The sequence below is a fragment of the Eupeodes corollae genome, chromosome 2, assembly GCF_945859685.1.
Source record: "Eupeodes corollae chromosome 2, idEupCoro1.1, whole genome shotgun sequence".
NCBI lineage: Eukaryota > Metazoa > Arthropoda > Insecta > Diptera > Syrphidae > Eupeodes > Eupeodes corollae.
Genome location: NC_079148.1, coordinates 100,775,955 through 100,920,133, shown reverse-complemented (window position 1 = coordinate 100,920,133; position 144,179 = coordinate 100,775,955). Strand labels below are relative to the sequence as shown.

The window sequence follows — 144,179 nt, the reverse complement described above, 5'->3', positions numbered from 1 at the left end:
ATTAATATAAATCAAGAAAAACAAAGGGCCAAGAACAGATCCTTGTGGAACTCCGTTCTTTAACAGCCTTGATTCACTTAAGATTCCGGTTTTATTAACTTTTTGTATTCTATTTTTTAAATAATAATTCAGCTAATTGAAAAAACTATCGCGAAAACCTTCATTATAAAGTTAAGCTAGCAAAACATCGTGGTTCACCAGATCGAAAGCTTTAGTCATATCAATAAACAGACCCATTGTTGATTTATTGCTATTTTAATTTCCATAAAGCTGACTACACATCTTTAAGATAGCATCTACTGTTCACAAACCTGCTCTAAAACTAAACTGATTATTACAAAAGAAATTAAACTTTTCCAAGAAGAAAACGAATCTTAAGTGACTTCTGAAAAATGTTTGAAAAGGTTGAAAGGAGCGATATAGGCCTATAATTTGAAATAATTATCCTATTTCCTTTTTGGAAAAGTGCTATGACTTTTGCACATTTAAGATGTTCAGGGAAACAACCAATATCAAACTTTTTGTTAAAAAGGAAGGTAAGAATGTCAACAACATACCAAGCAACAATTTTCAATAAAATACTTGATACACAATCACTAGTGCACGAATTTAAATTTTTTTTAAAATATAACAACTTTGAAAACATCTCTTGATGTTATTCTATTAAAAATAAAACTATTTGGTTGTGTATCATCCGAAAACAAATTTAAAGGTTTTAATTTTTCTGAAATTTCATAAAATACTCATATTAGAAATGATCAACGAATAAGACTATAGCTTCCTCAATTTCAATAGAGTCAACTTTACAGGATTTCTATTTTTACCAAGAATACTATCAACCACTCTTCACGAATATTACCTTCAGCTCTGGAAAACCTCTCAAGATAGTAGTTATTACGAGTATTACCAGTTTCTTTATTTACCGTTTTGCACAAAGTTTCATAGTATTTTTTAAGTTTACTATTGTTTCGAAATTTTTTTTCCTGATCTTATTCAGAAGATAGTTTTTCATCCAACATTTAAGGTGTTTCTTTTTACCCGAAAGCTTTTTTTAAAAAGTACTTGAATAAATATGCTTTTTTAAAGTTTCAAATAGATCAAATGCAACAGAGGTATTATGTTCGGCATAAACTTGGTCCCAACATTAAAATGTTAAAATTCTTTAAATAGCTTAAAGTTTACACAATATTTAACTGGATCTGAAGCGGCTTTAATGTTTTGAGAACGATTGACAGATAAGTAATTTAATGCAATCATGCTATGAGCGGAAAGTTTTAAATCATACACTTTACCAATGAAATTATTTGTATTGTTTTTATGACATCTTACAAAAATATGGTCAATACAGCTCTTAGAAGAATCTGTCAAGCGGGTATTTTCATTAATTTAACTCTTAAGACCATTTATAGCAATAGTAAACAAGTAATTTTCAGAATTTATATCAAGTTATTTGTCTATTATTTGACAGTAACAATTATTTGTCAGCTCCAAACGATAGATGGAGACATCTTCCATCTATCGTTTGGAGCTGGATTGAGTTAGTATTCAATAGATGGCGCATTGCCAAACTTCCAAACGTTTCGCATAAGCTACAATTTAATAGCTAACCACTATGCATCAAACAGAACTATGACACATTTAATAAATCTTTTCGGACAGATTTTACCAGTTATACCTTGCTCTACTTTCACAGATGAGATTAACGCCTGTTTAAAACAATCATTTTTTGGCGAAATGTTGAAGAAGGAAAAAAACTAATTTATTCAGAGTATCTTTCCGGATGTACAGAATTATTACTTGAATCATAACTGGCTCAGCCATAGGGCCATCTTGGCATCCAAAAATGTCAATGTTCACAAAACTAACTTCCAATTACAACAGTTGTTATAAATTGTAAATTTTCCTATTGAATTTTTAAATTCACCTGGAATACCACCATATAATGTTCGATTAAAGATGGATTCACCTAAATATTATTTTCATGCGTAGTTTGAATCCTCACTACAAAGCTACACGTTTGGTCATTAAAAAGATCACCGGAAATATTATTCAACCGTTTAAACTGAAAGGATTAAAGGAAAAAGTGGTTCTGTTGACACGTATTTAAGTGATTCTTTCAGACTCTACCATACGCTTAAGAAGGTTACAGTTTGCAATTCATTTAGCTTTTGCTATCTCTGTAAATAAGCCTCGAGGCCAAAACAATGCCTTTTAATCAAGGTCGCCATTTTTATTACGAATGACATCTATATAAAAAAGCAGTGTGGTGCCCATGTCTGGGTTTTCTTACCAACAATATTTTGCACATAATGAAATAAGATTGATTTCAATATTGGTTCTTGTTCCCGATATTTAAAGCCGCAAAACAATTTTAGTAACATTTCTTGAATCTTGTAATTGTTTATATAAAAAAATACATAAAGATGATTATTTTACGTCAAAAACAAGTCAATCCTCTATTTATTCATGAAATAATCAATTCTTTCCAATTTCCAAAAAATAACTGTTGCCAAAACAGATATTTTTATAAAGAAGTACTTTTTTTCTTTTAAGATGAAACAAGTTTAAAGAAAATATCTTAATTTTCTGAAAAGATATTTGAGTCGAAAATGAATTTAACAAGTTTTAGTAATGATTTTTATGTATTTTTCCAAAATATAACCAGATGTCAAAATCGTTATTTTCTCGTTTTTTTTTAAAGTAATTTTGGAGATAAATTCATTTCTGGTTCGCATTATAATCGAAGTGACCATAATTTATGAATTGAATATTTTCAAAATTATATTAGTTCGGTGTCACGGTACATTTACAGCTTAAATTTGTGTTTTTGGTTCCTGAAATAATTTTGATTATGAAAAATGTTCACTTTTTTAAATTCAAAAAGGAAGTTATCGTAATCGGTTCGATTTGTCGAATTAAAAATTTTGACATTTTTCGACGTGTCAAAAGTTTAAATACAAGATTTTTAGAGAGATGCCTGTGCGTGCGTACGTACGTTCAAATAAATTCTGTTTTTCAGATGATGATGCAGAAAGGACTCTCAAAAAAAGTAATTTAAAAAAAAGGTGAAAACTTTGGTTAACCCAAAATATCTCACGAATCAATAACGCTAGAGACTTAAATATTATATACTGTAACCACGGTTGCCAGTTTGGCCGTTTACAACCAAATTTGTTTATAATTTTCTTACTTGGTCGCATGATCATTTTTTTTTTCCATTTGTTCCCTTTCTTAAAAAATTGTAAAAAATACTCTAATATGTTCTAAAAAAATAAAATGCCTAATGGCTGAAACACAAACACGCATTAGCGTCAGCTAAGTTTGCGTTGCCTTTGGCCTGCTTCGAAGTTGCTTTGAAAGACACTTCCAATTTCAATATAACATTTCTAAAATGGCACTTCTGTCATTACCAGCTGTTATTTTTTTTCATAATAAAAAAAATATGAGTTTTTAAATCGAGAAAAAAAAACAAATTTATCGCTGAAGCAGCTTCCACAGCCTATAATTACCAATGGGAATCCCTCCAAAAGCAAATGTATTATGTTTGTTGACTTTTTTACAGCTGTGAAATTTGAAATAGAGCTTCCGTTTTGGAGTCACATTAAGTTATTTTCTTACGATTGTCAAATGAATTCCTATGGCTGAATTCTTAAACGTCAAGCAACGCCGAAGCTGAAGCATGTTTGTGTTTCAACCATTAAGTACTTTTCAATTGTAAACGGTAAATAAATGTATTTAATTGAATGCACCCCATAACAAATGCATATTGTTAAATGAATATTGTTTTCGAAATTTAGGTAAGTTCGTTTATAACTTGAAAAATTATAAAATTAAAGCTCAGTTGCTGCTAAGTGGACATTTTTTTAATGAATTCAATTAAAACGAAAGATAGACTTAATTTTGATAGCATTAATAATATAATACTGGCCAAAGAGCTTCAAGATTAGAAAAAAAATTTGTATAAATTTTATTAAGCGATAATATTCGATCTCTTCACATAATGTTAACATATAGTGATCTTAAAAAAAAGAGGCTGGGATGCGACCCACACTGATAACTTTCCATTCCGTCTGTCGATTTGTCTTGCTTAAATGGTTTTGCTTTCGTGTTTTGTTAAAAAAGTTGTCACTTAAATTTTAACAAATTTTTAAATTAACAACAATATTTTGAATATGATCAAATTGTTTGATTTCAAAATCTTTTTTTGTTAAGTCGAAAACCAATTTTAGTAATTTAATTTAAGTAATATTTTTCGTAGATTTAAATTTTGTATGAAAAAACTGAGAGTTGGATTCTTATAAAAAAATTACGGAATGTCGGAAACAATATTTTTAAAAGAAATTAGTTTGAAGCCAATATTTTTTTCAATTCTTAAATAGATATTTGTCGATAGTAAATTCGCACCAACTTTTAGTATTTTTTTTTAAGTTCATTTATTTTATAAAAAAAAACTATGTATTCGGTTTTTCTTAATATTTTACCTGATGTCAAAAACGTTATTCTTCGTTTCACACAATTATTTCAGAGATAAAACCATTTTGTGTTCGTTAAATATTCGAGGTTACAATTATTTATTTTTTCAGTCATTTTTTTGGATTTATAAAAAAAAAGTAAATTGGAGTTTTTCTAAAAAATATGTCTTTATTATCACGTTAAAATATATTTTATAATAAACAATTTAATTCAAGTAGTAAGCGTTATTGGCTCGTGATTTATTTTGGGTTAATCAATTTTTTTTTTTAAATGCTGCGGTTAGGAAAACACCCACTCAAATTTTCAATCCGACAAATCGGACCGATTACAATAACTTCCTAAAGGAAGTTAAAAACCACTGCGGATAAAAATTATTTTGGTCTTTATTTCGACGATTAGTCATTTTTATTTTCAGCATTGGTCATGCAAATTTTTTGCAAGTGGCAACCGTGATTGTGACGCAACACTGATTAAATATATTTTTGGAAAAAAGTCCAATTATGATATAAATCAAAAAAACTTTACAAAATATTTGTCACCTCGAATGTTTTACAAACAAAAATGATTTGATCTCCAAAATAATTTTGTGCAACGAAGAATAACAATTTTGACATCTGGTAAAATTTTGAGAAAAAATAGAATTAATAATTTTTGTACAAGAAATAAAAACCTAAAAAAACATTACACAAAGTTTGTAAAAATTGATTTTCGACGCAAATATCTTTTTGTCTTATAACATATATTGTTTTCAACATTCAAAAAATGTTGAGAAAAATCGAATTGACAGTTTTTTAACAAACAATAAAAGTCTAAACAAAAATTCTAAAAATTTCAAAAATTTAATTTTTGACTCAAATATCTTTTAAAAAATTTGAGATATTGGCTTCTAATACATTTTTTCTTATATCAAATATTGATTTTAATATTTTAAGAAAAACAACACTAAAACTTGGTTAAAATTTACTTTCGACTAAAATATCCTTTCAAATATGAAAAATATTGGCTTCAAATTTATTTAATCTCAAAGGGAATAAAATATTCGACTTTCAGTAAACTTTTTATAAAAATCCAACGCTACATTTTTCATAAAAAAATAAAATCTACGAAAAATAGTACTCAAATTTGGTAAGGAATTATGTCCGGTTCTCGATATCTCGTAAGCAATGTTTATCCAATTTGTATTTGTTTATACAAGAAATACAAATTTTTAAGAAATACTTGTTTAATTTGTAAAAATTGGTCTTAGCTTAAAATATTTTTGGTAATTTTTAATTTTTGAAAGAGAAAAGATTGCAATCTTTTCTTCGGTATTCAAAACTTAAATTTTTTTCCGGAGCCTAGTACGATGCTCGATATTATAAACAGTTTTGACCGAATGTTGTTTTTTTTGGCTTAAAAGCCAAAGCTTCGGACGGACACTATCAATATTGCAGAAACTGATTTGAACTTAACAACATAATTTTTAAATGGTCCTTCGGCTTTGAAATTGAACTTCCATCGCTACATACACACGTATATTTTTGAATGTACATAATTTATAAGTATACATATTTATGAAGTTAACTGTTGATATCATGACAATTTGAAATTCGATTTGTGTAGCAATAAAATAATAAACCTTAACGTTTCAATTGAAATTCTAGAAGACTAAGCATAGCTATAATTTTATCAGCAATGACAACTGTTTAACCATGGTTTAGGTTACCTAACCTACAAAGACAACTATCAAAACGACACAATCAATATTCTAATTAAATAATTGCTTGTATCGTTTTATGTTACACAGTTGTTGTAAATATGTACTACAGGTATTCAGCATTAAATCGTTCAACTACATATCTCTCTATTGGTAGCCACGCAGTTACCACAGATAATATCATCGTAGTTTCAATTTCGATTAATCGATAAATTCAATCCAATTACATTAAGATAACTGGAATTGAAATATCTAAATACATATTCTCGTATGCATACATATGTACCTGTTTCTGATACACATTGATATTTTTTAATTAAGGCAAATGCATAACCTAATAACGTTTTAAAATTTTATTTAATTAAAAAACAGACAAAAAATGTTCTAATGTCGATAAATATGTTGTGCATGATGATTTCGTGTTTGACTTTATTTTGTTACAAACGTATAAAAATTAATATTGGCTAAAACCCTTACTTGCCTTTCAACACTGAGTTATTATTAACGGCTTTTATTGTGCAGGATACAACAATTTACTCAGTCAAGCATTTTTCTACTCAAATATTTTTTTGGTTTTTTATGAAATCATTTTTGAATTTAAACACTACAAGTTTGATCTCTCTAGTAAGCTTATTTACCAAAGTAAGAGGGTTTTAGAACTTTCCGTGATCAAGTTGAAGTAAAAGTCTGACTCCTCTCGAGATATTTAACATTTTTTCATCTTACATTAAGTCTTCAAAAATGTTAACAGCATAAGATGTTAGCTTGAGATGTTTAAAGAATACAGTTTTCCTCCTTACCAGAGCGTTTCTGTATTTTAACTGACCTAAAAATAAAGGTCTTGAATGGTTGCTTTGGTAAACTTTCTGGTAAGAATCTGAAAAAAATGGATGTTCGCTTGCTTTTGAATAATTAAGGTCCAATCCCGACGCAATTGCCAGTCCAAAAACCACAACACACAATGATACGTTGATAAAAGGCTTTTCAACAATTTTTCTTGGATTTTTATAACACAAAGTGAGTCAAGTTCTTTCTATTAATGTAGCCTTCAAGTTGAAAAAAGACCTTACTCCTAAAGATGGTCTTTCTATGAAAATCATCATTTCATCAGGACCTTATCTGCCTGAGCTCTTGGGTTTCCTGAACTTCAAAAGCGTCAGGACCTAGGTCTTTATGCAAAATACGATGTAAAATAGTTTATGGGATATCAAAGAGAAATCGAAGAACTCGATTTTAGTACACACTACGGCTCGTTTCACACTACACGGTTTTGACCGTACGGCAAGAAACGGGACGGCGACATTTTGTTAGAGACGCAAAGAAGAGCATATACGCTTTCATATTATACGGTCACGGTACCGCGCCGTGTGACAACCGTCTTCTGCCACTAGAGTATACGGCAACCGGAAGGTGCGATAAGCTTAGTGTCGTACTTGACGAAATGCATCACATTCACATAATACGATTTTATTCGTGTGGCAGTGTTCGATCAACCACTTCAAGACACGATGAAAAAGTATACTAAGGACAGGAACTCTGCATATATCGTGTTTTACCGTGCGGTTAAAACCATTTAATGTTTAATTAGCCATTGATCCGGTTTATGCTGTCCGGTATTTTGACGTACGGTCCAAACCGTGTAGTGTGAAACGAGCCTTAGTGGCAGTAGACGGTTGCTAAACGGCGCGGCGGCATTTTGCCGTGACCGTATAATATGAAAGCGTATATGCTCTTCTTCGCGCCTCTAACAAAATGTCGCCGTCCGGTTTTTTGCCGTACGGTCAAAACCGTGTAGTGTGAAAAGAGCCGTAGTGTGGACGAAAATCGAGTTCTTCGATTTCTCTTCGATCTTTCCTAAACTATATTACATCGTATTTTGCATAAAGACTTAAGTCCTAAAGCTTTTGAAGTTCAGGCAGATTGGGTCCTGTTGAAATGATGATGGAAATGTTAGTCGTTGTATCAAACAGGGTAAAGAATTCAGCACAGTTAATGTGGAGAGGTTTTAATTAGGTAATTTTTTTATTGATCGAGGATACCAATAAAATTGATATCAAAAACTTCACCAAGTCGTATTGAGTATAGTGGGCGCCAGGAAACTTTTTAATGGAAGTTTACCAAAATCAAAAGCTGAAAACTAGTCTTCAAAGAAAATTAAGAAATAAAAGAGTGGTTTTGTTTTAAAGATGAGACATTTAAATTATCTTTAATTGCCTACAAAACCTTGACCGAATCCGGGATTTAAAACTAGGATCTGTAACACGTCCCGTAATATCGGGAAAACAGAATTTTGACGAGAAAGTCAAAACTACAAATTAGCAGACAAAAAAAAAATCTAAACTTAGCTTTTCAACTCCAAATTCCCACAACAGCTACAGTAGTTCTTCCTTTAACAAATTTTGTTCCACAGCGGAATCTTCAACACAAAAAAACTATCGTAAAAAAAATCATTTACTATTTTCTTAAAAACTTTTCTTCACACAATTTTCCAACTGTCTTGTCGGTTTGGACAAAATCCAAAAAGTGCAATCATAATGGCGAGTTTGACCTTTCTGACTACTTGCCGTCAGTCAATCCTCTTTGATCTTATGTGTGGTGAACGGTCTGTCTGGGTCCCTCAACTTTCTCCGTCCATAAGACTGGGGTGTGTATCGTTAGATAACATTAAGATAAGATGCATTTCGTCAAGTACGCCACTAACCTTATCGAGCCGTCCGTCCGGCTGCCATATACTGTAGTGGCAGAAGACGGTTGCTACACGGCGCGACGCCAGCATTTCGCCGTGAACGTATAATATGCTCTTCTTTGCTCCTCTAACAAAATTTCGCCGCACGATTTTTTGCGGTACAGTCAAAACCGTGAAGTGTGAAACGAGCCTTAAAGTGATTTTATATCGTTAATGCTTTATGAAGGGCCGTCGGCCATAGTAAGTTAAAGTTGGCGTGACACACATACTTGGGCATGGGTATCATCGTTATGCCTTTCCGAGTTGTTAAGCCGAAATGTGAACCAACCGTCTCAAAGCTCGTTGGTGTGGAACCCTTTCATACACTTTGGTAAAACCTGTTCAATTTGCATTCTCAAAGTGCTAGAAAAGCAGGTTACTGGATGATGGCCCAGGATTCCACTGAACTCTTCCAGAATTTTGGGTTCGCAGTGAGAGTTGGTAAGTTGTGGTAAAATTTAACCCAACAATATTTACAGATTCATCAAAACTCCATCAATGGCTTTAGTTTTAATCGATTTAAGATATCTGTCCTTCAATGTCATTAACAAACATCACCATATTCTCAGCATTACCAATCCTAAGACCTTCTGATGTCTCTCTGAATAAATTTTAAATTCAAAACACATTCCTTCAATAATGTTCTGTTTTAAAGATCCCTTACTTCCAATAACTATAAATCCCATCAGATATTTTCAAATGCAGCTTAAGCTTTTATTATATTATTGTTATTTGAAAACTCCTCTCCTGCCCCCACATCTCCACATTATGGACCACACCACACATGGCGTTTTCAACTTAATCTGATAAATGACAAATCACAAGTCTTAAACTGAAACCCAGAGTATTCCCCAGATTAGCTACCATATCGCCTCCTTGTTGTTCCACCTATACTATGGCTTTAAATTTTTCAATCACTCCAAATCCAAAGCTATACTATGTTGTAAGTACTACATTGTGCTAAGCAAGGAGCAGTCAGTGCAACAAAACAAAACTTTGTGTGACTTTTCTTTTGCTTGGCTTGGCACTTGGTGCCGGTACTTCAAAACAAATCCAGCTGACATAGTGTGGAAAATGTGTGAAAGTTTCAGCAGCCACTCTACTCGTACTCGTTCTACGGCTCTGCCTCTCTAGCGCGTATTCATCAATTACGTTTTCGAGACAAAACTTTGTGTCATTTAAGTGTCGTTAGTTTCAAGTTTTTGTTGTGTGTGGGAAGGATGATGCTTGGGTTTTGTTTTGTTTTGTCTCCCATGTCTGTCTTTTAAGTAGAGAAAATTTCAGCTGTTTGAGGATGACTTATATGATAGTATCTATATGTTATAGATATATTTTCATGTTTATATCCATTTCTACGAGTATATGTATGTGTCTGCTATAAAGTTTAAAGTCATGTTTTCAAAAAAATTTTGACAAGTCGTTAATTCCATGTTTGTAACAAGCTCAAGTTAACTTGGGAGTTGCGTGACTGACGTGCTTTTCTAGTCAACATTAAGGCTGGTGTTGTAGCTAAGTTTGTTTATTTGATTTCTTCTTTTTTTTAGTTTTGATAAATCTTTTTGTTTTGATGTTTTTGTATGTTTTTGTTTTAATTTGAGAAAAATAAAAAACAAAAATTTGGTCATATGTGGACATGAAATATTATCTTTATTTATTAACCGAATTAAAAAGAAAAGTTCGACAAATTTTCAATTATCAAATTGCAATGCGGATTTTGTACAATCATAAAAATTGACTGCTGACAATTCTACAAATTTGTCACACTTGTCTAACAAATCTGTATTTGATAAAATATTTATAGGACAAAAAAATGCAACGAATATTTTGTCATTGTCATATGCTGAAAAATTAAAAAAAATACTGACAAATAATTACATATGTTAATGGTAAATTTTGTTTTCATTTTACAAACGATTCCAGTACAAATTTGTCGAAAAAATCCTGATAGTTGTGGATAAATACTTGACACTTCATTGTCATAACAATGTTTTTATAAAACAAAAAGAATTGTCAGATATGTATCAAATTTTGACAATTGTCAAGTTGTAAATTAACAATTTGTCACCTCTTGTAAATGTTAAGATAGGCACATTTGTAAATGACAACTTGACAATTGTCTTAATTCTATCCCATACAACTTTTTTTACAATTGTCAGGGAATTTGTGACGAACTTAAAGATTCATCGTCGGGGATTTTTTGATGGAACAATGTTGAAAATTTTTTTATGGAACAAGAGAAAATATAAATTTTATTTTTTTTTCAGAATGTTAATGACAATTGTAACAGGCTATTCAGTCTTGAAAGTGAAGTGACAAAAACACTAAAATTATGTTTTCAAATGCAAATGATGAAGAATTAAATTTGCAATTTTGCGAAATACGCCACCCTCGAATTTTCAAAGAAAGGACTAATATTGATTTGTCTACATTAAATGAAAGAATAATTTTGCGTTTGCAAAAGTATAGCGGAATAAATTTTGTCAAAACTCCCTTGACATCTCCAGGATCCCACAAAAAGAAAACGTTCCCTCAATGCTGAGACCCAAGTTTTATGTGCATTACACTGGCTTGAAAATGGAGCTCAGTATCATGTATAGCTGGAGGTGGCATTGCGTCAAACGACTTTGAATCTTGTGGAAGAAGAAATTCGCTTGCCTACGGAAAATATAACATCTATATTCCACAACGTTTTAGACATTTTGGGAATTTCGCTTCTAGCGCTGGCTGTGTTGGTGGATCTTTAATAAGAATTCATGCACGGACTAGAAATGAGTCAATGTGATTATTGGAAATATTGTTTTCCGTCGGCTTTGTTTTTGCACTGTTGTTTTTGCAATGAAACAATTAGGGAAAGTTAATGTAACTTAATTGTTTCATTGCAAAAACAACAGCGACCAAAAAAGCCGACGGAAAACTATGTTTCCAATAATCACAATAATTACACAAATTGGTCAATAAATTAACTCAATTAGAAATGAGCCAGCATATGTTGAGAGAAGGTTAAGACTTGATTAATGACATATTTGTGTTTGGCCTAAATTTTGGGGTTTTATTTTTTTGCACAATGGCCTGGATCTGTTAACGATGCCAGGATTCCAAGAAATTGATCTTTAGGAAGACGATGGGAAAATGGATGCAGACCATTTCCAAATGCTTTAATGTTAGGAGACAGCGTTTATGGACAGAAAAGATGGCTACTAACTTTTATTCCACATCTAATTGAACAAACTAAAGCATTGAGAAGCTTTTTAGAGTTCAGAAGAAAATAAGGAGGCTATAGTAAAAAATACATCTTACTTACTTACTTAAGGTGGCGCTACAGTCCGGGCGGACCTGGTCCTCAACCAACATGCGTCTCCAGCCAGCTCGGTGCCTAGCTAGCTGTCTCCAGTTTCGCACGCCAAGTTGGTTGAGGTCCTCTCCCACGTGGGTGCACCACCTGAGTCGCGGTCTTCCTCTACTGCGCCGCAGTCCCCCGGGATTGGATTCGAAGACCTTTCGGGCTGGAGCGTTGATGTCCATTCGCTCTACATGACCTAGCCATCTAAGCCATTGAACTTTAATTCTGCTAACGAGGTCAGTGTCGCTGTACAGCCTGTACAGTTCGTCGTTATATCTTCTCCTCCATTCTCCATCTATGCGTACGGGACCAAAAATCACCCGAAGAATTTTTCTCTCAAAGCATCCTAAGACGCTCTCATCTTTCTTTGACAATGTCCAGGCCTCAGCGCCATAAATGAGAACCGGGATGATGAGTGTCTTATAGATGGTGATTTTAGATGCTCGAGACAGGACTTTACTTCTAAGTCCAAAGAAGCAGCGATTCGCAAGAGTTATTCTTCGTTTGATTTCAGCGCTGGTGTCGTTGTCTGTATTAATAGTGGTGCCTAGTTAGACAAAGTCCTTAACTACCTCAAAGTTATAGCTGCCCATGGTGAGGTTTTGCCAAGACGTCGTCGTTCAGTGTGATTTTTTGATGACAGCATATACTTGGTCTTGCCCTCATTGACCCATCTTCTTCACTTCCGTCGCAATGCTCAAAAACGCTCCACTGACATCACGCTTTGATCTTCCAATTATGTCAATATCATCTGCGTATCCGAGTAATTGGATGGACCTTTGGAAGATTGTGCCTCTAGTGTTGACGGTTGAGTTTTGCACACTTCTTTCCAGAACGATGTTGAAGAAGTCGCATGACAGTGCATCGCCTTGTCTAAAACCTTTTTTGACATCAAATGCATCGGTGAGATCTTTTCCGACCTTGATAGAGCAGCGTGCATTCTCCATCGTCATTCTGCACAAACGGATAAGTTTGAAAGGGATGCTAAAACTAGACATTGCTCGGTAGAGCTCTTCCCTATAGATGCTGTCATACGCGGCTTTAAAATCGATAAAGAAATGGTGGGTATCGATTTGAAGCTCCTGGGTTTTTTCCAAGATCTGTCGTAGTGTGAATATTTGGTCGAAACATCAGTCATCCTTAAAGAAAAATTTCCTCGTCAAATTATTTGGGATTATCACCATCTATTTTATGCAAGATTATTTCGACTTTTCAGTACTGCATTATTTAGAAAATAGTTTGCGACGCGGAATTACATCTTTTGAAATGATGGATGAATAAAAATACATCAAATTTTGTATTTATAGACCGAAATAATGTAATGGTATAGATGCTGAAGATATATGTATACTTGATCGTATAGAAGAAAGAGATGTCAACATGACAATACGAACAAAGACGATGTCAACGTTTCCAAATTTACTGAAAGAATAACATTAGTAAAACTGTCTGTTACCCGCATAACTTAAAATTTGTGAAATAAATAACAATATTTAAAACTGGGGGAGAGTACCATAACTTAGACGACAAAGTTTAACGACGAATTTGTATAGAGCAGTTAAAAACAAACATTTTTTACTACAGAAGGGGAAGAATTCTATCTCCCCCGTTTACGCAGTAAGGGTAGTTTAAAAAATATGTACGTTAAATGAAAAACAAAAAAGAGGCTGGGATCCGCCCCACACTGATAACTTCCCATCCCGTCTGTCAATTTGTTTTGCTTAAAAGTTTTTACCAATTTAAGTAGAACTCCTTACATTTTTACAAATTGGATGAATGTATTTAATTTGACAGATATCAAGAACCGAACATCAATTTTTACCAAATTTCTGGAATTTTTTTTATGAAAAAACGGACTTTTGGATTTTTATAAAAAAAAAAACCTACTGAATATCGAAAACAATATCTACAGTAAAATAAAAAAAGTTTGAAGAAAACTGTCAATTAGATTTTTCTTAAAATTTTACTGAATGTTCAAAACAATATTTTTTATAAGTTAAAATTAGTGGAAAGCCAAAATCTCAAATTTTAAAAAGATATTTTAAGTTTTTATTTTTTTTAAGAAAACTGTCAATTCAATTATTTCACAAAATTTTACTGAATATTGACAACAATAATTTTTAATAGATAAAAGTAGTTTAAGGCCAATATCTCAAAGTTTTGAAAAGATATTTGAGTCGAAAACCAATTTTTACCACCTTTTAATTAATTTTTTTGTAGAGGTTTTTATTTTTTGTAAAAAAAATTGTCAATTCGATTTTTCTCAACATTTTTCAGATTGTTAAAGACAATATTTCTTATAAAATAAAATAAGTATGAAGCGTAAATTTTAAGTTTTTGAAAAGATATTTTGAATCGATATTCAATTTTTACCAACTTTGAGTAATGTTTTTTTTAGATTTTTATTTTTTATAAAAAAGACAGTCAATTCGATTTTTCTCAAAATTTTATCAGATATCAAAAACATTATTCTTCGTTGCACAAAATTGTTTTGGAGATGAAATCATATTTTAGTCGTAAAATTTTGGAGGTGACACATTTTGTTTTCATTTTTTTTGATTTTTTTGAAAACCTTTAATGGATTTTTTTTTTAAATATAATTCTTTAATATCACGTTACAATATATTATATAAAATTTAATTCAAGTCTCTAGCATTTTTGGTTCGTAAGATATTTAGGGTTAACCAAAATGTTCACCTTTTTTCAAACTGCTATGGTACAAAAACCACCCACGCAATTTTCTTGTGAGCCCTTTCTGCATCCTTCTGCATTATTATTTGCATAACAAAATTTATTTGAAGTCGATATCTCTTCTGGTTCTTGAGCTATGGACGACGAAAAAACGTCGCAAACGTACGTACGTACGGACACTAGCACGCATAGACATCTTTCTAAAAATCTTTTATTTCGACTCTAGGGACCTTGAAGGGTCGAGAAATGTCAAAATTTTCATTTTGACATATATGCAGAAACAGTTAAAACAAATTTAGTATTGTTTTATTTTTAAAATTCATAAAGACTACGTAAATACTCTCAACTCAAGCAAGGAAAAATTAATTTAATTAAAATATTTTTGTTTGGTAATTTTTAATTTTCTCAAAAACTAAAATTTGATCAAACACAAATAAGAGCAATAAATTGTAAAATAAATAATAGTAGATAACCTTCAAGTATTGAAAAATTACACTTTAAACCTTCTTAAAACTTTGTTTACTCACATTTTGAGCTTAAATTTTTTTTTTTTTAAACTATGCATATTTTTGACTTGATTGAAAAACTGGCTAACTGGTCTGATTCGACAGATAATTGGTTTTATCTTTCCGCTGAACGAATATGGTTGTGTATACGCTTGAACAACGCTGGGAAGAGCGCTTAGAGAAGATGCCGATTTTGCAAAAAAAATTATCTTTTCAGATGAACTCATTTTGATCTTGGCGGGTATGTAAATAAGCAAAATTGTCACATTTGGGGCACAGAAAACCCTCATGCATACATTGAAAAGCCTATACACCCATAACGAGTCAATGTTTGGTACGGATTTCGGTCCAGACGCATAATTGGGCTATTTTTCTTCGAAAATGAGCAAGTAGTTATGAAGAGAGGTTATTGGCAACATAAGTTTCAATAGGACGTCGTAACGTGTCACACAACCGAAGTTAGACACTCGATGTTTTTATAGAATTTTCAAATAAAAAGTTATTTGGCGTACCCTCTAGTATTTTATAAATTCATCCCTTCTCGCCATTTTATCGTAAGCGACATTTTCATTAAAGAAAGACAACGTCATTATTAAAATTTGCTAGTAACATATAGAGACTTGAAGGCTTTTTCCATATCTTAACTTAAGCATAATTAATAATTTCCAATTCCGACTATGGGTACAAGTTGTTTCAAGGACCAGCAGTAAGCTTTTGATCTGTCGTTTACAATCAAATTTATTTTGGCACTAAAGATAAATTGTCCGGAAGGGCTCGATATTTTTCGTATGTTTAAAGAATACTTCGTTATTATAAACAATTGTTCTTTTTCTCCAATTCTGCCATGTAGTGTCTCGTAGATGCTTCCAGTCTTTATAGAAACCGAAGTTGGTAAAAATTGATAATCGATTCAAATATCTTTTCAAAAACTTGAAATTTAGGCTTCAAACTAATTTTATATTATAAGAAATATTGTTTTCAAGATCCGATAAAATTTTGAAAAAAATCGAATTGACATTTTTTTTACAAAAAATAAAACTCTAAAAAAAAACAATACTAAAACTTGGTAAAAATTTACTTTCGACGCAAATAGCTTTCCAAAAATTAGACATTTTGGCTTCAAACTTTTTATTTCACAGAAAAAATTGTTTTCGATATTCAGTAATTTTTATATAAAAATCCAACAATTCGTTTTTTCATACCAAAAATAAATTCTACAAAAAATAGTACGCAAATTTGGTAAAAATTGATACGAGTACATATAGACCAACTGTGGGTCCCATCCAAGCCTCTTTTTTTCATGAAATCTATGAATACAGACATACAATTCATGATTTATTGCATAGAATCTACGAAAATTCACAAAAGTCGACTTTTTCAAGTTTTAGCTTGAATGGCAAAAAACATCATTGCAAAAAACACTTGATTTTCTTTTGGTTTCTAAAATATTTTGATTTCCAAATATATTATTAGCTGAAATCTGAAAATTCTGAGATTTTAAGGTAAATTGTAACATTTTTTAAAAAATTTTTCAAAAAAATTAATGAATTCATATATAACATTTCGCTCGAATAGATAGACATAGTTAGCAATAATATGGTATAGTAAGAATAGTTAGTGACAAGAATTATTTTTAAAAAACAGTGGTGCTGCCACATCGATTTTATTTTGTTATTGGAAGAATAGAAATTAATATAAACTATACATTGAAAATTATGCATTTAAAAAATAAAAAGAGGCATGGGATGAGACCCACACTGATAACTTCCCATTCCGTCTGTCGATTTGTCTTGATTAAAAGTTTGTCTATATGTACTCGTATCAATTTTTACCAAATTTGCGTACTATTTTTTGTAGATTTTATTTTTGGTATGAAAAAACGGATTGTTGGATTTTTATATAAAAATTACTGAATATCGAAAACAATATTTTCTGTGATTTTTGATTTTATTTTTTATGAAAAAACGGAATGCTGGATTTTTTATATAAAAATTACTGAATATCGAAAACAATATTTTCTCTGAAATAAAATAAGTTCGAAGCCAATATTTATAATTTTTGAAAAGCTATTTGATTCGAAAGTAAATTTTTGCCAAGTTTTAGTATTTTTTCTAGAGTTTTATTTTTTGTAAAAAAAACTGTCAATTCGATTTTTTCAAAATTTTATCGAATGTTGAAAACAATATTTCTTATAAGATAAAATTAGTTTAAAGTTAATATTTCAAATTTTTAAAAAGATATTTGAGTCGAAAATCAAATTTTACACAACTTATATTAACTTTTTTTAGGTTTTTAATTTTTTGTACAAAAGCTATCAATTCGACTTTTTTCAAATTTTTTACTGAATGTTGATAGTAATATTTTTTGAAACATAAAAGTAAATTAAAGCCAATATCTAAAAGTTTTGAAAAGATATTTGAGTTGAAAATCAATTTTTACCAACTTTTATTAATATTTTTTTAGGTTTCAATTTTTGTAAAAAAACTGTCAATTCGATTTTTTCCAACATTTTTCAAATTGTTGAAAACAATATTTTCTATAAGATAAAATAAATTTGAAGCCTAAATTTCAAGTTTTTGAAAAGATATTTGAATCAATATTCAATGTTTACCAACTTTGAGTAATGTTTTTTTTAGATTTTTATTTTTTATAAAAAAAACTGTCAATTCGATTTTTCTCAAAATTTTATCAGATGTCAATCAGATCAGATGTATTTTTGATTTATAAAAAACCGTTAAATGGATTTTTCTCAAAAAAATACTTCTTTGATATCACGTTACAATATATTATTATATAAAATTTAAATCAAGTCTCTAGCGTTTTTGGTTCGTAAGATATTTAGGGTTAACCAAAATGTTCACCTTTTTTTCAAACTGCTATGGTAAAAAAACCACTCACGCAATTTTCTTGAGAGCCCTTTCTGCATCTTTCTGCCTTATTATCTGTATAACAAAATTTATTTGAAATCGATATCTCTTCTGGTTTTTGAGCTATATGGACAACGAAAAAACGTCGCGAACGTACGTACACACGCACGCACAGACATCTTTCTAAAAATCTTTTATTTCGACTCTAGGGACCTTGAATTGTCGAGAAATTTCAAAATTTTCAATTTGACAAATCGGACCCATTAGTTTTAGCAAAAAGAAATTTGAAAAATAAAAATATTTTTTAAAGTTAATTTTCAGCAAACAAATGGTATTTGGTTACATACATAATTTTAATTTTAGACAATCTAACGTACTAAAGTCTATATTTCTTGGTAGTCTAAGGCAAGAAGCCACAACTTTATTTGTTTTTAAAAATCCGTCTATATTTCTTATTTTACGAACTTCTATAGGAAGCGTATTAAAAAGTTTGCAGGAATAGGAGTTTCTGTAGCTTGTCTTACGAAAATATGGGATATTTACTATGAAGGTGAAATTACTTCTAAGACTTCGTATGTCGGAAATCGGACTATTCAAATATCCAGCTCTTTTAAAAAACACTTTAAAAAATTATAAATGTCTAACGGCGAGCTGATTTTTGAATAACGGTGAGTTGTTGTAGTTTATTGACATATGCAATACCCCAACAAGGTATTCCATATTGCAACTTGGAATGAAAAATGCCAAAATAAACCATCTTCAACAAATTTGAAGAGCAATGCTTTTTCAGGTGATAGAAACAACGGGTGGATGGGAGACGATAGTTTTTTAAAATAGCAATGTGTTTGTCCCAGTTAAGGTTTTGATCAATATAGATGCCGAGGTACTGAAAGTCTTCAACTTTTGCAATTTCAAAATAGATACCACTGCATTGAACATTGGGATGGTATGATTGAGTATGGTGACCATACATTCACCATAAAGTAAATTATAATTGAGGCAATCGTTATATATATTGGTATGTCAGGAGAGATACTACCTCTTATGCTAAAAAACATCAACTTTGTTTTGCTGCTCACAATTAAAATCATGTTTAGCAATCCAAAATCTTAGGAAGTGAACATCATAGTTAATATCTGAAATGAGATTCGAAGGACTATTGCTACTGTATGCAATTCCAAGGTCAGCGGCAAAGGCTCTGACTTTACCTCGGAAAGGAAATAAAAAAAGAGAATTAATATAAACCCCAAGAGACTATTTTTAGAGGAACTTATGCTGCACCCAACTTTTACATTGTGGGATCTAATTTTTAGATAAGACTCCAGCCATTTCCAGATGAACCCTCGAAAACCAATTTTATATAGTTTATCTAAGAGTATGTTATGGTTCACCTTGTCAAAGGCTTTAGTTATGTCTACGAAAAGTCCAGCACACTTTTTCTTAGCATCTAAACCTTCCTGTAAAATGCAGCAGAATTCTAGAAAGGCTTCCTCAGTAGATGAGGATGAGGGTGTAAGTAAATAAGTTATTAAATTAAGTTACTAAAAGCGTTTTCTTGCAGTAAATATTATTATCAATGAAAAACCCAAGACTTTTTAAATGTTTTTGCTACTATTTTTTAAAAAATTTCAAACTTTTTATGATAGTTTTTACATTAAAATTCGTATAAACAAGTTGCAAGACGTCATAACTTTTGAACTTATATTGTCAACCAACAATTTCAATAAAGGTAGTTGTTTGCATAAAATAATTGTAAAATTTCAAGCATTTGATGTACCGTGACATCAATCTTGACATTAAAATTCGTACGAATAGTTTAAGAAATCAAATGCAAAACTAGATAACCTTTCATCTTTAATTTTAAACCTATAATTTCAAAATTATATTTGACCTTAAAGCTATGAAAAATTCCAGACAATTGCAGTAATTCTTCAACAAATTTCGTTATAACTTTTACATGTTTTTTATGATTTAAAATTTTAGATCATCAAATTTCCAATTTCCCCTAAAAATATTCAATTGAATATTTTGATTATTCCCTACATAAATAATATGAATTTTTCATGCAACGTATCCGTATGCAACATTTAATCATCATCATGTTGTTCGGATTTCATTTTGTCTTACTATTTCATAAGTCTTACGACTACAATCATCAAGTGGATTTTCCAACAACAATTCTTAAGTTAAATATTTTGATGAAAGAACTTTTTTCCACGCAGTTGATGCAAAAATCTCTGATATAGCGTTGATGATTTTTCAAACTCAGATGATTGCTTACAACAACAAGAATTTTAATGATTGTGAAATCATCATTTTTATGAATTTGACATCAATTGCAAAAATTCGACTGATGATTCTCACATCAAGTTTATGATTCTGTGCTTAGATTTGATGATTTTCAGTTGACGATCACCGATCATAAAATCTCTGTAAAAAAACTTATCAGTGTGAACTGACAATTATGTTACCTGTCAATTAAATTTTTCAGATAGTGTGACAAATTTATAGAATTATCACTTGTTAATGTTTATGAAACAGGAACTTGGTAACATCGGTCGACAATAGGACCGGACGGTGCATTGTACCAATAAGGCTACAAACATTTCGTAGAAGAGCATTCTTAATCATGAGTCTTCTTAATAAGTACAAAAATTCAAAATGGCTCACAATTGGTTTTATTTAAGAAATGCTTAATGGAAACCTTCTTATTTGGACCCTTAATACATTTTATCCGTTATATAAACGTTGCCATCAATTTCTACGATTGTATATACGTTTTACTAAGAAGCAGAACCTCTGATAACTTTTTAAAATGGGTTTCCTTAAATCAACTCATATGCAATCAATATCAGTGATTTAGCAAATGAATACAATTTCCATCATTTAACACAACATAATTGATAATAAATTAAGAAGCAACCATGTGTGATATAGGAATTAGTCATCTACACAAGTATTGTATTAATAAATGGACTAGATATTGATTAACGAATCTTCCATAAGGTGTTTGTGCAGAATTTAAGCACAATAGTATATTTTATCGATTATGAAGAAAGATAACAGAAACTGATGGTCATTGTGAGATAAATAATAATCCACTTCATATAAAATAATTCTTGGGTGCTGCTTGTTTACCAAAGGATAATTATCTGTTAAATTACTTGGATTTAATGTTGTCAATTTATATTTACTTTTCTGAGCAGGAAAAACAAAAAAAAGAACATCACGTTCGTTCTTCTTGGTAGGTATGGTAGGGGATATAATCGATAATTTCCTTAAAAAAAAAGGAATCTTGTATCTGTTTCTGTACATATGCTAAAGATATGATGAACATCCATTAAAAAACTAACCGATATAAGTTCTTGCGAGTATTACTTGGTAAGGGCTGTAGACCAAATTGGGTTGGTTAAAATATTAAAACGCATTAAAGCTCCGCAATCAAGTTGATATGAAGATATATGTAAATTCACCTTCAAGTATATTTATCAAGTTTCTGGTTTTAAAGTAATGAGAAGTACACTTCTTGTAGTTTTGCGGAATTTTAATAACCATTATGATTGTAAAACAAGCAAATTTGGCCGCGTAAGTACAATAGTTGCTTAGCTGGAGTTTTCATTTTTTTTTAAAGAGGAAAAAATAAAAAAAAATGGATATTTTCAAACAATGGTTTGCTTTAATTTAATTTTGTTTTTGGTGGAGAATGGAAAAAATAATATAAGGCTTTTGATTTGCGTTTATTGTCCTTAAAATTAATAAAACGGAAGAAAATGTTAAAAAATATTTTTATTCACTTTCTAAAGGGTTTTAAAATAAACATTTTATTCAAAACAATAATTTCACCTAATAATAAACTTTAATATTAGTTTTCTAGTTTTAAAGAATATAATCATAGCATTTGATTTGTGGTTTTTGAACTTATTATATTGCATTCAATCAAAAATTCCAGGTACAAGATACATTTTTAATTTTCGTTATTGTACTTACGGTCTGAAATTTTTTTGAAGCTGATATTATTTTGTGTTTATAAAATATTCCAACTTGTCTAAAATGTCCTAATCATAAGCAAAAGTTACTAATTTAGTAATAAACCTTCAAAAAATACAAATCTGATTTTTTAAGAGTCCTAACATCCAACAGACATAGGTATTTGCAAATCGAAAATCTAACAAAAAAGGCAAACATTGATAAGAAAAAATCTCAACTGAATATTGAAATACATTTTTAAAATTACCCGCCAAACACGAATAGAAGCAAAAGCTTTGTATATGAAAAGTCAAAAACAAATACCTTTTTTTCCACGTGGTTTGTGCATTCGATAACCCCAGTATGTTTTTCACCCATTTGTTAGATTTTTACACACAAAAATTGAATTAATAAATTGTTTACATTGATTTAAAAATTATATATCAAAAATTATGATTTAATTTTGAATAACGTATGAACAAATTAATATAAACTAAAATATAATTAATTTGTTTATTCACTTACCTTTTCAACAATAACACAAATCAACGTTAAGAAACGTTTTTGAAACATTTCTTAAATTGAGTCATGAATGAAACCTAAACCATCTAGTATTGTGTACAACTTGCTTAAATTGTTTCGCAATGATAGAATATCTGATAAAACTTTTGGAATAGTAGTGTTTTGTAACTCAGCACTTAAAAGCCGCAACTAACTCTAATGCTACTCCATACGATCCTATAATCTGCTCCTAGTCTCAGTGTCATTAATACATTATGATACATGCAAGGCCAGTTGTTGAAGGTTTGCGGAAATAATTTAGAATATCCGTCTTTTTCAAAAGTCAGTTGGCGCGTTCGAGTGTAGGAAAAGCATCGTCTCTATGTATGTATACTCCAAAAAAATAAACTAAAACTATAGTTTATAAAACATTGATAAAACGGCTGTACTTTTTGAAATCTTTGTAAGCACGATTTATTTATGTTTGTAATATTTGTAAATAACTAAATATTTCAAACATTCATACAATGTGCAACAGCAGTGAACTCTTTATACTCTTGTTTTGAATTAGATTTGCCGTCTTCTCGTTTTTTTGGCTTAAATGATATAGACCAAATAATAATTAAAATCAGTTTTTATAAAAATTATGTATTGATTGTCATTGTTCACTCGATCTCTATACATTGCGAAAATATTTAATCAAATCTTAAAAACCATGAACATATTATAATTCTAGGTGATTTTAATCTCTCTAACTTAGAATGAGTTTTTGATCCCGAAGAGCTTCATCTATTACCTTTTAATGTAAACTTTGATTTTGAAAGCGAATTAATTGTTTCTTTTATAACTTATGACTTACTTCAAAATAATTGTTACAAAAACGATTTAAATTGTATTCTAGATCTTAGTTTTGTAGATAAGGATTTACTTATTGATGTAGACAAATCATTAAATCCAATTTTTTCTAACTCGATCCACCATACTGTTATTGAAATACATTTTTCATTTTATGAGTACTTTAAGTCTTCAAATTATAATAAGGTAAAATTGAATTACACAAAAGCTTATTTCGAAGGGATAGCGAGTTATACATAAGTGTCCATTATTCCGTGGCACGATTTTTTTAATTATTTTAAAGAATTTTAATTCTTTCAATCTATCGCAATTCTATGATTTTTTTATTAATAATATGAAATTGGCAATTGATATGTATGTATGTATGTGGGTTTGATTTAAGACTTTCTTATTCATGTAATAAAAAAAAAACAAGGCCTATAAACGAGCATGTATATCGGGAAATAATGATGATTTAATAGGTATTTATTTACGATTACAACGAGAATTCGATGTTCTTAACAAATTTCTGTTTAAATCTTATATTTAAACAATTGAATCAAACCCTAAAAATAAATGGCAATCAAAATGATCGAATTTGTTCTACATAAGGTGATAGTCAAATTGATACCTAAAAAGCTAGCACAAAAAAATGTGATAGTCGTTTTCAAACAAATTTGATATTGAAGAGAGCTACCAGACGCTTACACAAACGACTGGAAAATTTTCTTAGTTCACTTTGTTTCTTTTAAAAAATACATTCCTGTGTAAGTAAGAATTTTAGTCAAAATCAGCCAATTTGAAACTTTTATTTAGATATTTTATAAGAATCAATTTAAAATTTCATCAAGGCAACAACGAATTTTGACAATTTGAATCTGAAATTGTTCAATCGAATTGAATTGAGTTGAATCATCTTACGCAGACGAAATGAAAATGATAGTCAATTTGACTATCAAAAAATTGATAGTCAACAATCACCTTAGCCGATTCCACCCAGATCTTTTATCTATTTATAATACACCAGATCTGACGAAGCTATTTCAAGTAATATGGAATTTATATTTCAAGATTGTAAGGTGAATATTGGCTAAATAAAGCTATCTATGTCTGAAATAGAAAGCGGTCTTTTGAGTTTGAATGAAGACATAAATCCAGGTTCGGATGAAATACCACCGATTATCCTTTAAAAATGTGTATTAGCAATTATAGAACCTGTTTTTCTTATTTTCAAAAGCTCTCTATCTAATAGTCTGCAAAAAATTATTTTTAACTCCAATTCATAAATCTGGATCAAAGCAACAGATACACAATAATTATCGACCAATTTGTAAATTATCATGTACATACATACATAACATATACCAAAACTGTTCGAAAAATTCATATACAATAAAAGTTAGCTTTCCTAGTGAAAGAACAGATTTCACCATTTCAACACGGTTTCGTATCGGAATGATTAACAACCACCAATCTTTCTATTTTCTCCAATTTTGTTTAAATTAACTTGAAAAAGGTCACCAATTGATGTAATTTATACAGATTTTGCGAAAGCTTTTGATATAGTAAATCACTCAATTTTGTTGAGAAAATTAATTTTTTTTGGATTCCATTCAAATATTTTGAAATGGTTGGACACTTACATTTAGAATTGTATTCAATTTGTTAGAATTAAAAATATGGTTCCAAGTCCAGTTTTGGTATCCTCAGGTGTTCCCCAATGTAGCCATCTAAGGCCACTTCTTTTTCTATTTTTTATCAATGACTTATCTGATATTTTCGAAAATTCTGTTCAACTTTTATTTGCTGATGATGATTACGGATTGTCAACTGTTGCAAAATGATCTTCGTAAATTATTGGAATTGTGCTCTGGTTGTTTCTGTGTGTCTTTTTTAATCTGGTTTTACAGCATATTATATTTGACTGGACTGATTTGGGTCCTTGTCGATTTTTATATAAATTCACTCAGTGATTGATCCTAATGTTCGTAATAGTAAATCTATAGCTGAATTTTCGAATCATTCCCTGCGTTCAATGATACAAGTCCTAAGTGGGCAGCATACTGGATTGAAAGTCTGCCATATCAATGCGCAAAGTTTAGTTCCAAAATTATATGAATTTCAGTATATATTTATAATTTCTAAGATTGACGTGGTTTGTGTTAGAGAAATATGGTTTTCTGTGTATTGTGTGGAAGGATATAATGTTTTTCGTTCCGACAGAACTGGTCGAGTTGGTAGGGGTGTTGTTATTTTCACACGAAATGAATTACATTGCAAATTAATACGTAAATCTCAAGCAGGTAGTGATATAGAATACGTATTTGTTGAAATAAGGTGTAATAACAATAAAATAATGATAGGGACATATCACCTCTCTTCTCAATATTGGATGAACTATTATATGTGTCACCGTCTGCTATCGTTGTTGGAGATTTTAATAAGAATGTCCTCAAGAGCTCTGAGCTTACGGATAAAATGGCATCTCTTGGCCTATTTCCAGTAAATACTTTAACACCTACTCATTTTACCAAAGTCTTTAGCACTCTACTTGACTTGTTTTTTGTTAGGCATCTTAGTAAAATCCTTCTTTATGATCAACTACCTGCTTCTGGTTTCTCTCATCATGATTTAATTTATTTAACCTTTGAATGTACACCAATGTATCAACCTTCTAATTACAGCTTTAGAAATTTAAAAATGTCTATATAAGGCGGTTAGAAATAGATCTCAATATTGAGTGGTTTCGAATATACGGTATCCTTTCAGTGGATGACCAAATATCATATCTTTAAACGAATATATACTATCTCTATGACTTACATGTTCCCCTGACTATAAAGCAGTTTCGAAGGAAAAATCAATCTTGGTTTAACAATAATATTAAGGCTTTAATAAGGGAACGTCGAACTTAATAAAAAATTCACTTCAGTAACTATAGAAGGCCTTGAAAATAGTACTAATGTGTCGCATTTAACTGATTATCCTTTGAATGAACTGCCTTCACGTTTTTATATCTCTGCGGTTGATGAGGCTGATGTTTTAGAAAGCATCTTACTCATCAAATCTAACTCCGTGGGTATTGATGATATACATCCAGTTTTCTTAGAAGCCATATTACCTTACGTTCTGAAATACATAACGCACACAGTTAACACAATCTTTATGACCAGTACCTTTCCCTCTGCTTGGAAACAAGCAAAGGTCATATCTGTTCCTAAAAATCGTGATTGTGATGATTTTCGACCCATCGCCATTCTGCCTTTTCTTTTAAAAGCCGTAGAAAAATTCTTTAATAACCAAATGCGCTCTTTTCTGAACGATAACAAAATTATATCATCCAATCAGTCTGGTTTCAGACCGAGGCACAGCTGTATAACGGCTTTAATTGAGGTGGTGAAAAACATTAGGCAAGCTATAGACGATGATAAAGTGACCATTCTCACTCTCTTAGATTTTTCGAAGGCTTTCGATACAGTCAATATCGAGAAACTTTGCGAAAATATTGAACATCTCAGGCAGTTCATGCTAATGATGCAATGTCTTCCTTTCTTCCTTTGCTTTGTGGTGTTCCTCAAGGTTCAATTTTGGGCCCTTTGCTATTTACAATGTATATCAATGAACTTTCTTCTTTGTCGCTTAGCTCATTCATACACATGTATGCAGATGATGTGCAACTGTACCACAGTTTTCCATTAGGCATGGTTCAGAATAGTGCACATGAAATTAATGAAGTTCTGTTTAAATCATAAGAAATAAAAATACTTAGTGATTTCAAAAACTAATATAGATACCTCATATTTTCCCGAAATATATCTTAACAATTCTGTAATCGATTTTGTTGCTTCTGCAAAAATCCTTGGTCTTACTTTCAATACAAACTTAACCTGGAACAGTCATATAAAACTTGCGTTAGGTAAGGTTTATGGTAGTCTTCATTTGTTTTGGGCTAGCTGTTGTTTGGTTTTAGCTAAAGCTTTGATCGTCCCTATTATGGTCTACTGCAGTGAGGTTTTTAGCAATTGTGACTATGAGCACAAACGAAGGCTAAATGTTGCTTTCAACAGCATAGCTCGCTATGTCTACGGTATACGAAGATGTGATCTCGTTCCAATTTTTTTTTATATACAGGCAATTCGACTATGGAATTCTCTACCTCGTTCTTTTAGAATGATAAGCTGTAGAACACAGTTTGGAAGAGATCTAAAGAAATACTTTGGGACACATTAATGATGATGATGATGATGATGTGATGATGATGTGATGATGATGATGATGTGATGATGATGATGATGTGATGATGATGATGATGATGAAGGTGATGATGTTTTGTAAATTAAATTTTTTTCTGCTATTTGTAAATTATTAAATATTTTTAAAAAATTATTTTTTAATAACTTTATAATTGAAATATACTTGCACAAATGCTTATATAGTCTAACAGATTAGCTCACTGTAAGTAATATGTCACTATAGCATACATTTTTTTTTTGTTTATACTATAGTATTGCGATACTGATAGTTACTCTAGCTTATAAGATATTGTATCTTACTGAGTAAATTAATAATTAAACTGTAAACGGAAACTAAACTGAAACTTCAAATGGCTCTAAGTGCGAATGTTTTTCTTTTTGTCGTATCTTTTCCCAAATTCTCATCGAATATAAGATTAACAGCCATGTTCTTGATAGAGTTTATGTAAAGAAAAATCTTGGCGTAATTTTTGACTGTAAATTAAACTTTGTCAAGCATAGAGAGTTCAGTGTTTCTCAAGCAAATTCCATGCTAGGCTTAATTAAACGCAATAGTAAAGATTTCAAAGACCCTTTTGCTCTTAAATCGCTCTATTCATCTTATGTCAGATCAATATTAGAATACTCCAATGTTATTTGGAATCCATTCTAAAACATTCATTGAAACAGAATTGAAATGATTAAAAAAAATTACTAGTCTCGCAATTCGGAAATTAGATTTGAACACCGAAACTCCATCATATACAACTCTTAGGTGTGCAATTACTTGTAAATAGACGAAAAATGTATTCATTTCTTTTGTCCTTAATTAATTTATAAGCTCCATTGCGACAACTGAGAATACGTTCTTTATTTCGTGAAGATGATCATAGAGTTAACTATGCAAAAAATGAGCCTACAACCTGCTGTGTCAGTAAAACTAATCTTATTTTGTCTCATATTGAATTTGACTTTCATCTGAGTAGATCTTCTTTAAAAAATAGATTCTTATTGTATTTTCATTTTAATTGTTTATTTTTATTTTATTAAAAATATTTTATTGTATGTAATATGCTAATAGTCCATGTATTCGAAGGCTATCTGTAGATTTAAAGTCTATAAATGATGTAAGCAAATAAGTTAAATACACAAGGTTTTAAGAAAATGAAGTAGATGATAGGTACGAAGTTTACCGGGTCGCTTTTAGGTGTAGGTAATATAAATTAATAAAAGTTGAATGTTCAATGACTGTATTCAAATTATCCTTTTTCTAAAAAGAGAAAGAAAAAAGGCAGACATTTTAATTTTCTTTTTTTGTAAATAATAAAATGGTGTAAATTTTGCAATGTCGCTTCAAAATACCTAAATATTTGTTTTTCTCATTAATTTGGTCTTAAAAAAAGCTAAAACCTTTCATTTTAAAACCCCGTTATTTTAACATTTGTGGCTTTTGAAAATGCCATCTTTTGGCATTTGAGAAGTTAAACTATAAAGATAAAAATAAATTGATTTACCTGCCATTGAGTGATATTAACATCTCTTAATGGACTCGAAGGTCAGCTCTGGGACTGTCCTACAAAAAGCTGTAAAGCCATTCAATTTGTTTTTCCTTAAAACTAAGACGTAAGGATTCTTGAAACGCCTCCTTTGGTACTATTCTAGATTAAAACAAAAAGTTTCTTTTCAAACGAACCGTTTTAGTAGAAATATTTGTATATATTTTGTATTATATCTTACAAGTAAAATTTAAAAAGTTGATATATAATTCACAAATTTATTTAGAAATACTAAAAAAGTAATGAATACAAAAATTATCCTATTAAATGCTTTAAATAACTTAAAAACAATTTGTTTATGTTGAGATTTTATAGAAAATTTGTTTCTCCAATTCATTTTTGTCTGCAAAAACTTGCTTCTCCATAAAATTATGTAAATAAAATAATTTAAATTAATTTGAAACAAAAGTATAATTTGATTTAATTTTTGTGAACAAACTAAAGTTTCAATTGATAAATAAAAAATTATAACAAAAAATTAATTCAACAAAAAAAAATATAAAAATTATAAAATTTAGGATCGTGCAATTCTTCTACACACATACTTTATGTCTTTTTTCGTTTCTTAAAAATATATAAACAATTTTATTTTACAATTTTCTTTAAATGTTAGGATATTTTGTTATTTGAACTTAAATTAGGTAAAATATTTATGTGTTAATGTGATTCTAAATTCGCTAGTTATAACGGCACACGACACGACGACGCGTAGGTATTTTGAAAATTGTTATTATTTTGTATACATGACGTGTAGCATTATTTTGATAGTTTTTCTCTTTTTGTTTTTATACAAAAATTAAGGTAGGTAACAACATTTACAATGGAAATTTTATAAATACTCGTTTGTTAAAGCTCTGAATAAATTATCTTTTATCCTGCCAGCCAATAATACACATACATATATCTTTCTTAGAACAAAATAAGCTAGGACAGTTTTTCTTTTGAAATTCAGATTTTGCCTGGATCAAATGGCACAAAATTTTGTGATTTTTGTTTGTTTTTTTTTTTAATTTTTTTAGTGTAAGTTTGTGCTTTTTCACAGATAGTCCCGATTTTAAGAAATAAATTTTATCTGATCACAGCATTTCGAGGGTTATTTTTCAACTCGGTAGATTTATTATTTATTTTTTGTTTGTTATATAAATTAAATGCTTTAGCACAAATGTTAATTTAACTCATTTAAAATTTTTGATTAAACTATCTTCGAGATGAATCTCTTCGTTTAAGAACATCAAATATCACTTCAGATGCATTTTGATCGTCCTGATCGTGAGACTCATCATCGGAATCGGTATTCTCTAGGAGGGGAATTTTTTGGCCAGATGTACTATGCAAGACAACTGAATGTGTTAAATTATCACGCATGTTACCGTTAGAAGTATCTTCGAAAATAATTTCTTCGGGTTTTTGAAAAGTTAAGGTGGAATATTTATGGATGACATGGCAACAAATGCCTCCCAAACAAACAACCAAGCCAAGCACGTTCATCAGAGACAACTGGTCACCATTGAGTTCTACTGCAAGCGCCAATTGGCAAATGTCCTGAAAATAAAAAATAATACAGACATTTAGTTGAAAAAGTGTTAATAATTTATGTTTGATCAAATAACCCTAAAAAACAATAACTTCACTCCTTTTTCTTCTTTCTAGTCACCAATTTTTTTTTTTTTTTTTGAAAAACTAGATTAGGTCCTAACTATTTTTTACATTGATCATTTAAGCGTTAAAAACCTGATTCAGATTTTAGTTTTAGTTTGAGTTGGAATTTCGACAAGGATATTAGATCTCGGTTTACCGATGTTTTAACTTATTTCAAAACCTGATTTTTAGATTAAATTTCATGTGAACTATTTGACTACACATTTATAGAAAATTAATTTCTCAAAAAAAAAAAGATTTTAAATTACAAATATGCAATATGGAAGAGAGATCCATATTATAAGCGATTATTGTGGACGATTTTCCAAATGTGGCTATTAATTTTTCACACCAAAGGGTGGATGCCATACATAATGACTACGACCCTTAAGTCTGCACAAATAGAGGCAAGACCCATGGAAAATAATTTCTAATTAAAAAATGGTCAGAAAATGTTTTTATCAAGGCCAAGTCGTCGACTGTTTGGACTGTTTTTTCAAATTTACATGTGCATTTGAAGAATTAAAGGGTGATTTTTTAGATACACTAGTTTAAACAGATGACGCACGTTTCGTGTTTTGTTTCAGTGTCAAACATATACAGTTGGGTCTTTAATTTAACCATGAATCGTCTAACAAACAAACAACGCTTGCAAATTAGTAAAATTTTATTATAAAAATGCGAGCTCTGTTAAGAAAGTTATCGCGCGCTTTTTTACCGAAAAATTATGTTCAGCGACGAAACTCATTTTTGTCTCAATGGGTACGTAAATAAGCGGAATTGACGATTTTGGAGTAAATATCAGCCAAAAGCATTGCAAGAGCTACAAATGCATCCAGAAAAAGTCACAGTTTGGCGCGGTTTATGGACTGGTGGCATCATTGGACCGTACTTCTTCAAAGATGCTGAGTGTGAGATGATATCCAACTTTTTTTTTTGTCCAAAATGCAAGAGCTTGACTTGCACGAAATGTGGTTTCAACAAGACGGTGACTTATTGAGAGGGGAGTTCGGTGAACATTTTATTTCACGTTCGTGACCGGTCAATTAGCCGCCTAGATCGATGATCGATTGATGATGATATGATAAAGCTCATGAGTCATGTCTTTACAGACAAGCCCGCTTCAAGTGACGAATTGAAAGACAACATTAAAGCATTTATTCGTGAGATACCGGCCGAAATGTTGGAGAGAGTATGCCAAAATTGGACTAAGGGATGGACCATTTGAGGTCAAGGTCAAGGTCAACATTTGCATAAAATAATTTTCAGGCTTTTTCATCTGTCCTACGCTTCAGGTCTCGTTTCGAGTGGATGGAAAACCGCATATGTCCAGCCTATTCCCAAAAATCAACGAATCTTCCTCACCGTCTAATTACCGACCGATTGCACTTACGTCCCTTCTTTCCAAGGTAATGGATACGCTGACTAGTTATCAGCTCAAGAAATATCTCGAAGATCAAAACCTTGCTAATGACCGACAATACGGCTTTCGTAGCAATAGGTCCACTGGTGATCTCATAGTTCATCTCACCGAACAGTGCAACAAAGATTTACATATTTTTGGAGAAATTAAGATTATTTCACTTGATATTTCAGAGCATTTGATAGGCTCTCTCATCGAAAATGCGTGCTTTCGGTTTTCATGAATTCCTTTTTCATTGGATTAGTAATTTCCTTTCGAATCGTTCAATACAAATTGTATTGGGTTGATTCAAGTCTGAAAACCACAAAATAAATGCTGGTGTGCCCCAGGGCTCTGTTCTATCTCCAACACTCTTTCTCATTTTTATTAATGATCTCCTGTTTGCAACTTCTAATCCAATACATTGTTTAGCTGACGGTACTACTCTTAGCTTTTCATATTCGTTTTCAGACTCACATCCCTCTTCTTCGGATGTGGAACTGCAACGACAAAATATGATGAGCTCATTAAATTCCGACCTAAACAGCATTGTACGATGGGAAATAAGAAACCGCGTGGAATTTAATGCTTTGAAACCCCAATACTGTCTTGTATCGTTAAAGCGAAATATACCCCGCTTGCCATTGCCCATTATCCATGAATAGCACTTGCATTGAGGAGACTGAACATCTTGATATTCTCGGTATGTGTATCACCAACCATCTTTTGTGGAACAATCACATACGTTATGTCGCCAAAAATGCCACAAGATATTTGGGTTTTCTAAGGTGATGCAAGAAGTTTTTCTCCCCCCTTATCTGGCTGTTATCTACAAGAATTATATACGTCCAAAGCTTGAGTATAACTCCCATATCTGGGCTAGTGCTCTTGCAACTTTCTTTTTTAAAGCTCTTGCACGGTATTGAACGTAGAGTATTTAGATTAATTGGTGATAATACCATCATAGGATCCTTTACGCCGCTCGAACATCGTCGTTAAGTTTCTTGTCTAACCCTCTTTTACCGTTATTTTAATGAATTATGCCCTAGAGAAATAGCCAGTTGCATATACCCTCGAGAACAAGTACAGAGATTCGTTCTTTAGCCGTACTATGGGAATGTAGAATGCCTTGCCATACTCTGTCTTTCCCAGCCATTGCAATATTCAGGAATTCAAAACCAATTTGCACTGACACGTCCTTTCAACCCCTCTCTCCCTCTCCTAGTGCTCACACTGTGTCTACATAATAAGGGTAGTATTATCCCTTTGAGTGTGCGCTTATTATTATTTAAAAAAAAAGACATTTAATTATATGAACCGTACTATCGATTCGAATGTTATGTTTTTTTTAACCCTCCTAAAGTTTTTAAAAAATTGCCCTTTAGTTAAAAATACTAATTTAATTGCAATCCTTTCAAAGACCTTATTTTAAACATTTATTAATATTGCTGCATTTTTCATCTCGACAATAGTTTTGAATGTTAATTGTTTTTATCATAAAACCGAGATCTAAAGATTTTTAAAATGAAGTTAAAAAAGAGAGAATTACTAGATCGAGTTTAAAATTTATTTGATGGTTTACGAATAATTTAACAACATAACGACCTAAATGAAAATTTCTTGACAATGTCTTAATCTCTAACACCCTATTTAGTGAAAAATTTTATCACGATTGAGTTCTACTCATTTCTTAATCAAGTTCTCAAACGTTAGAACTCTGATCTAGAACTTCGTTTTAATAGACCCCCTGGAATTTGGGGGTCCAGGAAATAAGAACTTGGCTTAGAAATATTTGTACTTCTTTAACCGTCTTAAACAAAGTACACATTTTTTTGTATTTAATTAAAACTACTAGAATTTTTAATGATCAATGATGATACATTTTTATTTTCTTATATCTTTCACTGATTAATATATAATATATAAAAAATGTTAACCAAAGAATAATAAACGATTGGCCACAATTTTGGAATGTAAAGAAATTGCGGGACCAAATCATTTTGACTCAAACAAGAAAATACATTTTTCACTCATCGGTTCACTCATAATTAACATACTGCCAAACATAACAATCTATGACAGTTTTTGAAATTAAAATTGAAGGTAGGGTTTTTCAATCTTAAAATTTAAGAACCCAATTGAAATTAAAAGATGTCCTTGACAAAACCAGAAAACTTCAATGGAATAGGACTGGACACATGTTTCGAACGTCGGATGATAGATGGACCAAGATAATAACAGGGTGGCCTATACTTGATGAGAAAAGAAGTGTGGGAAAACAATTCCAAAGATGGAGAGACGACACACAATCTTTCTGTCCAAATTGCTGGACAGAAATTTACGGCGGAATAAGGTAGAAGGGGGAAACTTATACTCATCAAACTTTTAACATTTTTAACAGTGAATAAATTAGTAAATTAAATTTTGATAAATAAAAGGTTGTGCTGAAGGTTATGAAAAACAAAAGCATGTTAGTTCCATTTAAGAAACATAAATTAGAATTTTATTCCACTATTATTATTATTATTCATTTTCGTCTTATCTTTAATTTAAACATATATCAATATAATCAATATGATATATGTATGTACACTGCGGGTCATAAGGTTAGAAGCAGGATTTTTTGAGAAGTAAAATCGATATTTATCCCGTTACATAATGGATTTAAAAAAAATAACTATGGTTAATGAAAGACAATTAGATTAACAACACAACATACATTTTGGGTATAGAAGAGATTAAGCTAACTTCTAAGAAAAATTGTAATTAAGTCAAGAATATGCGAAATTAAATCGGGTCATTAGATTAGAAGCATAAATAAAATAAATGAAAATAAAATGCAGTTATTCATATTTTTTTTTTAAGTTTTTTGGGTTTTATTAAATATTTAATAATGTGAGCTGCCACCAGCCTTTAAATAACTTCAAAAATTCTATCTTTTAGGGATTTATAAAGAGATTCCAAGTAGTCCAGTGAAATCTCACTCCAGGCCAATTTGATACCATGAATAAGCGCTTCCTTGTCATCGTATTGCTTCCCTCCCTTATACACCTTACGTGTAAGCCAGCCCCACACATTTTCCATTATGTTAAGGTCCGGGGAATATGGTGGCCAATGCAGCAAGTATGTAGATGTTTTGGTTTGCAATGAAGGATTTTACCTCTCGGGCTGTGTGTATAGGAGCGTTGTCCTGCTGAAAAATCCATGAAATTGGTCCAAAAAGCTCGGTAATTATGGGCAATACTGAGTCCAGCAAGGCTTTGTAGGTTTTTCCAGTCATTTTACTATCTTGGACTACCAAGTCTATAGTGCCAAAAACGAAATTGAGCCCCAGACCATAACGCCTCCTTCTCTGCTATATTGACGGTTTAAAAACCGCTTCTCTTTCCTAATGTCATGGAAATAATAATTAGAACCATCTGGCCCATCTAGGTTAATTTTTTTTTGTCGGAAAAAATAACCTTCCGCCAATCATTTGAAGTCATTGAATTCTGCACATCCCAGCTCATGTGATCTTTCGCAAAACACAAGCGTTGCTTCTTCCTTGTGTTATTAAGTGGTGATATTTTTAAAGCTTCAGGCGCTTTATGTGTTTAGCATTGCGGATCGTGCGTTTGACAGTCGATAAGCAGGCCTTAACATTAGCTTTATCCCTAATTTTAGCTGCCGATAAACATGAATTTGACGCTATTCTAAGTATATTTCGCGTTTCGTGAAGTGTTAAGGCAGAGGAAGTGTTTCCTTTATAATTTTTTAGATACGACGATGGGTTTTTTAAATAGTTACTGACACAATGATCACTTCGATTTATTTTTCGGGCTATAGCACGGCATGAAAGACCTTCAGAGTAATAAACATCTATTCTTGCCATTTCCTCCACTGTCAAATATTTTGTCTTGCCCATTTTTATTACAACTTAATAAACAACAATTAATTTATGAAATGCACCGTTTATACCGAAAATAAAATGAATTCACTTTACAAGTCAACGTTTATATGTTCACTGCTTCTAATCTTATGACCCGATTTATTTTTGCATATTTTCGACTCAATTGACAATTTGTCATAAAAGATCCGTTAGCTAATTCTCTAATATTTCCAAATTTCACATTTTGTTGTTAACAAAGTAGTATTTCATTTACTATAATTGTTTTTTTCTAATCCACCATGTAAAGGGAGAAATATCGATTTTACTTCTCAAAAATGCCTGCTTCTAACCTTATGACCCGCATTGTATATTAAGTTATAAATTCGTTACATAATAAATTTGTTTTTAAATTAAAATTTTGTATGAATTCAATTTTCATAAATTTCATAAATATACAATTTTTGAGTGATTTGAAACACAAAGTGCGAATAATGTCAAAAACTATTTCTATATTAAAGGGCAAGCTTACAGAATTTGTACACTTTCGACCAATTCTCAGCATTTAATAACCCATACAATCTTTTCACAGATCTTATGCTCTCTTCAAATGCCATTTCCCTATTTCCTGCAAAATAGGACATACAGCAATAAAATGATAGACATTTTCTAGTTCTCTTCTATTGCATAGATGGCATATTTGCCGCCAATCCATTCTATGTGGGATAAAGTTTAAATTCAATGGTTACACTCTTGCTTTAAAGATAAGACTTATTTTTTCGGCAGAAAAATTTAAGTTGAAATATCCTAAATTTGCGTGCAATCGATGGTTGAGGTTTCGATAAATTATTCTGGCTGTGGTCGTTGAAGCTTTGCAATGAGAAGTGAAAATTGATCAAGCCACTCTGAAATCGATAATGTGCAGTTGTATGTATTAGCCAGTTCTTTCCACTCTTTAAACGGTGATGCATTCGATCGTAGTGCTTTGGTCATTATTTGTTTATGTATATTTGAATTTTTTTTAGTCTTTTTATAAAAATCGACTCTACATAGATAGCATGCGTTGGAGTTGACATAGGCAACTTGAAGATTCGTTTGAAAAACGTTCTTTGAATTATCTCAAACTCTTCGAATTGATTAAAACCAAATGCTTGACTACCATATAGCATACATGAATTGATGGTTGAATTTCATGGAATTGCAAACGTTTATATTTCCAAAGAATTTCGGCCGCATTAAGTGCATTTTTCTTTTGCATGTTTTGAGAAGTTTAAATTGTATGTTAATAAAACACCTAAATATTTAAATTCAATTAATGTTTCGAGGCGCTCGTTGCCAATCTTCCAAACTTCCTCTGATCTTCTTCTGCTCATTCGTTTTTCAAAAATCATAACCTTTGTTTTTTCTATGTTGATATTTGATGCTGTAGTGTGTAGGGATTTTCAGCTATAAGCTTTAAATTGTAAATAAAATACTCCTACCTTGCAGTAAAAGTGGTTTTTTGATGTGATATTAAATTTTATGGGTTAAACTTTGAATTAGTTATACAAAATGTAATTTTTAATTATTTTATTATGATTAAAAATAACATTTTTGGCAGCTTACGAAAAAAGCAGCACTTTAAACTAGACAGTTAAATGTCATCCCATTCATTCCACTAAAATGGTTCATATTTAAAAAAAAAACAATCCCAGAAGAGTATAATCAAAAAGTATACAATATTTTAGCTTAACAAAAGAGAAAGTTATCTAAAACAATTGAGTGAAGAGCTTGATATTCAAAGACAAGTTAAAAAAGATGGAGAGTGGAGTAAACTTGCACTTAATCTTACAGCTGTGAATAAAGTAATTTTTTAAATTTTTCGCTTAAGACAATCCCGTTATCAGTAATCAAATTGACATTCACTAACGAAACCCATAGGAGTCAGATTTAGCCTAAGCAAAAATTATATTGAATAGGAAAATTAGAGTATATTTTAACGAAAGCCAAAAAATACGGAATACAAAGGATGTTTTGAACACTAATTTCTTTTATTTAAACTAATGTTTTTAAGCTTAAATCGTTTGGTAGATTTTTGATAGAATTAGAAGAAAATGTTTATGGAGGCAAAGGGAATATTCTACTATTTAGGTGGAATAATAACAAACTTTGTATCATTTGTACGACTAAAGCGTCTTACTTTACATGGACTATATTTGAGACTTAAATACTTATGTTAACTTGCCGGCTTGCATACGGAGATACCTCTCACGAATAGTTGTTATCTTTTGCAAAATTTGCATTGCTAATATTACTTTTTATTCGATTATAAATAAACTACTACTCATGGTCATAACTCTGTAGAAATATAATTCTCGCCAACCCCCACTTTTTAAATTTTAAATATAAACAAGATAAGCAACTTATTAAATTTAGAACTAGATTTCCATAAGGTTTTTCCCCAACAAATTACAACTATGTAGAACTTAGTCATTTGTAAGAATTTTTTCTTGACGTGTTGTTTTCAAGGAGAAATAGAATATATAACTAATTGTTATGGCGAAGAATTAAGCTTTATTGTAAAGATAAGGGCTTTTACAATTTCGATCATGTCGCCACTACGGCCGGCTTGAATACATTCTGGCAGAGGCCCAATTTTGTAACGCTTTTGGCAGAACGCGGAGCCATATGTGAGCAAATACTCTCTTACAATGCATCAATCTTCTCAGGCGTATCTGCAGTCGAAAATTACTTGAAGTGAATCGATGCTTGCAACAGTTCACGTGGTGGTCGTTAAAATTATCTAGTGTTTCACACATAATCTCAACATTCAAACCTTATAATAAGAATGAAATATGTAGGTACTATGAAGAAAATATTACATGTGTTTTATTTACGCTTACTTTTGAAACCGCAAAATAGATAGATTAGTGTGTATTATGTGGCGTTTTTCTTTTTTAGTTCAGAGCTGAGCACTGAGCAGAGTCTGAGCGAACAGAGTAGAGTAGAGTTCTGAGCAAAGTTCTGAGCAGAGTTCAAATGGTAGACATGTGCATTCAAGAGGACACAAGCGTTCACAGGTTTTTCTCAAAACCAACCTCTGTCTATCAACTCCTACTCTCACCTCCCCGTGGTGAACATCGGGTGCCTAGTACCTCAACTGGAGATTGGGTTATATAAGGAGCGGTTTTATCCCGCTCCCCATCGTTGGAGTTATACTTAGCATTTGGCCCTACAGGTTGGGGGTTGTGCGTCAGGGTGACTTCCTGACCACGTAAAAGCTTTCATAGTTGCGAAGCACAAACTAGCCTTGGATACGGACGGATTTACTGTTGACAACCAACGCAAACGAATAAAGGACAACGAACTTCGGATATGCACGTGGAATGTTAGGTCCCTTAACAGACCACGTGCGGCCGAAGAATTAGCGGAAGCCCTAGACCTCTATAAAGCAGATATCACCGCCATCCAGGAAATATGATAGGATGGGCTGGGCAAAAAGAGGATGAAAAACTGCGATATTTACTATGGTGACTGCTACCACGAAAACCAACAGCGCTTATTTGGATGCGGCTTCGTCATTGGAGCCAGACTTAGGCAAGATGTCTTGAGCTATTGGTGCATCAATGAGCGCCTCACGACCATACGCATCTAGGCTAAATTCGGCAACATTAGCCTGATATGCGCGCACGCCCCCACAGCAGAGAAAGACGACAACACCAAAGATATGTTCTTCGAGCTCCTAGACAAAACATATGAACAGTGCTCTAGCTACGATATTAAAATAGTCCTGGGCGATTTTAATGCCAAGCTAGGAAGGGAAAACATCTTTGGTGGAATAATCGGGAAGAACAGCCAGCACGACAACACTTCCGACAATGGATTCAGGCTCATAGATTTTGCTGCGGTGCGAAACGTCATGATAGCCAGTACGCGTTTTTCACACCTCAACATCCACAAGGGAACTTGGACTTCTCCAGATCAATCTACCGTCAACCAGATGGACCATATTGCGATCGACCGACGCCAGACACGCTTCCAGCATTAAGGATGTACGAACTTTCCGAGGAGCTAACATCGACTCGGACCACTACCTCGTTGTAGCCAAGGTAGCACTTCGGATTTCCAGACCCAAGGCAAAACAGGGAGGTGCTGGGAGAAGGTACAACGTCGAACGGCTACAATCGCCTGAGATCGCCAAATCCTTTTCCGACCGAGTTACAAGTAACCTCTCTCGAAGTTCTCTGCCGCCAACACAATGTATCGAAAACCAGTGGCAACAGTACCAAGATGCAATCAGAGAAGCCGCCTCTGATGTGCTGGGTTTTAAACTGCCACCAACAAGGAACCCTTGGTTTGATGAGGAATGTCGGCAGGCACGCAAAGCGGCGCTGCATACAAGGACGAGAGCTGCTCGTGAGCTCTATGAGCAGAAGAGGCGAGAGGAACGCCGACTTCTCAGAAGGAAAAAGAGAGGGCATGAGAAGCGTGCGGTCGAAGATGTTGAGAGGTATAAAAGCAAGAATGAGGTTCGAAAGTTTTATGAACAGGTGAACGAAATTCGCAGGTACATAAACCTAGAACCGAAGGCTGCAAAGACGAAAGTGGAAACATCATAGTGGAACCACAGTCAATGCTGAGTATATGGAAGGAACACTTCTGAAGACTAAACAAAGGCGACGACGAACTGAATTGCGCTGTCAGGCAGGATGATCCATTTAACATAGACGACGAAAGCGAACAATACCGTCCTCCCGACTTAGACGAACTAAAGATTGCCTTATCTAAGCTGAAGTCTAATAAAGCCGCTGGAGCAGATGGCTTGAATGCCGAGCTCTTTAAAGCAGCTGGGGATAAGCTGGTTAGGAGCATGCACCAACTTATCTGTAAGATATGGTCGGAAGAAAACATGCCCGATGAATGGAACCTCAGTATTGTTTGCCCGATCCTGAAAAAAGGAGACCCTCTAAACTGCACCAACTATAGAGGAATAAGTCTACTAAACATCGCCTATAAAATCTTCTCTGCCGTAATATGTGAACGTCTAAAGCCCATCGTCACAACCTGATAGGTCCTTATCAGTGTGGTTTTAGACCAGGAAAGTCCACAGTTGATCAAATATTCACATTACGGTAGAGCCTGGAAAAAAACCAAGAACATCAAATCGATAGCTACCATCTCTTCATCGATTTCAAGGCCGCATATGACAGCATATACAGGGACGAGCTGTATAGAGCCATGTCTAGTTTTGGCATCCCTGCCAAACTCGTCGGTTTGTGCAGGATGACCATGGAGAATTCACGCAGCTCCATAAAGGTTGCAAACAACTTAACACAACCTTTCGATGTCAAAAAAGGTTTTAGACAAGGTGATGAGCTGTCATGTGATTTTTTTAACATCGTGCTTGAAAGAATAGTGCAGAGCTGACACGTCAACACTAGAGGCACTATCTTTCAAAAGTTTGTCCAATTACTGGCATATGCTGATGACATTGACATAATCGGAAGAACTCAGTGTGATGTCAATGGGGCCTTTGTGAGTATTGAGGCAGAGGCGGCAAAAATGGGTTTAACGGTTAATGAGGGCAAAACAAAGTACATGCTGTCGTCTAGAAAGGACATACAACACCGACGTTTTGGTCAAACCGTCACAATCGACAGACGTAACTTTGAGGTAGTCAAGGACTTCGTCTACCTAGGCTCCGCTGTAAACGCAGAAAACAACACCAGCGCTGAGATCAAACGCAGAATAACTCTTGCTAACCGCTGTTTCTTTGGACTAAGAAAGCAATTGAGTGGTAAGATCCTCTCTAGAGGGACCAAAGTGTTGCTATATAAGACCCTTATCATCCCCGTCCTGCTATACGGTGCAGAAGCATGGACCATGACAAAAGCGGATTAAAGCACCTTGGGTCGCTTCGAGAGAAAAGTTCTTCGTGTGATCTACGGTCCCGTATGCATCGAAGGGGAGTGGAGGAGAAGATGGAACGACGAACTGTACGGGCTGTACAGCGACGTAGACTTAGCCAGAAGAGTAAAAGTCCAACGACTAAGATGGCTGGGTCACGTAGAGCGCATGGAAACCAATGCTCCGGCCCGGAAAGTCTTCGAATCCGCACCCACAAGACAGCGCAGTAGAGGAAGACCGCGGATCAGTTGGCGTGCAAAAGTGGAAAGTGACCTCACCCAAATTGGAGAGCGAAACTGGAGACATCTAGCTAGGGACCGAGCTAGATAGAGAAGTTTGTTGGGTGAGGCCCTAGTTCACACAGGACTGTAGCGCCACCTTAAGTAGGTCATAAAGCGCGCTCTGAACATGTTCAGATCTGAAAAAGAAACACGAATTTGAAGCTCTGAACAATCAGAGCTCAAAAAGAAACACAATTATTTTTTGACAGTTCGAGCTCTGCTCTGAACTAAAAAAGAAAAACACCAATGATATAGCAAACTAAACTGAATACCAAGTGACAGCTGTCAAAAAGACTGAAAATTACACGTCTTAAAAATACACCCGTTATAATTTGAACCCCAACTGTCTTGACTTAATATTTCAGTTCCCCCGCGTTTAAACAATCTTCTTAAATTTCAAATATAAATACAAAATAAGATAAGCAGCTTTTGTACAATTAGCTTTTTGATTCATCAACAAATTTAGCAAGGGGTTTTTGTCCCAACAAAACAACAAAATTCTTAATTCAAATCTTAATCATTTGTATTTACTTTTTATCCACACATATAAACCGATAATTATTTAAGTCCCTCCTCTTGTCTTCAAGAGTGTTAATAATTATTCAGTTGTTAATTAAAACAAAATATAACACTTGAGGTGTACGTACTTTGCCTCAACGAATAAAAAAATAAATAAGTCTTATCTTTTCGTGACTTCAAATCGGAAACATTACTAAACAAAAATTCACCACTTTCTTTGTTTTGTTTATTTTTCTGTTATCAATTATTGTTTGTGGAAGTATTCTGTTATCAAGTGAAGAAATAACTCGCAAGCTTACCTTAAAGATTCCTGAAATCGATAGGGTTAAACTGGAGGTTCTCGACAGAACCAGGAATTCACTTAGTTCCATGAAGAATGCCAAAACAGCTCCAGCACTTATTTTCGACACCAAAAGCACGATGTCCGAGGTGGGATAGGTCGGAAGTCGATCAACAACATTTAAAAGACGTTCACCTAAGAAAGCATCGATGAAGAAACGACTTTTCAGCTATATGAGTGTGTTCTTACCTTCAAATGCAATGGTAAATGGAACAACCGAAAGAATCATCCATGGTTGCATATGATAGATCATATCCACCGGATTGTGAAGTCCTAGTTTGGATTTTTGCATCACAAACTGTGCGAAAGTCCAGCGGATTCCACTGCTCAAAGATGCCACGAGCAAGAAAGTGAACCCTAAGGCGTCGAATTGAGTCGATTTGTAGGTGAACATGAAGAGGCCAGAGGCAATCATCACTACAATGCCCATTAGCGCCCAGCTTTTCTTCTCCAGGCCAAGAATGATAGCGAAGATCAAAATAAAGATGATGGTCGAGGACTTGGTCATGGTGTAGAGTGAGATCTTGACCAGTTCCAGACCCCAGCTGGAGAAGCCAATGTCTATGCCGCTCGCTATACCTGTTGGAGCCATCTTACGAACCGACGTCTTGCAGTCGAGCTGTACTCGTGTGTTGCCATTGACCAGAGGCATGAGACTGCGCAGACACGCCGACATCATGTATTTCACAACCAGATGGTACGAAACTATCGATAGGGGGAACTTTAAATGCTGAAATGGGAATGAAGATGAAAATGAATGTTTAAGTTTCAAATAAAAAGCTTCCGATCTCACCTTTATGAGCCATCCTTGATAGAAAGTCAAGCTAATGGACAGCGAGAGGTAGAGACAGATGATGGCCAATGTGCCCACTGCCATCTGCATTAACTTTGAACTTGCGGCATTCTGTGTGTCCGCCTCTAGTCGATGGTGATGATGGTCGTAGTCCAATTCGTTTTCTTCATCATTCTGGAAGAGTTCACCTTTTGAATTTGTGCTCAAGCGTTCATAGCGCGACGCAGACATGACTTTCCTCTGTTGAAAGCAGGTGGAACTGGTGCAACAGTTAAGGGGGCTTGTACCTTTTCCGACTTACTTGTTTTGCGTGTAAAATGGAATGTTTAACAATCAGTCTTTGTTTCGAACGGGGGTATCGGATGTAGGTTCTTAAATTTAGAAATTTTACACCTTGCTGCATTCCATATGGAATGTTTTCGTTTTTTGTAGGTTTTTGTTGTTCTTGGTTTCTGTAGACGTAGATCTTGAATTATTTAAGTTCGATGGTGGAATATTTTGTTGGCAGTTTTTTCGCAAGCAATCTTCTTTTTTGAGGGAGAATTTTGTATGGTCGTCGATATGCGCCTGCGAAGTTTTTCGTTTTGGGATTGGGAATTTGTTTTGCTACGCAGTGCGGCTGACGTTGACATTTTTCATGGTTGACAGTTCTTGGTTTGTGACAGCTGGTGGGGGATGTGTTCATAAGGCGAGTAAATAGTAATATTTACAAGAATAACGAGTATCACTCGTTAGTTAAGGGGCCAGTTTGTAAATCGCTACCATTTGTTCTCTAGACTGAGGAAACAAAAATTAAAATTGATGAAATATACTATTTAGAAATTTTATTAGTCAATTAAGAGAAAGTATTTCACAGGTCAAAAAATACAAGTAGCATGTCAAATTGCCACGTTGCTTTTTCATACTTTCGTAAGGTCAAAGCGACATTTACGGCGGTACAATAGTGGTTCTTTACTTTACCTGTATCTTAAGGTGGATTTACATGTATCTGTACTTTGAAGTTTGCAGACAATGAGGGAACAAAATAATGAAATTACACTGTTTGGATAAAAAGAGAGAATATACAAAATGCAGACGCCCCTCAAAACAGAGATTTTAGGAAGTCAGGTGAAGACTTTAGTGTTCGTCTTCACTATAGCACTTTAATAAAATTGTAAAGATTTCTCTCTCTCTTCCTCTTATAGGTTTTTCACACTAAACCCAAAACCAGGTTTTAAGCAAAAAGTTTTCGAAAACCCGAGAATCGTTCACACCGAACATTTACACATTTTTATTTCAGAATGAGCCGCAGAACTTTCGATATATTCTGCAATGAACTAAAGGATCTGGAAATGCAAGATACAAACTTTAACCTTATGTAGGCACCCCTATCAAGTTGATTTTCAGGACGGTAAGGATCTACACGAGCTCCAAAAGAACGAATGGGATCCAGTCATTGAGTGATTTAACAAACGTTTCGATACAAACATACAAAAAACTTCCAGTACTTTCTTTCACACAGTGAAGGTGTTCTATATGGAATATATATGCTCTCAAGATTCAATTTTTTGAAAGTTCTTGAAGTGCAAACATTCTTCTAAGGATTTTTCTTTGCCGTCGAAACCCTTGAGTCGATAAACCTTTCCTGTGCTGTGATAGAGCAGCATATCAGCGCAGACAAGGCCGTAGCACTAGCTTGTCTCGAAGAAGAGTTTCAACTGAAGTTCTGGGGACGGCTGGAATGGGCTCACGACATGAAAGAACAAGAACTAGAACTCGCTTGGCTACAGCTATCCTCTTTGTTCACATCAACCGGTCAGAACAATTCACCAAACAGAAGCTAATTGTGTAGAAAATATACGATCAAATCAATCTTTTTTTCACAACAAACTCAATCCAAAATACTGCTTATGACTATTGCTTCTGTTGGTAAAATGTGCCTTCAGAATTGCAATATTTTGTGGCCGTCCAACCAGCTTATAGGAGGGGTTGAGAAAATTCTGAACAATTTCGTGTAGGTCCTAGCCCGCTGCGACATAGCCTCCACCAAAAATTTTATTTCTTACTTATTCTCCTGCTCCTTGTGATTGAACGGCGTTACCGGAAAGTTTTTCTTCAGGTAGTAAGCGAAAGCGTCGAACATATTTGTAGCGACGAGTTATAAGACGCATCCCTTGGAATCGTCATTAAGAACTATGAGCAAGTCTTCCTCGTCCTTGGGATCATCACTCCAGTAGCCATTGTGAATTTTGTTTCCTCGCTTAACAAAGAGCGTTAGAAACTCTGGAGGATCATAAAAGAACCCCCAGTGCCGCAAATAGTCAGCTTTCTTTTTTTCTCGACCTTGGAAAATTTTCCATATTCTGTAAATAAATAGTAAATTGTATAAATAATATTACTTACCACGACCAAATTTATTTCAAAATGAAATATTTGTTTTGACAGCAGCCATCAGCTGTTTTGTTTACATTAATTTGAGCGCTGAATGTTTCGGAAGGTTTGTTTGTTTAGTTCAACTTTGAATTGCTACTAGTTTTCGAGAGGTTTAATATAAAACTTGTGGTTTACGAAAACTTGTCGTTTACCAAAAATATATGGGAAAACTTGAGTTTTCGATGTAGGTTTTCGGCGAAAACCAGGTTTCGGGTTTGGTGTGAAAAGCCTATGAAGTATCTCAAGCACCATCAAACCATTTGGCTCTGAACCATTTATAGCTGAATCAAAAACACGCTTCAGCTTCGGCTTCTTCTGACGTTTACGAGTTCAGCCATAGGAATTCAATGCATGCTATTACAATGGAACTTCGACCTCATGTTTCGTTTGACAATCGTAAGGAAAAGAACGTAATGTAACGTAATGTGACTCCAAACGGAAGCGTGAGGTCGAAGCTCCATTGTGATAGCATGCATTAAATTCCTATGGCTGAACTCGTAAACGTCAGGCGAAGCTGAAACCGAAGCGTGTTTGTGTTTTAGCCGAGCCATTTCGATTACGTCCATTTAGGCATGGTCCGACTTTACCCGACATACATAGACGACAGGGCCATAGTTAATTTGACAAATTGATTACATTTATATCTTTCTATTAAAATATATATATCTAAATATTGATATTGAATTGAAAATTAAAGGTTTATTGTTTAAAAAAATATACTAAAAATATGAAAAATTTGAATTCGGTCATGCTTTTCGAAAATGGTAAATGTATTTAAAAGTTTGAATTTTTAAGATAGCGACTGACGCGGGTAGATTGTGGCGCCTCGTTGCGGCCATTTTGTTTTGGTGACATCTGTCAAATCTTTTGTTAATTATTCTGGTTATGCACAATGACGGCCAAAAACATCGCAGCGGTCCGTGAAAATGTACAGCAGAACCCGAGGCAGTCTATTCCTCGCCGTGCACAAGAACTCGGCCTTTCGCTGATTTCAAGTTGCCTACAACACAGACAACGCCGTTTATTCGCTGACTGGGCTTCGAATCATTTGAAATAGGACCCTTATTTTGGCCGAAAAATCATCTTTAGTGACGAAGGGCATCTTTGGATGAATATCTGAGTTAACAAGCAAAATGTCCGTATATAAGACGATACCAACCCATGCGAGGTTCGCCAGGTGATAACGCATCCTCAAATAGTTACGGTTTTTTGTGTACTTTGGGCTGGCGGCTTTATTGGTCCGTAATTTTTTGTAAACGACGTTAACGAGGCGGTCACCGTCAACAGCTAGCGCTACAAAACGATGAAAACTATTTTCTCATGGCCCAAATTGAACCATATGGACCTAGACGACATATGGTTCCAGCAGAACGGCGCTACGTACCACACAGCAAACGCCACGATATCAACACACAACATCATCTCGCCCTTATTGAACAAATAATAAAAGGCAAACAGACATACAAACATTGGGAAAAGGGTTATACATTTGTTAGACAGCAAGCGGAATTTGTGGGATCAGACAGAACTAGGCCAGAGCCGAACCTTGGCTTTTTGGACCAGGCTTACTTGCTGAAAATCGAAATGGATCGACAGAACAAACCGAGCCACCTCAGTTTCCGCACAAAGGGTCGATTTTTGATTGGCTTGGCCCGATTGGAATCTTTCTCTCTGTCGATCTTCTCATTAAAGGCTATCGAGTGCAACAGCTATTTGAAAAAGGGCAGTAGTAATAAATTTGTCAAATATTTAAGCAGTCGGATTACTTTCTATTTGGTCAAACATTTTTATAGGTCTATCTATAAATTATGTGCAAAATATTCAAAATTCTCTATAAAACGAATCTAAGGTATTCTGCGAAAAACTTGTGCCTTATTTGTCGAACCAAGTTTCACGTGTAGAATCCGTTGCGTGATGGTTAGTGCGTTGGACTGTCATGCAAGGGGTCTTGGGTTCAATCCCTGCCTGTGCCACCTAACTTTTATCACGGGTACTGCCTCTTGCGAGATATTGACAAATCCTCCAAGAGTAATTCTTGTCATGAAAAGTGCTTCCTCTAATATAAGGATTCGGAATATAAACTGTAGGTCCCTTCCATCTCTGACAACATTACTGAGGTTGAGAGTTGTATGTCACTAGGCCTTGGTTCTTAATGGACTGTTGCGCCACCTAATTTATTTATTTTTAAGTTTCACGTTGGTCTGATTTCACAAGGTTAAAATGAATTTCAAAATTATTTCAAATCCCGTTTACAAGGTGTAGCGAAACGAGTTTTAAAGCTTTTATAAACCTGTGTAAAGTTGAGTTTAACTTTTTTTGGGCGCATTTACAAAGCTAGTGACTACAAAATTGCAATAGGCAATTCAGACCTGTCATATAAATGACAAATACAAATATATAAAATAAGGAACATTTGTGTTCTCAGAACTTTGAATAGTTTTTTTTCTTTTTAAATTGAATAAAACCAAATAGAAGATATAATATGATTGATTTATATTTGTATTTAAATACCGAAAGATTTATTTCATTTTGAATTCTTGTGTCCTTACTGAGCAGCTGATTGTGAAACGTTAAAACCTAACTTTGTAGCCGACATTTTGACACTACGTCAACTACTTTTGAAGTTAGATTTAGCCAATCAGAATCCCGTGACTACGTAGCCATTAGCTTTGTGAATGCAACAAATGTGAAATAAAATCTTGAGTTCTCTGTGTTATTAACATTTTGATGTGGAGTGAGTAACGAGGTTCTGGTAAAAACGTGGCAAGTAAGATTGATTTATAAAAAATTGAAGTTCTGCTCTTCGTTGTTACGAAGACGAATATTGTCAAAATCGATATTTCAACATATGTAAATACAAAACTCAAAACCAATTTTTCAACTGATTTAATTGAGTTTTAATTCCATCCCTTTTTAATCCAGCATTACGTAGAACCCATTGACCTTCTATGTATGGTATTTTACTATGCAGTACGGCTGACGTTGACATTTTTCACGGTTGACAGCCCTTGAGTTGTGACAGTTAGTTGGAGATGTGTAGCCAACTTCGCATTGGTGTTATCTATTCTTTAAAGCTACTAGCCCTTTTGTATGTTCAGCGGAAATATGGAGAAACTTTTGAAATAGATTTTCGTATATAGTTTATTTTGGCAAACTTTATAATAATAGATGTCGTTAGTTTCTTTGAAAATTAATTAATTTTTTTCTCAAACCTATAAGAGGGCAAGTATGGCCAAAGAGTTGGAATCACTTTTAAGAAGAGTTTTGTATGGATTAAGTATCAACTAGCAGTTCATATCAAGTATGTCAATGGTAAGGACACTCTATTTTTTAATAAACAAAAATATCAAAAGATTCGCACGTGGAAGTTATTTGATAGTTAAAAAATTTTGCTCGCCCATAAGGCTAAAAACTCAAATGGATCAGCCGAGTCCAAACGCAAGATTGAGATGCACTACTTTACTTTTATATGGTGAGATCTTGAACAAATGTGGATCAGGTTCTGTAACCACGTACTTGAGTGACAACTATAATCTAGAATAAGCTACGATTCTACTTGTACATTTTCTTGAAATAAGGTTGAACTTAACTGAGCAAACATAAGTTAAAACTTATTAAACTTTAAACCAAAGTTTCGTTAACTGAGGTTCACCAGAGAATAATGAACACAAAATTGACTTATAGAAAACATTTAAGAAAATTAGTAATTTAAACCTGCATATTTTTGGAAACAAAGTTCCTTTAACATGATAAGCTCTAGAGGAGTAATGTGAACTGATCCTTAAGATATAGGATATTCTTTAATAAAGGAAATAAAGCATTCGAAAAACCCTTAACGGTATTTATTTTTATTTTGAATTTATACAGCTGTTAAATTACATTTGTACCAAGAATATGTACAACTTTAGTTGAAATTTATGATTAAAAAATGCATACAGAAACAAAAAATCCCTATTATCCTTTCTGTCAATCAGAAAACAACTATTTCCAACCACCATCAACTTCATTTAAATCCTGCGCACTTCAAAAATTCCAAAGTTCTGTCATTTTTATATATTTCGAAAATATACACACTGCAAAAATATTTCTACAAAACGCAATCTGAAAAGAGACGAGAGAGAGAATAGTTTCGCCCGAGCGAAACGTCGCTGTTTTTCGCAGTGTGTGCAATAATTTTTTTAAAAAATAGAAAAATTATCCTTAGATCACCATTAAACTGTATATAAAGTTTTCACATCTCGATTCGTAAAGGACAAATAACTATTGTCCCGAAAAATTAAAACAAAATTATTGGTGGTATCCGTCGTGTCGGTCATTTTCTTGTTCTCGGGAATAAAAGGCAAAAAGAAAAAAAAACCGAAATATTCGTCCTTCGCGTCAAAACTCGATCATAAATGTTTTAGAAAAAAGAAAAGTAAAATATCTTCGTATTCATTAAAAAACACGAAAAAAAGGACTTACAATGTCTTCAACTAGTGAGCAGGTAAGTTTTAATAGTTTTCTATTTTCTGTTCTTTGTCTGGACCAAATAGAATCAATCATTTTTATTTTCATCATGAAAATTTGATGGAAGAAAGAAGTGGGTGGCATGAAAAAGGACCTTTTCTCCCTTCTCCACTACAGTCCTTACGATAATATATTTCGATAAATTAATCGAGAACAAAATACTTTATTCAAACATTTTGTTCCATAAGCAAAGATGGCTACTTATGGCCTTCTTATTTTTTTTATTTTAGTCAAGTTGAAACTACCCTTTGTGTTCTCAAAGGGTAGTTCTTGCCCTCGGAAATCCCGTATTTTTAGATATATGTTATGTCGAGAACGAGATGAATAACTGTGGACTGTCATTGAACTTTTTTTTTGTTGATTCATTCCAACGAAGAATTGTGGGGAAATGGAAAAATAATAAATAAACGCATTTCATTGGGGGTGGTTTGGCTTAAGACTTGGCTGCAAAAGAATGTTCCGTATCCGTATGTGACATCGACATGGCAATGTGGGATTCTCTTTGTCTCATCTGCATTGGGTTAAGAAGAGTCTTACACTCGCATCAGTCTAAGTGAAGGTCGTTGACGACGGAAGTGGAAATACAATACTTTTTGTATTTTTAGTTTTTCTCTTCAGTTTTTCCATAAAAACCGAAATGGAAATTGTTAAAGGTTCTACTTTGGAGGTGTTTCTTTGCCTTTGACAACTTTTTCAAAAGCCAGTTTCCATTTCTAGTAATGTAAAGTTGTTAAGTGATGATGGGGCAGCAGCAGGTAAGAGCCCAAAATAAGAAGTGTTTTTGTTATGTTCTTGAACTCTATTCACTCACCTCTTAAAGAAGAAGAAAAAAAAACAAGAATTGGCTCTAGAAACTATTAAACAGAGTCAACACGAAAAAATTTAAATAAGGAAAAGTTTCGTTAACAAAAAACCAACAAGAGGAATAAAAAAGAAAACTTCCATGTTTCCCTTTCGTTAGAATAGAGAGGAGCAAGTGCAATCGAAAAGGTGTTAGTATTTTCTTTGTTGAGACATTTGAAATGCTAATCAAGTGCTTTTGTACTTGGCGTTCATGGGAAAATGTAAATTTTTGCTGCAAAAGTACCTCTGGCGAGAGACTCTTGAACTAAACAACTCGAGTGGTTTTTTGGTACCATAATCCAGAATTCTGTTGGGTGTTTATTTTTGTGAACTGAGCGTTTTTTCCTTTGGCTCAATTTTCTTATTAAGGACACCTACATTTTTGTAGTAAATGGTTTGTGATTGCATATATATACAAGTTGAAAATAGACTTCAAAAATAAATGTACCTTCATGTATTGAATTGATGATTTAAGTGCGGGGATCATACGATGAGATTAGATATGAATGATGAAAAGACGATCCTTAGTTTACGTTACACATAATTACCAAGTGCTCATGTTTTATTCATAAAAAAAGGTTTAGGAATTGATCCATGATGCTTACATCCTCTCTCGACCTTAAATTTATGTAAACACTCGTCACTCTCAAATGTGAAACTGACATTTGAAAGGATATAAACTTCATTTGTTTATGCTTGTTTAGGTTTCAAAAGGTGTTTTTGATTGGCAATCTATGGAAGAAGAAATATCAAAAGAATGTAGGCCAATTACATTGAAGCTCCACCGTTTTTCAAGGTTCGTAATAAATGTGATAAGCGTCAAATTATATACAAAAACAGTTTTATTGGCGCAAAATTTCAAACCACCTTTTGCTTAGGGTTTAACCATTTACTAGTGAGCAATTTGCTATATATTAAGCCCTTTAGTGGGGGCTTCCAAAAATGTTCGTTTTTCTTACTAGTAAATTGGAAATTGCTTTTTATAAAAAAAAACGAGCATCCAAACATGTATAAAAAGTGACAGTTGACAGTGAAAATAAATAATGCAAATAAACTTAAACGGACCTATTAATTGGAATTCCCAACTGTTGACCTGAGCATTTCATTAACTGCTCCTAAAAGAATAATTATGCAGATGTCATATGGATTCAGCAAAATTGCTTCAACTTTAAATAGCTATGATGGGAAATTTGGAAATATTACTACAGGGTTATCCATTTTGCCGTTTCAAAAGTGAACGTAAATACAACACATTTTATATTATAAAGGTTGATCATTTAACATTATGTGTGAAACACTACATCAAGCATAGCATCTTTTGATGTAATTTTCGACCGCTTTTTTAAATATATTGGGTATTTCAGCAATAACTTGACGAATGTCAAGTTAACACAATCTTTTGAGTAGCCCCACAAAAAAAAAAGTCTAACAGTTTAAAATCGCATGATCTTATCGCGACGTTGCGATATTCGCGGCCAGGAAATGTCCATGCAATAAGGCCATGTTCACTGTAGTTGTGGGGCATTTAACTCCGTCTTGTTGAAACCGCATATTCTCCAAATCGTATTCTTCAATAGCAGACAAAAAAGTCGGTTATCATATGACCATAACGCTCCGAATTGACGGTGACAGTCGTTCCATCGTCGTTTTCGAAGAATTAAGGTCCAATCGCACCTCTGGACCAAAGAGCTCACCAAACAGTGACTTTTAGTGGATGTAATGGACTATCTTCAATCACTTAAGGATTCTCAGGACCCCGAATACGACATTTCTAACCGACTGTTGTTGAAGCTCCCATTCGACGTTTCTGTGCCGTTGTGAATGATCAGCTGGGTTCAGTTGTTGCTGGCTTTTTATGGATGTAGGAGTACATCCAAACGCAAAATACCCCATAATTTGCCGTTAGACAGTCCTAATTACGACGAGGAATCGACACATTCGGGTCTTCGGCAACACTTTCACTTACAGCAGCGATATTTTCAGTTGTAGGAGCAAAACGATGAAGCACAGGCCGTACAATGTCTGTAACCAATCCAGTCTCTTCAAATTTCTTCACAATTTTTCCAATTGCTTTCACAGTTGGACGATTATGTAAACCATAAAGCACAATTTGTGGATGTGGCACATTTTTGTAGTAGGTTTTAACAATTTGTATGCGTTGTGCGATAGTAAAGCAATTGATTTTCGTAAATGTCAGACTTTGAAGTGAAAAATAAAATTGGTTTAACAACTTAGTTTGACAGATGTTAAATTGCAGCTCTATAGGTACTTTTGGAACCGCAAAATGGATAATCCATTATTTTTAGCAATTCTAAGTTGTTGGCAACTTAGTTAACTAGTGAGTGCTCATATGGGGATTTCCCTTAAGAGGTTTAATTTAAAATTTGTTCAGAACCACAACCCTCCTCTTCGGATGTCGAATTGCAACGGCAAAATATGATTAGCTCATTAATTTCCGGTCTACATAGCATTGTACAATTGGGAGTAAGAAACCGTGTGTAATTTAATGCTTCGAAAACCCAATGCTGCCTTGTATCGTTAAAGCGAAATATACCCTCCTCGCCCTCTATGAGTGGCACTTGTATCAACGAAACTGAAATTCTAGACATCTTTGGAATGTGCATCAGAAACCACTTTTAATGGAGCGATGTCGCCAAAAATGCCGCAAGATGTCTAGATTTTTTTTTTTTTGAGACGATGCAAGAAATCTTTGTCTCCGTCTGATCTGTCTACAATCTACAAAACCTATATACGTCCGAAACTTGAATATAACTATCATCTCCGGGCTTATTTAAGCCTCTTGGACAGTATTCAAAGAAGAGCTATTTAAATTATTAGTGACATTAACATCGTGATTATGTCACTCGAACAGCGTCGTAAAGTGTCCCATGATTTTTACCGTTATTTTAAAGGACCATGCTCTATTGAGATAGCCAGTTGCATACCTTCCCTTAAACAATATAACCGTAATATCCGCGCTTCTAGGAATGCCCATCAGTTTAACCTTGATAACAACTTTTGGCCGTACTATGAAGTACAGAGATTAATTTTCTAGCCGTACTACGTGAATGTGGAACGCCTTTCAGGAATTCAAAATCAATGAATACCGACACCTCCTATCTAACCCCTTCTTCTTTTCCTAATGCTTGCACTGTGTCTTTAGCATATTAAAGGTATACAAAACCCTTTTAGTGTTCGCTAATTATATGAAAAAAAGTATGTTTTCCAATAAATCTCAAGGAATGTTAGTTATGCCAATTTAACAATAGAAAGACGGTTTTCTTCAAAAGTATCGGCTTCACCAGCAACATTCTTAATTGTTCTTGAGTGATGCGCACGCTTTTAATTCGGCAACTACTAAGTTTTTTTTAAACAACTAAAATTATTTTAACCGAAAATCTAGAAGTGTTTTAAGCTGTGACTGAAAAATACTTGTTTCATTTTGTAAACTTCGTATAGAATTCATGATTATCAGCAAATTCTGGCACAGAAATTATATTTCGAATATTCAGCTTAACTTGAAAAGTGATCCGAAACGATTTTGGAGTTTTATTAGTTCTAAAAGGAAATCAATTGGCATTCCAACTACGATGAAATTTAGAGGAGATAATTCTACTGACATTAATACAAATCTTGTACTTTTTGCTCAATTTTTTGACTCAGTTTACTCAACTTCACAAGGAAACTGGGATTTTCTTTCAGATACTACCCCTAAGTAGGTATTTGCTTATAACACTTAGAATTATCTGATATATTAAACGGTCTTCAGAATAAACCCAATCACATTCCTGGTGTCGATGACATTCCTGCTCTTGTCTTAAAAAAATGCTCTAGTTCTATTATGCTTGCCATTGCAAATTAAATTCAACTTACCTTTATCGTCCAGAATATTTTTAGACGAATGGAAATCTTCTTTTCTGATGCCAATTTATAAGTCTGGTTCGAAAAATATGGTTGAAAATTAGAGAGGCATTTGTAAGCTGTCTACAATATCTAAATTGCTCGAAAGTTTAGTAAAGACCAAACAGGATTTTTTTCGTAAAAGAACATGTAAGTAATGCCCCGCATAGGTTTATATAAGTTAGATCCACTATCACTAATCTAGCATGGTTTTCCTCTTTCGTTATTAATTGGATAGAAAATCAAAAGTCAAGTAGTAAGGCATTTGATTCTGTAGGCCTCAACATACTTATGGTAAGCTTCATAACTTTGGGATTCACTCTAATCTCCTTCAGCGGATTTCATTATTTTTAACTGATACAAAAAGTTAAACTTTACAATCCAACCTCGAGTTCTATTAAATGTGTCTCAGGAGTTCCCCAGGCCAATTTTATTTATAATCTTTATCGATGATATTTGCAAAAACATAAAGTTCAGCAAATCTCTTATCTTAAAATATTTTTAAAAGTGAATTCCATTTACGATTGCTTTAATATCCAAATAGACCTCGATCATTTATCAGACTGGCGTTTGGTTAAGTGTGTTAAACTTAATGTCAAGAAATGCTTCGCTATCTCTGTCTTTATGAAACTCTCAACTTATGAGTTTGCGTATTCTCTTCTTTCTTTAAACAATAAACTTTCCAATAAACATTTTCGGATAGAATTGAGAAAGTTCAGAATCCTTTCTTTAATTTTCGTTCAGATTCTCAAGGTAGGACGTAATCTTCTCGGTTTGAAATCTCTCAAATCTCAAAGAACTATTCATGATATAATATTTGTGCGAGATGTTTTATGTTACCATAGTAACATAACCTTCTAACGTTGATTTGTAGTTATGCCCCAATTAGACCATTGAGAGAAACATACCTTTTTTTCAACCTTAGCATAGGACTCAATTAGGGAGTTCAACGAAGTACATAATTAGCCATATTGACATAGCATGGCCTAGAAACAAATTCAAAAACGATTTTTATTATGTATTTTTAAGAAATTAATCATGAATTGTAATTTATTTATTTACTACTTTACTTCTTATTGGAAAACCCTTCAATTCAATTATAGCCCAGTTAATATTGGGATATTCATAAATGCATATCTCTCTTTTTGATGTTAATATTTTATTTTAAATAAAGCCTAGCTTTGTAAACAAAATGTTAATATATGACGGTCGATACATACTTCCTGTTTTTTTTACTGTAACTTAATATTTGTATTTTGGAATACCACAAGTTAGTCATTTAGGACCTACTATATTTTCAGTTTTTTTTTTATAAAGTACAGGTACTCATGGGGATATTAATACCCTTAACATGTTTACGGTTAAACACAGTTAAAATTTTCAATATTGAAATGGGAGGAGAAAACAGAGTTGGGTAAAGCATTCCATATTCTCGACTTAATAGTACGTCAGAAATTGAGCTCGAGGCTAAACTGATGAGCATTCCTAGAAGTGCGAGTATTACAGCTGAATTGTTTGAGGGGGGTGGGGAATGTAGCTGTCTCATTCGACAGGACATTGCTTGTAAAAGTATCTGTAATACAACGAAAGGCATGAAACATTGCCGGTGTTCAAGAGATAAATGTTTCCGTTATAGTTCTATCGCCTATCATTTTCAAAGCTCTTTTTTGTATCCTATCTAAAAGATTCAAACTTGTTTTAGGGGCTCCTGCCCAAAAATGCGAGTTCCATTAAATTTTTGGACGAATGAAGGCTTTGTAAATTACAGCCAGATCAGAAGGAGTGCACCATTGGAGAAATCCTAAGCACTTGGCAGCATGTTTGACAACGTCAAATATGTGATCATTCCACAAAAGGTGATCTGTGGTACACATACCAAGTAGTGACAGTTGATTAGTTTCCTGGATGCAAGTGCCACTCATAGATAGCGGCATCGGGAGTATGTTACGCTTTAACGACAGGGGAAAGCATTGAGTTTTCGAAGCATTAAATTCTACACGGTTTTTGATTTCCCATTGTACAACGCTGTCAAGATCAGAAATTTATGATCCAAAGGACAAGGATGTGATTCTAGAAACGAGTGTGAGAGGGTTCTGTCGTCGACGAAACAGTTTAATGGGTTAGAAGTGGCAGACATAAAATCATTTATAAATATAAGGAAGAGAGTCGGAGACAAAACGGAGCCCTGGGGGACACCAGCATTTATTTTATATGTGTTTTAGATTTACCTTATATCGTAGCATTACAAATACATAAATTACAAACAAAGTTCCACAAATTTAGTATTTATCAAAGAAAATTTCAACAAACTCAAATAATGTGATTTTTATCTCTAACGAGATTAAAGTATAACACGGTCCTACTGCCGACACAAAAGATTGTTTTTAATTCTGTGTACTTGTATTTGTTATAATCCGTCTGAATTGTACCTTAATAAAAATATCGTTAGTAAGTCGGAACACTAAAAGTTGTTTATAACAATATATACAAATGAAAATAGGTTAGGTGCTTCCTCGAGATAGAGCAATGAAAAACTCCAAAAGTATCTAAATCTAAGAAAGGCGCATTACCTAATTGATTTTTTCCAATATCTATGGTTGATTGCTTAAGATACAAACAAAACCAACCAGCCATATTTATTATGTCTGATGTTAAAACAAAAACCTATCTATCTATAATACTCGTACATGTACCTATCCCATCACTCCTCCATTTTGTTTTAATATCCATTGTTGTGAATTTTATTCACAATGTATACAATGTACATCGGTATGTACGAGTAAAACCCGCACCCATTCCATGGACGAATTTTGTTTGTCCTTAGCATAGAAAGTAGAAACTCATTCTAATGAAAACACAGTCATAAAAATTCAGCAAAAATAAAAATAGCTAGCATAATAGAACTAAGCACATATAAGCTTATGGGCAGGCTCAGGCACTAAAATGACGAATCGAGGTCAATTTCCAGAACGGATTTCACACGCTTCCTATTCCATCATCCACCATCATCAGAAAATCAGCAGCTTCAGCTTCAGCCCCATCATCAACATCAAGTTATTTATTTTTTCGTCGTCCTTGGACGTCATTGTTTTTGATGGTACATCTTTTTATTTTTGTTTATGAAAAAAGTACCTATTCGTATTTTGTACGATTGTTCATATATTTTTGTTTGTAATAAGTTCGATGCAAAAGTTATGGATATGCAGAACATTTAGCATATAGCTACACAAGTCAGCGTTTTCGATTTCGTACAAAAAAAGGAATGATATAGATACATTCAGTTGAGATGTTCATCTTAATGACATTTCATTTCAAAAACGTGATAAAATGCAAAAATGTGAATTTGTGATATTTTGTGAGGAAATAACTACTCACATTTTTGATTAATACTCAACAAGAAGAAAAACAAATAGTGCAGTGTCTAAGTTTGTGCTTTTTTGCTTAGGGTAGTTCAATTCGTGATTTCAAGTTGGTAACTTTCAAACTCAGCTGTCATTTGAAGTGTCATAATATTAGTTCACCATTTGAAATGTACGATAATGGCTGCGTTCAATCTTGTCTTGGATAGGTGGATTTTTAGATACCTTTTTGAACGAGTCAGATAGCTGTATTTAGGTAGCTGTCAAAAAATAAAAACAACTTTTAAATCAGACTAGAGCTTTTAACCGAAAATGAGGTCGAGGGCAAACTCAGATAGACCCCAGAGGATCGCACAAGGGAACTTATTGTTTCGGTGTCACTAACTTGTGCCTCGTTGAGGTAAATTTCAGTCATCATCTCAAGGTATGGCCAATTCATTAGTCCTCGACCAGTTGACGTTTTCTTGTAATTGGCTATGATAATATTGTAGAGCTTTTTCATATTTTTTAATTTTATTTTTAATTCCTGTTCATCAAAATTTGACCCGTGTGTTTCAAGAACTTTTGCAATTTCTTGAAAAATTGTTTTTTTCCGGGTTTTTGGGTCCTTTCTCTTTCTGCACTTCTACAGGAAGAGCAGAATGGATTTATGTATGTTCCCAACCTTAAAAAAAGGGAATAGAGTGGTTCTTCTTTCCGGTTTTGAATTATCTTAAAGGATAACTTTCTTTCAAGCTGTTCGCCTCTGTCTGATTTTATACATAAAATCAAAAAAGTTATATTTATTTACTTCCACAAGATTAATATGTATTTACCTGTATTTTGTTGTACCTCTTGCACAGAATGAGGTTCTTCAACTTCTACCTAGCAAATTGGTCTTCTACAAAACCGGAACAAAATAAGTCAATTTTGAACTTTAAAAAAATAGATTATAATTAAAATCTAAAATTTAGAGGCAAACAGCTTCTTCAACGTCAATTATGTACAGAACATCCTCAAATACAACTTCAACTAACATTTTGTATCTTTTTGCTTACCAACAAATACAAAAAGCTGAAATCAATTTTCTAGTACCTTGAAATTCAACCATGTGTCGAATCAGCTGTTCTGTCAGATACCTACATACCCTAGAAGTTCTTGGATACCTTTGGATTCCTTTTTTCACTTCTCAGTTGAGATCAGCTGTTATTTTACAAGTAAAACACTGACGAAAAGGTATCCGGATACCCTGTCTGTCTGAGATTGAACGCAGCCAATGTATCGCTGAGGACTCAAAGAATCAGTAAAACCGACTGCAAAAGTGGATACTAAAACCAAGTCACTCTTTCACGCAGTTCTCGACGATTATGGTCGTCTACTAAGAAAGAAATTGGTAAAATTGTGAAGAGATTCGAAGCCTTTCCGATATCTTAGATGATAATGATGATCTTAGATGATGCACACTCGTCTTTACGCACGCTCAGTCGAAAATATTACTGCTTCAAGTGCAAGTATTGTGTTGATCCGAATTTATCGTAGCAATTGGACTTGTGCTGCACAACTTTTTAGACAGTTATTGAAGATCTTTTCTTGTACGATATATGGTTCTAACAAGAGACGTGTCTTGGTCATATATTTTATGTTTTGGAGAGATCCAGTGGCCTTAGTAAGAGACCATGTTAATTTGCAAAACCCCTGAACTTTAGACACATTAACAAACATTAACATTAACAAAACATTACCTCAGAAGACACACAAACGCGTGGAAACTTATAACGAATTTTATGGATACAAAATTAGTACAGCAATTTGAAACAACATAGATCTGTAAGAAAACAAATGTATATATTGTTATCAATTATTGAAGGATTCAAAGATATATGTATAAGGTAAATTTTAAGGACGTTTAAAATAAATAATTTAATACAAGAAAAAGAACAAACAAACCACGTTTTTCGCTGATGGCGGATTTTGAATCAATCAAGAGAAAGCACATAGGCATCTTTTTCTTCGAACACTATATTTTCCTAAGGAAAGTATTGTCAAGTTATTTTTGTTGCATATAATATTCTTAAAAATTGATTGAAAGTTAATAAAAAATTAACATCTTTCTATTATATTTTGTACTGCTGTGAAAAATGTCAGTCAGAAAATTGTTGCGATCGTGTGAACTTATAATTTTGTGTGACAATATTGCCAAAAAACGTCACTTTCAGCAACTGTAAGGTGATGTTTGTAATTGTCAAATGTCGTTGTTTAAACTATCTAAAGATTGCCGACAATTTTCTCATTTTTTCTGTGTGTATTGAAATTATTTAAATTTAAATTGTAAGAATTTAAAACAGAAAACAATTCAACAGATGACGTTTGTAACTGTCAAATGTCGTTGTTTAAACCATTTAAAGATTGCTGACAATTCTCTCATTTTTTCTGCGTGTATTCAAAGCAGTTTACCTTCTGCCATTTAAATTGTAAGAAACCATATCAACAGTTAATTTTGTATTCTTTCAGAAACATCACTTTCAGCAATTGTAATATGACGTTTGTGACTGTCAAATGTCAATGCTTAAATCATTTGTAGATTGCTGACAATTTTCTCATTTTGTCTGCGTGTATTCCAATTAGTCTACCTTCTGCTATTTAAATTGGAAGAATTCGGAACAGAAACCATATCAACAGTAAATTTTGTATTCTTTCAAAAACGTCACTTTCAGCAATTGAAAAATGACGTTTGTAACTGTCAAATGTCGTTGTTTAAACCATCTTAAGATTGCTGACAATGTTCTCATTTTGTCTGTGTGTTTTTAAATTAGTCTATCTTCTGCCATTTAAATTGTAAGAATTCGGAACAGAAACCATATCAACAGTAATTTTTTTATTCTTTCAGAAACGTCACTTTCAGCAATTGTAAGATGACGTTTGTAACTGTCAAATGTCGTTGTTGAAAAGATCTAAGGATTGCTGACAATTTTCTCATTTTGTCTGCGTCTACTCAAATTGGCCTACCATCTGCCATTTAAATTGTAAGAATTTGGAACAGAAACCATGTCAACAGGCAATTTTTCATTCTTTCTGCCCACAACAAAACTTTCAGTTTCTAGAAATAAGTCATGTGAATTGTATTTATATAGGTCCACTAGTGATCTTACCCCACTGAACGATGAGATTGTTTCGCTTGATATTTCAATAGCATTTAACAGGGTTTAGCATTACACTTTCTGATCAAAAACTCGGTTTAGATAAACCCTCCTTCATACAAGAAGTATTGGATGGGTACAGGTCCGAAAACCACAAAATAAATGCTGGTGTGCCGCAAGGCTCTGTTTTGTCTCCAACACTCTTTCTTATTTTTGTTATTGATCTACTGTCTGCAACTTCTTTTCTAGTTAATTGTTTCACTGACAGTATAAGTCTTAGTTTTTCATATTTTTTTTACAGACTCACATCCCAAACGCATGAGCGTGATGCTGGCAAAAATGCCCCAAGATGTTTTGGTTTTCGAAAATGGTACAAGAAATTTGTCTCTTCTTCTGATCTGGCTACAATCTACAAATATTATAAACGTCTAAAACTAGAATATACAACTTCCAAGTCTGAGCTGGTGTTCTAGTAACTAACTTAAGTTTCTTGGAAAATATTAAAAAAAGATTTTTAAAGTCATCATTAACTCATTTACTTCACTCGTCAAACCCTTTTGTACCGTTATTTTAACAGGTTATGCTTTAGTGAAATAGCCAGTTGCATTTCCCATATTAAACAGTTCAATCATAATAATTGCGCTTCTAGATATGCTCACCAGTTTAACCTTGAGACCAACTTTCATTGTACTGTGAAGTACAAAAATTCATTTTTTAGCCGTACTACACGAATGTGGAATGCCTTACCACCCTCTACTTTTCGCCATGATTTCAATTCTAAAGAATTTGAAACAAATTTATACAGACACCTTCTTTTCAACACAACCCTGATGCTTACGTTGAGTCTGGAATGTTTGGAATATTAAACGTATTTAAAGCCCTTTTAGTGTGTTGTCATTATTAAAAAAAATGCAAAGCTACATTTTGGCACCACTTCTATAGTTTATTAGCTTAACTTAACTAAAGTTAAGTTTAGATGAAATATCCAGTTAAACATGAACTAATATTTCTGAATCATTTCTCCAAGAAACCAGACAAATAATTCAATCTCAAAGTTTAACTGAATACTTTCTTGTCAATCACACTGTTGCGACACATCAAAGACCAAAGAATACAATATTGCTGATTTTAACTATTATATTATGATAGCACAACTATAAAAAAAAAATAAATCCTTCCCTACACTTTGCAGAATCTCAATCTTTAGCTTCTAATCTTGTCTGACATCCACCTCTAAATGATTAGAGAGCAGAAGCATTGCAGCACAAGCACAATGAATAGAAAAGTATATCAACAAAAAATAACCTAGCATGAGCATCTATCTACGAGTAAGCGAGCTCCTCGCTGCTGATGAGTACTTCTTATCTAGGGTGTACGAGTATAGGCTGTTATCTGCCCCTATGTTGTCTGACAATCTTTGTCCCGCAGTCTCTGTCCCACTCCTAGTCACAGCACCATTGGCTCCCGATTCTCAAGTTCCAGATTCAATCTTCAGTCTTATGGAGTTTTTGCTTAGGTTCGAGACACATCGCATCTTTGCCTATACATATATTTTTAAGCCGACGCTACGACAACGCGACGAACGCCGCCGTTCCTCGCGCCTTTTCCGATTGTATGCATTTTTCTTTCGTAAGTGATGTATAGATACTTTTATTCAAGACTGCATTATCTGTTGTTTATTGTCCTCGAGCGTTCTAGTGTTTTTCTTTCATATATAGCAACGTTTTCTTTTTTCTATTCTACTTATAGAACAACAACTGTGATGTGCATTTGCATGCAGAAATCGAAGTACTGAAGCAGGCTCTCGTCGAGAAACAATCCGAATTAATTGCCATGGAGACAGCATGCTTGCGGGAGTCCGACCGACAAGTTGAACTTGAAGATAGTATCATAGCGTGGCAGGATAAATACGATCGATTGTATGAGTCACACAAACGTGTGCAAAAGGTAAATCAGACATTGGAGGACAAGCTGCTGAAGCTGGTCGACCGGAACTCGGGGGAACGGGCGCAGTTGACCAGCGATGTGGCCACGTTGAGCGTTCGACTAGCACAAGCCAACTACAACATAGCAAAATTGCAAAGGGAAATCGTAAGTAATTTTATGTACCTTAACCATACCGATACCATAGCTATAAGCACCTATACCTAGATGAAATTTATTTTTAACCCTTTTTCAACGTCCGTCGATGAGATATATTTATGTCTATACCTAGGAACGCTGCGTCTTTTGACGCATAAAAGATAGGCATTATACGACCATTTTAGTATAACATGCATGGTACGTGTGGGATGGGGACATGGAAGTCATGCATAATTTATTGGGGCAGTATCCTTACTGTTGGCCGGTGGGCTTTGGCTCTGGCTCTATCTGTGGCTGGGTCTTCTATAGCTCGCTAGGCTAGCACAGTCTAAGCCTGAGATGATTGTAATTTTAACTTTTATAACATTTAGTTGCGATCTAACCAATTTAATTGTGTGCAAGTATAAGTTACACCTGAGCAACAGGTTCTATAGCGAATAACGATTGAAAAAGTTATTCTTAGACTGAAGTGGATTTTTTTAGTCCGAATAGCAGAGACAGAGACAGAGACTGTTTGAAATAATTGATTGTAGGGCGTTTGTACGTGGCTAGGGATAAGGACAAGGAGTGGAAGTTATTTTTTTTCTTTCAGCTGTATCATAAATCCTACAGGTTGTTCTTAAGTTTTAGATTGTTGCTGTTTGTATATTAGCTTAACGTTTTGGTAGCATGTACCTTCGAAAGGTATTGGTTTAATGGGTAGTTGGTATATAATTCAAGAAGTTGAAAATAAACATTTCAAGAAAAAGGTTACACAAAATTCGAAATATGAGCCAAAAACATGTATAGACGAAGGTTATGTAGGTTTTATGGAAATCAATCCATTGATTGAAGTCTTCTTGGAAGAATGAAGATGGAATTAGTTATGTGTGGAACTTTTTGAAAAATGCACCTTAATTTCGAATTTATTGAATTAAAATGATGATTGTAAAATGGGCATACAGATGTTGAGATTGTGAAATGATAAATAAAGGTTTGGGCATTAATATTTTATTTCTCATTTGAAGGTATACATTTTTGCAGTCCGTTGAGAACTAGGGAATAGTAACTTACAACTTTCAACCATTTTTTTGGCGAGCAATATTGTCAGGGATGGTGGGGACCTACAGTCTTAAGCCGAATCCGGAAGGCTCATTTGAGAAATTATTTTTTACGACAAGAATTACTCTTCCTTGAAAGAGGCAGTACCCGTGAAAAAAAGTTTAGTTGGCAGGAAGGGATTGAATCCATCACGCCACTTGTACTACCAGTTTTTGACTTGCATTACAGATAATAACATCAAATGATGCAAAAAGGACTTTAAAAAAGATAAAGTGGGTGTTTTTTATTTACTTAAGCAATTAAAACACGAGAAAAATTTGGTTGAGTCCGAAAATCTCTCGAACCAATAACGCTACAGACTTCAATTAAATTATGTACGACTGTCAAGTTAGCACTACATTTTTCGAAATTTAAAAAAACTGAGTATGCAGTAGTAGCTTTTTGTTGTAAATTACTTGTGGAAAGAATTCCAAAAATTTGTTTTACTTGTAGAGCTAACTTGACACCACCGTGAGTTCAGGCATAAAACAAGGATTTTCCAAAATGTAAGGATGCAATTAATTGTTCATCACATTTTTTTAGTCGCCCATAGCTCAAGAACCAGAAGAGATATCGACTTCAAATAAAATTTGTTATACAGATAATAATGCAGAAAAATGCAGAAAGGACTCTCAAAAAAATTGCGTTGGTGGTTTTTTTATCATAACAATTTAAAAAAAGTGAAAATTTTGGTTAATTGTAAATATCTCACGAACCAAAACCGCTAGAGACTTGAATTTAATTTTATATTATTTATGTTCATGTTTTTATATTTATATAACAATAACATCACACCAAACTTATATATTTTTGGATAAAAATTCCAATTCATTTTTTTATAAACCAAACACCAGCTGAAAACAAAAATGTTGCACCTCTAAATTTTACGAACAAAAAAATGATTTTATCTCCAAAATAAATGACAATTTTTGCATCTGGTAAAATTAAAAAAAAATCAAACTGACAATTTTTTTTATAAAAAATAAATAAACACGTTACTCAAAGTTGGTATAAATTGGTTTTTGATTAAAGTATCTTTTCAAAAATATAAGATTATGGCTAATATCTTATTTTCTTATAAGAAATATTGTTTTCAACATTCGGACAAATTTTGGAAAAAAAAAACAATACAAAATTAATAAAAGTTGGTAAAAATTGATTTTCGACTCAAATTTTTTTTCAAAATTTTGAGATATTGGCTTTTTACTAATTTTATCTCTTACAAATATTGTTTTCAACATCCAATAAAATTTTGAAAAAAATCAAATTGACAATTTTTTTCAAAAAAATTAACAAAAGGTGGTAAAAATTTACTTTTGACTCCAATAGATTTCCAAAAATTGAAAATATTAGCTTCAAGCTAATTTTATCTTACAGAAAATATTGTTTTAAATATTCAGTAATTTTTTTTATAAGAATCCAACAGTCAGTTTTTTTCAAAAAAAAAATAAAATCTAAAAAAAATAATATGCAAATTTGTTAAAAATTGATGTTCGGTTCTCAAAATCTCATGAACAATAGAAGATATTTATTAATTTTGTTTTTATAAGAAATACGAATTATAAATGTTTTAATAAATGCTACTAAAATTGGTAAAAAATGGTTTTCGACTAAAAATCTCTTTAACAAAAATAGATTTCGAAATCAAACTATTTCATCATATGCAAAATATTTATTTATTTATTTATTTATATCAATTAGAGTTTACAATCTCAAATAGACTACCGAAATTTTTAAAATATTCATTGAATCATTTTAAAATTAAAGCTTATTCCAAAAAATTAAAAATTATTATAACATTATTTAATTTGTTAAAAATATAACTTTAACATATTTTTGAATAAGTTTTTACTCATATGAAAATTAAAATCTATATTAGGTGACACATTATTAATCTCCCTAACACTGCGAGTTGTGGATTCATTAAACGCATAATTTATTCTATGAACGTTTCCCCGAAATAAGGTTCGAATCAATATGATAAGATAAAATATCACTCACAAAATTTATGGAAAACGGCTGTTTTCTTATATCTGCAATAAGCTGACATCTAACTTTATATGAAGGCATTTCAATGTTCCAGCCTAGTTTGTGCACTAAAAATCTTGTACACTTTTTTGACATTTTCTATTGTAATATGAACATTGTAATGTAATGAGGATTCCACACTGCGCAGCAATATTCCAGGATTGATCGATCATACGCCACATAAATGGCTTTAAGTGTGTAAGGGTCCCTAAGACCAAACGAATTACGAAAAATAAAACTCGGCATAGAGTTTACTTTGTTCACCATGAATTCTGTATACTGTACAAAGTTTAGCTTATAATCAAAAATGACTACAAGGTCTTTTTCAATATAAACTCTGTCAAGGACATGATTTTGCACATTGAAATCGTAAACGATAGGTAACAAACGACGTTTAAACGAAGAACATTTACATTTGGATATGTTTAGTGCTAATTGGCATACATTGCACCAGTTGATAAGATTGTTTACATCATTTTGGAGCAGCGTACAGTCTGTTTAGTTTTTTAGACATCTACAAATTTTAACTCATCCGCAAACATAAGACGCATTGAGTTTGTAAGGACATCAGGTAGGTCATTAATAAAAATAAAAACAATATTGGACCTAAATGACTCCCTTGCGGAACACCAGAAGTTACAGAAAAATGATGTGAGTTGATTGAATCAATCGAAACAAGCTGACTGTGCCCTGTAAGATAAGCTGTCAGCCATTTTACTATGTTAGAATGAAAACATTATGTTCTATAATTTTTTTAATACTATTTTATAATGCACCCTATCAACCGCTTTTGCAAAATCGGTGTAGATAACGTCCACTTGGTAACCCTTTTATAATGAATTTAGAATAAAATTCGTGAAAATGTTTAGGTTAGTGGAAGTTGATCTACCGGATACAAAACCATGTTGGTACATGGTTTTGTATGGATTCTTTTAATAAAAATTTAAATTTATCACAAACAAATTTTTCAAATACTTTAGGTATTGATGACAATTTACTAATAGGACGGTAGTTTGTTATTTCCTGTTTTGGACCACATTTTTGAATAGGAGAAACGAAGGAAGTTCTCCATTCTGGCAAAAATACACTATTATGTTAACGAACTATTAAACACAAACCATAAAAAGCTAAAACAACAGGTGGAATTTCATCTGGACCAAAATTAATGTCTTCAGTAAGACCAGATAGAGCCAATTCCACTTCTGAAAAGGTAACACTTAAATTTCCTATGAAGTTTAGAATGTTTAAGGACGGGGAAAAAGAGACTTTAGTGACGACCAGCTGGCAGTGGTTTAAAATTATAAGAATAAATCGAGTGATATTTTTTTAACACAACACGAAAACCTACAAAATTTTAAGCAAGGCAAGTCGACAGACGGGATAGAAAGCTATCAGTGTGGGTCCCATCCCAGCTTCTTTTTTATCTTAAAATGAAAAAAATAAACCGCCTAATAGCAATCTGCTTCAAACCTAAACTTAGAAGTTTGAACCCAATTAACCAGGCCGTAGTCGCAAGGACAGACAGAATTACGGGACTCACTGTTTGATAAAAATCTCGAGTTCAAAATTGTTTACGAATCCAAAAGTAGACATATAGCTCCTATGCATATGTCACAAGTTAAAAAAAAACTGTCAGTTTGACGTTTAGCTACTTTTTTTTTTGTTATGATCAACTGAGATGCAATGTATGTAAAAATGGATGCAAACATTTATTTCAGTTTGGCAACCTCTTACAGCACACAAAACTCTACTTTACTCACATATTATGTACACTTAAAAGTAAAAGATTAAAATCTCAATTCCAAATATTCATTTACTTAAAATTAACGAAAATAACGTTTTTAACATCTGGTAAAATTTTGAAAAAAATGGAATTGGCATTTTCTTAAAAAAAAATTAAGAACTTAAAAAACATTACTCAAAGTTGGTTAAAAATTGAATTTCGACCCAAATACCTTTTCAAAATTATGAGATATTGGCCTTAAACTACTTTTATCTTTTAAAAATTTTGAGGAAAAACAAATTGACAGTTTTTTTTAAAACTTATAACCAAAAAATTTAACAAAAGGTGGTAAAAATTTATTTGCGACAGAAATTAATATCTTGTGAAAAATTTAAGATTATGGCTTGAAAAAAAAGTGAAAGATTAAAATTTCAATTCCAAATATTCATTTCCTTAAAATTAATTGAAATGCTTTGCGTGGTATACATTATATATATTAAATAAGCTTCCTTCTAAAAAAGCTTAATTTTAATTCTTCCTTTATATCTTTAAATTATTGAAGAAGTATTAACCACTGGTTTTCATCCGTTTGCTTTTCAATTAGTTGTACTTAAGAACAAATAACATTTTTTTTTTCAAAATTAATTATGAAATGACATTGTAATTATTTAAATTTAAAAACAATTAATTATAATACGAATATTCGAAAACGTTATGTTTCTGGTTTTTGTACAAATATTTGTTGATTTTACTAAAAATGTTCATAATTTATTTTAATTAGTACATTAAGTTATTATTATTATTTGGTTGATATTGAAGTTAAAAATATAAATAAAAAAAAGGAATTATCCTCTTTTCAATATTAAGTGCTACATGACCACCTTAATGTGATATGCCAAGTGAACAACCTTCACAGAAGGACATAACTCTATTCCTTGGTTAACCTAATTTATGAGTAACATACATATTATGCAAATTACCACAAACTTTACAAAACAAAACATTTTTCGTATTTCCCAAGTTTCTCTTACTTTTATTTTAAGACATAGTAGAGTTTTAAAGCTTTTTTTTAGCATAACTTTTTACAACTTTCAAGGTTAAAAATGTGTTGTGTTTTTAAATGTTTTCTTTATTTTAAGCATAGACCAAAAATAAAAAGTAAAGATGATGATGTATTTTACATAAATAAACAAATCTAAAAATTATATTACATAAGACAGGAATACAAACTTTCTGCCAAATCAAAACAAAGTATTTACTTTATATAATTCAAAAATGCCAAAACTTTATTTCTGATTAGACTCATAAAAAACAAACATAAATAACTTTTGAAAACATTCACGCTCTAAAAAATGTAAAATTTCTGAATTCAATTGCTTAAAAACTATACCAAAATGCTACTGCTACTGTTTCCTCTGCAGAAAAACCGCTTAAAAGTTAACCCTCTTTTCTTTATAAAAAGAAAACTTTACTCTTAAAGCAATTCGATTTGATTGCTTGCATTATCATCATAGTATTTATATGTATAGCTATCAGTTTTGATGATATACGTACATAGGTACCCCCGTATAAAGTTTATTTGTAGAATTGTAAATTTGAGTGAACTTTTCAATTCGACTTATAGCTAACTGCAACCATGACTGCCACGTATCAACTTATCTTTATTTGGTTTTGAAAGTGTTCCTTAAAAAATAAAAAACAAATAGAAAAACAAAAAAACACTCCTCCCCATAGAACCTATTATTAGATTTGTGATTTCAAATTGATCTAATTTTTAACTGCTTTTGTTTTGTATCAACTTTCATTTCGATCAGACATTGAAAGCAATCATTGTTCAAACCTACATACGTTTATAGGTATACATAGTATAGTATAGTCATCGTCAAGCCAATTTCTTCAAACAATCATTCCATTCCAAACAGCAACAAAACCATCAACCACCCTATTCCTATCGCTATCGGTATCCCTGACCCCAACTTTTATTCAATCCGGAGCCCTGGTGAATTGCGACTTTGTGTATGCGGTTCATACCTAGTTTATGGAATGGATGGTGTGCGGTGGTGGGGTTGGGGTACCCTATTCTATTTCACTTCAACAATTCATTTCACATGCATGTTACCAACAGGCGACTGTCTCTTGGGTGATGGGGAGGGGGTTGAAATAAGAGAGAGAAAAACCTGAAAAACAGAAGAAAAACCACCCGCTCACACATTGCCACAAAGGCAAACATCAATTCCCAGTTTGAAAATATCCGCTAGGAAGAAAGTCAACAACCCTTCGCAAAAAACCTAACTACACCCTCCACAACCACTTGCCCTCTAACCCATGTCTATCCCAACATTTTCTGACTTTTGCGTGATGGATAAAGTTTCCTCAATTTTGCTTCCTTCACTTGAAACCAAAAAGCAAAAACCAAAAAAAAAAGAAAACAAAAAAAGAATATTATATCGACCAAAGAATCATCAGGATGAATAAAGGGACGCAGGACCCATGAGGAGACAAAAAAATAGGCAATTATTATTTTTTGTAAATGCTGCACTCAACTTCTACTGCCATAAGGAATACATCATTGGAGGAGCAGCAGGAGGACGCTCCTTGACACGCGAGTTATATAAAATACTAAACATATATTATATGAAGATGGAAGATACTTTCGTATTATATTTTTCCAAAAAATTAACTTTTTGACGAAATTGTCTCGGGGCTTTATATTGCAATGTGTGCATCTAAACGGTTGAGGTACTGGGTGTTTCATTATAAATTCTTGTCGACAAAGTGAAGGGATGTTTGTTTTTCTATAATTTTAACACTTTACTTTTTAGTTTCTTGTTTTTCATGAATAGAAAAGTTTTTGAAGTAAGATAATTTTCAAAAGTGAAATGTGTAAATAATTACATATATGCTTTGAAATTAATTTTTGATTTCTAGGTAAAAACAAATTTAGGTGAGAATCGTCAGGGTTTCTTTAACAGTTTCAGTATTTTAAAGCTTAAAAAAATGTGTATATCGGACAACTTTTTGAACAATTTTACAGACAAAATTACAGTGGTCAACTAGTTTTTGTATCTGGGCGCACAAAGTATAAACTTTTCTTATGATTTTAATGGCCTTTGTTTAAATTTGACTCATCAGGTTTTTGAGATCGTTTTAATATTAGGAAAAAACTTGAATTATGCATTAACCATACATTCATTTAAGACGTAGTTTTTTTGCAATACAATTCGTGATGATTTTTCAAGTCTACTATCGCTATCCTCAATATTACGGTTAAAAATGTTCAGTGTCTTGTTTACTTCTCTAACAATCCTCATAAGTTGTTATGGGCTTCACCTTGTCTCACGTACAATACCTGTTCCTTAAGAGAATGGTAAAGTATTTATGCTAAATCGGATATTAACATTTTTCTCATTACTTACAAATTCGTTGTCTTAAGGTTATAACATCAAATTATGGGAATATAATGAACAAAGTATATATAAAAATAGTATTGAAAACGGCAAGTTCTGAGTTTAAGAACGAATACATAGTTGGAATCAGAGTTCGGATTCGGAATCACTACTAAAAACTTACTATACAACGAAATATTTAAAACCATTAAAGAATTACTTCAGATTAATTAAAACAGCCTGTGATGGCTCCTATCCCGTCTATCGACTTGTCTTGCTTAAAAGTTTGAGGTTTTCGTGTTTGGTTAAAAAAGTTGTCGTTGAATTATTTTTAAACAATTTTAAATTACAAACAATATTTTTCATAAAAAGAAATAGTTTATTTTGAAAATCTAGTTTTGCTAAATAGATTTTTAGTAGAGAACAAATGTTTACCAGTTTTAATAGCATTTCTTAACTTTTTTATTTCTTTTATAAACAAATACAAATTGGGTGAATGAAATTAATTTTAGAGATATCGAGAACCGAAAATCAATTTTTACGAAATGTACGTACTATTTCTTGTAGATTTTATTGTACATAAGAAAAATTACTAAATATACAAAAAATTCTTTGTGTGAAATAAAATAAGTTTGAAGCCAATATTTTTAATTTTTGAAAAGCTATTTAAGTCAAAAGTAAAATGTCACCGAGTTTTAGTATTGTTTTTCTCACAATTGTATCGAATGTTAAAAATAATATTTCTTATAAGTTAAAATTAGTTAGAAGTAATAATCCTAAATTTTTGAAAAGATGTTCGAGTCGAAAGTAAATTTTTACCAACTTTTATTATTATTTTTTAAATTTTTATGTTTTGTAAAAAAAACTGTCAATTCGATTTTTTCTCAAAATGGTTTCGAATGTTGAAAACAATATTTCTTTTAAGTTAAAATTAGTTGGAAGTAATAATCCCAAATTTTTGAAAAGATATTTCAGTCGAAAGTAAATTTTTACCAAATTTTAGTATGGTTTTTTTTTACCTATTTAAAAAAAACTGTCAATTTGATTTTTCTCAACATTTTTACCAGATGTCAAAAGGTTGTGTCTGGTTGCACAAAGTTGTTTTGGAGATGAAAACATTTTTTTTTCGTAAATTTTTCGAGGTGACACATTTGTTTTCAATTTTTTGATTTATAAAAAAAAACAGTTAATTGTATTTTTCCCCAAAAATATATTTGGTTAGTATCACGTTACAATATATAATATAAAATCTAATTACAGTTTTTAGCGTCATTGGTTCGTGAGGTATTTAGGTTTAACCAAAATGTTCACCTTTTTATAAACCACTCAATCAATTTTCGTGAGAGCCCTTACTGCATCTTTTTGAATATCTCGTGTGGTTTCTAAACTATGGGCGACGATGTACAAATGTACGTACAGACGCACGCACAGACGCCTTTCTAAAAATCTTTTATTTCGACTCTAGGGACCTTGAAACGTAGATAAATGTCAAAATTTTCACTTCGACAAAGCGAACCCATTACAATAACTTCTTATGGGAAATTAATATATAAAAATAATATTGAAAACGGCAAGTTCTGAGTTTAAGAACATATAGTTGAAATCAGAGTTCGGATTCGGAATCACTACTAAAAATCTACTATGCAACGAAATATGTAAAATCATAAAGGAATCACATTCATGGTTTTGCAAAACTTCAGATACATTCAAAAGCAAACCTTTAACTATGATCTTGAATGATCTAAACTTATCTAGAAGATAAAGATGTGTCCTCTGTGAAAACGTCGTACAATGTTCTTTTAAGAATTACATTGTGTTTAACCATAGCTTAAAAAACAGCATATTATGTATTTGGTTGCATTTCTAGAGAAAGGTAAGAATTTAATTTAGGAAAACAAATTAATTTAAAAAAAAGTATTTTTTAAACAACAAAACTGAAATTAAAAATAATTTAGTTGACCACTGTTATTTGTAATTTTTTGAATTTCTTAAAAGTATCAAACATTTTTAAAATTATATTTAACACTGCGTATAAGTCTTTTTTTGACTAAAGATGATTCTACGAACAGGGTATTGAGAAATTATGATTTGATAATATCTATAAGATTTATTCACAGAAATAACTTTACCGATTTTTTGTCATATTTTATTGAAAACAATATAACGCCCAAAATGTATAGACTGTCAATTTTGCCTGTAAGCGACTTTATTGTTTCGATAAAATATTTTAATTTTAAAGAGTTCTGGAAAATGTTTTTTATTTTGAATATTTTAATTTTGCAAATAAACAAGGTTGAGTGTTTGTTTTTCGGAAAATTCGTTGTAAAGCTTTTTGTAAGACTCAATTCTTAGAAATGTATTTCTTATATTAGTTTCACTAAGTTTAATTTTTATAATTTTACTTTAAGGTAGAAAAATATGTTTGTGAAAAAAAGTTATTATTAGTTTTTATACAAATCAGAATAAATTGATTCGCAATTAATTTTTGAACTTCAAGAAGGTACTTCAAAATATATATTACACAATGGCATATCCCATAGTAAAAAGCTAAAAATGGTTTGAATTATATTTTTTCTTGCTTATATTTCAACAGCATAGATTCTTCTAAACCCTGTATAATCATTTATTTATTGAGTTTTGATGAAGGAGAAGTTTAAATTTGCATTGCATACTAAGGTGGTCCAAGATTTGCAGTCCAAGGTATATTTCGAATTTAAGTTTATTATTAAAATAAACGCTAATTCTATGCAGAGTAATACCCGAACCGTGATGATTAGTGCGTAGGATTGTAATGCAAGTAGTCTTAGGATCAATCCTTTCCTGTGCCACCACTTTAAAAGTTATTACTTAAATTAGCCGTTCGTAGATCACTTCCATCCAAATCCAATTTTAATTTTTACTTGCGGCAAATAAGAACAAATTTCAAAATAGAAATTTTAATCAAACATTACACTACGATGGTAGTGAAGTCGAAAAAAGTTGGTTCCCCGATTAGCCCGTCTGTCTGCCTGTCCAGGGCCCTAAAGCCCAAAATATTGGGTTAATTACCTTCAATTTTGGAAATTAAGGTTTTGAGCCGATTCTCGTTAGGCTTTAGACGTCCCATAGGAAGTTATTGCAATGGGTCCGATTTGTCAAATTGAAAATTTTGACATTTCTCGACGTTTCAAAGTTCCTAGAGTCGAAGTAAAAGATTTTTAGAAAGATGTCTGTGCGTGCGTGTGTACGTACGTTTGTACGTCCGTACGTCCGTACGTTCGCGACGTTTTTTTCGTTGTCCATAGCTCAAGAACCAGAAGAGATATCGACTTCAAATAAATTTTTTTATACAGATAATAAGGCAGAAAGATGCAGAAAGGGCTCTCAAGAAAATTGCGTGGGTGGTTTTTTTACTATAGCAGTTTGAAAAAATGGTGAAAATTTTGGTTAACCCTAAATATCTTACGAACCAAAAACGCTAGAGACTTGAATTAAATTTTATATAATAGATTGTAACGTGATACCAAACAGGTATATTTTTTGAAAAAAATCAATATAACGGTTTTTTTTTAAATCAATACAACTGAAAAAAAAAATTTGTCACCTCCAAAATTTTACGACTGAAATATGATTTTATCTCTAAAACAATTTTGTGCAACGAAGAATAATGTTTTTGACATCTGATAAAATTTTGAGAAAAATCTAATCGACAGTTTTTTTATAAAAAATAAAAATCTAAAAAAAAACATAACTCAAAGTTCGTAAAAATTGAATATCGATTCAAATATCTTTTCAAAAACTTGAAATTAAGGCTTCAATTTTATTTTATCTTATAAGAAATATTGTTTTCAACATTCTGAAAAATTTTGAGAAAAATCGAATTGACAGTTTTTTTACAAAAAATAAAAACCTAAAAAAAAAATTATAAAAGTTGGTAAAAATTGATTTTCGACTCAAATATCTTTTCAAAACTTTGAGATATTGGCTTTAATTATCTTTTATCTTTCAAAAAATCTTGTTGTCAACATACAGTTAAAGTTTGAAAAAAATCGAATTGATAGTTTTTTTTACAAAAACTAAAAACCTAAAAAAAATAATTTATAAAAGTTGGTAAAAATTGGTTTTTGACTCAAACATCTTTTCAAAACTTTGAGATATTGGCTTTAATTATCTTTTATCTTTCAAAAATCTTGTTGTCAACATACAATTAAAGTTTGAAAAAAAACGAATTGATAGTTTTTTACAAAAAATAAAAACCTAAAAAAAATAATTTATAAAAGTTGGTAAAAATTGATTTTCGACTCAAATATCTTTTCAAAACTTTGAGATATTGGCTTTAATTTACTTTTATCTTTCAAAAAATCTTGCTGTCAACATTCAATTAAAGTTTGAAAAAAATCGAATTGACAGTTTTTTTTACAAAAAATAAAAACCTAAAAAAAATGTATAAAAGTTGGTAAAAATTGATTTTCGACTCAAATATCTCTTTAAAAATTTTAAGTATTGGCTTTAAAGTAATTTTATCTCATAAGAAATATTGTTGGTAAAATTTTTAAAAAATCGAATTGACAGTTTTTTTTTACAAAAAATAAAACTCTAAAATAAAAACAATACTAAAACTTGGTAAAAATTTACTTTCGGCTCAAATAGCTTTTCAAAACTTCAAAATATTGGCTTGAAACTTATTTTATTTCACAGAAAATATTGTTTTCGATATTCAGTAATTTTAATATAAAAATCCAACAGTCCGTTTTTTCATATAAAAAATAAAATCTACAAAAAGAGTACGCAAATTTGGTAAAAATTGATACGAGTACATAAAGACAAACTTTTAAGCAAGACAAATCGACAGACGGGATGGGAAGTTATCAGTGTGGGTCGCATCCCAGCCTCTTTTTTTTGTATACAAATCGAACAGTCTACAAAAAATAGTAAAATACAAATTTGTTTTTGACTAAAAATCTATTTAACAAAACTAAATTTTCAAACTCAACTATTTCGTTATATGAAAATATTGTTGGTAATTTAAAAATTTTTAAGAATAATTCAACGGACAACTTTTTTAAATCAACACGAAAGTCCACAAACTTTTTAGCAAGACAAATCGACAGACGGGATGCGAAATTATCAGTGTGGGTCGAACCCAGCTTCTTTTTATATTTTGGACTAAAACAAAAATATTACAATTCTTTTTTTAATTCGATATTTCTTAAATGCGTCATCTTACGAAATTAATACTGCATACTTTAAATATTTTTAAACTGAAATTGAAAAATAGTAGAAAATTTATTTAAAAAGAAAAAAAAAAACATTTTATCAATTAAGGACAGAACAAGGTTTTTAGAGAAATCATTTACATTTTAAAATCTTTGCATGCAGGAAATATTTTTTAACAGACTCTCTTGACACATAAGCAAGTTCGTGCTACCCAGTCAATCATTTACGTACAACAAACTTGAGCTGAAAAACTACATGGATACTTCTGTTTCTAAAATTATTTTAAATTTGTCTTGTTGCTTTTTAGACGAGTCATTTTAAATATTTTTTGGCAGCTGTCAATTAGAGTTATTATTAATTTAATTCGTCAATTCATAAGAAAAAGATCTACTCCCAAGCAATTCCGTTTGCAAATCTTGCAAATTGATTATCAAAACAATGGCTCGGTTTTTGCGACACTCGCAACAAACAATCAATTATTTATTTTAGAAAACTTTAAGGGAGCATAATATTATCTCGCGTTCATGGGCTTGTGGTATCGTGCCATCTTACACCTTTTTTTTGCTAGGCTATGTAAAGTCGCTTGTCTACGCAGATAAGCCCGAGACGATTGACGTCATAGACGAGAATATTCAGTAGGTTATTTTTTACAATCTGCCTCAAAGTAGCCCCATCCGTCAAAAAGTGGTAAAAATTGGGTCTTTTGGTTGAATTTTATATGAGGCAGCCGAATTGAAATCAGTTTTAAAATTAAGGGTCCGCCACATGACTTTTTTTTTTGAAAATTCTATAAAAAAACTGTTGAATATTTTATCAAATTTCTTTTTTTATTTGAAAGTACAATCGTTCTGGTTAATAATGGAAAATTATTTCATTGAAATGGCTGCCTCGGCTGGCCATGCAGTAGCCTACACGATCGGTATAATTTTTAAGTACATTATTGATTTGTGCAGTCGTATTTCACCAACGGCTTCACGAATATAGTCCTTTAAAGCGTCAATTGTCTCTGGCTTGTCGGCATAGGACTTATCTTTTACGGCATCCCACAAAGAATAGTCCAACGGTGTCAAATCGCAGCTCCAAAGTGTCTAAACGACGTCAGCTCTGCGGCTTATGATACGATCTTCAAAAACAGGGCGCAAAACATCGAGTGTACCTTCAGCTGTGTAGCACGTAGCGCCACGCCGCCGCCGGCCGTCCTGTTGAAACAAAATGTTCTCAATTTCCTCCTCTTCAGTTTTTGTGAACAAAAATTCGTTCAATATGGCCCGATGACGATTTAACGCCATTGAATGTAACGCCGACTCTTTGCTGATTTTTGAAGAAAAATTACCCAATTATGCCTCTGGACCAAAATCAGCACAAAAGGTGACTCGTTTTGGGTGTATTGGCTTTTTAATGTATGCGTGTGGGTTTTCTGCGCCCCAAATGCTACAACTTTGCTTGTTTACATACCCGCCACGATCAAAATGACCTTCATCTATAAAAAGATGCTTTTTTGCTGCAAAATCGGCATCTTCTCTGAGTCGATCGCAAGTCCACTTAGCGAAGCGAAAACGCACTGGATGGTCAATTCGCTTCAACTCCTGAACCAATTGAACTTGGTATGGCGTCATACCAAGGTCATTATGCAAAATTCGTCTTAATGATGTTTTCGAAAGGTTCAATTATTGAAAACGACACCGACGGTAAATTGAAGTTAATTTTCGCACACATTCTGCAACAATACAATACATGATCTTCAAAGTGATGTCGCAATATTTCCTAGGGTTATATCTCTTACTTTTTAACAAAGGTACGTTTAATTTTTGTTCATTTTATTTCTTCCTAAAAACAACACGTCTAAAAAACACTTTTTCTGTGTGATGTTTCCATACACTACACTCATAATGTTTATATATTTATAGACCAATTATATAAACTGAGCAATATATTCAAAACGTTTATTAACTTAAACTTCATTGTACGGATATTGCCTTTTGTTGACTTATGTCCAGTCTATGTATTTTTGATAAACCCCATGTTTTTAATATAGTACATATATCTTAGCTTTGCTTTTTAAAGCCCTCAAAGTTTTCTAAGCAAACTTCTATCCATATATGTATTTAGCTGATTTTCCCCAAATATTAACATCCTTTGACCTCGAAAACCAATTAAAATTTAAATTTGCACTTCTGAATTTTGTTCCTTTCTGCAAAAGATGCCTTAAATGTACCATAGAAATATTTTAGAAGGACCACTATATATATTTTATCTTTAGCCCAACATTCGTCTTGCAGCTAAAAGGTCCGCTAGACTCGTACCCATATGGCATAATAATAACTCATACAAATATTTGTATGCTGAAGTAGTTTTGTTATTAGATATATACATACCTTATATTGTATATATTCTTTCTAGGAAGTATCATTTTCCATCATGTTTTAAAGTCAAGATACATATTTGTGCATAATGTGCATCGTATAGATACATAGGTTGTCGAACGAGTATATAGCAGAAGGGTGCTAGTGCTAGTGCTAGACAACATAGTTTTCTTACCCTAACATCAAAAAAATGTCTGCACACAAAAATACAAGGGAAACCACAATTTCCAAAAGGCAGAAGAATGAAACCTACTTCCCATCACGAACTCCCACACCTCCTACATCCACACACCCACTAATGGTTTCTTATTACATCCGTTTCCTTCGTTTTTTTTTGTTTTGTTTTTGTTTCTTTTTATTTTTTCACTATAAATGCAAACATGCATTGTAAAGAGTCTAAGGAAGAAAGGCACATTCCATTCTTCTCAAGCCCGATTCGGTTTGGCATGAGTTGTATATGAGTTGTGACTTTTTGTGATGTTCAAAACAGGCAATGGCACTATGTGGCAGTGATGATGGCAAGTCTCATCATCTCTCATTACACATTCTTGTTTTGTGTTTGAATTTGGACTCATCTTCTTGTGTCCTCATTTTATTAGAGCTCACTATACAGTTTACAACATCATCAAGAGGAGTAATGAGGAAGGATTCGAAAGACATGTATTTTTGTCTATAACAAGTTTTCGTCCTAATTTTTTTTTGATTTTAATTGCAAGCGGATGTGCATTTACATATCGTTTCAATGGCGAAAGATAGTTAACTTCGTTAAGTAGAATACATTTCGAAGGATCTATAGAGGGGCTTTGTGAAAGGTATCGAAAAATATAAAGAGCATCAGTTCTAAAAATGCAATGAGAAGATTCAGAATGAGTGGTGTATGCTCCTCGAACCATTAGAGCATCAGTATCTGTGCTCTGCATTCAAAGTCAAGCCAAGTCAAAAAACTTGCCTGCTGATGGCGGTGCTCAATGAGATTGAAAGCGCCATAAGAAGATAGATGTGGTGATGTTCTTCGAAAACACATCTCTTGAACACAAAAAGAAAAATCCCTTCATATGTAAAAAAACATGATGAAAACAGAATTATTACAATCCGCTATCGGGCACAGTAAATCTTCTTCTGGTGAAGACAAAAAAACAAAAAGAATTCCTTGTTGTCTTTGTGTGAATATCCCTATTTAATATCCTCATCTCAGCATCTACATCTTAGCATTGAGTGGAGGTAAAGGGCATGTTGAGTGAACATATTTTTCGAGGGGAAAAAAGTACCTATTTCTTGGTACACAGAACACCAGAGAACAATAGTCCTTGTTCCCTGTGTGATATACGTACTTCAGTAAGAAATAGCTAAGTAAATAAACAAAGGACACAACAACGACGAGGACATCAATGACGACGAATACGACTACGACGACGATAGCGAGGAGCGAACTACATTACATACAAGAATAAGACACAAGAAAATTGATTGCTGATGGGGGAAAGTGTTTTCCTGGCCAAAGTCAACTAACTTGTGCAAATTGCACTATATTCCCCTAGACGACACGGTCGGTCGTTGCCAGTGGCAATGTTGAAGAATTTGTTATTTCTTTTAGATATAGAAAAGACTTGTAGGTAGTTTACCCGCATAGTCATAAATAGGGTAACCACCTAACCCAAGGGTTCTTTAAGGATATCATTCAGAAAAAGATAATATATTTTTGCAATTTATTATTAATTATTAAAATAACTTTCTTTAATAGGAAATTTTAATAAATTTTACAAATCATTATTTGTAGTTTTCCGCCTTATGATTGGTAGATTTGTTTTGACACTTTCAAAAACTTTGAAAAACAAGAAATCCATGTTGTGTTAGGTATTAATAAAACAATTAACTTTAAATTTTTGTATTAAATTTTAGTAATCGTCTTATTGGCCGCAATCATTAACTTAATGGGGAGCGAGTAAATTTAGACTTAGTAGATAAGGAGTTATGTGTTTTGCTTTTTTTTTTAGTATATTTCAGGCTTTAATTAGACTTAAATAAAAACCAGTCTGGACAATTACAAAGTTATTCACATTTGTCCAAAGTTCTTGAATAAAAAGTTACTTAAAAATAATGAGTAGTAGAATAAGAAATTCGAAATTGTTTTGCGAAAAGTTAAGTTTAGACCCGAGTGCACGGTGCTACTTATGTTTTTACTTGTGATCTAAAGGAACTATATGGGAAGTATTGCATTAAAAAAAATGTACAACTAAAGATTTTAATCGACGTTAGGTTTTTTAGCCTAAGCGAAATAAGGCCAATTTTCAAAGTGGAATAAAACTGGAATGGGTTTGCTTGCTCACAGTGCGTATAAACAGTGTAATATGTGTGGGGGGCATACTGCCACCTGCAACCCCCCCGCTTGGGTTCACTTTAGGATTCGGGATTTCTTTAAATTCAGATTATTTAAATCCAAAGGATCTTTGCCTACACTCAAAATTTAAATTTTTTTTAGGAAAAATGACATCCAACAATTTGGGCGTTCTTTAATTTAAAATGTATTTGTGTGTTACAACATTCGAGTTGGGGTTTTTGGCAATTTTTTTTTTGATGAGTATACACTCAAGCGGATTTGCGTTAGGACTTTTATATTTAATTTCAGATAGTAAGTTATTGAAATAAATCTAATTGAAATATCTGAACATGATCATCCAATTGATTTGAATGAAGTAAAGATTGCGATTGATTCTTCAAAAGAAAACAAAGCGTTTTATAAAAATGCTAGTAATTCTTTTATTGGGGAGGTTCATACTTTGCTGAAAAGAATCTACGATACAGAAACAACACCAACATTCTTCAAAAATCAATTATCTTTCCGCTCTTCAAAAAAGGTGACGCTAGTCTTGTATCGAACTATCGTGGTCTTTCATTTTTAGATATCCTCTACAAATTATTCGACTCAGTTCTCCTAAACCGCCTCACTACTTGGATCGAAAACAACAATGTACCCAATGAATTCCAGGCTGCATATCGATATCTTTCATGCCTTATTCAGCTGCAACTAAGCCAGAAAAAGAATCTGTATGCTTGGTTCGTTGACTTTATGCTTGCCTTCGACAATATTAACAGAGAAGCTCTTATTCACAAACATATTACATTGGGCATCTCGAAGAAAATGATTAAAATTATCAAACTATTATACCAAGATACATTTGCCGCCGTATGGGATTGAAGCAGTACCTCTAATTTCTTTAGAACAGGCAAAGGCGTTAAACAAGGTTGCGTTCTGAACGCTCTGCTTTTTGTCTTGTTCTTAAATGACCTACATTCTGAACTCCCCATCGAAATACATGTGGAAAGAATTGGTAAAAATGTTCTTTGGAATGCTGATGATATTGTAATTTTGGCTGAAAGTTCAGCTTTACTTCAAACAATTATAAAAAAGTTCAGCAGCTGTTGCGTTAAATGGAACATTGAAGTTAATCTTGAGAAATTTGAAATTGTTATTTTTAGGAATGGAGGCCGAAGAGCAATAAGGCAAAATGGAATTTCAAAGGTGTAGAAATTAAAATAACAAACCAGTATAAATATCTTGGCGTCGTCTTTACATATAATATGTTTTGGTCTGAACATTTGACAAAGAGGCTTGCAACATCAAAAAATGCAATCAACGCAACCTGGTCTAAGTTTCTGAAAATAAGTTAGTGCCACATTCAGCAAAGTTTAAAGTCCATGACACAGCCGCCATATCAATTATGTATTTCTGTACTCAAGTATGGGGGTACAAAGATTACATACAATGTGAAAAACTCCAAAGGCTTTTCGTCAAAAGATGTTTCAACCTACCAGATAATACACTAAACTATACGTTATAAACATCCAAACCAGTCTTTCAAAAGCGTTTCTTGCAACCCTTGAAATACATTTGAAATATTTGCGAAAAGTTTTCTGTCTACCCAGCTCTAGATTACCACACATATTTTTATGCGCAGTACTTCACAAAAATATTGATTTAGCCCAGGAATGGTTAAGCCTTTTCCGCGCAAGCAACTTATTTTGATTGGAAATATTATGCCCACAACATGCTTTTGATTAAACTAAAAGAACAACAGTGGAACGTGCTTTACAATCACAATTTCACGACGAATATAGGAATGTATCATACACAGAGGTACCCAACTATTTTAATGTCTCAAATTCACGAGAAATGATAAGTATGATCTTAAGAACTTGGTGTGGATTACTTAACTTAAGTGCTAGGGCATTTCAGCATGACACTGTTGGCTTATGCACAATGTGTTATCTTGATGCAGCTGAGAACACCTACCACTTCGTCAGCATCTGTCCTATCTTGCATTAATAACAGAGATTATTTCTAGGAGCTGAAACATTAAATCACACCGAGTTCTTTCAAATATTTTTAAATCTATACAAATGTTATTTAAATCTATACAAATTCTTAAAATTTAATTATCGCAACTTAATTGTTATTGAATATAACATTTAAAGTAAATTCAAGCTAAGCAAAAATTTAAATAGTAAAATTTTAACCTGACAGAAAACTTTAACAAGTTATTGTCCTAACTAAGAAAGATACAGAAAAGGCTCTCAAAAAGACTGCATGCACTTTTTTACCATTTTTACCATAACTGTTTAAAAAATAGGTGACATTTTTGGTTAACCCTAAATATCTCACGAACCAATGACGTTAGAGACTTGAATTAAATTTTATATTATAAATTGGAACGCGATACCAAACAAATATATCTTTGGAAAAAATTCCATTAACCTTTTTTAAGAATCACAAAAATTGAAAGCAAATATTTGTCACTTTGAAAATCTTACGAACAACAAATGATTGTATCTCCAAAATAATTTTGTGCGACGATAAATAAATACAATTTTTAACATATAATAAACTGGTTTAATTTTGAAAAAAAATTAATGGACAGTTTTTTTACAAAAAATTAAATAACTAAAATAAATTGATTCTTGACTCAAATATCTTCTTAAAAATTTGATTATTAGCTTCAAATTAATTTTGATTTACACAAAATATTGTTTTTAAAATTTGGTAACATTTTGAGAAAAATCGAATTGACAGTTTTTTTACCAAAAATAAAGACCCAAAAAACAATACCATTACTTGGTCAAAATTTACTTTCAACTCGAATTTAAAAATTTTTTCATGAACAATTGAAGATATTGACTTCAAATTAATTTTATTCATCCAATGATAAGTTTCAATCATTTGGTTATATAAGAAATAAAAACTTTTAAGAAATGCTACTAAAATTGGTAAAAATTGGTTTACGACTAAAAATCTCTTACACCAAAATAGATGTTGAAATCAAACTATTTCATTTTATGCAAAATATTAAAGAATTATTCAAGTGACAACTTTTCAACAAAAAAAACGAAAACCTACAAAGTTTTAAGCAAGAGAAATCCACAGAAGGGATGGGGAGTTATCAGTTTCAACAAAAAAAACGAAAACCTACAAAGTTTTAAGAAAGAGAAATCCACAGAAGGGATGGGGAGTTATCAGTGTGGGTCGCATTCCAGCCTCTTTTTTTAATATTTCGATACCAAAAAAAAAACGGGTCAACAATTTTTAAACGATATTCGAATGTAAAATGTATACAAAGAGTGATTTTTTAGCTATTATCTTTTTGGCTACACTGGTTTCAACAGCTGACGCACATTTCGTGTTTTGTTTCACTATCAAACATCCTCAGTTTGGTTTATAATTTAACCATAAATCGTGTTACAAACGAACAACGCTTGCTTGATTTCTTCTTTTACCGAAAAATTGTGTTCAGCAACGAAGCTCATTTTGTGCTCAATGGGCACGTAAATAAGCAGAATTGTCGAATAGATCGTGTAATTTAACGAGCTAAGACTATTATTTTTTTGGGCTATGTTAAAGCTCATGTCTATACAGTCAAGCCCGCTTCAAAATTAAAACATTTATTCGTGAGATACTGGTCGAAAATAGGAGTAAGCGGATAGATCATTTGAGGCGCAGTGAAGGCTACCATTTGCATGAAAATATTCTTTAAACATTAAATTATATGAACCGTATTATCAATACAAATAAAGATTCTATGCATCTTTTGAATTGCATGTGTTTTATTTAAACTTTCGTATTCGCTTTTAAAAATTCACCGTTTTTTAAAAACTAAATAACTACACGCACAAAAACTATTTTTAAAAAAACATCGGAAAATTTGTATATACATGTATATTATATACAAAATTTGTTAAAAAAATGCTGAGATTTTTGAGAAACAAAATTTAATAAAATAAGATGTTTTCGATTTCATTACATTTTTTGAAGACAAACTTATTCTGCAGGTTCATTTTCAAATCTTAAAATATTTTTAAACAGATAAATTTTCAAAATTGTGTGACCTAGTTGTACGTTACCAAGATCGATATCTAGGGTTATCCATTCTTATAATTAAAATAATAGTATTTTTCAAGACAAATTATTCAATGTTCAGTGCAACGTAACTTCATCGATTCCATCTTAACGGTCTTCAATGGATTGTGGAGCATTTGCTCTCATCTTTCATGTGGTTCTAAAGAAAAGAATCTTATGGTGTTAAATCACAAGATAACTTTGGCTAGTTATTACCACTTTTTTCTAGAAATACCACGAACAAAATATTGTATACAATTTTGATAAATTTTAAGAACCCAATAAGCATAGATACGAATATCAGGTAATAGTTTCCTAAAGTTGGATCCTATCAGTATCAAATCGTCATAGTACAATAATAAAACAAATTAAATTTTGTTTTTTCGCAGTTATTTTGTCAATGAATTTACAATTCTTCCAAGATTGTATTTTATTAAAATGGAAATAAAGTTTTAGGTCATCTTTATTGACCTAAAGTGAATTTTATTTGATTTATCAGTTAAACAAATTTGACTACTGTTAAATACACATAATAACTGAAACATATTAAATTATTATGAAATAAAGTTATTTTAAGACGTCAATTTCTGTCTTCATAAACAAAAGGAATATAGACTTTGCTAATTTACTTTTTATTTGTGTTTTTTTAATAATAAATGTGTCATTCCATTGCCTTCCTGAGATTGACTGATAAAGTGAAGATAAGATTATAATTTGTGATTCCTCTTTCATTTCTTTTTTTTCTATGAATGAGAATTATCATCAAAATAACCTAACTACAGGGTGTGGCATATAAACCACAACCTTCTAAGAAAGATTAATAACTTTGTTTTACTGTTTGATTGATCGATTATTCTCTGAACTTATTACTTAAGTATTACGCTATATTAGTTCCGTGTAAAAATGTCAGGTTTTTAATATTGGTCATCATTACCATAATACCGAAGTCAAAAAGTAGGTTACGTTTCTCGTTCGATAAGGTTTTCATCATAAAATGAAAAGGTGAACATAATTTTTTTTACACTGGGTTCTAAGTTCCTCACTCAACAACTTCGAATATAGTGAAAAATAATAAAGTATAAGAAAATATGAAACAAAAAAAAAATGGTTTCAATATAAACTTTTTTTACGACGTATTTGCTAAATGTTGTGTCATGTTGTCGTATTTGTCTTGTGCATATATTTATCTGCTGTAAACGTTTGCGCAAAAACAAGACTTTTACGTTCGTAAAGAGCTCCCATTTGTTTTTATTCAAATGAATGATTCGAAGTCAATTCAAAGATAAGAAAGCAGAAAGCTTATACGACTTCCTGTAGAACAAATACCTACCTTTACTAGGTATAGGTATCATCGTAAACTTTTTATTGAGAAATTGAGAACGTTTTTTTTTTGTGTTCTTATTTCGAGGTAGAATTAATGTGATTGAAATGGAAAATGTATCAAACTGTTGTTAAGGTATGGATGTCAACTTCTGCATTATAAATACCTATATACAGATCTAAGAGATGTACTGTATAGATAAACCATCTACCTATAACTCCCATCAACGACTATAAATGCTCTTAAGAAAAATAAAAGATTCTTTTTTTGTGTTTGATTGAAATGCTTTTGAAAATATTATAGGCGTTCTGGTTGATAAACATTTTATTGAAGATTCTCTTTGTCATTGTTAAATCATATACTATCAATATTAAAATATCTAAAAGGATCATCAAATATCCAGGATATTTCTTCGAATTATGTGAGACGACTTAGAAAAGTATTAATTATACTGTAACCGTCTGAAGTGCGTGAAGAGATCTATTAGGACAGGTTTAAACATATACAAAAACCTTTTAACATTCATGATGATATCATAAAGTTTAAACCGATAAGAAGCTCATTGCCTACAAATAAAATAAGACAAGTCAATTATTGAGCGGCCTCTAAATTCAATTGTTTTAGTTTAGATTTCAAAATATTGAAGATAACCCCTCAGATGTTTTTTGGCAAGTATTGCATTCGTAAAAATATTTGAGCTCGAGATTTTAATGGAACACAACATTGCGATGTTAGAGAATTCGGAAAAGTTGGTTCCGTACGTATTCGAAAATTTTACGAATACAAAATGATTTCATCTCCAAAACTCAAAATAAAGTTTTTAACATCTGGTAAAAGTTTAAGAAAAATCTAATAGACAGTTTTTTTTTAAATAAAAACATAAAAAAAACATTACTCAAAGTTGGTAAAAATTGAATTTCGACTCAAATATATTTTTGAATATTTGAGATATTGGCTTAAAACTACTTTTTTTTAAAAAAATATTAATATCAACATTCAGCAAAATTTTGAGAAAAATCGAATTGACAGTTTTTTTTACAATAAATAAAAACCTAAACAAAAAAACTAATAAAAGTTGGTAAAAATTGATTTTTGCGTCAAATATCTTTTCAAAATCTTGAGATATTGGCCTTAAACTACTTTAATCTTTTAAAAAAATATTGTTGTCAACACTCATTAAAATTTTGAGAAAAACCGAATTGACAGTTTTTTTATAAAAAAATAAAAACCTAAAAAAACATTACTCAAAGTTGGTAAAAATTGAATTTCTACTCAAATATCTTTTCAAAAATTCGAAATAATGGCTTTCAACGTATATTATCTTATAAAAAATATTGTTTTCAACATTTGGTAAAATTTTGAGAAAAATCAAATGGACTGTTTTTTTACAAAAAATAAAAACCTAAACAAGAAAATAAATAAATGTTGGTAAAAATTGATTTTCGACTCAAACTTTCAAAACTTTGAGTATAGGCTTTAAGCTAATTTTTTTTTTTTTTTTAAATATTGTGTCAACATTAATTAAAATTTTGAGAAAAATCGAATTGAAAAAAAAATAAAAACCTAACAAAAACACAATACTAAAACTTGGTACAAATTTCTTCGACTCAAATAGCTGTTCAAAAATTAAAAATATTGTCTTCAAACTTTTTTTTGTTTGATAGAAAATAGTATTTCATTGAAAATATTGATATTCAGTAGTTTTTTTTTTCATAAAAATCCAACAGTCCGTTTTTTCTACAAAAACTAGTACCTACGCAAATTTGGTAAAAATTGATGTTCGGTTCTTGATATCTCTCAAATTAATTTCATTTGTAATAATTTAAGAAATGGTACTAGAATTGTTAAACATTTGTTTTCAACTAAAATTCTATTTAACAAAACTAGATTTGGAAACTAAACTTTTTTTTTCTTGAAAAATATTGCTAGTAATTTTAAAATTTTTAAGAATAATTCAACTGAAAACTTTTTTAACCCAACACGAACACCTCAAATTTGTAAGGAAGACAAATCGACAGGCGCGATGGGAAGTTATCAGTGTGGGTCGTATACCAATCAATACAAGCTATAAGAAATGACTAAAATTGGTAAAAATTGGTTTTCGAATAAAAATCTCATTACTTAAAACTGATTTTTAAATCAAACTATTTTATCATATGCAAAATATTGTTGGTAATTTCCATTTTTTTTTTTAGAATAGTTCAACTGACAGCGTTTTTTAACAAAACTCTACAAACCTTTTAAGCAAGACAAATTGACAGACGGGATGGAAAGTTATCAGTGTGGGACGCATCGCAGCCTCTTTTTCCATTTTCTTTTAGATTAAAAATAGCAGTAGTCATATAAATTTGTTGGTCAAAAGTCGAAAATTCAAATTTACTCAAAAATAAACCGATTGAAGGAACCGTTGGACTGTTATGCCAGAGGTCTTGGGTTCGATCCCTGCCTGTGGCATCATAAATTTTGTTCACGGGTACTGCTACTTGCGAGGAATTGACAAATTCTCCAAGAGTAATTCTTGTGATTAAAAATGTTCTTTCTCAAATCAGCCGTTCGGATTCGGCTTAACACTGTAGGTCCCTTTCATCCCTGATAACATAAATCGCACACAGAAATGGTTGAGAATTTTAAGTCCTAGGCTCTAGTTCTCAACGGACTGTTTATTTTTTTTATTTCATTTTCACTAAAATTTTGTTTTGCATCTTTCAATACAAAAAAAAAAACAAATATTTGTGTACCCCCCATAGAACTGTTACTTTGTTTTTAAGTTTTCTCAAGAATCAATCAACCGATTTCAATAATTTTTACTTCACAAGATCTTATATTGTCTCAACAGTATTTGATGATCAAAAGTTTTGTTGTTTTTATATTTAGTATTGCACTTTTTTCGAAATTCGATATTTTCACAATCATTTTTTAACGAAATTGAAATGTTAAACGTATAATATTATTGAGCTTTAAATTGTACACATACGAAATTAATTTAAAAAAAAACACTCTAACAATTTTTAAATACAAAATTTGAAAAATCAAAGTTTTTTTTGAGAAATCAATTGGCATTTAAATTTTTGATTATAATTTAACTTAACAAACTTAAAATTTAATTTTTAAACGCAACCTTTTACTAAGCATCGATCTTTCATTATCGTTTTCAAAATAATAAAGTACACTAGTGAGCAATGCCTGCAAATTATAAAAATTAGTAGCAAGAAGACATTAACATTAGTGCAAAAATATTGTGTCATTGTACCGTGTTAGTGAAACAACGCTTTGGTCAAAATGTCGTAAATATCAGTGCAAGATTAAATTGACTCAATAATTGAAGCTGATAGACCATGTGAAGTATATTCTCCAATTGGGCAATTTGTGAAGTCCTTATTGAAAAACCCCTAAGATATTCTGTTTTCTGTTAAAACCTTCAACTCACTAATGTTTTACCAAAAACTGGTATTAATGCTCTCAAAGTAGTCGTGATGGATTTAAAATGTAGGTAGTAAATTATTTGCAAAAGTTTGTCAACTTCACTAAAATCAACATTTCGTTCTATTGAGTTTTTTTTCATTGAAAGTTACATTATTGGTTCACATCAAGATCTCTCAAAGTTGTCAAGTCCTCGTTTTGAAAATTATGTACATATATGCCACAATATATGCAGGGCAATATTAAAAAGTCGGATCAAATTTTTAATTTTTGTCAGTAAAGTTTTAAATCCAATTAGTTTTCCAGCAACTTAGCTCCTCAGTAAATAACTGCTGATTAAAAACTAAATAAAATTGAAAACTTGAAACTTTTTTTATTTAAATCAAACAAATGGTAATATCAACGCCTTGTTCAGTTTATCCACCCATTCATTAAGTATCCTGTTTTTCAACTGAAGTCCCCAAATTTATAAATCAGGAATTGCACATTGAACAACTGTAAAATGTTGATGATGTCTTTTTTCGACTTCATGAAAAGCAATAAGCGTCAAACACCAAACAACCAGTAAAAAATCAAAAAGAAGAAGAAAAACAAAACATTAATTTCAGATAGCAAACGGGAAAAGGATCTAAAAACAGCAATTTTTCGAATGACATCAAAACGAACTTAAGCAATTAAGGACAACATCTGGGTGCAAGCAACAACCCACCATAATACAACAATAACAACAACAACGAAATAAAAAAGAAAAGTTTGAACAAAAAGGGAAAAATCACTCAGCAATCAAATGCCCCAGAAAAGAACAACACACGTTTAGCATGCAACGGATGAATGCTCCACATAGCACGCGGATATTATGGACGGATTGCGTTGTCCCATGGTGGAATATAGCTCCAATTCTCCTCATACATGCAGCCAGGACAATGAACTGTTTTTTTCCTCTGTATACACTCATTATCCTGTCGGATAGCTATGCTAGAGCTATGTATTGTACATACACAAACTTAATATACCAACATTTATGTTTTTTCTCTTATCCTTCATGATTTCTCGAATGAAATAGAATTAGAACGTGTTGTATGGAGGATTGGTTGTTTGGTTCAAAGGGGGAAGCGATGCAGAACAAGCGCGGAGGATGGGGATTGGGGACTATTTTATGAGTTTTCTTCTTTCACCAATGTTTATGGTGATAGTGACGTGAAGTATACAAGTTGACTGAATTACGAGGAACATTATAAAAAAAGGAAAATACACCGCGCACTGCCAACTGCCTCCGCATCCAATAACGTTGAGTTAATTGCCGTTTCTCTGTTCTTGAAGGTTATGCTACATTACGACCAAAAGGTGCTCATTCCCAAATTAGTGTTTAATAAGATTTCTTTTTTTGTTTAATAGTGTGAGAGGATCATTCACATACGCTACTTCTGCTACGCATTCTCGTGTAGAGCGACAAAATTGTCTTGCATTTTTCAATTTGTGTAAAATTTGTCGTCGAAATTGTCAAATCAAGAGAGACGTACCTATGATCCTTTTTCTTTTAATTATAAGATGCTGTTAAGTTTTATGTACGAGAATTTTAATTGTAAATTTCAGTTGGATTAAAAGAACTTTAAGGTGAATAATGCATCTAATTGAATTCAAAATTAAATGAAATAGGGCAATAAGTTGAAAACAAGAAATACAAATACTTTTTAAAGCAGTTTTCTTAAAAAAGGAGATTTGTTACCTTAGAAATCACAATACTTTTTAATTATTACTTACAACATATAGGAACTATATGGCAAGTATTGCGTTCGTAAGAAATTTCGAACTCGAGTTTGGATAAGAGGTGTCAGTGTACATTGAATTCCTGAACATTGCAAAGATAGGGCATTCAACAATCGCGTAGTACGGCTTAAAAATAAATCTCTGCGATTCATAGTACGACCGAAGTTGGGTAAATTGATGGGCATTCCCAGAAGTACGGGTATTTCGGTTAAATTGTTTAAGGGAAGGAATTCAACTGGCTATTTCACTTATAACGATGTTGGAGTGACGTAATCGTGTTGATGATGTTAATGTCACCAATCCTTTTAAAATTTCTTCTTTCAATACTGTCCAAGAGGCTTAAATAAGTTGCTGAAGCACCAGCCCAGAGATGAGAGCTATATCTAAGTTTCGGGCGTATATAGGTTTTGTACTAATTCCTCATGTTTTTTTACGAATGACCAAAAATTCTTACTGCCTTCGGGAGATTGCACTATTTTTCGCTGTAAAAATAGAACATGCAAAAATGTAATCCTTCAAATATCGTCGTTGCAGGCCTTCCTGGGTTGCTTAAACCTTTCCCGATTGTCCTAAGTTGGGTTGGTTTTAAAACCCCGAAGGCTCACCTCTTTCTCTTTAATATCCTTTTTACTGCTCAAATCGAACCATTGGTTTAATGCTTTTAACCCTATTCGGGATAAATGTTTTCATTCCCAGATGACCAGTGAAAGATCCTGAAGCAATTATTGAGACCGTCCCAGTTCGCTTTCCCGTACTGCCAAACGGTTCTCTATGAAGCTCTTTCTTAAACTGGTTTTGTTTGACACGAGAAATCAGCAAATATGACACTATGGTCCGATGTGATTAGAGCCGTCAATACACTGATTATGAAGTTATCAGGATCAGAAGTATAAGAAACAAGTCAAGTGTATTTTCCGTTGGGCCATCAACGTCAGATATTCAAGGAATCTCATTGACAAGCTGAGTAAGATATTTAAATTCAGCAAAAATCTCAGCACACATTCCTACGGATGTTGTCTGGCCTGAATGGAGAAGCCACGAATATTTGTGACCATTGAAATCACCCGTAATAATGATTTCAATGTGAGGATACAGGTAGACAATTCTTTGGATCGAATCAGACAGAGCATCAAATCCCTGAGAAGTCGAAAATATGTCCAGGTTTGGGCTTCGATAAAGAAAATAATAGTGAATGATGTGTTTATGTACGGAAAATCTGAACCACATGAAACTAAAGAGGGTGTTTTAAAAATTACCATACATTCGCGAGACCATGTTGTAATACAAAACTCAGCAGGATTTTCATAAGTAGATGCTACTTATGTTTGGGTTTCACTCAATGATAAAAAAGCTGGTCTGTTACAAACAGTATGGATCTACACAGACAAAATATTCGATCTCAGCCCACGAACATTACTTTAGTAGCCTTAATAATATTTGATGATCAAAAATGTAAAAATGTTATTTGTGATTTGAAAAAAAGATATTAAAAGTTTTTTTTTTCGAAATTCAATATCTCGAAAACGGGTCCTCATTTTTTTTAGAAAAATCAAATGTAAATCGCATATTAATGAGCTCTAAAAAAAACTAAAGATTTTCACATACATTTTTTGAAAAATGAAGGTTTTTTTGAGAGATCAAATATCATTTAAATGGTTGACATAATCGTCCAATTACGCAAGCAATTGGCAAAATTGTGAAGAAATTTAAAGAGACTGGATTGGTTTTACATATTGTAAGGTCTGTGCATCATAGTTTTAGCCGTACCATTGAAAATATTGCTACTTAAAGTGAAAGTCAGTTCCTGCGCTCGTTTCCCATGACAATCTTTTTGTAAATTCGATTGATAAAGCCAATTTGCTTGCAGCGCCGTTTGCTGTTAATTCGATGCTGCCAATGAAAAATAGGACTCCTCCAGTACTTGAAAGCGTAAACTATTCCAAGGAACGAATATTCTTTCGCACTACAGTTGGTAGAGTACTAAAAGATCTTGACTTTCACAAATCCGCTGGCCTGAATAGTATCTCCGCTATTGTTCTGAAGAGGTACTCTTCAACGCTGGCAAAACCACTGCATAAGCTTTTCCATCCATCCTTTTTTACTGGTCTCTTTCCGAGTGGATGGAAAATTGCATTTGTGTATCTTGCCCCTAAAAAGACGAAACCTCCTATCCCTCTAACTATCGTCCAATTGGACTTACGTCCCTACTTTCCAAGGTTATTTTCAGCTTAAGAAATATCTTGAAAAATGGAAGGTTCTTAATGACCGGCAACATGGTTGCAATAGGTGCATTGGTGATTTCATGGTCAATCTCACCGAATAGTGGAACAAATTTTTACATCGTTTTGGAGAAAGTAAGATTATTGCACTTGATATTCCAATGTCATTTGATAGAGTTTTACATCAAGCTCTCTTATCGAAAATGCGTGCATTTGGTAATAATGAATCCCTTCTTTGTTGGGTTAGAAATTACCTTTCGGACCGTTCAATTCAAGTAGTATTGGACGGATGAAAATCTATTATCCACAATATAAACGCTGAAGTGCCCCAGGGCTCCGTTTTGCCTCCAACGCTCTTACTTCTCTGAAATCTGAAGCTTCTAAACCACTACATTGTTTCGCTGACCCGTACCCTCTGCTTTTCATATTCGTTCTTAGATTCCCATCCTTGTTCTTCGGATGTAAAATACTAACGGCAGTGTATGATAAGCTCATTAAATTCTGATCTTGACAGCATTGTTCAATGCTGTCTACTGCCAACAAAGCGTTACCCTCCCCCAATGTCACTATCCTAGGGTGGTACTTTCATCGAAGAGATTGAACCAGTATCAGTCCAAGATATGTGCATCACAAACCACTTGTTGTGGAGTGATCACATATTTGACGCCAAAAATGCTGCTAAGTGTTTAGGTTTTCTGCGAAGTTGTAAGACGGTTTTAACCCTTCTGCCCAGCTATATTTTAAAAAGTTTTTATTCGTCCTAAATTCGATTATAACTCTCACGTAAAGAAAAAAGATCTCTAAAAATGATACGAGATCGTTCCCTCACCGAGACATTTGCTTATCTTGAATACCGCCGCAAGGTTTCATGCCTGTCATTCTTTTATCCTTATTTTTATACACTATGCTCTAGCAAAATATCCAGTTGCATTCCTCCCTTAAACAATTCAACCGTAATAGCCGTACTGCTAGGAATCCCCATCAATATCCCCTTGAGTCCAACTTCGTACGTAAAGTTAAGTACAGAGATTCTTTCTTTTACAACACTTCGCGAATGTGGAATTCTTTACCAGACTCAATACTTCCCACTTACTACAATGTGCACACATTCAAAACCAATGTGCATCTGTTTCTCTTTTCTAATACTACCCTCCTTTCCTAATTGCTCGCACTGTGTTCAATCATTATAAGGGTATTCATAACCCCTTTAGTACCATCACAATAAACAAAAAAAAAACAAAACGCAAAATATTGACTTTTGGTAATGGTCTTTTCTCCAAGCCAACAATGGGGACTATAAATGCTGTCCACTAGAATCATTTATTTCGGCGAAAACTTCTTTTCGAAAACTCACTTTTTGAGCTACTTAGTACTCTCAAAAGAAGTTTGTAATATTCACCAACGTTTTGAAAGCTAAAAGTGACTCATAATAACTTTCTGTTAACATTTCTAGCGGAAACGTTTGAAAAATAAAACGCTGGATGGCTCACTCCTAAAAACTGGCCTTTTTTACTTACAAGAATTAAATCACACAGCTTTATGACCTTATAATTTTTTGTTTTTGTTGATGAAGATGTTACCTTTCGAATAAAAACTCTGATATCTCCACATACATTTTTTAAAAATCATTGTTTTACAAGGTATTTTGAGAAGCACTTTAAGGCCATTTAAAAATAAATAATTTTTCCATTAACATTTATAAATTATGGAAGTGAATTCCGAAAAAACCTACAAAAATTGTTCATTCTAAGAAAATTATTATTTTAGGAACTAAATACGTAAGGATTGTAGTAGTATACTTTGCCTTTGAATATTTGAACATTAAGTACTAGGAACTTGCCCAAAAGTAAAATGTTTTACTTGGAAGTACTAAGGACATTCGTCCGCCTTTATTGCGATCAAATATTTATATATGTACATTACCAATATGTATTTCCTCTTTTTTTTATTTTTATGGATTCTGTCGATGTCGTCGCTACCACCGCCGCCACCACACCGCCCGTGGCACTATTGTCGTCGTTATATAATGAAATGATGATAGCATCCAATCCATAAATATCCCCACACGAACATATTTCTCATATTCCGCATTCCACGCAATTTTGCTCCCGAGCCCGTCTCTCTAACTTCTCTCGAATCGAATGTCTCCAAAAGTTCGATTATGAGAACACAAGACAAACCCTTATGCCTTATGTAAATGCTTTTGTGCAGAAATTGTTTTCCAAAACTGAATTAAGTTTATGTACATAAGACCCATATAAGTAATTCATCATGTCCTTATACATATAGAGGAATACTTACTGAGAGCAAACTTATACATTTTCATTCCAAAAATGTTTTATTATAAAGTTTGAAAATGCCAAGCACCAAAGTATATTTACAAGTTAATCGATAAATTTATTATTAATTATAATTGCAATTTAGCACGCATTTGCATTGAAATGTAACATAATCGCAGAGTTCCATCATAATACCGTCCTTGCGTTGGGTCAACTAAAAAAAAAGGATCGTAAATTTGTGGTGTTTTTTTTATAGTTTATCCGTTAACGTCTAAAGCATGTTTCTTTTATCTCTAGGTACATTACCCTTATAGACATTACAAAGGGTGTACATATAGTTATTTTGACCTGTCAGGACCAAAGGTACGAGTAGCTATATAGGTACAAGGAGTATGGGTTTAAACACAGAGCAGGGACAGGACGAGACGGATGAGGATTTATTGATCTAATATTATGTTGCCGTAGTTTAAAATAGATTCCTATCAAGATTAGATCCAATCCACTAGAGAGCGGTGGAATGGCGCAGCTCTATAGCCGATAGAGATTTATTCAGTCGTGATGGAAGACAAAGTAGGTACATAGATGAAAAGTTTTTTTTTATTTTTGGGACAAAGCTTAGTGGTGACGACGATATATCAATTTATAGGCATTTGAAGGATACACATTGACATAAACATTTTATGTTTTGGCTCTATTCTATATTAAGTCACACAGCCAGGCATCATAATTTTTATGTTTGTCCCAGTGGTGCCGCTGATTCATCCTTGACATGGACAGGAAACGTACATATATATGTATGTTCATAGGTACACATATTTCTATAGAAATGCTCTACTATATGTTTTGATAGATTTTTCTCTCGGTTCAGCGATGGAGAACAATTTTCCCTTCTTCCACTACTCGTATATGGAGTACGGACTATTAAGGACTTGTGGTTAAAAATGTTCGTGCGCTACAATGATTTTGTATATTATTTGTCAAAAACAAAGGGGTTTTAAGGGCTGCACGTTACTTGTAAGGTAGATATCGTATATCAGATATTTTAACATGTTTTTTTGTATGTCAGGGTGAACTTTCCAAGCGAAGACTAAATAAACAGGAGAAAGGTGGCTTCAAGGAGCGTGAATGAACTTCGACGGGAATTATAATATATTTGTTGTAGTCGGATTTTTTTTTTTTAATTTCTTGTCCTTATTCTAATATTTCCATGGAGGTAGGTAGATCCTGCACTTAAAATAAAGTTTTGTTTTGGATTTATTGTTAAAGAAACAGAGCACATAACCTTTAAGCAAATGCTATTCTAATATTAGGGAAACTCTGTTATGTATGGAACTACACACATTTATGATTCGCACACGAACTGAAGCAAACTAGGTGAGGATTTGTTAAAGCTTTGTAGAAGGGATTAAATTTTGATATTTGTTTCGTTTTTCTAAGTTCTTAAAGTTAGTTTTTTTTTCTTTCAATTTGTTGTACGTCATTATGTTAATAAAAAGAATTGTGAAAATTGTTTGACTAACATTCAAGGTGAACATAGATAGAAAATATTTTACATAAATTAAACCAAAACAACAAAAATGTTACTTTGCTTAAAATGGCACAACATTTATATAACTTCTGTTTTAGTTTCCCAATAAGAGCTTTTATTTTAAATTGCGCACTTCTTGAGTAGTTGTCAATTTTGACATTTGTCTACGTTATTATAAAAATACAACAATTATGTTTTCTTAAAAATGTTTCAATTGAATACAAAATTGATGAACATTTAACACACGGTTCCCAAAACTAATACAATTGTGTTTCATCGTGAAGAACCTTCTCAGCTGGAAGTAGCTAAAAAAAATTCAAGTTGGGATAAGTTAGTGACGTGAAGAATTCGAACCGTGTGCTTCGCCCAAGAATAATTGATTACATTGTTAACGTAGTGTTAACTAAAACCCAGATTTGTCCATTTAACTCCGATCTTTGGAATGAAGAATATATTTAAGGGATTATACAAAAGTTGGGTAACTTTTGAGGATATTTTGTTTACGATAGTTATTAAATCAAATTTCTACAAGTTCGGGTGTATATCTAATTAATATATTGTTTCCAATAGGGCCAGCCACTTTTTTGAGTATACATATACAGAGTTATACACAGTTTTGAAAGTATTTTAATGAAATTTAATGCAAATTAGTAAAAATCTCTTAGGATCTAATAATGATCACTTAAAAACACTTAGTAAAAATTAAGAAAAAATATTAATATGTAATTCTGGGAGAGAATACTATATCAGTTTTCAAATTTAACGTAACGTTATTCACTTATCTTTTACTACTTTTACATAGTTTTACTAAATATATCTAAGTAATAAACAAATAAAATCTAACAATATTCATCTTAAAATCATGAAATTACGAACAATAATAATATAGCTGGCAATAATACAACTGACACTATAGGACTGACGAAAAAGACGAAATTTAAGATTATAATCAGGACTAAGGCGATAGTTATTGCTATCATTGGTTTTCCTCACTGAAAACAACAAACATACGAATTTTCTTGGCAGGTCGTTTATGGCTATCATTGAAAGTTTCTGTCATTGAAAAAAATTTCCCGATTGAAATCTACCGAAAAACTTTTACCGACAGAAAGCTGTCATAGGAATTGTGTGAAATTGGAACACAAATCAGTGGCATGATTCGTTTCACTTTTGAACATAAAAGTATCAGCTGTTCACAAAAATGAATTCCCGTCCGGAAAATAGAAAAATACCTTTTTAGAGAAAAACGAATGCGCAATTACACTTTTTTCCTCAAACCAAATTCTTTGTGTGATTTCCGATCGATCAGTATATAATTTTTATTTCTAATCGAAGGGAAACATAGTCAAATATCGATTCAAAAATGTTCGATTTCGATCGATTTCTATGATAGCTATAACTGGCCCCTAATGATCAATATCTTCTATTGTTTACGAGATATCGAGAACCGAACATACATTTTTACCAAATTTACGTACTTTTTTTTGTAGATTTTATTTTTTTTAATGAAAAAGCGGACAATATTGCTTTTAAGACAAAATTGGTAGGAAGCCATAACCTCAAATTTTTAAAAAGATATTTGAGTCAAAAATCAATGTTTAATAATTTTTACTAATGCTTTTTTATTTTTTTTTTGTAAAAAAAACCTGTTAATTGGGTTTTTATGAAAATTTTTTGAATGTCGAAATAATATTTCTTATAAGACAAAATAGTTTCAAGCCAAAATCTCAAAGTTTTGAAGAGATAACTGGGTCGAAAATTATTTTTTACGAACTTTTAGTAATGTTTTTCTTAGGTTTAAATTTTTATAGAAAAATTGTCAATTCGATTCTTCCCAAAATTTTACTAGATGTTGAAAACGTTGCACAAAATTGTTTTGGAGATAAAATCATTTTTTGTTCGCAAGATTTTCGAGGTGACAAATATTTTTTTTTTCAGTTATTTTGATATTAACTGTATAACAAAATTTACTTGTAGTCAATTTCTCTTCTGGTTCTTGAGCTATGGACGACGAAAAAAAACTTCCCGAACGAACGTACACACACATGCACAGATATCTCTTTTAAAATATTTTATTTCGACTCGAGGGACTTTGAAACGTCAAGAAATGTTAAAATTTTCAATTCGGTAAATCGGGCCGATTACAATAAATTCCTATGTGAAGTTAAGAAGCTGTGTGTGAGGTATTAACAAAGTTATTTTTTATTTTGAAAGGCACATGTTAGCCATTAAGTTTGGATATGACATCATTCAAATACCCGCCTCGGATACTTAAGGCGGCACGGATCCAATTGGTCCAATTTTCAATGACTCTTCCGCATAGATCCAACTGATTTAGAGCGATGGTCTGTGTTATGTTCACCTTTAGGGCATCGGTGGATTGTGGTTAATGTGCATAGACCATGTGCATAGACCATGTGCATAGACCATGGTGGCCAATTCACATCACCCCTGCAAGAGATATCAATTCATGCAAAATGTCAATCGCGGCGTTTGCTGTGTGGCAAGTAGCACCGTTTTGCTGGAACCACATGTCGACTAGGTCCATATTGTTCAATTTAAGCCATAAAAAATTAGTTATCATCGTTATGTAGCGCTCGTTGTTGACGATCCCATATACGGCAATTTTGCTTGTTAACACAGGCATTCATCCAAAAATTAGCCTCGTCACTAAAGATGACTTTTCGGCCAAAATTTTAGCCCTCTTCCAAACGATTCGAAGCCCAGTCAGCGAACTTTGTGCCTTTGGGTCAGTTGGATATTGTACGGGTGCTGGCCCAAGTTCCGACACAAAATTCGACAAGTTGAAGTGTGCGAAAAGCCGAATTCTTGTTCACGGCGAGGAATAGACTTCCTCGGGTTCTGCTGCACATACTACACGGACCACGGCGATGTTCTTGGCCGATCTTGCGTTCATTGAACGTATGGATGTTGGCTGATTGTTTACTGAACCGGTAGTCTCAAATTTGGCCACCAAACTTTAAAGAGTCGACTGTGAAGGGCCACCACGTTTACCGTGAAATTTGCGCATTTTGATAACAAAGTTTTTTCATTTATCGTGCTGTTGCCGTGATAATATTATAATAAACAAAAAATTGACAGATGTCACCAAAACAAAATGGCCGTACCCGCGCCAATTGAAAAACCCTTTAGTAAATTCTTAAACCCTTAATAATAGGTTGTTAAAAATTGTGCGCCATTGTATCATACTGTGCGGGGCTGCAATTTCATTAAACTCACAGAACATTCAGTCATTGTAATATTATTGTATGCTTCAATCACTTGCATATTGTGTTCACTTCAAAATTGGAAATTTGGCTATGTTTCCAAGTCATACAAATTAGTTTTGTCTTAGCATTTGAAACATGGTTGAAAACCTGAATATACGATTAACGTTTCTAGCACTGTACTAGCCGTCTTACAGTATTCTTAATAATCTTTTTGTTGCAAAGAATTGTGTATCACATTTGTACGCTGATGAAATCAGCTTATTGACGTCAAGACATTTTGGAATTGATTCTTTAACACAATAGTGCTACGAAATTAAAATTGTTTCATTAATTAAAAGTACCTGCGATTTGTATTAATGGGGGGGGAAGATCATATATTTTTGTAGCAAGTCAATGCTTCTGATATCATGAGTAGAGCAGACCCCATTTTTAAACACATAGAATTCAAATCTTGAGTAAAAAAACGTAGAGTGTTTATTCTGAATAAAGAAAATGTAAGATATTTGTTTTCGAATAAGTTTCCTGCGTTTTCTTTTGATACCAAAGTTCGTTTGTATTAACATTTCTGGCAAGTCTAGTTTATTTACTTACACCAACAAAAACAGCAGTTGAAGCAAAAAAGTGTCTGAGAAATCGAATATGTTTTTGCTTTTGAATTTATTTAAATTTATAATAGACAAACACAATATTTAGACAACCTTCGATGTTTAATACACAGGCATAGACAGCCTTTAGACAAGACAACATATCCTTTCACCATCATCCTCATAATTACAAGAAAAGAATAGAAAAGAAAAAAAAACCCTTAAAAAATCGATAACAACTTCTTTGCACTAGTTCTTAAAGAACAACTTGATAGGCATATATAAGTACGAGCATCAATATAAGCTTTTGTGCGGCTTGCCTCTTAAAGCTGCATACAATTTTATTTATCTACTTATCCCCCTATATCAAAAGCAACTTGTTGGCATACAAAACTGACAAATGGGCAAATTGCCAACTAGGATACAACCATAAGCCGCCCTTTTTTCTATACGAGTACACTGTAGCTCGTATATATCTGTCACCTCCTTTCCTCTTCAGTTTGTTGTTGCAACCACACCGCACCGCACATAACTAGCAGCTGCCGGTTTCCTGCCCTCTTCCTCTCATTTATTTTTCATCATTCTCATTCAAACTTAAAGTCTTCTTCAAACATCATGCCAGAGCATTTTATCGAAGAAAAAGGACTAAAAATAAAACAAGACTAACTAGACATCAGCCAACCTTTATCAGCATCAAATCCCTTATTTGTGTTTGAATTTTCCGGAATGTTGAATCCCTGTGATTTTTGAAATCAACATTTTGAAATGAAAACAGACTTTTGCTGATGAGGATAATGCAACTGGTCTTGGGGTTTCTCTGTTTTTTATCTTTGTGGTCGGATTCTAAGAGTTTTGAAAATAGAAAATGAAATTGCTTATTATTGTTTGACTGAAACAATGGGAATCTTCTATTCTATTGAAATTTTTAGCAAAAAAAAGTTGGTTAGTTGGCATAATCATAGACGAAAATGTAAAAAGTATTTTCTGCTAGTGACGTATATTTGTTTAATGCCAATGTTACAACAAAGTATGCAATGAGCTTATCAAGGTAGTTAGTTCTTCAGATTGGTATGAACATTGAGGTAGATTTTTGTATTCATCGGTTTTAGACAGTTTTGATAAGGTTGCTTTGCATTCATTTCTGGAACAATGTAATTTTTGTATTTCATGGAAACAAAATAATTAAATGCAGATGAGTTAAAGTAGAATGTTCTTTCGATTTTTAACTAATACTAATCATGAAATATAGGACATCTCGTCACAGTAGATCAAATACCTTGTAACGCAGAAAAGTTCACTTTTTAGGTAATTAAGCACTTTTACTATAAATAATTGTTTGAGTCCAATGGAAAATACTTTTTAAGCTAAGCAACGCTAATTTCAAAGCATTGGTCCTCAATAGATTTATATTATGTTTTTTGTTGCTCCTGAAAAGTTGACTTTTCTGTGATACAGGATATTCGATTAACAACGATGTTATAAAAATAAAATAAATAAAGTGGCGCAAAGACTGTTGAGAACCAAGACCTAATGACTTACACTCTCAACCATTCCTGTGTGCAAGAAATGTTGTCAGATATAGAGCGGACCTACAGTTTAAGACCCATTCTGAACGGCTAATTGCAGTGAACACTTTTCAGGGCAAGAATTACTCATGGAGATTTATCAGTTCCTAGCAAGAGGCAGTACATGTGAAAAAAAAGACCTCTAGCATGACAGTCCAATGGATTTTTTTTTAAATTCATTTTCATTAATTCCATCTTTAAACTATCTTAAAGCTAGACAAAAATTCATAAAACTAGCCTAATTAACCATACTAACAACTTACTTAATGGTCCCATAGGGACACTCTTAGTTAAAAAATAATACTTAATTCTAATGCTTTCCGGAAAATTAGAAAATAAAAAAAAACAAATTTCAATATCTTTTTTACATTTTTACTTAAAACCTACTTAAAATAAGGTCCTTAATATAAAACTTAAAACTAACTTAATCTACCTGAAAACTATTTAAAACTAGAACAACCAGAGCAGCAAATTTAACTATCTAATTTGTTTCCCCTTTATTCCACGATTTTTTGTATTATATTTGTTTGTGTCACCATGCCTATTCTACTTAAAACTCAACCCTAAGACTATAAACCAAGTATGTAAGCCGGCCAAGGCTTAAAACCCCATCTGATCGAGTGCCGATTGAAGCCACCAAAATTAATTGTCCTGCTTCACCCTATCAGTTTGGTCCCGTTTGGACACAGCCCTACTGAACCGAAGGAGCTCTGCTCCGCCTTGTGACATCCACGGTTCGTCGTCTGACGTGGTAGGTTAGTGGAACTGCCAACCTAACCTGTATCAGACCGCATCTATCTAAAAAGGGGATTGCCTCTAGTGGAATGAAGCCGCTCAAGCGTGCACTCTCAAAATACTCGACGTTTGGATAGAACGCTCCGAAAACTAAATTGTTGGGCGAAGACATAGCTCTTGCAATGTGACCTCGAACTCGAACGAGTTTTATCACGACATTGTCAATTCTGTTGATTCGAGCCCCGTTGTACTGGACCTCGATGGAATAGTAATGCACGTAAGAAGATTTGGCTGGTCGATATAAGCCGGTACAGCGTCGTTAACACTGCCTTTCGAACACCCGAAACTTCTCCATCTGGGAAGGGGCAACGTTGAACCACACAGGATAACCATAAACGATCATCGGCCGTATGAGGGCCATGTAGCAAATTACCTTTACTCTGGGGTCAAGCCGACTGCTATAAAACAGTCGTTTCGTCAGAGCGAAGGCTCCTCTGGCCCTGGTCAGATGACCATTTTTCGCCAATTCTTGCACGTATCCCTCGTAACCCTAGCCAACGGAGTCCGCAACAGAATTGTCTCTGACTTCTGGACATTTATTTTCAGTTTCCAGTCGTCGTAATATCGCTGAATCACCGCTCCCTGTTGAAGACCATTTTTAATTAAGAATGTTGTGGTAGAAGTTACATTGCCACTTTTGACAACAAACTTTCTACCGTTAAGCATATCATAAAGTATATACAACAATGGCTTGCTTTTGCCAAGCTTGCTCAGTTCTTGATAAAGACCCTCTAACCATACGATGTCAAAGGCCTTTTCAAGGTCAACCAGAACAGCATCTGTGCATTGTTGTTTTGATTTATTCCATTTGATATCAGAAACGAGTTTAGACTCAGCATGAATTGTGTCATGACCCGCCTTCAACCCAAACTGTTTATCCGTAATTATTTTGTTGTCCGCAGCCCACTTAGTCAGAGCCCTATTAATGATCTTTTCGAAAAATTTGCTGATGCTCGGAAGAAGACTTATCGACCGAAGATTTGACGGGTTGGAGTTGCCCTTTCCCTTTTTCGGGAGAGGATGAACCACAGCGGTCTTCCAATGCACTGGATAATATGCATTATTCAGTGCATTATTGAAGAGCGTGGTGTAAATGTCAATTGCTTCCGTCGGTAAATGTCTTAGTACAACGTTGGATATACCATCGACACCTGCTGACTTTTTGTTTTTTATTGAATTGAAGATGAGCTGAAGCTCAACCTTCGTCACTAATAGGGGACTTGGTCCCGTTTGCTCAGCGATTATGGCATTTGCCAAGGAATCGTCATTGAACCGCACGAAACCGCGGTTCTCAGATCGCCATTGTGTCATATCATTTCGAAGGTAAAAGTGATTAAGTAGGGCTCTTTTTTCCAGCTCGTGGTTGGAGCGAATGCTAACATTCACCTTGTACACTTGCTGGAAAGCAGCTCCCACCACCTCCACTTTTTCCTTCGGATCTTCAATTATGTAAAAGTCATCGTCAAAGATGGCTTCCTCTGGATCTATTTGCTCTGTCATGATACGTCTCTGTTCTCTTCAGTTCTTTGGAGTTTAAGACACGGAAGGTCACTATGGTTCCTAGCAAGAGGCAGTACATGTGAAAAAAAAGACCTCTAGCATGACAGTCCAATGGATTTTTTTTTAAATTCATTTTCATTAATTCCATCTTTAAACTATCTTAAAGCTAGACAAAAATTCATAAAACTAGCCTAATTAACCATACTAACAACTTACTTAATGGTCCCATAGGGACACTCTTAGTTAAAAAATAATACTTAATTCTAATGCTTTCCGGAAAATTAGAAAATAAAAAAAAACAAATTTCAATATCTTTTTTACATTTTTACTTAAAACCTACTTAAAATAAGGTCCTTAATATAAAACTTAAAACTAACTTAATCTACCTGAAAACTATTTAAAACTAGAACAACCAGAGCAGCAAATTTAACTATCTAATTTGTTTCCCCTTTATTCCACGATTTTTTGTATTATATTTGTTTGTGTCACCATGCCTATTCTACTTAAAACTCAACCCTAAGACTATAAACCAAGTATGTAAGCCGGCCAAGGCTTAAAACCCCATCTGATCGAGTGCCGATTGAAGCCACCAAAATTAATTGTCCTGCTTCACCCTATCAGTTTGGTCCCGTTTGGACACAGCCCTACTGAACCGAAGGAGCTCTGCTCCGCCTTGTGACATCCACGGTTCGTCGTCTGACGTGGTAGGTTAGTGGAACTGCCAACCTAACCTGTATCAGACCGCATCTATCTAAAAAGGGGATTGCCTCTAGTGGAATGAAGCCGCTCAAGCGTGCACTCTCAAAATACTCGACGTTTGGATAGAACGCTCCGAAAACTAAATTGTTGGGCGAAGACATAGCTCTTGCAATGTGACCTCGAACTCGAACGAGTTTTATCACGACATTGTCAATTCTGTTGATTCGAGCCCCGTTGTACTGGACCTCGATGGAATAGTAATGCACGTAAGAAGATTTGGCTGGTCGATATAAGCCGGTACAGCGTCGTTAACACTGCCTTTCGAACACCCGAAACTTCTCCATCTGGGAAGGGGCAACGTTGAACCACACAGGATAACCATAAACGATCATCGGCCGTATGAGGGCCATGTAGCAAATTACCTTTACTCTGGGGTCAAGCCGACTGCTATAAAACAGTCGTTTCGTCAGAGCGAAGGCTCCTCTGGCCCTGGTCAGATGACCATTTTTCGCCAATTCTTGCACGTATCCCTCGTAACCCTAGCCAACGGAGTCCGCAACAGAATTGTCTCTGACTTCTGGACATTTATTTTCAGTTTCCAGTCGTCGTAATATCGCTGAATCACCGCTCCCTGTTGAAGACCATTTTTAATTAAGAATGTTGTGGTAGAAGTTACATTGCCACTTTTGACAACAAACTTTCTACCGTTAAGCATATCATAAAGTATATACAACAATGGCTTGCTTTTGCCAAGCTTGCTCAGTTCTTGATAAAGACCCTCTAACCATACGATGTCAAAGGCCTTTTCAAGGTCAACCAGAACAGCATCTGTGCATTGTTGTTTTGATTTATTCCATTTGATATCAGAAACGAGTTTAGACTCAGCATGAATTGTGTCATGACCCGCCTTCAACCCAAACTGTTTATCCGTAATTATTTTGTTGTCCGCAGCCCACTTAGTCAGAGCCCTATTAATGATCTTTTCGAAAAATTTGCTGATGCTCGGAAGAAGACTTATCGACCGAAGATTTGACGGGTTGGAGTTGCCCTTTCCCTTTTTCGGGAGAGGATGAACCACAGCGGTCTTCCAATGCACTGGATAATATGCATTATTCAGTGCATTATTGAAGAGCGTGGTGTAAATGTCAATTGCTTCCGTCGGTAAATGTCTTAGTACAACGTTGGATATACCATCGACACCTGCTGACTTTTTGTTTTTTATTGAATTGAAGATGAGCTGAAGCTCAACCTTCGTCACTAATAGGGGACTTGGTCCCGTTTGCTCAGCGATTATGGCATTTGCCAAGGAATCGTCATTGAACCGCACGAAACCGCGGTTCTCAGATCGCCATTGTGTCATATCATTTCGAAGGTAAAAGTGATTAAGTAGGGCTCTTTTTTCCAGCTCGTGGTTGGAGCGAATGCTAACATTCACCTTGTACACTTGCTGGAAAGCAGCTCCCACCACCTCCACTTTTTCCTTCGGATCTTCAATTATGTAAAAGTCATCGTCAAAGATGGCTTCCTCTGGATCTATTTGCTCTGTCATGATACGTCTCTGTTCTCTTCAGTTCTTTGGAGTTTAAGACACGGAAGGTCACTATGGTTTTTTTTCCTGAATATCTTATTGATTTTGGGGAACATACCAGGGTAACTCGAATTAACTGACTGTATATTGCGGTCCCAGTACTTGTTTATTGATAGCCTGTAGTTCTCCTTAATCAACAGGTTGACATTTTTTATTGACGACTTCAGTGTCCTAACCTCCAAGTCGTGTGGGTCTGTAAGTCATCTGTACAAGTTTTTGACTCTTGTGAGTAAGCCACTTTTGTGCCTACGTAGTGCGTCATTAGTCGCGTTTCTGTAAGCGTCCATTTGGTCCCGTTCTTTGTACTTCGGAATAGTCCGTTCCATCGTTCGTTTTATTGTTTCGTCCATCTGTTGCAAATGTTGGTCAATTTCTATATTTGTCAGGTTTCTGTTGTTTAGTGGGGCTATGTCACTCGAACGAAGTTCTCTCGCTAGAGGCCAACGCATCTTACTGTAATTGTAAGAATGCGTTGCAACGTATTTCTCCAACTCCAAGCGTTCGTTCGGAATCTGCATTACAGCAGCCAGTCCGCAGTGATCACTGTCGTACTCGACTGTCTGTAAGCAGTTTCGAGGGTGAGTACCCACTTTGTCTGTTACTGTCAGTCTGGTGTCGTACAGCAAAAGATCCAGAAAGGAGCCGCTTCTTGGATACGATGGCTTTTTAGTAGCCAGCAGGTCGACGCCATATTCAACGCTGTAAAGATTCATCTAATTAAAAAGATGGTTACCTCTGGGATTATTATGTTGATTTCCCCAATCTTCATGTTTTGCGTTCAAATCACCGGCCAGAATGAAATTGTTTTCTTCCAAGCTCAGTTTAAGTTCCCTAAAAACAATTTCGAGTTCTAAAGCAAAGTAAGTGACCTGCGGAGCTCTAGCCGCATAAGCTCCAGTCCAACGCACTAACCATCATGCCACGGGTACTACGATGGCTATATAAATAAAAGAAATTAAAACCACTATCTTTGGCCTAATACTTTAATAAGGAACAGAGTTTTGTAAATGTCTAGGAACTTTTCCCGTTTTCAAAGTAATACATTCAAAATTGTTCTACAACATATTTCATGCTCTCTTTATACTCTCCAAAACTTAACTATACCAATATGGTATCAAATTGTATAAGAATAAGCAATGATGTAAGCAAGCACTGACCCATCATCATCAAGCATCGATTGTCCATATTAATCAAGCCACAAAGCGAATATTGTGTTCTCTCATTATCCAGGTACATCGAAAACTGTTCTATCTAAAAATACCAAAGCATTAAAGATCCAAGTTAATTTTTAAAATAAAACTTATAAAATTACCATTTTTTCCAACCTATCGTCAACTTTTCCAACTTCTGCTCCCATTCTTACGATCCACTTCGTTTCGGCAAACACTCTCATCAACCGTTCAGTTGCATTTATGATCAAAAATATTTCTAGAAATAAGGAAGCAATAAAAAACAGAGCTCCAAAATTCCAAACAAATCGAGCTCTATTATGGGTGTAAATGAAATAGGTAAAGTAACACTGGACGACCCATTCAATCGGAATATAAACCAAAGAACAGCAGATCTGCACCTGGTACTGCTGATTGACAAGCCTTGTCAAAGCTGCGACTTTCTTATAGATACCAATTATTCTATCCAAGATGTCAGCCAACTCACAATACTTCTGCATCTTTAGGGAATTTCCTCGTCCCGGCTGCGTCCTCAGCACTCTGATTTCCCGGAAAGTCCTTTTCATGCATCGATTGAGGTGCCTCGTATATGATGTTAGCATCAAAGTAGCAACGTAGAACATATTAAGAGTCATGTATATTACCAACTGACAGTAGTACTGAGACAATAGAGCGAATAAAAATTGAATATTTTCCAGGGCTCCATCGTTCGTAATATAGAACACCGTCGTCTGGGTCACGGGCCATAGTGCGATGAGTTTAACCACTATGCGAAGCAGAAAATTTCTGTCGAAGGCCACCAGCACCACGTCAGACCTATCAATCGAAAGTGCGCGCAGTGAATCGAAAATTCGAATGGCTTGATTGCAGCAGTATACCAAATTACGGTCCTTAAACAGCTGAATGAGGACACTGAATATAGCACATAGGTGAAGGACGACACATCGATTGGATCCGACGAAGTACATGAGTCGTTTCTGTTTCAAGAAATCCATTTGACTGTTAATGGTGCTGGTGCTCCCTGGGGTGAATGCGGTGATTGTGATCAATATCACGGCGGTGTAGCAGCGCCAGAAAGTCGACGCTTTCGCGGTATGAGAATTGAAGTTAAAGCTTAATGGTACGATTCCGATAATTTGACATACTCTGAAGATTGTCTTCCCTGGGACTTCAAGGAACGACGACGACAACGAAAGCGATGCTAACATGCTGCTAGTACTGCAACCGATAGAAGCAAAATATACATTGCTGAAATAATGGTGCGCTGCCGGATCGGATTTTCCGATTTTCCAATTTTTCTATTTTTCGATTTTCGGATTTTCCTTTTCCTATATTATTATTATTATTATTATTTTGTTTTGCTGGGGTATAAATATTTTAAAAGGGTTTTCTATTTTAATTCAACTAATTGGTGGGAGTTGATGAGGGTGCCCGCTCACCCAAACGTGACAACTTCCAGTCAATTGTAACTGTTTTGTTTAGCTACAGCTAAGGGCTTAGTAGTTTTGTTAAATTAGCTGTCAGATTATCACGTTCAATCTGAAACACATCACGTCGTTGACATAATTGGAAAGCATGCTTAATTAGTTGATATACAAATAGCTTTACAGAGGGAGAGATAGATGTTAAAATCTGTAAGCGGGATGGAGTGGCGGTGACAGGACATTGTGTTCTCTAGGTATGTTAGATTTTTGTGCACCACTACTGACACAGGAATGAGGTCAACAGGAGATTCGCCATTTTAGTTGGAAACGTTAAATTTCTTTATTAGATACAACCAAACCAAATTCGATGCGGGAGGTGTTGACTGAAAACCAAGAGAGCATATCACCAGGCAACATGTTGTGAATTTGATGGGTTGGTTTGTTTGTTTTACTTTCTTTTTTATCGATTCTTGAATGGTGTGAGTTTTTTGTTGCCAAAGGACGATGATAGGGAAATTATGTAAAAACAAGTTAAGGGGGATACAAAATGTATCCATTTAGCTTTGTTTCTTTTTTTTGAATTTGTTGCTAAGTGCATCGATTTTAAATATGGGTTAATGATGCTTTAAGTAAAGAATTCGAGATTAATGCGTTCTTCTTGCATATACGTATAACCACAAATTTAATAGTGAAAGGAGGATAAATGTTTCAAAATTAGTTTCTTTTCTTTTGTTTTGCTTTAAAGTTTGTTTTGTTAAAAAAATTATCAGTTTCCATATGATGTAAAAGTACGACGTGCATTCCGGCGTCAGTTCAAAGTACATCGTCATAAACGCGTGCCTTCATGGAAAACTGTCAACAGATGGGTTCAAAATGTTCGTGAATCCAACAAGGCAACCGATAAGAAGCGTCCGGGCCCGCCGAGAACGGTCCGTACGGCTGAAAACATTGAGAGAGTCCGTGAAGCGATTCAAGTTAGTCCGCGGCGTTCAGCGCGACGACACGCGTCTTCTTTGGGCCTAAAAAGGGAATCAGTGCGTAAAGTTTTGGTCAAAGATTTGAATTTTCATCCGTACAAGCTCATGATAACCTATGAATTGAAAGATACCGACTACAGACAACGTTTACTCTTCGCTCAGACAATGCTTCGACAATTGGAAGATGATGGGATCATTTTGGGTAATCTTTTAATGAGCGATGAAGTTCATTTCGAGCTCTCCGGCGCCGTAAACAAGCAAAACTTCAGGTATTGGGCCGAATATAAACCAGTCTGGATACACGAAAAGCCGTTACACAGCCAGCGTGTGACGGTTTGGTGCGCGGTAGCGGAGTGGGGCACTGTCGGTCCCTACTTTTTTGATGAAACGGTAAACGGAGAGTGGTACAGAAACATGTTAAGCAACTTCCTCCTCCCCGAACTTCGCCGTAGACGTCGTTTGAGTCGAACAATATTCCAAAAGGATGGTGCGACGTGCCATACTGCCTGCGAAACTATCAATCTGTTGAAAAAAGCGTTCGGTACTCGTTTACTATCTCGATCGACAGATTTCGCTTGGCCGTCTCATTCTCACGATATGACGGTTCCGGATCTACACGACTCGTGTACGTGATTTGGAGGATTTAAAAGCGCGTATTGGACAAGAAATTTCTGAGATTACTCCGGAAATGTAAGTAAATGTTTTCGAAAATTTTGTCAAAAGATTACACGATAGTGTAAGCCAAAACGGCATCATTTAATGAATGTAATATTTCATAAATAATTTGTCTAATCTGTATTATATCGTTGTTGTACGTGCTTTGGTTCTGGAGTTATTTCAAAAAGAAATATGGGCATCTTTGTGTGGTCACCCTGTAGTTTGATTGTAAAACAATTTGCGTAAAGGAGATTTTTAGTAGAAAAACAATTTTTACCAATTTTAGTAGCATTTCTTAAAAGTTAGGTTATATTTCTAAAGTTTTTATAAATAAATAGAAATTGGGTGAATGAAATTAATTTAAAATCAATATCTTCTATTGTTCATGAGATATCGAGAAGCGAACATCAATTTTTACCAATTTTGCGTACTTTTTTTTGTAGATTTTAATTGTGTATGAAAAAACGGGATTGGGTTTTTATAAAAAAAATTAATGAATGTCGAAAATAATATTTTGTGTGTTGATTAGATTATTATTAGATTGAAGCTAATATTTTTTTTTTATTTTTGGAAAGATATTTGAGTCCAAAGTAAATTTTTATCAACTTTAAGTAATAATCTGTTTAGGTCTTCATTTTTTGTAAAAAAAACTGTCAATTCGATTTTTCTCAAAATTTTACCGAATGTTGAAAACAATATTTCTTTTGAAATTAGTTTAAAGCCACAATCTTGAATTTTTCAAAGATATTTGAGTATAAATTCAATCTTTATCAACTTTTAGTTATGTTTTGTTTTCGTTATTTTTTTTTTTTTTGGAAAAAAATCTGTAAATTCGATTTTTCTCAAAACTTTACTGAATGTCAATATTTCTTATAAGATAAATTAAAAAGAAGCCATAATCTCAAATTTTTAAAAAAGATATTTCCGTCGAAATTGAATTTTTGCCAACTTTGTGTAATGTTTTTTGTGGGTTTTTATTTTTTATAAAAAAAACTCTCAATTTGATTTCTGTCAGAATTTAAATAAATGGTGGAAACAATATCTTTTATAAAATAAAATTATTTTCAAGCCTTTATCTCAAATTTTTGAAAAGATATTTGTGTCGAAAGTCGATTTTTACCAACTTATGTTAAATTTTCTTTGAAGTTTTTTAGTTTTTATAAAAAAAAAACTGTCAAGTTAATTTTTGTAAAAATTTTACCGAATATTGAAAATAACATTTTGTATAAGAAAAAATAATTTTGAAGCTATGTTCTCAAGTTTTTGAAAAGATGTTTGAGTCGAAATTCAGTTTTAACCAAATTTTAGAAATGTTTTTTTTAGGTTTTTATTTTTTATAAAAAAAATTCTTTATTAGATTTTTCTCATAATTTTACCAGATGTTAACAATGTTATTTTTCGTTGCAAAAAATTATTTTGGAGATAAAATTATTTTTTGTTCGCAAAATCTTCGAGGTGACAAATACTTTTTTTTTCATTTTTTAATATATAAAAAAACCAATTAGATTTTTTGCCAAAAATATATTTGTTTGGTATCACGTTACAATCGTAAGATATTTAGGTTTAACCTTTTTTTAAACTACTATGGTAAAAAAAACCACCCACGCAATTTTCTCAAAAGCCCTTTCTGCAATATTATTTATGTAACAATAAATTTATTTGAAGTCCATTTCTCTTCTGGTTCTTGAGCTATGAAAGACGAAAACGTCGCGAACGTACGGACGTACTAACGAGACGCACGAACGTGCAGACATCTTTCTAAAAAAAATTATTTTGACTCTAGAGACCTTGAAACGTCGAGTAATGCAACAAATCGGACCCTTTACAATAACTTTCTATGGGAAGTTAAAATTTGTATAGAACTTTTGGATGATTTCATTTGCGTGCTTTATTATTTAAAAACAAATCACTTATAAATCGTTGAATTTTCTATGTTTATATTTTTAAAATTCGTGTAAAAATCAAAATTTCTTAAATTTTTTAATAACTCAAAAGTTTTTGTATTTTGTATTCAACAGAAAATCAATTTTGAATGAAGTAAAATGCATGATTGGGTCGCTAGAACTTTCTAATATCTTCTAAAAGTCTGTTTATAAATATTTAATATATTTTTAGATTTAAAAATGTACCTGCAAAATATGTTTTCTTAAAAATTTAAATGCCATATTATTACTCAAAAACCTAGATTAACTTAATTTTTTTTTTGGAAAATCATTAGAGCGTTTTTTTATTTTTAAATTAATGTTTATATATAATTTGTTTAAATTTTGTCTTTATAATATTTTTGGATTGCAATTATTAAGTGCTTTTAAATATACATTTAACAGTTAAATTTTGTTAAATAATGTTCACCCTTTCTGAGATATCGAGTTTTGTTAAAACATTTTTTTTTAATCCAAAAGAAATAATTACATCTTTGGTCAAACAAAATTATCGCCATCATTAATTTGATCATTTGATCATCGACAAAAGCTTGAACAGAAATATAAAATTATTTAAAAATATGTTTTTTTTGAGAAAAAAATTCAAATAAAGAACAGGCAATTAAGAGAAAGTTTTAAAAATCTATTGGTTCATTTTTGAAAAAAAAATCGAAACCAAAAAATTTGTATGGGGATTGCTGTTATTTTCCGTATTAAAAAAATGAAAAAAACACTTTACGCTTATCGGTTGAAAACCTTAACTTCAATCGACACAATGGTTTGGACAGCTGAGGCCACTATAGACAGACACAGAAGGACCGGGGAACCACTTTTTTTGACTTAACTTTATAAGCTTTATGGCTTATAGGACCCCCCTGGATCGTCTATTGTTCAAACGTTTGTGAATTTTTGCTACGTTTTTGGAATAAGTCTGAATTTCCGATTCAATATATGTTCTTGGTCCTCAGTTAAAAGTACTACTTATAGCAACAAAGTTTAAGGAAGTAAACTACAAATTTTGTGTTCATATAATGAACCCTACGACCCCACCCCCTCTGTTTAAAATTAGTGCTCCACTATCGTTTTGACGCTTCTTATATACATATGTATAAGTTTACTTTACTTTCTAGAATTTCTGAAATGTAAATAAGATTTGTTTTTAGTTCTGTGCTTCCACCTTCAAATTTCCTTAAATTCCTTTAGTGATATTAATTTTGGAAGAAACGATTTATTTAAAAATTACTAATCTATCATACAATGGTGAATCCAGATAAGGTTGCTGTCATGAACCCCCTTGAGATTTTATTTTCTTTATTTTTCGTAAGAATTTCCTTCAATTTGAAAATGATCGTATAGCGTTGACGGATATGACCCATCTTTTATTATTAACTATTTATTTGTATGCATGAAAATAAAATTTTAGTTTATATTTCATTAAAAGATTTGTTAGTTATTTAACCATATTCACAAAAAAAAACCGGTTTGCTGTCAAAAAAAAACTAAAATATTTGTTTTCACAAAATTTGGAATGTCGGAAACTTTAATAATGCTTTAAATTATTTTCATAAAATCTTTTCTGAGACAAAGGGTAAAAATTCAGGTTCTCAAGAAGAAACCTGGAATAATTTAATACTAAGTGAAATTCCTGAAACTCGTCTTCAATTCCATCTTATTTTTTTTGAAATTTGATTTTAGATTAAAAACAAAACCTTCAGAGATCTTAAAAATTAAAGAAACTCTTCGGCCGAAGTCCTGGTAGCTTGTGCCGAATAATATTATTATTAATTTGTGTAATTTATTACATATTAATAATTTTATAATAATAATAATAATAATAATAATAATAATAATAATAATAATAATAATAATAATAATAATAATAAAGAAACCCTTTAAAGTGAATTTGCTTTGGATTCTCTAGAACCGAGATGTAAACACGAAGTTCAAGAATATAAAGGTCCCAAAAACAACACAAATGAAACTTTCGTCAAACCATTGACTAATTGAAAAACATATTAAACGTTTCATATCTATGAATTTAATATAAAAGAATTGAATAATATTTGCAAAAGAACAATATTCAATTTTTTTAAATATTTGTTTGCAAAATAAAAAAAAAAAAGGGGCTGTGATGCGACCCACACTGATAACTTCCCATCCCGTCTGTCGATTTGTCTTGCTTAAAAGTTTGTATATATGTACTCGTATCAATTTTTACCAAATTTGCGTACTATTTTTTGTAGATTTTACTTTTTATGAAAAAACGGACTGTTGGATTTTTATATACAAATTATTGAATATCGAAAACAATATTTTCTGTGAAATAAAATAAGTTACAAGCCAATATTTTTAAGTTTTGAAAAGCTATTTGAGTCGAAAGCAAATTTTTACGAAGTTTTCGTATTGTTTTTTTTAGAGTTTTATTTTTTGTAAAAAAAAACTGTCAATTCGATTTTTTAAAAATTTTACCAAATGTTGAAAACAATATTTCTTATGAGATAAAATTACTTTGAAGCCAATATTTAAAATTTTTGAAAAGATATTTGAGTCGAAAATCAATTTTTACCAACTTTTATACATTTCTTTTTAGGTTTTTGTAAAAAAACTGTCAATTCGATTTTTTTCAATCTTTAATTGAATGTTGACAACAAGAGTTTTTGAAAGATAATAGTAAATTAAAGCCAATATCTCAAAGTTTTGAAAAGATATTCGAGTCGAAAATCAATTTTTACCAACTTTTATAATTTTATTGTTTAGGTTTTTATTTTTTGTAAAAAAACTATCAATTCCATTTTTTTTAAACTTTAATTACATGTTAACAACAAAATTTTTTGAAAGATAAAAGTAAATTAAAGCCAATATCTCAAAGTTTTGAAAAGATATTCGAGTCGAAAATCAATTTTCACCAACTTTTATAAATTTTTTTTTCGGTTTTTATTTTTTGTAAAAAAACTGTCAATTCCATTTTTCTCAACATTTTTCAAAATGTTGAAAACAATATTTCTTATAAGATAAAATAAGCTTGAAGCCTAAATTTCAAGTTTTTGAAAAGATATTTGAATCGATATTCAATTTTTACGAACTTTGAGTAATGTTTTTTTTTTTAATTTTTATTTTTTATAAAAAAAATGTCAATTAGATTTTTCTCAAAATTTTGTAAGATGTCAAAAACATTATTCTTCGTTGCACAAAATTGTTTTAGATATGAAATCATATTTCAGTCGTAAAATTTCTGAGGTGACAAATTTTTTTTTTCAGTTTTATTGACTTTAAAAAAAAACCGTTATATTGATTTTTTTTCAAAAAATATACCTGTTTGGTATCATGTTACAATATATTATATAAAATTTAATTCAAGTCTCTAGCGTTTTTGGTTCGTAAGATATTTAGGGTTAACCAAAATTTTCACCTTTTTTTCAAACTGCTATGGTAAAAAAACCACCCACGCAATTTTCTTGAGAGACCTTTCTGCATCTTTCTGCCTTATTATCTGTATAACAAAATTTATTTGAAGTCGATATCTCTTCTGGTTCTTGAGCTATGGACGACGAAAAAAACGTCACGAACGGACGGACGTACAAACGTACGTACACACGCACGCACAGACATCTTTCTAAAAATATTTTATTTCGACTCTATTGACCTTGAAACGTCGGGAAATGTCAAAATTTTCAATTTGACAAATCGGACCCATTACAATAACTTCCCATGGGAAGTTAATAATAGGTATGACGTTTCAAATATACTTTTGACACTTGACAGTTAAATCGGAGCTTTTATAACTTCATTGTTCATCAGCTTTTAAGCTTGTCATTTTTTTAAATACAGTCGGAAAGAAGTAACAAGAAAAAAAATATTATAAGTCAAAAAATCTATCAAGATCTGTACGAATTCTACAACCTTCTACTAATTTCTTTTAATTTATTAACACTTTGCAACTTGCAATGAAGTTATACTTTTGCGAAGTTACATTTTCGTCTAAGTTCAAATATGAATTTTAGATCGCTCAATCATAATATTTGGGAGAACACCTTTAAATTTCGAAAAGAAATATTATTTAAATTCGCCTTTTTGAGACTATAAAACGCATAAATTTGTGTTATTTTTAATAAATATGGGTATGGCTTTTAAAAACTATAATTCATAAATTTAATATTCAGTACAAATGTTTTTTGTTTCTCATTTACTTTAAGCATAATTTTATCATATAATACTTAAAAAGAACGCCTGCATGCAAAAAGTATGCAGACTTACTTTTTAAATAATTATTGGTGCAATCTTAACTTTATTGATCAAATACAGTTTTAAATACTAATTGTTTGGTAAAATCACATAATTCTGTTTGGAGATTTAGGATTTGATATTTTTAGGTTTTGGGAATATCTCTGTCTTGGACTTATACATAGTTAAAATTCCAAACAATCTAAATTTTAGAATAATAATAAATTTTATAATAATTAACATAAATCTTTCCAAAAAATTGTATTCAAAAAATTCAAAGATAAAATTGGCAAAATATACTTATTTGCAAACTCCAATAATTTAATTATTGTTCTTGTGTTATCAATGCTAGGACAAATATTTAAATTAAAATTCTAGAGTATCACGTATAGACTTTTAGTTCAAAACTCTAAAAAAAAATATCTACAGGAATTAAGTTTCGACTGCAATTCATTTTATCTCTTAATAATCATCACATACTTCATTTCAAAATATAATATTATATTATATCTATAAATATTGAACTAAGATAAAATTACTATTTTATTACAAATATTAAATACATGTATTTAAAAAAATTACTTTTTATGTCTTAACATCAAATCGAGCTGAACCAAACACAAAATAGATGTCAAAAAATTATGCAGCAATACAAACAAATAACGATGACCCAATCTGAATAATCCACATGGTGTGCAAGTTACTTGTGCACTATTTAAGTAAATTGAAAATTCATCAAGCTATATTAAGAAAATAATCTTTGGAAATCACTAAAGTTAAATAATTCATATATTTCAAAGCGCTTGTACCATTCTTTCCAAACGAACATCAGTACTTTCTACCTCTGAGCCAATTCTAATAATCCATTTAATTGCATCAAAGGCATTCACCAATAAATCAGCTACTTTTGTTATTAGAGTCAAGTCCACAAATAAAGCTCCAATATGACATCCCATTCTCAAGTTGAAATCTCCCAACGCACCCAGGTTCAAACTAGTATTCATTATATAAAAGAAGAAGCACTGACAAAGGCACTCAACTGTTAAATACGCCATTGCCAAAACTATTTGCACCTGGAACTGCTTGTTGACAGTTCTTGTTAAATTCATAATTCTGCGATATATTTCTATCATTGCATCTAAAGTATCAGTGAGGTCGCAATACTTTTGCATCTTCAAGGTATTTCCACGCTTTGGGATTTTCTTCAATTTCCGGATGGCCCGAATTATGATTTCCAATTTTTGGTTAAGCTGTCGTGTTAAGGCTGTCAGAAATAATATTCCGAAAAAGTAGACATTGAGTATCCAGGCAAGTAGCAGCTGATTGAAATAACATAACACTATTGTCAAAACGTGTGGGTCTTTGTATGATGTGTAATGTTGGGTTATGAAGAAATAGGACATATAAATGATTGGCCATTGTGTTAAGATTTTTCCGAATACAAGAATTACAATATTGTTTCCGAATTCTCTGTATTCACCTGCGTAGGTGTGTGATTTCAACAAATCGAATATTTCAATTCCCTCGTTGAAACAATAAGTTATTCCACGTTCGCTGACAAGTTGCATCACCACACTCAGGACAGTGCAAATCTGTAAGGTCACAAAGCGATTGTATGCGGAAGCAGACAGCAAGGGCTGTTCTTTGAAAAAACTCTTCTGGTCATCTGTTACTTTTAAGAGCAGTGGTGTGGTAACAATTGCCGAAATTGCAATAACTGACGTATATAACCGCCAAAATGTTGACCTTTTTGCTCTTCTTAGTTTGAAATTAAAACCAAATGGTATAATTCCAATCAATTGAGCTATGCTAAGGAACGACTTAATAAATCTTATGAAAAATTTTGACATAGCGAATTATTTAGCTTATATATAAAACTGTGAGTAGTGCTCTCTCTCTACTCATCAGACACAACTATTTACCAAATAATGTCCTGAGCTGTTGAAAACCTTTTTGATGTGCTATACTCATTATTAATTACAATAAATAAATACAGAAGAACTCAAACATGGAAATAGTCGAATGCACATATGCTAAAGTTCTTACATTTTGTATGTTTCTATTTAATTAATTACTCACTATTGTTAGTCTGAGACGTTTTATTTATTAGTTGTTATGCGAACGTCAATCACAATACTATCATGATAGAACGCTGAAATTTATTAGCCATATGGAATATCAACTAATAGCCGCGTTATTGGATAGCTTATAAAATGAGAGTAAAATGCTATAATGATAAATTCAAGTTTTACTAGGTAAAGCAGTATGCAAGTTGTGTTTGGTTATTATAATTGCTTTCGAATTTTCCTGGTGTTAAAAAGTTTTAGTTCATTTTTTAAACTTTCAAAAAAAAACCTGCGAGCTTCTACTAAATACATTTTTGTGAGTTATAATACGACAACTGTCAAATACAAAACTCTCGTGTGAATGAATTTTTATAATTCACATTTTTTTAGTCGTGTCTCATGACCAACAATACTTTTAGTCTTGCCAAATGGATAACTATACAAATTATTGAATATAATTGTGTAACAAGGGGTTTAACATGTTTCTGGCAATTTTATCCAATTTTTGGAAATTGCCTTAATTTTAAAGTTTCTAAAATGATGATTTCACTTTAAAAAATACGAAGACTGATTAAAAAAAACTTACATTTCTTCGATTTTCAATGCAAGCAACTACTTTTTTGTCTAGAGATCGGTGAAATAAAACTCCTTTTTAAATACTAAGTGGTTGCTCATTTCGTTTTTCCATGTCATGAGTGTGACCTTTTTTTAAAGAAATTCTAACCGCTTGTTATTATTGAACAAAATTTGACTGATAATTTAGCTTTTTAAGGTCCCTAGAAACGAAATCCATGGAGTGTGCTTGTTATCGTATGTCCATGGGTTTTACGTAAATATATTTTTTATTCTGAAATATTTTGTAGACGCCATTTTCTTACGTTATTGTTTTATAGTTAACGTGGAGTGTCAACTATTTGAAGGCCTTTAAATTCAAATATTGCATAAATTACTCTTGGAAGTTTGGCAAAAAGGACTTAAGGGGGTATTCTGGTCTAGAGACATGAATTTTATGTAATTTTTGAAGTGCTGTAGAAAAAAGCAAGCTACAATTTTACCATCAATTTTTTTATACATTATTTATTCACATTAGAAGCATACAAAAAAAATAAAAAAGTAAAAAAAAAATAAAAATTCCGTTAGTTATCAGCTGATAGAGTAGTGCGTCTCAAAAATTTGGTGCGTGACCATACCCACGATTTTAACTCTCCTAGAAATCTGAAATCAAAAACTAAAAAAGATTATTAATCTACAATAATGTCGCAATGTCTGGAACTACGGAAAAGTTACAAACATTTTTTTTTACAAAATGGCGGCTGTCTAAAGAAAAATACAAAAAATTTACCATTTTTTTGAACATTTTTCGATTTGTTAAAAATAGTAAAAATAAAAATTTGGGGATGGCCGTAGTTCCGGACGTAGACAAGTCCCTAAAGAAGACTTTCTTAAAATTTCAAGTAAATCGGTTCAGCAGAACCTGAGAAATCGTGGGTATCAGATTCAAAAAGACAGTTCTGAGAAAAACGCGTTTAAAGTACCCCATTATGTCTTTTGTTCTATTAGTTGCAGCCCAACCGATTTGGATGGCTGCTCAGCAAAATACTTATTTCTCCGAAAATAATTTGAATTTGGGAAAATCCTCTAGTAGACATATTCTTAAATAGTTAAACTATGAAAATATGAAAAGAAAAAAAAAATCGATTTTTTTTAATTTCTAGACCAGAATACCCACTTAAGTTAGAAACTGTTCGTCCAGACTCCCTGAACTAATCACGTTTATATTTCTATAAAAGAAAAAATGATCGAACACCTTTTTTAGCTGCGATAAATAGGAACTATAGTGGAAGTTTTGAATTCGTTAAATTGAACTCTTAATTTGAGCTCTTAATTTTAAACAAACATGAAATTACGATGGTAGAGAAGTCAAAAAAGTGGGTACCCCTATTCCGTCCGCTGTCAGTCTGTTCTGGGCCTTACAGCCCAAAATATTGGGTCGATTGACTTCAAATTTGGAAACTAAGGTTTCGAGCCGATTCGCTTCAGGGCGTTAGTTTTTTACGTTCGCGACTTTTCTTTCATCGTCCATTGGTCAAGAACCAGAAGAGATATCGAGTTCAAATTAATTTTGTTATACAGATAATAATGTAAAAAGATGCAGAAAGGGCTCTAGAGAAAATTGAGTTGGTGGTTTTTTACCCATACCAGTTTAAAATAAAGGTAAACAGTTTAGTTAACCCTAAATATCTTACGAACCAATAACGCCAGAGACTTGAATTAAATTAAATATAATATATTCTAAAGTGATACCAAATAAATATATATTTAAAAAAAAATCCAATTAAAGGTTTTCTTGTAAATAAAAAAAAAAAAAAACTGAACAAAAAAATGTGCCACCTCGAAAATTCTACGAATACAAAATGATTTTATCACCAAAACAATTTTGTGCAAAGAAAATGACGTTTTCAACATCTGGTAAAATTTTCTCAAAAATTTTTAAAATCGAATTGACAGTTTTCTTACAAAAAAAAAAAGCCTAACCAAAAACATTAATAAAAGTTGATAAAAATTGATTTTCGGCTCGAATATCTTTGCAAAACTTTGAGATATTGGCTTTAAACTACTTTAATCTTTTAAAAAAATATTGTTGTCAACATTCAGTAAAATGTTGAAAAAAATCTAACTGACAGGTTTTTTACAAAAATAAAAACCAAACAAAAAAACAATACTTAAACTTACTACAAATTTATTTTCGACTCAAATAGCTTTTCAAAAATTAAAAATATAGTCTTAAAACTCTTTTTATTTCACGGAAAATATGGTTATCGATATTCAGTAGATTTTTAATAAAAATCTAATAGTTCGTTTTTTTTATAAAAAAAAACTACATCTACAAAAAATAGTACGCAAATTTGTTATTAAATTGATGTTCGGTTCTTGATATCTCTCAAACTAATTTCATTCATTCAATTTGTAAAAATTAAAGAAAAGTTACTTAAACTGGTTAAAACTTTCGACTAAAAATCCATTTTGGTAATTTTAAAATTTGTAAGAATAATTCAACTAAATAATTTTGTAACCCAACGCGAAAACCTACAAACATTTGAGCAAGACAAATCGACAGACGGGATGGGAAGTTTTCAGTTTGGGCCGCATCCCAGCCTCCTTTTTTATTTTTAAGTTTTCAAAAGAACTAATAGACGGATTTCAATAATATATGATGACAAAACAACAAAATATATTAAAACATTTTTTTTTTCGAAATTCAATATCTTGAAAATGGGTCATCATGTTTTTAAAAAATTGAAATGTCAATCGTATATTAATAAGTGAAAACTACATACCCAAAAAGGGGCTGGTATGCGACCCACACTGGTAACTTCACTTCCCGTCTGTCGACGGGTTATCAGTTAAATTATTCTAAAAAATTTTAAAATAACTAACAATGTTTTGCATATGAAGAAATAGTTTTATTTCAAAATAACCAATTTTTACCAATTTTAGTAGCATTTCTTAAAAGTTTTTATTTATAATATAAACAAATACAAATTTTATGAATGAAATAGCTTCTATTGTTCACGAAATATTGAGAACCGAACATCAATTTTTACCAAATTTGTGCACTATTTTTTGTAGATTTTTATTCTTTATGAAAAAACTGACTGTTAAGTTTTTATAAGAAAAATTACTGAATTGCAGCCTATATCTCAAATTTTTGGAAAGATATTTGAATCGAAAATCAATTCTTGCGACCTTTTAATAATTTGTTTAAGGTTTCTATTTTTTATAGAAAAATTGTCAACTTGATTTTTCGAAAAATTTTACAGAATGTTGAAAAAATATTTTTTATAAGATAAAATAAGTTGGAAGCCATAATCTCACATTTTTGAAAAGATATTTGATTTTTTTAGGTTTTCATTTTTTATTAAAAAAACTGTCAATTCAATTTTTCTCAAAATTTTACCAAATGTTAAAAACGTAATTTTTTGTTGCATAAAATTGTTTTTTAGACAAAATCATTTTTGATACGTAAAATTTTCGAGGTGACAATTTTTTTCCAGTTTTTTTGATTCATAAAAAATACGTTAATTCAACGTTTATCCAAAAATATACTAGTATCACGATATAATATATATTATAATATTTAATTCAAGTCTCTAGCGTAATTGGTTCGTGAGATATTTAGGGTTAAATACAATGTTCACCTATTTTTCAAACTGATATGGTAAAAAAAACACAAACGCAATTTTCTTGAGAGCCTTTTCTACATCTTTCTGCATTATTATCTGTATAACAAAATTTATTTGAAGACGAAAAAACGTCGCGAACGTACGATGTTTTTTCCCGTACGAACTTTTATTTCTGAGATAAGAATAGACAACCTTAAAACTCCGATCAATTTTGGTAGCTATAGCACGCCCGGCCAGTCCTTGTTCCAGAAATCAATTTTAGCTCTTTCCACACTAATCAACGTCAAAAGCAAACAGTAAGCATCATCAAATGATGCATTAAAGCTCAATGTTAGGCAAAAATGAACAATGCAATTTGTGTGTTTACTCAGTTGAAGCGGAAATCAATTTAAAAAAAAACTAACGATTTTTAAAATTAAGGTTTTTTTGAGAATTTAAATTGAAATCAAACTTTTTCGAAGATACGATTTTAAATCTTAAAATACAATGTCCATTTTTAAATAGACTTTTTGGATCGTTCATTTTATTTTGAAAAACATTTCAGTTGTATATATATACTGTTGCGGTAAATTTTACCACAACAAGTTTCACCTCCCTTGTTGCTAACCACCCTTGACGATTTCTTACTGCGGCCCCAAAATTCTAGAAGAGTCTAGTAGAAACCTGGACCATCAGCCAGTGACCTGCTCTCCTAGCATTTTGGGAAAGCAAATTTAAAAGGTCCTACGAAAGGATTCCACACCAACGAATTGTGCGACGGTTGGCCCACATATTGGATAAACAATATCGTCAAGGCATGAAGACGATACCCATGCCCAACAATGTGTGTAGAAAAGTCACACCAACGTTAACGTAGTATGGCCGAGGGCCCACCATAAAGTACATAATTATTAACGATAGAAAAATCACTCCAAGAATATCTTAATAACTTTTACTTTAATTATAGGCTTGGCTACCGACTTCCTTTAACACCACATAAGTAGTCTTTCCTCACCTAAAAACTAGCGCGTGTAAATACTCGGTAATGCGAGGAATTCCACACGATTTTTCCAGAAAGTCTTGACTGGAATGGGTTCGAAAGTGAAGAGCTGAACTCACTCATTGAGCTACTGGGTGATCGCATCACCTCTTTAAAGAGATCGCGTGCGATGAAAGATATCTGGCTTCTCGGTCGCACACCCAATCTTATGGATGGAGAAAATTGCGGGACCGAGACAGATCGACTACCACGCAAAAGGTCCGAGAGGATTGCCTGAGGGCAAGTAGCCGGAAGGGTCAAGCTCGCCATGATGATGGCCACTTTTTGAATTGCGTCCAAAGCCTTTTGACTAAAGAAAAATTGTGTGAAGGAATTTTTTTTGAAAAGACATACATTAAGTAATTTTTCTACGATAGTTTTTTTTTTCCTTTAAGTTTCTATTAAGTTAAAGATTTTGTTTTGTTCTGCGGTGGAGAAAAGTGAGGAAGGATTACGATAGTCGTTTGAGGAAATCAAAAAGAAGCTAAGAATAGTGTATCTAAGAATATTGCGTTTTTTCTGGTGTTCATTTGGTTTAAATTCGTCCTTTTGACCTTCGAGTCGAAGCATTAATCTTCGGTTATTACGGGACGCGTTTACCGTTTTATTTTTTTGATTTTTGTTTCTTATCGAAATAATTTTCGTCGAGTGATTTCTTTTATCGTTTTTTTTTTTTATTATTATATTCATCATTTTCTTTTGCAAGACATTTATCGAGAATTGACCTTCTATCAATCTCAATAATTCAATTTGTATCATTCCCTTTTACAAAAGATCCTGGTTTTTAATCCCGGCTTCGGCCAAGGTTTTCCAGGCAATAAAACACAACTTAAATTTCCTTTCGGGAAAATAAAACCTTTCTTTTATTTCGTGAGTTTATTTGAAGAAGAATTTTTCAGCGACTGGTTTTGGTAAACTTCCAGTAAAAAGTTTCCTGGAGCCCACTATAATCAATACGACTTGGAGAAATTCACCTCGTCGTATTTCGATATCATTTTGATATCAATTTCATTTCAATTTTATTAATCACCTTGATTAATTAAATATTCACCTCATCGAAAGTAGCTGAGCTACTGGGCTGGCAATACTTTTATTGCTACCTGTGGTGAATTCTTCCACCTGTTTGTCATATCCATTGACGTAAAGTGTCATAATAACTCTCGCGGCACTTCAGCGGTGTGCAATTTCGTTTTTTTTTTAAATTTTAAATCATTTAAGATAAGAGGAATTTAATTCGCGTTCGATCTTCGACAATATTGGATTCGGAAATCCAATATTGTTTAAAAACAATCGGAATTATAGTCAGTCCGTCGGGTCGGTTATACGGTGGAAAAATTTGCAACAATACAAACAAAAAACTGTATAAATTACTATGTTTACTTCTACTCCATCACTCTCTCCTAATCAAAGATACACATTTATTTCAAAATCCTTACTTCGACAATCTGTTTTATAAAATCATAGTATTCAATCTTTTGTTTCTTGGTTTCTATTTAAGTTTTTTTTAAGAATCATTTCATTCAATCACAAAACTGTTTCCCAACCTTTGCTTTGTGCCTCCTCCTCAATATATAAACAAATATTTCGAGGAAAAATATAATTGCTCCTTTTGCAATTGACAACCTTAAGCTCCAATATTTCGGATTTTCCAGGAACAATATTGAAAGTATTGCCTTTAAATGCAACGACAGCTTTGATTTTATACCAAAAATGTTTGTGTACACTCTGGGCCAAAGCTCAATAGCTCAATTCGTTTAGGTACTACGTTAATGGTTAAAGTTCTTTAGATCTTTTGAGAACTAATTTCAGATAGACCTTCAAAAAATAATTTGTGTTTAATTGCGTCAACATTTTAAACGATTCCTTTTTTTAGGAAATATCAACATTTATTTAAGCGGAAAACGATCTTAAAATTACTTGTTATTGCACAAACTTATTTGACAGTTATCAGAATCTAATCAAACATTTCAAACAAAGCTCTTAATCGATAATTAACAATGAATGTAATTATCGGTCTTGAAACTATATTTACCTAATGTTACTTGTTCAAATAGTCAAAACTTTTTTAAAAGTAATCTTTTTTTAAAGAAATGGATTAACAATAAGTATTGAGCCTGCAGTCTATTCAAATTAATTACAATGTTTCCATGGCTTTCTCTATTAAAATTTAAAAACAAAAAAAAAAAACTAATCGATGTCCTGCAGACCTTCAGCAAAAAATTCCTTTCTATTCTTAACATTTCAACAATGAAAACCTTACTGACAACAGTTTTCCATATATCTATACATATAGCAAAACTGAAATACGAATAAATTAAAGGTTTACCCTAGAAAAGGAATACCATACCATATACCTACCTACTAAACCTTTCTAATGTCACTACGTGAGCTCATAGTGTATCAGTGTTTATTTAATTAAATCAAAGGAAAGTCAATGTTGGTATATAAAGAACACAAACAAAATAAATAAAAAAAAAGAAAAACTTCAACAGAAATCCTTTGGAAAAGCCATTCACGGATAATTCTTTTGCAATATAGGATAAAAAAGAACCAATATAGCGCTACCATGAAGACCAACCTACGAGAGTTTTTTTTATTTTTCGTCTGACCTATTTTAATCCTATCCCCAGAGTGTAACGATTTACCTATTCTTTCAAAACTCTGCAAGTCGTTGAAGTTGGCATGGTACACATTCTAATTTGTAAAAAAATAAACGTGCGTACAGTCAGGGTACGTAGATTGAGGTTATAGTTTGTTTTTGGTGTTCGAAAGTATAATCAACGAATTTCTGAAGAAATATTTTACTTCGTTATGGAGCTTGGAAATCGGTGTTATCATTTGACCGTACCGAGAAATCGGAAAAATCTGCCTCTTGCAGCGGAAATATTTTACGACGTGCAACAAAATGATGGACGGTCTTTTAACGACATCAGTTTCTAGTCTCTTCTAATTTGACAATTTCTTGTGTAGTCATTCGAATGTGCTGACCATAATCACCGCATAGTATTACATTTTTAGCAAGTTTTCCAAATGACAAATTAGTTTGACAGAAATATCAAATGCAAGTGCTACCACGCAATGAATAACTCTTTGTAATTAAAAAAAAGGCTTGGATGCGACCCTTACTGATAACTTCTCATCCCGTCCGTCGATTTGTCTTGCTTAAAACTTTAACAAAATATTTGTCTATAGGTTTTCGTTTTTTGTTAAACAAGTCGTCAGTTGATTTTTTTCTAAACAATTAACTACAAATTACCAACAGTATTTTACATTTGATGGATTTTCGCACAAAAAATTTAACACGAAGTGGAATTATTTTGAAGTTATTTATTCACGAGTTATCTTGATTCGAACGGGTTGGGGTCAAAAAACTGTATGGATCAAAATTCTCTATTTAAAATACTGTATCTCGAAACCGGCATTTCAAAATACTGTGTGTACCAAATAATTTTTCTTAATATTATGTATTTTAAAGTTCTATATATCAAAATCCTGTATTGCAAAATGTTATTTTTTTTATTTTTCAGCCTATTAAAAGCATTTATACAGAATTTTTTCAACAGAAAATTTTTTTAAAGAAAACATTAATTCTTATATTTTTCTTCTTAATTGTTTACAACTCTCTAAAATGTATACATAAATTGTTCCTATCATAATCAACAATTGCATAAACAAGCGCAAAATTATTTGATCAGTCAAAACTTCCAGTATTTTGACGAAACAGCATTTTGTGATACATTATTTTAAATGTACAATATTTTGAAATACAGAGTATTAACCTTACAGTATTATGACTTTACAGTATAATAAGTATTTTGTTAATTTCGAAATTCTTAGTAAAAAAAAGACTGACTTCAGAAATGATCCTGTGAAGTAAGTCTTTTATTACAATATGTCTTGGAATGAGCATCTAACAAACAGATTGGAAGCATCTAAAAATTCCATCAATGCAACGTTGTCGAGACTGCTGCGAGACAATACCGTCCAACATACAACAAAGTTTAAAATATATAATGCCGCCTCAAAAGCTATAAGGTTGTAGTGTGCTCAAGTTTGGGGATACCGAGAATACAACCAAATCGAAAAATTGCAGCGTTTCTTCATGAAAAGTTGCTTTTCTTCTTCTTCTGCACATTGAAAAAGGTTTACCAAAGGGTTTTCTAACGTTCCTCCAGCTAAATTTTTCTTTCATAAGACGAAATCTAAATCCTTCTAATAATAGATTACAAGAACATGAGCAACATTTTATAGAAAGCCATTTGAAACAAGAAAATTTTCTGGGCTAAGGAATGGTTGAATGGTTTTCATGGATGTTAGTTGGGTTTTTCCTTGACATGATCCTACTGGAACGGCCAGCTTACAAACATTCTCTTACTGGAAATGAAAGAAAAACACTTAAATGAATTTAAAGTTAGTGCGACACAGTCTCAATTGCACGATGAATATTGTAACTTGATGCACTCTGGCATACCGAACTACTTTGATGACTCCAATTCACGTGGTATGATTTCCAAAATTTTTAAAGCTCGCTTCGGGCTCCTTAATATCAATGGAAGAGCCCTCCAAGGAGATACAAATGGAATATGTACATTGTGTAATATGGATGAATCGGAAAATATCATGCACTTCATTGGAACCCGTCCAGTATTCAAAACATACAGAAGAACATTTCTTTGCAGCGGCAAGGTTTCTCATATTTAACTTCTCAATGTTCTTAATGGCTACTGCTTTTCAAACTTATAAAACTTCTTAAAAGCGTCAATTAAATATCGCAATCTTAATATAAATGAATTGTCATAAATTATTAAGTAACTTAATCTACTTACTAGGCAAACATATTTTTTTAAATTTCTTTTTTAACCCGACAGGAAGCTTAAAGTTATTGTCAAAACTTATTTTAAACAAGCATTATTAATTTTTTGTACAATCTTTTTGAAAATAAAATTATATATCTATCTATCTAATAAAATAAGTATTTTAAAATACAGTATTTTGACACGCTCTCTAATTTTGCGTACTATTTTTTGTAGATTCAAATTTTTATGAAAAAACTGACTGAAAACAATATTTTCTATAAATTAGTTTAAAAAGTCTTAGTAATTTTTTTTTGTAGACAAACTATCGATTCGAATTTCTCTTAATTATTTATTTTTAAGATGAAGTTTGAAACCAACATCTTAAATTTTAAAAAAGATGTTTCAGTCGAAAAATTTTGTTTACCAACTTTCAGCAATGTTTTTGTTTCAGTTTTTTTGTTTATAAAAAAAACATCAATTGAATTTAGTTTAAAAATTATATTAGTAAAATTTAATTCAAGTCGATAGTGGTACTGGTTCTTGAGATATTTTGGGTTAACCAATCCACTCAATTTGAGAGTCCTTTCTGCATATGTCTGCATAATTATCTGTATTAACAACATTTATTTGAAGTCGATATCTGTACTGGTTCTTGAGATATGTAGTGGACGAAAAATCTTCCCGAACGTATAGACATACGAACGTACATACACACGCACAGACATCTCTCTAATAATCATTTATTTAGATTCTAGGGATCTTGAAACGTCGAGAAATGTCAGCATTTACAGTTCCATAAATCGGACTAATATAATATTTATTTAATATTGCATAAATAAGTTAAGATATTTGTTTAAATGTTTTATATGACTTTGACTTACTGACACGGAGTGTTATTTGGACTTTGGTAGCAGCTGTCTTTTCAAAAATAACAGTCTTTGCAACTTCTATCGCTTCATTGGGATTTTCATTTATCCTTTTTTTTCCAGGAACGTTACAAAGCGGATATAAATTTGGCCATCCAACTACTGCAATGCAAGCCGGACAGTTTTGTCCCTCAAAAAGTATCCTCGGTAAGTAACAAATGCTAAAATCACACACACACACACAAAAAAAGAAAAACCGCTTCCAATAGAAGAATATCTTCTACTATATGTACTTTATGTCCTATATGTATGTATATGTATATAAATGGTTCTTGGTTCTATGGCAGCTTCCAATCGATATCCAATCGAAGGTTTCATCGTACATGAGACTAGAAACGAATTCACATTCCGATTCAGAGGGCAGCACCAGCGGAGTCGGTGTTGCAACATCGGGTTCCTACAAAGTACTTCCAGCCTCGGACTCACCACCTCCAGCATGCCCCTTCCCGCCAACCGCAATGGTATACTCAATGAGGGGTCTCGGTAAGTGTTAGTAGAATGAGCGTGCTTCGCTTCTATTTTTTTCTTTCTGTCTTTTCTGTTTATTTTTAGACTTTAACTAGTGAATTGGTTAAGTTTGGAATGGGAATGGGATAGGATGAATATAGGGAGAGGGAATAGGAAAACGAGGGTATACCTTCCAGTGTTGCCGATTCAAAAAAAAATGTATCATAAGTTTTTATCATGAGATCCTCAAAAAAATCATGAGATTGCTTATTCTTCATTCGGCACTCAATAATGAATATTAGCGTATAATTTAATACACAAATTTTAAATTAAAAATACATATGAATTTTCATTTGATTTTAGTAAGTTTTAAGGTCATTGGAATGAACAAATCCAATTATTGCATCCTCTCAAGTCTTTTCCTGATTTTTGTTTTGAGTAATGTAACTTTTGAAAATATTCTTTCAGTGTTGCATGCATTTGTTAAATTTAGTAAAAAACGGTAGCACAAAACTAAGAAAACATAAATATATATAATTAACACTTTTATTGATCATATTTAAAATAGTTTTGCCTGACAGTAAGTTGTCACTTTTTGTAACGTTGTTAAAAACTTCTGACCTCGTCAGAAGTAGTCATGTCATCTTCAAAATAGCTTGAAAAATTTAAATGCTGCAATTCTCTTAGGACTGGTCTGAATATAATTATAAACATCTCAACATAAGTCTTTAATACTTGAGGGTAAATTGTAACATGCAAATGAAGCGTAGAGATGAAAAGAGTGACTAATACACTTCATTATAATAATAAAAAGTTTGGGAAATTAGCTTGTAAATACGTGCGAACTGATGAGTTCACTCCCATCAACACTGCAACTCCAACGGCACCAATACCTTTTTTTAAGGAAGATTTAAAAAATCATGAGATTTTCAATAAATTCATGAGATCATGAGATGGGGGTGAAAAATCATGAGAATCATGATAAATCATGAGATTCGGCAACGCTGATACCTTCATATATGGAGGGTCTTATAAGAACTCCCGAAGCACATGTAGTTGCATGGAGCACCTACTAGATTCTTTGCCTAGGAGCGCGTTGTTGCATTGCTTTAAATAGGCAGAGAGATGTTGTTGATCTTTTTTCTACTTTTTGTTGTTGGTGTATCTTTTATTATTGTATCCTTACACCATTGCACTTTGCTTTCACGTGAACCAACCTTGTTGGGTGTTTTATTTTTTTGCATTTAATTGCGTGTGCATCGTTAGTGGTTATTTGACGACCATCGCCGGTTGTTAGAGCACAGGGCTAAGGGGACGAAGTTGCAGAGGTAAAACATCCTTTTCAGCTCCCAGGCCTAGGCCTAGGTCCAAGCCCAAGCCCAAGCCCAAATATAGCTGCGGGTAACCATTTTCAGTTTGGAAAAAGGCTCTCGCGATATATTAAAGTCCAGGCACGCTTCAACGGCTGCAAGCATTTTTGCAGAGGATTTTTCCTTTGCTCGGTGGGGTGTAGCATATATGTAAGGTACCTAGAAAGGTGTACTGGTACATTAGCTTACCTTCGTTCTGTACATAGGTTTACCCATTTGCACGCCTCTCTCTGCCTATGTGCAATGTTATTTTTTGTCTCATGTTATATCTACGAGAATATTTTTTTTATTTTAAATTGCATTTTAAAAATACATTTTAAATTGCACAGGTTTTATTTATGTACCTAGATATCTAGGTAGATAGATATGTACGAAGTATGTGATGAAGAAAAAAAAAACATACACATTTTTAATCAGGTTCAGGTGAGCATTTTTATTTCCAAGAGGACAGATTAATGTTGCTTTAGTTAAAAGCTGTGGTAATTTCAGCGATGTGCTTTTTTATTTGTGATGTATTTTTGTTTGTTTTAATTTGTTTTTATTTTTGGTAATTAAATCTACTAACAACAACCTGTTTGATGTGTTGTGCTGTTCAAATTTGATTTAAGCTGACAATAAAATTAAATGGCTTGCTTAAATTTGTAATTATTTGCTTTGAATTTTGAAAGTAGCAGGGAAATAACCGTCAGGCAATATTGAGATAAATAAAAAAAAAAATTGTTGGGATGAAAATATAATTGAAAAATTAATTAATTTAATAATGAACTTATTAATTAAGAGTTAGGTATGTTTATATTATTGCAATTTCAAACAGGAAATGTTTGTATTTGCATGATATTAAAATTATATAATTAGGGAACAATAAGTGAGCTCATACTTTTTTAATATTCAAATTTTTGATTAAGTCCTTTTATTAGTAGATTTCCAAAACTGTGCTTATTTCGGTAATTTTTAGTAATTTTTGTATTAAAAATAAGTTGAACAATTTAATAACAACCAACCAAACGATGGATACTTTTATTATAAGTTCGTAACGGTTTTCCAATAAAAGGTGTCATTTTGATTTACAAAACGAGTATTTTTTAAGCGAGATCAATTTTTGTCTATTTCATTGTAAATAAGTTAAATATAGCCGGTACAAGACGTTTGTCTTTGATAGCATCATGACTTTAAAGGCTAGAATCGATTGTGCAGCATTTTCATAAACCTTGGATTTTGAGTTGCTCCAAAGTCTTAAATCACAGTTATGCTTTTCATATAAAGAGTTTTCCAATAAGGGCGGGTAGATGTTGAAATGGAATAAAATAAGCTGTGTATAACAAAATTATTTGTTTTATTTTAAAGGCACATTAAGTGTGGAATATGGCAGTATTCAAATGCCCGCCTCGGCTTCTTACGGTGGCAAGGATCCGAAAGGTCCAATTTTCAATGACTCTTCCGCATAGACCCGACTGAATTTAAGTGATGGAATGTGTTATGTTCAACTTTAAGGCATCTGTCGATTGTGGTTTATTTGCATAGCTTCAAGAAACTCCAAAGGTAAAAGTCTAGTGGGATCAAATCGCATGACCTTGGTGCTAATATATATCACCCCTGCTAGTCATAGCTTTAATCTCAAATCACTCATACAAAATGTCAATCGTAGCGCTTGCTGTGTGGCACGTATCGCCCCGCCGTCCTGCTATAACCACATGTCGTCTGGGTCTATATGGTTCTATTTGGGACATAAGAATTAAGTTATCATCGTAAATGTAGCGCTCGCTGCTGACGGTGACCGCCTCACTAACGTCGTTTTCAAAAAGTACAGAGCAATTACACCGCCACGCTGGTCCAAAATCCACACCAAACGGTGAACACATCCATTCATCCAAAAATGCGCCTCATTCCTAAAGATGATTTTTCGGCCGAAATTGGGGTCGTCTTCCAAACGATTCGAAACCCAGTCAGCGAACAAACGGCGTTGTCTTTGGTCATGAACTCTGAGCTCCTGGGTTAGTTTGATCTTGTACGGGTGTGGGCCCAGACGTAAAATTCAACAAGTTAAAGTGTGCGAAAGCCCGAGTTCTGACGAGGAAAAGATTGCCTCGGGTTTTGCTGATGGCTGATTGCTTAAGTCTGGGGTGAGACCCACACTGATAACTTCCCAACCCGTCTGTCGATTTGTCTTGCTTAAGAGTTTGTAGGTTTTCGTGTTGGGTTAAAAAAAGTTGTCAGTTGAATTATTCTTAAAAGTTTTAAAATTACCAACAATATTTTTCATATAAGTAAATAGTTTAGTTTGAAAATCCAGTTTTTTTAAATTGATTTTCGGTCGAAGACAAATTTTAACCATTTAGTAGAATTTCTTAAATTTTTAGAAATTAGATGAATGAAATTAGTTTGAGAGATATCAAGAACGGAACATCAATCTTTATCAAATTTCCACACTATTTTTTGTAGATCTTATTTGTTTATGTACAAACGGACTGCTGCATTCTTATAAAAACAGCTTAATATTGAAAACAATATTTTCTGTGAAATAAAAAAGTTTGTAGACAAAGCTTTTTGAGTCGAAAATCAATTTTTACCAACTTTTATTAATTTTGTATTATTATTTATTTATTATTTCTTAAAAGTGAAAATTAGTTGAAAATCATTATCTCAAATTTTTGAAAATATATTTGAGTAAAAAATCAATTTTTACCTACTTTTGTTAAATTTTCTTTTAAGATTTTAGTTTTTGTAAGGAAACTGTCAATTAGATTTTTCTCAAAATTTTAATGAATGTTGACAACAATATTTTTTAAAAGATAACAGTAGTTTAAAGCCAATATCTCAAGGTTTTGAAAAGATATTTGAGTCAAAAATCAATTTTTACCAACTTTTATTAATTTTTTGGTTTAGGTTTTTATTTTTTGTAAGAAACTGTCAATTCGCTTTTTCTCAAAATTGTATGGAATATTGAAAACAATATTTTTATGAGTTAAAATTAGTTGAAAGCCATAATCTCAATTTTTTGAAAAGATATTTCATTTAAAACTCAATTTTTACCAACTTTGAGTAATGTTTTTTTAGGTTTTTATTTACAAGAAAAACTGTCGATTCGATTTTTCTCAAAATCATACCAAATGCTAAAAACGTTATTTTTCGTTGCACGAATTTGTTTTGGAGATAAAATTATTTTGTATTCGTAAAATTTTCGAGGTGACAAATTTTTTTCAGTTTTTTTGTATTTATAAAAAAAATCATTCATTGGATTTTTTTCCAAAAATATACTTGTTTGGTATCACGTTACAATGTATTATATAAAATTTAATTCAACTCTCTACCGTTTTTTGTTCATGAGATATTTAGGGTTAACCAAAATGCTCACCTTTTTTTAAACCGCTATGGTAAAAAAAAACACCCACGCAATTTTCTTGAGATACAGAAAATCTTTTTGCCTTATTATCTGTAAAACATAATTTATTTGAAGTCGATATCTCTTCTGGTTCTTGAGCTATAGACGACAAAAAAACGTCGCGAACGTTCCGACGTACGTACACACGCACGCACAGACATCTTTCTAATATTATTTTATTTCAACTCTAGAGACCTTGAAACGTCGAGAAATGTCAAAATTTTCAATAACAATAACTTCCTATTTGAAGTTAATAAGAGTTTACCGGGGCTTCTAGTGAAGGTTTCAATTGAAAACGCTAAACTAAATTTGGGAGGCTTTTTTCTTAGTGGAAATATCCATGTGTTTTTAATTTCCGTCAAAAAATATTTTAAAACTCTTAGCTGTACTTTTTGGAGTCTTCATATGACTACAATTACCTACATTTATTTGTCGATGATGCGCTTCGTCACAATGCATCATTTTATGATTTGAATTTTAAGATTCTCGAGTTAAATACTAATTCAAGTCTCGAAGTAAAATTCTTACCACCACATGATACCTCTTCTACAATTGCCAAACGGATACCTTCTCATTCAAACCCTGATAAACCAAACAGAATCAACTTTAATTTAAAAAAACTCTTGAGGTCAAACGTCACAATAGATTCTTGGTATTTGAAAATCTTGGACTTTTTAATGGGGGTGGGTCTTACATACTTAAACGGATCACATCTTATGTGTACCTTGTTAAAGTTATTGTATATTTGTTAAGTATTTAAAAGCTATTATTACTATATTATAGGAAAATAAATATAGACTTCAATGTTGCCTTATAGCTAAAACGAAAATCCATTATCTCATTAGAACAGCCTTTCTATACCTTGAAGGACGATAATTAACATCTTTATTTATTTTTTCAAAAAGCTTAAAATCATATCCAAGATCTCTTTCTTCCAATTCTTGAAATATTTTTTTCTGTTTCAGTTTAAATATGTTTCTTTTTTTATTTTATTAAAAAATCTATTTTCAGTTAAATAAATATTATTTATTTAGCTGAATTCAAAGCAAATAATAATAAACACAATTTTGTTATTTTTTTTATTTGTTATTTTAACAAACTAAACAAACAAATTCTATGTGTTAAAATTACTCCAAATCGATAATAATGACACATTTTTATTTTCCAAAAATAACAGATGCCAGCAACTCCAACAACAGCAATACCAATAGTTCTAACAACCTGAACAACAACAACAATAATGACAATGTCAATACTAATAACTCTGATCAAATGATTTCACCATCAACTATGGCCAAGTTTCTCGAAGACGAACTCAAAGCAAATGAAGTCAAACATTGTGATACATGCCAGTGTTCAACAAAAGATCTAACCGTCTTGGCCGATGTACAAAGGTCATACGCAGTTGCCACACAAACACCCCTGCACGGCGAAACCAATTCCTCATTATGTCTGCGCTGCAATAGTAACTTGAATTCGCCGTCAAGAACAAACAGTCCTTACATCATGAAACTAGTCAAGTCGAGCGATTCTGTGATATCCGAAACCAAGAGTAGCGTTTCCGACCTAAATGACTGCGACAAGCTCTTTACACCGGCCAAGCGTGACGATCTAATGGTAAACCCTATATTGGGCCACCATCGATTGTGCGATCGAACAGCCAGTAAGTATGCAAGCCTTTTGCAACAACAGCAGCAGCATCAGCAGAATCTTTATACTGACACTGCCAAATATGTGTTGGAAAATAATCGGAAGTTCGCCGAGACTTGTGATCTGATCGATCTGCGGAAATATAGTGATAAATCTCCTGGTAAGCAAGGGACAGTGGCGACGACTACGACGACGGTGGCGAATACGACGACGACGGCAGTCAGTTGTGATATTAGTAAAACGGCAACGTGTGGCACTGCCACCAAGGAGCAGGCTCCGACGTTAAGCAGGAAAATTGAGACTCCTGATGAGATGAGACTTAGTAGCAGTAGTGGAAATGTACAGGGTAAACTCTTAGAGACTAGCGATGAGATGGAGAAGAAGAATGATGATACGGACAAGAGCAATCTGCGATCAGGCATGTCAGGTAGTATGAACAGTGTTTGGAGCAAGACGAGCAGCTGTGAAGGAGCGAAAATGTTTGAGAACTTCAACAGAAATCTTATTAAGACTATAAAGGTTAGTTTATTTTTTTAAATCTAAGTTATTAATAGATATTAATAACTTTTGTTTTCAGGCTGAAAATCCCAAATACCGTGGTCCTCGTTTGTGTGCCATGCGTATCCAACAAAATGGCCAAAGCAACATTCTCCTCGACAACATGGAATCCCCAGCCGAAGCAACGCCAATAATCTACACTCGACGGCAACGTTTCCTCGACGAAGAGCTCGACGACACAAAGGATATAATCACATCCAAGATATCAATGGTGATGACAAATCAAACACAAGTAGACGTTGTAGTCACAAGCAACGGTAATGCATCAACCGAAGCTGCCACCACGATCGCCAAGCGGATGAGCAATGACAAGCTACAGCAAAGCTGTGAGCTTATCAATTCCTCATCTGAAAATAATATTAATTGTAAAATGGACCTTAGCAGTAGCAACAATAATTTAAGCATAGACCTAATTAACGATACCACACCGCTGTTAAGCGTTACCCATAGCAATAATAATAATCCGCAGCCATCACAATCACAGCAACCACAGCAGTTAATGTCACCTTCGGAAGTCAACATTGACCGACAACTAACCAATAGTTATTTGGAACAGCAATTTAAGAATCTCGTGACTACGGAACAGCAGCAGCAACTACTCAAGGCCTCGCTCAACTATGACATGCTGCATCTAAACGACACAAATAATTGCAAGGCGTCTGTCAATTCGAAATCTTGCACCCAATCGAGCTCGATAAGTGATGCCATTGATCTGCAGGAGAGTGTGCTTCTGCGACGCCAGCAGCTGAACCGGGTTGCCGAATGGGTGCAACATAATTCCCAGTTGGAACAGCAACAACCGATTAACGATCACAGTGAGACATACGCTTCCATGGAGAAGCTCTCAATGGATTCTGGATACAAAACAGTCCACCAGCAACCACAAGCATCACAGCCACAAAACCACCATCAGCAGGAACCATTAAATATGCCACTGGCCATCAGCAGCAAGATAACACCAAGTGCCACAAGTACCTTTCAATCTGAGGAGAACCCCAAGCACGGTTACCGGCATTTAGATAACTTCCAGACACCAGAATCTAAGCTCCATTATATAAATGGCAATGACAATGGCAATGGGAACGGAAGTGGTAATGGAAATGGTAACCAGCAGCAATCACTTCATGAAGTCGTTTATAATTACAAATACGCCAAAGATCCTGAAAATAACTCAAATAAGCCTGTCGACATTGCTCAAATGGAATACAATGTTAAGCAATTCCTATTAAAACAGAACGAATGGTCGATGCGCAGTACGAAAAACCACTCGACTGCGACATCTTCTAATTTCAGTAACACTCCAAGTCAAACACCAAAAATGCCAGGTAGCGCCATTCCAGTTATGACAAATGGTGAATTAACAAGATACAGGCACCAGCAACAACAACAACAACAACAGCAGCAGCAAGCAATGCGTATGGCACCACATCGGACTGAAACAAATTTGTAAATGTCTTAATAAACATACAAAATTTTAAGTTTACTTTTTACTTTTATTTTTTGTTTTTAATTTTTAAATGACGTCCCTAAATTGAAGTTTTGTATATAAGGACTTCTCTTAAATGCGCTTTATTTAAAAAAAGAAAAATGAAGAAGCTTTTGCATTGATGTCGATTAACGTCCTTTTACTCCTCGTCTATTTGAGGATTAATAATTCAAAAATGGTACAGGAGTGGAGTTCAAAATAATTTTAACAATTTTTTTTAATGTAACATGTTCTTTCATTTTGTAACGATTTAAAAAAATTGAAATAAGAGTCAGAGTCAAGAACCAACCTTTAAATTTAATTTATAGTGGCAACGTCTCGCGATATTCATCCACAGCATGTGATTCTTTTGACGTATTTTTAAAAATCTTTGCAAAAGCGGCCTTTTGTGTAGCCTCTCAGCAAAATTTAACGGTGTGAATTTAAGCTACCGTGAAACTTGGGATGCAATATCGTCAAAATCATGATTTTTAATGGACTTCAAACAATTAGATCCGTAAAATCTTCAGAAACACTTGAAGTAGCAATACTTTCAACTGAGTGTGTATAAGAATGTTACATATTGCACAGGCCTTGCAACATCAGTTACACTTAAACTCATAATAATAATAATTCTTCACAACTTTACCGATTGTTTGCGTAAACATTGAGTAAGGTCAGAAAAGTGGCTAATTTTCATTATCGTAAATGGCAAACATTTAACAAATTTTACTACAATTTGTATGACAGCTAAGCTTAAGAGGTATCAAAAAGGAGGTGTAGCCACGAAACGAATGACCTCCCCTCACTATTTTTAAAAAGCTTCTAAAACTTTTAACTTTAGAAAAAAATATTTAAAAATAAAAAACCTTCAACTTCTCTGTGAAAAAATTAAATAAATTATTATGCGTAAAATCAATGAAATATTAATTTTTAAAACAATTCTGAAATGATTGATATCTTAAAAAAAACATTGCAATCAGTTTCACTTCAACTCATATTAAAATTCTTCACAAATTTTACCGATTTTTTGCGTATCTTTGGTCGAATATGACGACCGTAAACATTGAGTAAGGTCTGAAAAGTGGCTAATTTTAATTATCGTAAATTGCAAACATTTAACAAATTTTATTACAGTCACGAAACGAATAACCTCCGTTCACTGTTTTTAAAAAGCTTCTAAAACTTTTAACTTCAGAAAAAAATATTTAAAAATAAAAAAACCTTCACATTCAAAAAATTAAATAAATTATTATGCGTAAAATCAATGAAATATTAATTTATTAATTTTTAAAACAATTCTGAAATGATTTTTTGAAAATGATTGATATCTTGAAAAACATTGACTAATATTTAGTAATTTAAATAATGACGTATTTTCGGAGTTCAAGCAGTCCAAACCACCATCGAACTCTTTGAAATTGATGAATATTTTTCGAAATTAAAAAATAAATATTTAGACTGACATTTTCGTTTAAAACCAAAAATCATATAAAATATCATAATTCTGCCTAAAACTGCCCATCAATAAATTTATGTTTCAAACAAAAAAATATTTCTTTTTCTTAAACATTTATTTAAAGTGATGATTGATAATTATTTTTTAACAGCTCAAAAATATATTTAAAATATTCATTGACAACTTATAGTCAATAAAACAACTCTTATTTATTTCAAAACTCCTTAAACCTTGCAACATGGTTTAGGATAATTTATTTACCTTTAATCCACCACCACATACCTGATAAAAAAAGATATTCATATCGAAAAACAAATTGCTCAAGAACTCCACTCCAGTACTGAAAAAAATATAATATTTTTATTATATAAACATAACAAAATTTAAACAAAAACTCGTATACATTACTATATTTCAGACGCTTTAAGATTCCTAGCATGAAATCATATTACAAACAAAATAAAATAAAAAACAACAAAATATTTTATAAACTAAGCTTAAAAAGTCTAATGGGGGCATTTGCTTTAAATTTATTAATTTTCAGCTAAACGAAAAAAAGAATGTACCAATATTTGATTAAAATAATAAAAAAGACACAAACTAAATATAAATAAAATGGGAAAGAGACTTAAATGTATATTATCTAATATATACTTGTATAGGATATAATCATGCGTTTGCTGAACGTTGATCAATATAACAAAAAAAAAATATATTTAAACAAACAACAAAATAAATTCATAATTGTATAAACTAATTTTTATATATGAAATTGAAAATAAAAATTCTACAAAAGCTTTGTGTTAATTTAAAAATATAATTATAACTATATAAACAAAATACAAAAAATATATGTAAAACAAAAAACGCAACAATAATTATCTACTAAAATCGCAAAGACATAAATCAAAGGCTAAAAAGTTTATTTTTATTTTGAACTTTCTAAAATCTTTCTAGTTATTTTTTTAATTTAAACCTTACCTTTTAATATTCCTTTTTTTCCTTAATATTTTTAATTAAACAAAATAAACAATATACCAACTTATGTAATACATGGCTTAAAAATTATTTTACATTATAGTAAGCCCATGAATAATGAATTAACCTAAATAACAAAATATGAAAAATAAATTATTATTAACTATTTATATTAAAACACCTATACATACATACCTACCTATATACAAAACAAAATAAATGCTTTATGTCTGTTATATTTTGCTGAGCCCACTGCTGACACCTACCGTTAATCTTTCTAAACAAAAACAAATATATATATTTTACTAAACCAAGTTAGACTTAAATAAATTTTAAAAAGAAATTTAAAAAAATAAACAAAAAACTAAAACCTTATATCGTAAATAAATTTCTTGAACACAAATAACACAATAACTTATTTTACAAAACAAACAAATCTATACCTTAAAAAATAAATGAGGGTTATTTTCAAAGGCAGGTCGAATTCCAAGTATTCCAACTTTCAATACAATATTTTGCAACATT

At 32.4% G+C, this 144,179-nt stretch overlaps 3 protein-coding genes and 1 pseudogene across 7 annotated transcripts; 1 reads left to right on the top strand and 3 right to left on the bottom strand.

The window, feature by feature from the left end:
* Positions 1-29,585: 29,585 nt before the first annotated feature.
* Positions 29,586-44,743, bottom strand: LOC129946656 (solute carrier family 35 member C2). Its single transcript, XM_056056911.1, has 4 exons — positions 44,112-44,743; positions 43,508-44,048; positions 43,278-43,453; positions 29,586-30,929 (listed from the first exon to the last, which is right to left on the bottom strand). Exons 1-4 carry the CDS (start codon positions 44,340-44,342, stop codon positions 30,585-30,587), a joined length of 1,293 nt encoding a protein of 430 aa, XP_055912886.1. The 5' UTR covers positions 44,343-44,743; the 3' UTR covers positions 29,586-30,584.
* A 5,835-nt stretch (positions 44,744-50,578) lies between these two features.
* On the top strand, positions 50,579-142,992 carry LOC129945767 (tight junction-associated protein 1). 5 transcript variants are annotated; one of them, XM_056055682.1, is made up of 6 exons: positions 50,581-51,006; positions 63,997-64,338; positions 132,412-132,495; positions 132,636-132,831; positions 138,722-139,713; positions 139,772-142,992. In XM_056055682.1, the coding sequence occupies exons 1-6, from the start codon at positions 50,986-50,988 to the stop codon at positions 141,200-141,202; spliced, it is 3,066 nt and encodes a 1,021-aa protein (XP_055911657.1). In that variant the 5' UTR covers positions 50,581-50,985; the 3' UTR covers positions 141,203-142,992. The 5 variants fall into 5 exon arrangements, with proteins under 5 accessions (XP_055911660.1, XP_055911657.1, XP_055911656.1 ...); XM_056055681.1 differs by having other exon boundaries at positions 132,636-132,837; XM_056055683.1 differs by lacking the exon at positions 50,581-51,006 and adding an exon at positions 63,795-63,876 and having other exon boundaries at positions 132,636-132,837.
* LOC129945768 (putative gustatory receptor 77a) lies at positions 109,959-111,424 on the bottom strand. The gene is made up of 2 exons (XM_056055686.1): positions 110,301-111,424; positions 109,959-110,239 (listed from the first exon to the last, which is right to left on the bottom strand). The coding sequence occupies exons 1-2, from the start codon at positions 111,363-111,365 to the stop codon at positions 110,087-110,089; spliced, it is 1,218 nt and encodes a 405-aa protein (XP_055911661.1). The 5' UTR covers positions 111,366-111,424; the 3' UTR covers positions 109,959-110,086.
* On the bottom strand, positions 130,438-130,509 carry LOC129948638 (small nucleolar RNA U3; annotated as a pseudogene).
* Positions 142,993-144,179: the final 1,187 nt, after the last annotated feature.

What these genes read in the sequence shown, in the direction of transcription:
- LOC129945768 (XM_056055686.1), bottom strand. Translation starts at nt 111,365, where the DNA reads ATGTTAGCATCGCTTTCGTTGTCGTCGTCGTTCCTTGAAGTCCCAGGG. An exon ending in ACGATAGGTTGGAAAAAATG is followed by an intron (nt 110,240 to 110,300) that starts GTAATTTTATAA and finishes TGGTATTTTTAG; the next exon opens with ATAGAACAGTTTTCGATGTA.
- LOC129946656 (XM_056056911.1), bottom strand. Translation starts at nt 44,342, where the DNA reads ATGTCTGCGTCGCGCTATGAACGCTTGAGCACAAATTCAAAAGGTGAA. An exon ending in ATTTACCATTGCATTTGAAG is followed by an intron (nt 43,454 to 43,507) that starts GTAAGAACACAC and finishes ATGCTTTCTTAG; the next exon opens with GTGAACGTCTTTTAAATGTT. An exon ending in CGATTTCAGGAATCTTTAAG is followed by an intron (nt 30,930 to 43,277) that starts GTAAGCTTGCGA and finishes TTTTATTTTCAG; the next exon opens with GACATTTGCCAATTGGCGCT.
- LOC129945767 (XM_056055681.1), top strand. Translation starts at nt 50,986, where the DNA reads ATGTCTTCAACTAGTGAGCAG. An exon ending in TGTCTTCAACTAGTGAGCAG is followed by an intron (nt 51,007 to 63,996) that starts GTAAGTTTTAAT and finishes TTCTACTTATAG; the next exon opens with AACAACAACTGTGATGTGCA. An exon ending in ATCTTATTAAGACTATAAAG is followed by an intron (nt 139,714 to 139,771) that starts GTTAGTTTATTT and finishes TTTTGTTTTCAG; the next exon opens with GCTGAAAATCCCAAATACCG.